We start from the raw sequence: 144,179 nt of genomic DNA, 5'->3' as shown, positions 1-144,179 counted from the left end.
TGACGGCCAACAAACTAAAACTTAATCCAGACAAAACAAAGGTGCTCCTGGTCCGTCATAAGGCAAATCAGAGAATAAGAATTCAGCCTGTATTGGATGGGCTACACTCCCCCCCCCAAAAAAGTCAGATCCACAGCTTGGGTGTGCTTCTAGACTCAATCCTACAGCTGTGCCATTCTTGGAAATGTCTGATCTGGCTATGGATGACACATTCTTTAGTTACATCTCAAATTTATCACTGCTATGCACTCTATGTGGGGCTGCCTTTAAAGAGTGTTTGAAAACTTCAGCTGGTTCAGAATGCTATAGCCAAACTGCTGACTGGCACTGGTTACAATGAGCATGTAACTCCCTTATTACAACAGTTTCATTGGCTGCTAATCTCTTTCCAGGCACAGGTCAAAATAATGATGATCATTACCTATACACCTTGCATCCAGGCTACCTGCACCAAAAAGGTAGAAGCTCCTGACAGGGCCAGAAAGGTACGTATTGGGCTGCTGTGGGGGGCGAGCTGGTTCACTTCAACAAAGATGTTGTCTAATCGCCATCTTTAAGAATAAACAGCCATCCCTGCAGTGGATCAAACAGAGTGCTAAATGGCTGTAGAATAACTCCTTAAGTAAAATAACACCAGTCCAATGCAGGTTCTTGTGTGACTTCTGTCTCTGCCTCTCTCTTGCTAAACCCTGTATTCATTCTTGGCTCATCTGCTTTCTTTTTTTTCCCTTCTCATTTGCTGAATGTGTAAAATGATTTATCTATGTGTCTCTAATGATCACTTAAGAAGCTTTGTTGAGGGACCCTATCAAAGGTTTTATAAGTCAAAATATGTAAAGGACAGAAGAGTAAAGGCCAGCTGCATTGGTCCATGAGAACAAACCAAACCCTGATATCCACAGGCAGACAACAACTGTATGAAGATGCTCTAAGAGTCAGAGCAAAGGCAAAAATCCTTCAATGCTACCAGCCTGAGATGTCACATGTGCAAACCAAGCCATGTCGTTCCCTGAACTGAAAAACACATAAAACAGAAGAAATTAATTCGGCAAATGTAGATGGAGTCACATTTTTGTTAGAATAAAGAAGACAGCTTTTAACCTCTAAGGATGCATTACTTCTAGATACAGGATCTGCATCTTTTCTAGTAAAGTGCTTCATGCTCCACAAGAGTATGCAACCTGGCCATTTCTCCAGAACTCCTAATCAGGCTAATCAGGTTATATTAGTTAATTTAATTCTATGAAAAGAAATAGAAAACAGCTGAGGAAGGAGGAGTGTGGTGTTCTAAAAAATTGGCCATTTTAGCCTTGAAATCTGTGATTAAACTCAGTCCAAAGATGGAGGTTGCAAAATCATTGGCAGGTAGCTAGATTACAACCAACAGTACAGACTGGACAGGACTGGAAACAGTGGGTTTCCCATCTCCGAAACCTGATCTCTTTCTTTATGTTTAATTTTTGATAATCTCAAAGCAACCAAAGAGCCACGAATAAAACCAAGTAATCTCAAAAGAAGAGGCATCCCTTTCAACCAATCATAGAGTCACAGAACTGTAGAGCTAGAAAGGATCCCAAGGCAGGAAATTCACTGCTAAAGCATCCCTGACAGGTTGCTCTCTAACCTCTGTATAGACGTCCAAAGGGTGAGGGCCACTACTCTCCATTCCACTCTTGAACAGCTCTTCCCATTAAGGTTTCATCCTAATATTTAGGCAAAATCCCATTTATTTTCATTTCAATCTGTTATTCTGTGCCCTCACCTCTGGAACTACGAAAACCATGTTTCTTCCATCTTCCACATGAAAATCCTTCAAATATTTGAAAAAGGATATCATTCCATCTCTGAGTTTTGTCTTCTTCAGCATAAATATACCCAGTTCATTCATCCATTACTCATATGGCTTGGTTTCCAGGATTTTTACTGTTCTGATTGCCCTCTTCTGGATGCAGTCCAGCTTGCCGATATTCTTCTTGAACTATGGTGCCCAGAGAAACTACCTGAAGCTTAATCCTGATGATACAGATGTGCTCATAATTTAGAAGACTGCTAAGCAGTATGTAGGTTTGGCCAGGGTTATGCTTCCTGTAAGGAATCATGGAAATTTTAATGTATTCCTGGACTCACTGTTATATTTGGAGGTGCAGGTATAATTATTTGCTCAGAGTGCATTTTAAGAGTGAGTAGGGACTCATTAACCTGGGAAGGCAGCCCATCTAGGAGAAAGAAAACTCCAATTCCAAACCTCTACTGCCTTGTGGCTATATCCACTCATGGAAAAGGCTTCAGGAGTTAACCTTGAGGCAAACTCCAGAGCCGGCGTCCTGGAGGCAGTTCGTGTCGTTCTGGCAACTCCTGCGACGTTGCTGGAACCAGTTGTATTGGCTCTTGCCTTTCCATTGGACTATTTCAGTGACATGGAGAGGGAGGATATGCTGCTTGGGTAGCAGCCTATCCTCCATATTATTTTACCCAGGCTTCATGCTCTGGAAAGGACACTCCAGCTTCGCATACAGCGTCGAAGTCCTCCATACAGAGCACGTTACCATAGTCTCTCGAGACTGAAGGATGCCTATGAGTATGGTGGCCAGAAATGGACATAGCATTCCTCTTCCCCCTGGTTCTCCTTCTTGCCACTGTATCACACTGTTAATTCATGTTCAGCTTGTGGTGTAGTAGGTTCTTTTCAGATATACTACTTACAAATCAGCTACCACTCATGTTATATTTGTGTATCTGGTTTTGTTTGTTTGCACCTAAATGTAGGACTTTGCATCTTCCCACACTGAAACTGATTTTGTTTCTTTTGGCCAATTTTCCAGTCTGTTTGAGTCATCTTGAATCATGATTACTGTGTGTCTATCAGGGGTTCTCAAACTTAGGTCCCCGGATGTTCTTGGACTGCAACTCCCAGAAATCCTGACCAGCACAGCAAGTTGTGAAGGCTTCTGGGAATTGCAGTCTGGGGGCCCCAGTTTGAGAACCACTGTTCTAAATTATTTGCTCTCCCCTCCTGCAACTTGATGTCATTTGCATATTTGATGAGCATCCTCTCCATGCCCTCCATCTCCCAACCTTGCGATTCTGTCATGAGAGAGAGAGAGATAAAATTAGTCTAGCATTAATCTGGAAGCAGTTCTAGATATTACAAATCACAGTATTCATTTCTAAGTGCTCATAGACATGGCGTATAATAACTGATTCTATAACTTTTCTTGGTTTCAATTTAAGTTGATTGGTCAATGGCTGTCCAGACTTTCCTGCTTGGCAATCATCTCCTTCCTTCCTTCCTTCCTTCCTTCCTTCCTTCCTTCCTTCCTTCCTTCCTTCCTTCTGAAAGTTGAGGATGACATTTACTTGCCTCTAGTCTTCAGGAATGTTACTTGTTTTCCAAGAATTCTTAAATATAATAGACAGAGGCAAATTTCTTTAATACACTCAGATGCATTTTTTTTCTGGCCCTGGAGCTCTGAATTTATTTAAAGTAGGTAAACATCCCTATACCACTTTTTTACCTCTCTTGGCCAGTAGCCCCCTCCCAGGCTCTTTTATTCTATCTGTTGAGCAATTTTCATTTTTGGAGAATACAAGTGCAAAATAGGTGTTCACCCATTAGTATTTCTCCATCCCTTTAATGTAGCAGATGTACCAATTATTTTTTCTCTTACTTCCATTATAGGTGAAAGCACCCTTTTGGGTGTTTTCATGCTTTCCTGTTCTCAGCCTCAGCCACCCTAACCCCCTCTTTACAATTATTGGCTAGTTGTTAATATTCTTCCTTGGTAATTTGCTGTTCTTCCCATTTCTTGTACATGCAACCTTTAACTAAAAACTCACCAGAAAGCTCTTTATGTAACTACCCCAGTTTCTTTAGATGTCTCCATTTTCATTTCTCAATGAAATTGTTGGTGATTATTTCCTCAGTATCACATCCTTACGAAACTCCCATTGGTCATGGACCCCCTTTTCTTTCAGTTTTTCTGATCAGGCAATATGACTCACTATTTCCTTAAATGTATGGAAATCAGCTTATTCTACTATTCTCAGCTTTCCTTTCTCTAAGAAATCCTAGTAGAGAATTGCTGATTCCTAACAGAGCACAGCTGAGGAATAAAGCTGAATCACACCCAAAGAACTTGCAGTCAGGGACAGGAGTTTTGTGGGAGAGAGACAGGCAGGAAAGGTAGGAAGGAAAGGTCTTTTGTAGGAAGGGACAAAAGAAAGGGAAAGATCAAGGAGACAAAGGCAGATACTATTTTTCGGCTGCATTAAGAGAGGTATAGTCTCCAGATCCCACAAGGTACTAGTTCCCCTCTATTTGGCACTGGTTAGGCCTCACCTTGAGTATTGTGTCCAGTTCTGGGCACCGTACTTCAAGAAGGTTGTCAACAAATTGGAACAAGTTCAGGGAAGGGCAACAAGGATGATCAGGAAACCAAGCCTTATGAAGAAAGACTGAAAGAATTGGGCATGTTTAGCCATGAAAAAAGAGGACTGAGGGGAGACATAATAGCACTTTTCAAGTATTTCAAAGGCTGTCATTCAGAGGAGGGGCAGGATCTCTTCTCAATCACCCCAGAGTTCAGGACACACAACAATGGGTTCAAGTTACAGATTTCAGTTGAATATCAGGAAAACTCTCTGAACTGTTAGAGCAGTACGGCAACGGAACCAATGAACTCGAGAAGAGGTGAGTGCTCCACCACTGGAGACATCAAGAGAAATCTAGACAACCACATGGCAGATTTCCTCTGGTTTGTATTCCTCACTGAACAGGGGGTTGGGCTCAATGGCTTTATAAGTCCTTTCCAATTTCATGATTCTATAGTTCTAGAGGTTGGGGATTTTCACCCAGATTTCCTACTATTTCCATCTTCATGGCCAGTTTTTTCTGTTGGTTATGACCAGAATCAGGACAGCTGCCTCTTCCACCTTCTGTAAGAGAGAGTGGTCAGCAAGGCAACTGAGAAATTTGTTGAGTCCAAGAGCACTTGATATTTACCTTCCGATATTTTAATTAATAACTTTATTTATTTATTACTTTATTTGTTACTTTATTTATCATTGACTCTTTTTGGTTGTGTAGTTTCCCCATCTCTAGCATGCTCCTTTTGATCACACTTAGAGATGGGCACAAACTGGGGAATTAGCAGTTCATGATGATTCATCATTTTCCACCAATTATGAACAACAAATTAGAATACATTTTCAAAAAAATGAACTGCTTCATGGTTCCTTCAATTTGGGAATTTGAGGAGCCATGCATCTGAGGGACTTAGAGATGCCAAACTCACAGAGAGTCTTCAGATGACTCTCCTCTCCACCCCCTCCAGGCTTGGTGAAGTTTGGATTTGGGACATCCAAGTTATACTCCCAAAGCAGGTCCTCCCAGGAAAGTGCTCTTTAGCACCTTGCTTGGTGAAAATTCAATGAGTGGTTCATGTGAGGGAACTTGAGAAAGTGATTTTGCACACCATGAGGTGGACTGGGGAGGGAAAACACCCTTCCCCAGACTCCATGGACAATGCCATGGTAGATAGGCTGCCCTTCACAGGATGTGCTGCTGGAGATATTGGGGTAGATAGGTCGCTCTGCAATCAGGAAGGGGGGAAAGGTAGACAGGCTGCCCAGCATGGAATGGGACATGTTGCTGGAGGTCTGAAGTGAAGTAGACAGATTGCTCTGAGGTAGAAGGATAGCTTTGAAGTAAAGAGGTTGCTTTGTGGTTGGTGGGGGGGAGAGTCTCCACACCTCAGAAGTATCTTTGGAGATTTTCCTTAATTACTAGACTATTGTATAATGATAAGATGGGTGGAATAGTTGAAACTATGATGGGATATAAATACCCAAGTTCTGCTAACATTGAGTAAGATCATCCCCAGCCACAAAGGAAAAAAATAGAAATTTCACAGCTTAAATGAGTGAGCTTCTAAAGATGTGTTCTATTTTAATACATTTTAAAATATTTTTACAAGCAGACACAGATTACCCTTGCCAGCACTAATGCTTGTTTGACCAGGAAGGAGATAAAAAGTTCTCCTCCTGAGAGTCAGGTAATTGGGTCCTGACCAATAGGGCCAAAAGTTCGGATTGCCCCAGACCTGAAGCTGATTTCCCCTTTGAAGACTTGTACCAGGAGCCGGGTCTCATAAATCCTGAAAGCATTGACAGCTCTGTCTTTTGTAATCCAGAAATACTTTGAATTTACCTTTCAAAACTGAATGCTAATTCCTTGGAGATACATGGCAAAATGTCCCTTTCTGGAGGCCTGTTACTCAATTACTTTCTTTAAAACAAGCCTTTTTTAAAAAGTTCTTCAAAGAAAACCTGCCTTTTGATCTTTCATTGCCCTCCAAACATCACCCTTCTCAGTCCAATAAGCTGCAACAATGTATTTACTTTGCAAGGTTCCTGGTGGTTAGCCTGTTCTACACCTGCTGAGTTTATAAGAAAATAACTATTTTACCCATTTGAAAGGGCTTTTGAGGATCAATATTTCAGCCCATGCAGCCCTGGTTTCTTCCAAATTAAAAAAAAAAGTGGATGGGGACCAACTGTTTCCTTTCAAGATAAGCAAGATTCGTATTTTCAATTTATTTGATCTGTTTTAAATTTAGGGACATTTAAGGCTGCATGTTTCTGCATGGGGTAACCCTTTGCCCAAACTTCCCTGAATGTGGCACAGAGCAAGAGCAGTCTGTGTCTTTGTCAATTTTAGTGCTGATCTGAATTCCAGTTTCAAAGTTTTTGTTTGGGCTGCCCCCATTTTTACATTTGCCTTATAGAATGTTGGATGTGCTCTGCTGCACAATAACTTTACTGCATTCTATTGCAGTGATACTGTCATTAGTAATAATGTAATTCCTGTTTATTTTCTTCTTTGGGGTAAGACACTCACTTTTTGAAAAGAAGATTTTGTGCCTTTTATTATTTTCCTGGTCCTGCTTGTTAACTATAGTAACCTTGCTTGGATTTAGTTGTACCAATAGGATACATTGATCTGAGCTTCATATGCAGTGATTTTATAATGACTCAGCCTCTTAAAAAGAATTACTTTTCTTCACTCTGCTTTTTTACTTTCCTTTTAACTAATCCTCTCCTGAGCTGTTAAAAAAATTATTGGATATTGCAGAAATGGATAGCCTTTCAGAGGCATTACGTGAGAACCCGAGAATGTATGTTAAAGAAAGCCGGAATATGTTTATGATTGGGCCCAGAAACAAACATGAGTAGAGAATTAGATGAAATCCGAACAATACTTTTTGGGCAGGGGGCAATAGATATCACCAACCTCAATGCATTGTTCCAAGGTATTTCTGCTTAAACACAAAGCATTGGTTGGGGGGGGGTTGATATTTAACAGGAATTTAAGAACCATTGTGTGTGTGTTTCCTACTCCATCCCTTGATCCATAGACAAAAGGGTGGATGTTCTCAGCGCTGCCTGGGTACTCGTGGCAAGGTTCAAAGAGTACAAGTGCTCTCCCCGCCCCCAGTTAACTTTATTGGGAAGCATTCTAATGCAGTTCTCCTTAATGGAAATGCACCAAATCTGGGGGCCCGCAACAAGGATGGATAATACCCACTGAGAGCAGAGGGCCTGGTTCATTCCCTTCTCATCCTGTTCACTCCTGAGTCTAGTGTGTTCATTGTTGCTGCCTCCACCAGTGTCTCTGTTCAGTAGCGGTTGGCTTCACAGGCCTGGCTTCCTCAACCCAGCATCTCCTCTCCCTTTTGCTCCTGCTCTCCCCAGTACAAGGGCCGAAGAAGTGAGTTAAAGTGGCATCCTACCTTGTCTCAAGGGACCCAGAGCTGGACCAGGACCCCTATCTGGAGGTGCTCCTTATATATGTATTCCTAGTCCCCTGGTGGCTTGGGTTCCTCTGGGAGTTCTACCTCCTCTTGGTATCTCTCATTAGGGTCCTCTAGAGAGTGTCCTTACCCACAGGACCCTTCATTGATCTCCTCTCCTCCTTGACCATCGCATCAAGGAGCAGGTCTCCTATTCGTATACCTTACTTGGTGGTTTCCTCCTTCTCTGGTTCTGACTGCCCCATCCGAGTATAAGAGATCTCCTTATACTGTCCCAGGCCCAGGTTCCTTTTTCCCCCCTCTAGGGATTGTTCCCTTGGGCTGGGGAGGTCTCCAGGGCCTCTGTTTGAGTGCTCTCCTCCTGCCATCCAGTTTCTTCCCATCCAGGTTACTCTAGGGGTTCCTCAATAGGTTCTGCTTTTCCCAGGTCCACTGGGGATCTTACAGCATGAAAGTCCCAGGGAGGAAGTGAGATGGCCGCCTGGCAGGAGCACCTGTAACCACTGTCCACAGACTCATACATTCACTCTCTGTTGACTTGCTTTTTGGATTCTGATAAATCAAGGAGAACACTGGCCTTGTTTTGTTTTTTTCCCCAATTAGAAAATGGGTGCGGGAGATTTTACAATTAGTCATTCACAACATCAGCTGTTTCTCTGCCAGGACTGCACACTGGAAATCTGTGGTGTTTCGCGATACCTGTTTATTTACAAGTACGCATGGTAAACATACGGAAGTGAAGAAGCCACACAGAGTGTCCGTCGACACTGCAGTGGTTACGGAAACTCTCAGGCTTCTCTTTCCAGCCCAGGTCCAGGGAGGTAGCTGTGTTTGTCTGACTAGAAAAACAAAAGACTGCCATTCTTTAGCTATTGTGGTGAGAATTACAACCAAGAAAAGTGTGCATGGAAGGGCAAGAATGTAGTGGGTTCTCTCTCTCTCTCTCTTGCTGTCTGTTACACATCTGGATAAACAACTAGGCATACTATTGTTTTCTCAACTAGAAGAGTATGGCAGAGAGCCTGTGACACAGGTGGAGTCACTCTGCACTGCATGAATGCAACATGATTTTCACCTAAACTTAGCATGGCGTAAGTTTTCTAAGGCTAGAGGCCATTGTGTCATGCATCTAACAAAGTGGCCTCTGGCCTTCACTGCCACCAGTGAAGGGAGTTTGATTTTAAAGTGCTACGAAAGGCAATGTGTTTTCCTTCCAGCCAGCTTCACCACTCAAGACTTCAGTTTCCTCTGGCGGCTCCATTGCAAATGATTAAGCCAGTGTTTCTCTCCGGTTGTACAAACACTCTGTATAGCACTGGTCTTGGCTTGCAAACCAATGGGTTCTCCATTTCAGCTCCATTGCTTTGCCCATCACTGACCATCAATATACCGGAGACCCAGCATCCTATTGAAATGTCTGTGCAGACAACAGTAATTGTACAAGACGCATATAGCATGGGATGAGGTGCCTCTTGTGTAAACTGGTTATACATACACATCCTACTAAATGCTGCAGTCTGTTCACACAACTGGCATTGCGGGCATGGACATGTCACCAAGATTCTACCCCAGCTGTGTATGACGGACTGGCCTACATTTTAAGGAAATGTGTCAAAAGGAAGCAAAGAATCCCATTATTGCCAGGCTCTTTGAAGTATTTCAGGGATGACCTCTTTTTCCTACAGGAGAATCTTCTACAAGTTGTCCAAGATATGCAATTCTTTAGAGTGGTTCTAGTAAAAGATTCATAAGGTTCGGAATGATTCAGCATATAAGTAATCACACATTTCTTTCTGATGTTTTTAATATTGTGTAGGAATACTGTCTGGTTCATTTTAGCAAGATTGAAACAAGCTATTGCTACTGCAGTTTTAAATTAGCTGTGCTGCTCCTAGAGGCAGCATATTTGGAGTGTGTGTGGGGGGAATTCCGTCTGCATGTGTATTTCTCAAGATTGAATCCCCCCGGTAATATGAATAAACTGCCTTGTGAAGTGTTGCTGAAATTTTATTAGACAATATTGGCAAATTAGACTGGTAATAAAATATTTCCTTTTCACTAACAAATATTTAAAGTTGTTTTAAATATGCTACTTCTATGAACATGCTATTTGAGCTAATTACATTACTGTAAATGCACCTCTTAAATAATTGCTAAACCTCAAGAAATGCTTTCAATAATTGACTAAGTTTCCATAAGGAAAAAAAATGGTGTTATTAAGTCTAAATTAAATGCACATTGGAGGCACTTAACTAAAAGTGTTAAAATGCCAAACATTTTCACATGGTTAAGAGAAGTCATTGGAATTAATGGCAGTCAGAAGCCTTTTAGCCATGTCATTTAGAGTTCCTCTTAGTCACTTTCATTTATCTGCCACAATCCTAATTTACTGATTTGCAAATGTTTAATGAGTTTTGCTGTTGAGTCTGAGGTCATAAAACCTGCACATGAGTAAGCTTTCCATTCATTTCAGTGGAAAGGCCAGTTCTGGCACACGTCTCTGAGCACAGGGAGCTCTCCATGAAAATGAATGGGCAAATCCATCATAGTGCTGGAGTTCCACACTGGCTACGAAGAATTGCTTGGACTTAGGAAGACCACTTTAAAACCATAACATAGTATACACTGCAGTTAGGAAATTCATGGGAATCCTACTTTTGGAAGGCGACCTTTGTTGCTGAAAGCCCAGAGACCATGTTGTAACGGGACAGCTTCTACCAACGTTCAGGGTTTTCCATTTCCATTTTAAAAGACATGTACATTGTGTTAATAAGCAGTCTTTCATGGTACATAACTAAGAATTAAACATGTGCCCTTACTAAGAGATACTGCTGCCGAAGTAAAGCTCATTTATTCCCTTAATGGATTTGAAAGGCAGATTTAGTCTAAATGCTAGGGGAACTAATTCTTTTGTTTTGTTCCTACAATACATGCCCACTTTTCAGTCATATTTAGAGCAGAAACAACTTGAGAGTAAAGGAAACTGAATGTGGAAGATGCTGAACCTAACAGGCATGGGTTTTTTGTATTTATTTGATATAAACTCTATAACTTCCAATTCTGGGAGTTCCACCAGAATACACACATCTACAGACAAGTGAACATGGCTCAGCTGGAAGAAAGGCCTGCGTTGAAAGTTTTCTGATCTTGCTGGGTCCACCTCAAGCTTCCCTCAGGAAGGAAGCTGCCCTGCTTCCTGGTCAAGTGGTTCTCATTGTTCTACATTCTGTTCCCAAGAGAAAGTACATATGTGCATGGCTACTAATTGGCTAGTCTCAGAGTACAATAATAGCACATGACTGGGTCCTTCCTCACTAAAATTTGTTAGGTTCTCATATCTACATTTACGCACCAACCACTGATGCTGAAAGGGACATGGTGGTGCTGTGGGTTAAACCGCAGAAGCCTTTATGTGCTGCAAGATTAGAAGACCTGCAGTTGTAAGATCGAATCCATGCATCAGAGTGAGCCCCCATCACTTGTCCCAGCTCCCGCCAACCTAGCAGTCCGAAAGCCTGCAAAATGCGAGTAGATAAACAGGTACCAACACGGTGGGAAGGAAACAGTGTTCCGTGGCTAGTCGCGCTGGCCACGTAACCATGGAAGATTGTTTTCAGACAAACGCTAGCTCTATGGGCTGGAGAGATGAGCACCGCCCCCTAAAATCAAATATGACTGGGCAAATTGTCAAGGGGAGAACATTTACCTCTACCTTTAACGATGCTGAAGAGGCTGAAATTGACCAATTCTATGAAGAATTACAACACCTTCTAGAACTGCCACAAAGAAAGATGTTCTTCGCATTATAGGGGATTGGAATACTAAAGTAGGGAGTCAAGAGATAAAAGGAATAACAGGGAAGTTTTGCCTTAGAGTTCAAAACAAAGCAGGGCAAAGGCTAATAGAGTTTTGTCAAAATCAGATTGATTATATTCTCTGCCGCCAAAGATGGAGAAGCTCCATACAGTCAGCAAAAACAAGACCTGGAGCTGATTGTGGCTCTGATCATCAGCTTCTTATAGCAAAACTCAAGCTTAAACTGAAGAAAGTAGGCAAAACCACTGGGCTGCTCATGTATAATCTAAACTAAGTCCCTTATAAATACACAGTGGGTGAAGAACCGATTTAAGGAACTACATTTGGTGGACAGAGTGCCTGAAGAACTATGGACGGAGGTTTGTAATACTGTACAGGAGGCAGCAACAAAAACCATCCCAAAGAAAAGGAAATGCAAGAAAGGAAACTGGCTGTCCAACGAGGTCTTACAAATAGCAGAAAAGGGAAACAACATGCAAGGGAGATAGGGAAAGTTACAGAAAATTGAATGCAGACTTCCAAAGAATAGCAAGGAGAGACAAGAGGGCCTTCTTAAATGAACAGTGCAAAGAAATAGAGGAAAATAAAAGAAAAGGAAAAACCAGAGATCTGTTCAAGAAAATTGGAGATATTAAAGGAACATTTTGTGCAACGGTGGACATGATAAAGGACAAAATTGGTAGGGACCTCACAGAAGCAGAAGATATCAAGAAGAGGTGGCAAGAACACACAGAGGAATTATACCAGAAAGATCTGGATGTCCCGGACAACCCAGATAGTGTGGTTGCTGACCATGAGCTAGAAATCTATATGTGGGACAGGAAGCAACAGTTAGAACTGGATATGGAAACAATGATTGGTTCAAAATTGGGAAAGGAGTACGACAAGGCTGTATATTGTCCCCCTGCTTATTTAACTTATATGCAGAATACATCATGCGAAAGGCTGGACTGGAGGGATCCCAAACTGGAATTAAGATTGCCGGAAGAATTATCAACAACCTCAGATATGCAGATGATACCACTCTGATGGCAGAAAGTGAGGAGGAATTGAAGAACCTTGTAATGAGTGTGAAGGAGGAGAGCACAAAAAATGGTCTGACGGTCAACATCAAAAAACTAAGATCATGGCCATTGGCCCCATCACCTCCTGGCAAATCGAAGGGGAAGATTCAGAGACAGTGAGAGATTTTACTTTCTTGGGTTCCATGATCACTGCAGATGGTGACAACAGCCATGAAATTAAAAGACGCCTGCTTCTTGGGAAGAAAGTGATGACAAAAATAGACAGCATCTTAAAAAGCAGAGACATCCCCTTGCCAACAAAGGTTCGTATAGTCAAAGCTATGGTTTTTCCAGTAGTGATGTATGGAAGTGAGAGCTGGACCATAAAGAAAGCTGACTGCCGAAGAATTGATGCTTTTGAATTGTGGTGCTGGAGGAGACTCTTGAGAGTCCCCTGGACTGCAAGAAGAACAAACCTATTCATTCTGAAGGAAATCAACCCTGAGTGTTCACTGGAAGGACAGATCCTGAAGCTGAGGCTCCAATACTTTGGCCATCTCATGAGAAGAGAAGACTCCCTGGAAAAGACCCTGATGCTGCGAAACAGTGAAGGCAAGAAGAGAGGGGGACGACAGAGGACGAGATGGTTAGATATTGTCATTGAAGCTACCAAAATGAATTTGACCCAACTCCGGGAGGCAGTGGAAGACAGGAGGGCCTGGCGTGCTCTAGTCCATGGGGTGACGAAGAGTTGGACATGACTTAACGACTAAACAACAACAACATATTTATAAGCAGGTCTAAAATCAAATTACAATTCAGGTTAATCCAGTTCCCATTGGATTGACACAAGCGTTTTGACTTCAGTGGACATAATGGAATTTAAAGTATATTGATTTAAAAGTGTTCAAAGCATTAAAAATCTACCTATTCGTCAAAGAGGAAGAATTATGCTACCTCACCATTCTTTGAAGAGAGAGAGAGAGAGAAGCAATCTTTGAAACCTCTAGAGCTTCAAGAGTCTGTGTAGTATAGTGGTTAGAGTGCCTAATTAAGACTTGGGAGAGCCAGATTCTAGTCCCCTGACCTCCACCCTGAACCACTGAAACTCCCAGATAGACCCATCACTCCCTCTCAGCCTGACCTGGACAATGGAACATTAGTACAAAAGGCTTAACACATTTCACCAAACATCAGTCAAACTGAATATCCTGTTTACAGGAATGTTAGGTGAGCAAAAAGCATTAACATTTCAAATTGCCCTTATGCTAAATGTTTATATAAGAAGTCACAGGATTGACATTGTGCTTTGACTGAGGGCTTGGTTACACACTGAATAGTCTAGAATTTGTTTCAGGTTTAGCCCGCTGAAAATCAATTTTTAAAATATCAATTTACACAATGTACAGCTAAGTACAAATTTTGAGGGGACAGGAAGTGCGTGCCGCTTTTTTGTTCAGAAAGTGAGATATTTTAAACTGCTAGGAGGGGGGCTGTTTATTTTAACCCAATTGCGAACGTGATTTATTTTGAATAATGTTGACTTGTATCCTTGCCTGTGTCAAATCCTCTCTGCTCCCTTCTCACCCCTTCATTTCTCTCGCTTGCAACTGAAGCCGGAAGGAAACAGAAGAACAGGGCTGGCTTGTGCCACAAGGCAAGCACAGAGTACAGTTTAAAAAAAAAAATAGAGAAGAGAGTCAGCAGGGAAAGAAAGTCTGGGTGAGGAAAAATGCTCCCTCTTTTGCAAGCCTAAAAGCTGCACGGCTTGACAGTTTCTTTGGTCAATTTTTCTTTACTGTTCACATTTACCAGCCTTGACTGCTGATTTCATTGGTTCCTCACCTTCTCCCCCAACCCCGTGTCTGTCTGTCTGTCTCTCTCTGTGTGTGTCTTTTTCTGTGTGACTATGTGTGTGTCTTAGGCTGCAGGGAAACCTTGCAGTATGATCTGTAATACTGAACTAGTACTATCCCAGTTTGAAAGAAATAAAAAACCCTACATATTAAAAACAGCACCACAGCAGCAGCAAGCGGTTATAATAGGCAGCCAGTACAAGGTTGGGTGAGTGCAGGACAAAGTTTCAAATGCAATAATTTCAAAAGCCTATGTAGTCCCCACAACTGATGCAATATAATTTAAAAATGGATTAAAAGTCAGGATGATATAGTGGATAGAGTGAGTCAATTCTGCCTTGGCCATAGAAACTTATGGGGTGGAGACTGGCACTGGTAAAACTACTCCTTAAATATCTTACATACCTTGAACCCCCTATCAGGGCTGTTGTAAGTTAGATGTGACTTGACGTCACATAAACAAAATCATCATCATCATCATCATCATCATCATCATCATCATCATCATCTGTGCAGCTCAGGCTTAGTCAGGATATTAACTGAGTGTAAAAAAAATGCAATATTAAGAACACTAGAGGATGTTTTTCACATTACTGAAAACAAAAATGCTTCAGCTCTCAAAACAAGATACAGTACAGTAACCGTATCTGAAGCAGCCTCTCCCAGGCTTTACGTATTATAAAAATAAACATGATTTCCCCATTCAATCCTGGTACACTTTGCAGCTTTCCATCTTTAAACACACCCCTCACACTCACTTCTAATAATCATTGATTTGTTACAGCTTAATGCCTTTCCAGCTGAATTATGCGCACCAAAAATGCCCTTTTGTATAGGAACTGTAACAATCTTGGGCAGCCTGGCATTTCTTCTGCCCTTTTCACATATCTATCCTGCACAGGGAAGATGACATTTGGCCCAGGAATTGTAATAATCCTCTGCAGCTTGTTTCAGAACAAGGGAGATGAAATTTTTGAGAAATCCTGCATGATTTCAGGTGTGTGTGCACATGCATGCGTGTGTGTGCGTGTGTGTGTAATCTTATGTAGAGAAAACTTTCTGTGAGGAGAAAAGAGCCTTTCCCCCTCACCCATATCAGGCCAAAACCAAAACAAAAATTTAAGATAAAAACATTGTGGCACCTTAAAGACTGTTACATTTTAATTTGAGCATTCATGGATCAAGTCTACTTTCTCAGAGGGAGAAAGAGATAGAAAGAAAAAGATTCACAACCCTAGTAGCTGTGGTTCCTTTTCAACTGAGACAACAAGGAAGAGAGCTTGGCTTATGCTGTTGATGAGTATCAGTACATGTTTGGTTAAATTATGATGTAAGGCTCATAGAGTTCAGTCTGTTTCTTTTTCCCCCAATGAGGTAGGGAGAATAATGAATGATGAATGCTACAGAATAGGGTGGCTACATGGCAGGAGTGTGGTCAAATTTAGGGGCAAGCAACTCATGCATCTGGGGGCATCTCAAGGCTTGAAAGGTGCCTCTCTACTCAGCTGTCCACTCAACACATGACACAAAAAAGGCAGCCAGATCGTATAGCAAGAATAAATTCATACTTACAAATTTTTTATGCAGATGTACTTTCTTGAAAGAATATGACATTGCATGAATAAATTACATATTGCACTCATGGAATGAGATACGGTGGTGCCTTTACTTATGAACGTCCCGATTTACAACCATTTTGACTCATGACCAGCTCTGGCCACAAAATTTTGCTTCGAGTTGCAGCTGGAGCTTCGAGTTGCGACTGGAAAAAGGTAGGGAAAAAGGTGAGGAATTCAAATTTGCTAACCATTGGTAGGTGAAGAGGCTGCTTCTTTGTAGCTCTTTCGTCCCAACGGTTAGAGTGAATGTGTTGGAGGAGGCTTCGGACTGCCTGGTAAGGTAAAGTGCTGCTTCCTAAAAACTGTTCTGGATGGGTTTTACAGGGTGGGCTTGGGCTGCGGGAGGGTTATGTTTCTGTGCTGTGTTCTTGTTTCGATTTTTGGTTTTTCTTTTGTTTTTGCTTTTTTTTGCAGCCCCAGCACCTTCTGATGCGGCTTGCTCCATTGTTTATTTTTGGGTTTGTTTTGTTTTTAAGCCCCAGCGCCTTTGGGGCTTGCTCCATTGTTTATTTTTGGGTTTTTTTAAGCCCCAGCAGCTTCCCCAGCACCTTCTCATGGGACTTGCTCCATTGTTTGTTTATTTTTATTGTTTTAAAGCCCCATCACCTTCAGGGCTTGCTCCTTTGTTTATTTTTTGGGTTTGTTTGTTTGTTTTGCAGCCCCAGCGCATTCCTATGGGGCTTGCAATGTTTTATTTTTATTTTATTTTTGGAGGTATTTTTCTTCTTCTTCTGGAATGGATTAATCACGTTCCAATGCATTTCAAAGGGAAATGGTGCTTTGATTTACAATAATTTCGAGTTACATCCATCTTCTGGAATGGATTATGGTCGTACGTCGAGGCACCACTGTATAAGTGGTGCATTTAGGCTTTGCATTTAGGCTTTCAGGTGCATTTCACATTGCATTTCGGCTTTCAGGTGTTCAGATGGAGTGGCAATGCCAAAAAAGTTTCTTCCTTGGGGTACCTTGTAATTTAGAATTTGTTCTGCCAATGAGGCTTCTATGAAAAACTATTCCATAGCTGAATATTGTGGGCCATATATACATCTTGTCTTCCCAGACATATATAAAATATATATCTAAAGCCCTAAATGGCCTGGGCCCAAGCTATTTCAAAGACTATATCTCCCATCGTGAGCCATCTTGGGTGTTAAGATAATCAGAAGATGCCTGTCCCTTGGTCCAGCCACCCTCACAGGTGCATCTGCTGGGGACACAGAAAAGATTCTTTTCTGTTGCTGCTCCTCCCAGATTTTGGAACTCCCTCCGACAGGAGGCCAGGCTGGCCCCATCTTTGCTATCCTTCCGCAAGCAGGCAAAGACCTTTCTCTTCAGGCAAGCCTTCCCTCAGTAATCTAGCTACCTGTGTGTGATTTTTAGATGGATTATTGTGCATTACTGGTTTGACCTGATTTTTAGCACTACTTGTGCTTTCCATTTCTCCAAGTGGCATTTGTTTTTTAAATATATTTGTATGCTTATTGTTCTTAGCCTTAATATTGCCTTTTTATGATGCAAGACACCTCTTTACTCATTATTCTTAGCTTTCATTGTTGTTTTTAATGATGTTAACCACTGTTGTATACTCATTGTTCTCAACTTTAAATAGTCATTCAGTATTGTAAGTTATCTTGGGTTCTTTTCAAGGAGAAAGGTGGGTTAACAAAATTTTAAACACATTATTGATTGATTGATTGACTGACTGATTGATTGATTGATTGATTGATTGAATATTCACCCAGTTACAGAGTTGTTTTATTTATTTATTTATTTATTTATTTGTTTGTTTGTTTGTTTGTTTGTTTGTTTGTTTGTCTTTTTATTTTTTTATTTATTTGCTGCTTTTTCCCCATAGAAGACCCAAAGCTCACAACAATTATAATTGTACAATAAAAAGGTAAAATAATGTACAAAACTGCATATTAAGAACAACTACACATCAATCAAGTTTAAAGACAAATTTTAAAACATTTTAAAACAATTCTTATCTATATACTACCTAAAATGCCCTTTAAAAATAACTAACCACAACATGTCACTTCTTATGCCAAAAACAGGTCAGCTACTGGTAGGGATCAGCCAATTGGAACTTTTGGACTACAAATTCCATCATTCTCTCTTCTATCACAACTGTCAAAGAGAGAAAAGAAGTACTGCACTTTCTATTAAAAGCTCCTTCTTCAGCTCCCACTCAACTGTGAATATTGTGAAAACCCTGTGAAACCGTACTGGGTGGGGGCAGCGAGGGGTGGACAGGTCAACATAACAATATTGAAAGTCCTGTTTTGCTCCTACATTTGTCGTTGAGTTGGCATATAAAAACAGAGGCCCACAAATGAATTAGCACAGCTTTCTCCTATTGTACATATGCTTCATATATCAGATGCTTTGCAAATATCACATTCAATTACTCTGACAATAATATATTATAGCTGGCTGGAGGAGTTTGGAAGACAACTTTTTAATCAGATAAACCATAACTTTGAAGAAACGTATTTATGAATTTCAAATTAAATTAGAAAATGTTAACATTTCATTTTGTTTGTTTTCAGATCAATCACTTGTACTGCATATGTTCTCCAAAAGCTCACAGAAACATTGCTTGATTCCTCCATGTTGCTATTATATCATCACACTCTTGGTAATGGACTGATTATGCACCACTTCTTGAGCATTTATACTATTAATGGTAAATTGTACACTGTGAGGAAGACAGGGTCATGCCTACCCCTGTCAATGTGCCATCACAATCTGACCAGGGACCCGAGACTCCTGACCAGAAGACCACACAGCCAACTTCACTTACGATGAGCATTGTTGAAGGGCTGCAAGGCACTATAACCACAGACCCTCAATTAAGCCAAGAAACACAAACGGAAGAGAAGTCAGTGCCATTGGGTGTGGGAGCTGAGGGACAGACTCTGGGAAATCAGCAGGAACTAGTTTACCCCTATCAGATGTGGAGTATAAAGGAGTCATTGCCTACACGGCAGGGAGTAGAAGGGGAAAAAAAGTAAGGCAGGGATGTTTCAGGAGACAAACTCCCAGACTCTTAGGAAAGGGAAGATGTCTCCGTGGAAGAAAAGGAGGTGGGTGGGATGTTAATAGAAATAGAAAACCCAGATCCTCAAGTAGTAAGTGGGGCTCAGCAAGAGAAGGATTCTTGCAACTGGAGAGAGTGGATGCTGCCCCAGGGGTCTCAGGTCACCTTGATTCTGAAAGGAGCATCTCCTGAGGACAGGTAGGGGGACTGACTGAAGAAAGGAAGGAATCCTTAGGTCCCGAGTGTGAAGAATGAGGAGATGCCAGAGAGGAATGGTCCAGTAATTACTGGGCTGAGGACTCTCCTGAGGAAGAAATTCCAGGGGGAAGGGATTATATTTACAAAGAGGAACCTTGGTACAGAGTGTGGCCCAATTTAGGGTTCCAAAGGGGAAGGCAGCAAAATATGAATACACTCCCACCCTCACACAACCTTCTTATTGGGGAGAAAGAGAAAGTAAAGGACCGGATGGAAGAAAGAAAGGAGGAGAAGCAACTATCTCTGCCCTGGGACATTGACAAAGAAAGGATTTCTACAATGGCCTGATGTCTGTGAGAAGAAGACTCAGGAGTGAAGAAGGGATTCCAGACCTGCCCTCAATGTGGGCATACCACCCCTCTCTCAGAGAAGTCAACTCACTGGTGAAGACCATTAACCTACTCGGAAGCCCAGGGAATAGAACAGAGTCATTTCTAAAAATTGGAGAAACCCCAGCAACTATGAACCAAGAGAGATTGAACTGGGACTAGAGACTCTGGTTACAACAGTTTATTACATTCCACCTCAATCCAAGTTCAAATAAACCCTGATGAAGTTTCTTGAAGTTTTTTTTTTTACTGCTCCTTGTCTGAGAATCACAACGGAGGGAAGGAATGTAACCAAAGCCTCCGGTACTGGGGCTCAAATACACACTTCTTGGGTCTAAAACAAAATGGCCAGTATCCTTTTCAACAAATGTAGAGCAAAATTGTAGTTATGTAAGCGTTGCCCTTGCTCTGGCAGACTCCATCTTGTGTATCAGAGCTCAGCTAGATAACCAGATACATGAAAGGGAGCGTGCTGAACAAAATGGGGGACTTAATGACCCTTTCTGTGTTCAGAGAACAAAGTCCTGACTAATGGTTCTGTACATAAATGGAGTTTTCAAGCCATAGATTACTTTTGCTTCTGAATAACTTCCTTATTGACTGTTGGAAAATTTTATTGACAAGGGACACTGTATAAATATGCCCTTTTTTGGCCATAGCTACACAGGAAGGAGAGGAGGGTGCAGGCACGTTGGTTCATCAGTGACAGCATCTTCCTATATACCATGTCAGCAACAGCCAAGATCTGACCCCTGCCTGCCTGTCTCCCATCTGCCCCCCCCCCCAGAAGAGTGCAGAGGTGTAGTGGGGAATGATGGGTCCATGATTTTTTTTTTTTTTAAAATAAGAATTGCATGTCAATGGTTTTCCAAACTTCATCAGTATTTTCATGGGGAGAGAAACTGAGGGGAACATTTCACCCTCTTTATCCAGGAAGATGATTCCCCCCCCCAGTTCTCAGGGTTATGGGCTCACCATTTGTAGTGCCAATAGCACAGCATCCTAAAGTATTTCAGACCTGCCATGATCCGTGTGTGTGTGTGCGCGCATGTGCATGCATGTGTGTGTGTGTGTGCGTATGTGTGTGTGTGAGAGAGAGAGATAAAGGAGCAAGGAATTGGACCACTGTGGAGAATGTTCAGAGAAATTTCTGCAAAATGGTATTTTTCCACCCAAAGTGGGGGAAAATACTGCCTCCCCCATCTCCATCTCCAGAAAATGACGCTGAGAAAGAGAAGGATAACGAAGGAGTAGAGAGGAAATCTGAATACTTTTAAAGTTGAAGTGGCTTATGGATGAAGAAGTCAGCATGGGTTTACAACCCCATTGAGTTTTGTATCTTAGCTAGAGACCGGAAAAGTTAGGAAATCCTCTGGCCACCATATTGTGGGATTCTGAGAGAGAGAGAGAGAGAGAGAGAGAGAGAGAGAGAGAGAGAGAGAGCAAAAAACTAACTTTTCTGACATTTCTGAATGAAAGAGAATATTATGTTTTATGCTAGGGGTGGATGGGAATTTTGTTTCAATCCATTTTGAATAATGAATGATTTATCCAAATTCACATATTTAGAATGGAAAGAACTTCAAGTATGTAAAATGGAAAAGCAAGCTAATGCAAAACCAACCTGTCTCAGGCACTGAGGCCCAGGGCTTTGAGTTTCACAACACTTGAATGTAGAAGAAAACAAAACAGAGAGAACTTCCTGCCTCTACCACTAGTAATTATAGTAATCATCCTAGCCATTGGATTAGAGTGCAGAATACAGAATTTTTAATCATGTTCAGGATGTCATTGAGCATCAGTTGTTTGCAGAGATAAGACATTTTATACTTACACAAACATTTCACGCAACCATTTGTACAGTATAAGTCATGGAGTGGTTATTTTTTTTAAAAGTGAATATATAAAGAGTCGTAAAAATATCTATTTCCAGTCCCTCTCATATTTTGTCAATATAATATCCATGGACAGGGAGAGGACCATTTTGAGATCAGCTAATAGACTCAATAGCTTTACTCTAACCCTTTCCTTCCACCTATTGAACTACTGGCCTTCACAAAATCTCAGGTCAAAATGAATTTTGTGGGTTCCATTTTTGTTTGATATTTATTTTAAATTTTCAGTCCTCTAATTTCAGTTGGTGTAGTATTCTTGGGTGTCTGTGAGAGAGAGAGGATAGCAACAGTTTCCTTCTTCTGATTTCCTATGCTGTTAATAATTTTATGTGCTGCACATCCTTAATCACCTTCTGTCTATTTGTCTGTCTGAATAACATTTCACTATTTTCTTTCATAGAGGCTAATCCTTGTATATTTCCATGCGCAAGAATTTGTGAATTTCCAGGAATTATTGCTAGATGGAGCTGTAGCATAAAAAATATGCACAGACCTTATGTTTTTTTTTTCCAAAGAATATTTATTTTATAGAATTGTCTTCTCTGCTTTCATCGAAAGCCCTCTATAAGGATTTTTATCAAAACAAATGGAATGGATGTGGAAAAAATTATTAAACATCAAATGCAAGTTTTATGTTCAAGTTTGTTAAGGAGCAGTGCTAGTGTGCACATGCCACTTTTGCAATAAAATGTTAGTGTCACTTCTTGGCTTAAGAAACAGGCTGTTAATTTGGCCATTTAGGAGACGGGGGTATGGAATTGTGGCCCTCCATCTCTGTTTGAGGCCCAGCTCCCATCTGCTCACCCAATATGGCTCATGGCTAGGAATGATGGGAACTGTAGTCCAATAAATCTCAATCTTGACAGCATTTCAACCCCTTATTTAGAGGATAAGGTGAGAAAGTCTGAAGATACTCCTGGAAAGGAAGACAAGAGGAGTCGAGTGTGTTTTAATGGGATACTTAAAACAAGCAGTCTACTGTATATGGCAGCTACGGAGCAGGGGGAAAAAAGAACAAAGTAAGTGTGCTAGAAACAATCTTTCTTTTCCCAATTAATAAACTTTAATGGAATCAACAAGCTTGCTGACAAAGTTAGCTAACAAACTGGTCACGTCTCCTGCCTGTTCTCCTTTTTCTCTGGTTGGATGTCACCCTAGTTTTCTTGAATTTGGTTGCTACAGCTCGGAACAATGACAATCCTGTGTTATATCCAGATCAGTCTCCCAGGTACTTCAGACAATAAGTTCACCTTCCTCTTGGACTTTGTTTCATGTCTATTTTGCCTTCAACAATCAGCTGTAACAATCTGTGTTTTCTGGCTTCTCATTATGTGACAGAAGTGTTCTAACATATTTTATGTGTTTTATGATTTCTTGGACCTTACTCATTCTCTTTACTACTTCTTCATTGGTTTCCCTCTCGATTCAACAAATTCTTAGTGTTCTGTGATAAATCCACATGTCAAAATGCTTCTATTGTATTTATGGTTGGCTGAGTCCATGTTATGCAGGAGAACCAAAAATACATAGCACCATACACTGTGCATTCTGAAAGCCAGTTTGAAGTTTTATTGCATGTTACATTTTTCGTCTTAAATGTAGAGGCTCTGGATCAACTCCATTCTGATTTTTGTTGCACGAACTCTTGCCTCATAGAGCGCCCTTCCTATCATGCCATGATTCCAAGATCCCAGCTCAGAACAAGAATTTGTAAAAAGAAAGGGTTCTGCAGAGAGCCAGCCCTGCTCTTGGGTATTCATTTATTTATTTTTCATTAAAAGAAATTTCATAATAATTCAACAAGATCGTCAACAACTAGATTGGAGATCTTCACTGTCCTCTCATCTCACAACCCAATCAATGCCTGAATGAGGACGCACAGATTGGTGCCCAACCTGCTCTGTGCTCTTTTAGAGACACTCTGGCTCTATCTTTCTCAGGTTTCATCCTGGCATTTATGTGTTTCTGGACCTACAGGAGAAAAAAAACATTCCTGTGAATGGGGTAATGCAAATAGCTGTGACTTGGGGGGCGGGTAGTGTGTGGAACTATACAGCACCATCCACATTATTTCTGGCAGATGTATTTGTCCATTTTCAATTCAGGTGACACAAGGAAATGGGAAGCAAGATATTGTACAATTTCAAAAATAGAAAAAAGAAAGAAGCTGAAGACAGCTCTTATGAACTTGCACAACTCCATTCTGTAGTATAAGGTGTTACATTTACCGTAATCTTGTGTTAAGATCAGAGCTTGTACATTTTTCTTTTTAAAATTTTGTTTGGACAACAGCATCCAGAATCCACTCCTGCCCCCAGCGTGTTCCGTTTTTCATATTAACAACAACAACAATAATCATAATCATAATCATAATAATGATAATGGTAATCATAATCATAATGATGATAATGATAATAATAATGATAATAATCATAACAACAACAACAACTGGGTGCCATTAATTGAATTCTGACTTATGGCAACCCTTTCCATGGTTTTCTAGGTATGGAGCACTCAGATGTACAGATGTAGTTTAACATTCTCTTCTTCTCGGGGCGCCCTGGGACTGTGCAGCTTGCCCAAGGCCACAGAGGCTGGCTCCACTCACAGGAGGCCCAGTGGGGCACTCAAACTCCCACCCTCTGGCTCTGCAGCCAGAGATCTAAGCCATTAACTATCTATTCTTCATATTATGCGTGGGAAAAACTTGAGACTTAAAAAAAAAACCTTTGGGGAGCCTGAAACCTTATGTATTCAGCCCTGTTAATACTGAACTGGGTTGCCATCTTTCTCCCCCCACCCCGAGGCTCCTCATAATTAACAACTCTATGACAGGTAGTTATAACATGATCACCTCCATGCTGAGAATAGCTGTACCTATTAGGCTTGGATGGTGCAGATGAGGTAGATTTCATTTCAGTTTTGTTGTTTTTTTTTTTCAAACAAATAAATAAATGAATGATCAAAATTTTCTGATTTATTTGAACTAAGGCTGCAAAAAAGACATGACTTTAACTAGATTCTTTCCAAGTAAGGTAGTCCCTAATACCTGTATTGATCAGGCAAATGATATTTTAATCTGTTTTTGCTCCTCAGATTGCACACCCCATTGCAAATCTGCAGCAATGCACCCCCCAGAAGCAATCATCATGTGTGGCAGTGCATAAGTGATGCCTGCATGATGGGTGGGGGTTGGACACCCACACAACAACAGTAGGTCACAGTTTCTTTCTACTCCACCAGTACGCTGGATCTCTTGCCTCATTACCTGCCAAGTGGTTTTAGCCTACGTCACTCATTAGTCTACGCAGACCATTTTGCTCTGATGCATTCCTGATTCTGAAACCTCAGCCAGTTCTTCTGCCCAAAGAATTCTCAGCAAAATTATCAACTAGATTTGAGAAAACAAGCAGGAAGGGCCTGGCTCCAAAATCCTTGTATTCAAAGGGTTGCAAACTTCCAATCCAGTGTATGTGGGGGGAAAATGATGTGCAAAAGATGCAGAAGTAGTAGTAGTAATAGTCCTCTTCACACTCAACTTCACTCCCACAAAAGGCACAACTTGGCCCAAGATTAACTCACTCCGCTGATTTAAGGGAATAGCTCCGCATCTAATAGAAATGACTACAGCTTCCCAAAATGGACCAGAAATGATGATGTTCCAAAAAAAGGGGGGACAGGGCTGTGTTGATCCACAAGAATAAATTGAAACTCAAAATCCAAGGAAAGGGGACCTGTATATTGTCCTAATCTCATCAGCTTTTGCCAGAGGTCGTGTGATTCTTACATGACTGAATTTAATTGACGGTCTCCGTGGTTCAGAACATCAACCCATAGACCCTGGCCTCCTTTTTATCTCTCTATCTATACTTAAAACAACAACAACAATCTACCCTGTTGAATAGTTGTGGAGAACTTGAAAAGTTGCATATTTCAGACACTTACATTTGATCTCAGAAAAGGGACTGCCCTTTCTTGGATTTAGAACTGAAGACCTTAACAGAAATGACTAACCCAGCGCCTTAATGTACTGGGCTGTCTTTCACACCTTCTCTGTGTAAACTGGATGTGTTGGTAATGTATGTTGCTCCTATGCATAATCCATGAGTCCAAAATAAACTAAAAAGAAAACCAAGCTATGGAGAAGGATCCTTCTGGCCAATTTTTAGCCATGCAGTGCAATCAGAAAGAGCTGGTTGCCAGCTCATTAAGGCGAGCCTCTTATTTCTTCCATACCAGTTATAGTTATCACCATCACACACCCACTCCTTGCTCAGTGTTGGAATTTTTGGAATAACATTAGGATAGTCTTCTGTTTCATGTGGAGGCGCATATGATTCCCCCCCCCCCCTTAACAGGTTATGTTAAACTTAAGGTCCAACTTTTTTGTGTTTTTGGTTTTTGCTCATTGGCTAAGGTTGGGAGATAGGTAGGCTGGATATTTCATTAGTGAAGATGGGTTAAGAGTGGTTTGAGCCTTGTAGAGTTCTCGAGACAAAGGAACATCTTGTTTGAAGGTGAAAGGTTTAACCATAATATTTCTTAGGCTTTCAACACTTCCATGGTGATGTCCCAGCCACAAGGAACCTTAGACAACATATGATTGTGGTCCAGGGATATGGAGAACACTCCCTAAATTCCTCGTCCTCACCGATCTAAGTTCTCTTGATATGATGAAACACATAGTTGAAAAGTTTGAAAGCTCAAAGAGATCTCTCATCCCCAGCAAAGAGAGAGACCAAGAGCTGGGATACTTTGAGTAACGGAAATGTCATCTAAAGGAAAATATGCTCCAGCAGATTTCTAGCAAATTGTCAGCAAAAACACATAGCCTGGATTGTGGCCAAAATATAAAATGTTGATTATTTCAGTCTGAGCTTATTCAAAGTCAAGTACATGTTAATGTTGGAATAGCAACCTCCATATTGTGCCGTTAAAAGGTTTGGAGAGGGACTTTGCTTAAATTTCTTCCCCTGGTTTTTCCATCTTGGATTATGTTTGCTTGTTTTATTGATGTTTTGAATTTTTTTGTTGTTGCTTTTTTTTGGACTGTAAACTGCCCAGAGTAGATTCATCTAGAAGGGCGGTATAAAAACCAAAGAAATAAAATAATAAATAAATAAATAATGAGAGGGACTTTGGTTAAATGTCCGTCCTTAGAGTAGCCAATTGTTTCCCTCTCCACCTCAGATTCTTTACCCCACCTTTTTTTTTAACCTCAGTCAGGATTCTGTGTCAAAAGTAGAGTCTGTTAGTGTTTAGCAATGTGTCTGTTAGAGACAGGTTAGTAATGTCAGCGTTCTGAGTGTTTATGTAGTTTATGTAACCAATCAATTGGTGAAGCAAATAATGATGCTAGCCAATTAAGATATCATACTATGCAACCAGTGGAAATGTTTTTGTTTGTATTCTGATATGAAGATTTTATAAGTAAAAGAGAAACATGTTTATTCTTGTTCACTACCAGAATCTCTGTCTGAATAAATTGAGAATGTATGCCAGTTGTGGTAAATTGAGGTAAATCTAACTAAAACTAACCAAACAATAAGGGATGGTGTATCTAAGAGAGACTTGTAAGACTAATCTTATCTGTAGGTCTCTCTCTGGATTTTTCTTTGCTGCGTAGCTGGAGGTTTTGCACCAGCATTTTCCACACAGTTTGCCCAGTAACTAACAGATCTGATGTGAGTGTTTTCAAACTATTCACAGAAATGGTCATCCATTATTAGAATGGTTGAGGTCCACACAGTGTTAACTAAGAAAACAGGCACTTGCTCTTTCCAGCTTCTGTCCAGATGACAAGTACCCTGAAAAAAACATAAATTTCTGGGTGCCAGTGGCAGTGCCTATAATAAACACATAAAGGTGCAGGCAGCAATTCCTCTTCTAATTTGTATACATTTTTAAAAAGCCCAGTTTAATTGTTAATTGCCTTTTTTATATGGTCACACACATTAATGTGTCTCCTAAATTTTGTCCTGTTTGATTAAAGATACAGTGCAATAACATTCAAGTTGAAGTACTTCAAATTTATTTTTTTGTCCTTCATAAACAATGGCATGAGCTTACTAAGATGAAGCAATGTTCTTTGTATAACTGGATGTTGTAACCAGAAGTAACAATATTCTGCATTTTATGTTCATGCGTAGGCAAAACTTTTATTAGGACCTACAAAAATACCACAAGACTTCTTCCTCAGGCTAAGTGGTTAAAAATAAAGGGGAGAAGCAGGAATATGTTGTAAAAAGTATCAGAAGTTCCATAGTCACTATCACTTCTAACAAAGAGATGTCATGACGATCACTAACAGGTCTGCACAATAGGCCTGTGTAGTATAGGGCAGTGGTCCCCAACCTTGGGCCTCCAGATGTTCTTGAACTACAACTCCCAGGAGCCTTCACCATCACCTCTGCTGGCCAGGATTACTGGGAGTTGAAGTCCAAGAACATTTGGAGGCCCAAGGTTGGAGACCACTGGTATAGGGGATAAAGCATCAAGACTAGAACTCTGGGGATCTGAGTTCAAATCCCTGCTCCACCATGGAAACTCCCTGAGAAGTGGCAATGATGAATCACACCTTGAATGTCTTACATATCTTGACTGTTGGGGTCACCTTAAGTCCTAAGTGACTTGATGGCCCCTGAAAACAACAGTAGACATACAAGTAGCAGGTCACATTTTAACAAGGCACACTGAGATGGAAAAGAAGTGCAGGGTTCCTACCTCTGAAAATGCAGAGATGTACAGTAGGTGAAACACAGTAAGTCTTGAGACAACACAGAAAAGGAGTATAAAGAAATTATGTTCTTATATATAACATAAACAATGTCAGCATTAAAACTCTGGCTTACATTTGTTGGATTCATTTGAAGTATATTCCCCTCTCAGTCCAGAAAGAGCTCTCTTCTAGCTCCCCATGTCAGAAACAATTTGCAGCCATTCAGGACATGCCTACAGTATGGCCAAGCCCAGAGGTGACAGCAGGCAGCCTTCCAAACCTATAGTACATTCTTCTTTTTCAGATGGATTGCGTTTCTGCAGCACTTTACAGCCTTATAAAAACATATCATCTTAAAAATATATATATATCCAGAGTGCATTGTTACGATGCAGAAAACACCAGGTAGCCCTTCTGTGCTAAGTTGCAGGGGAGGGTGTTCTATTTGAAGGGCTATCCAAGCTCTGCCCTCTCTTTTGAAGGTGCCCCCTAGTTGACTGGCTCTCCAGCCCAAGCCAGGTTTAAAGTGAGCTACTTGGGCAATCGACTCCAGTAAGTCACTCTCTTCCTCGCTCAGGTCAGATGTGTTGTACATGATTCTGTTTAAATTTTTAAGAATAATATCTCATTTTGCATCAGTATGTGTATATATAAGCAGGGGCAAAAGTTTTAATAATCTATGACCTCTTTTGTCCTCATATTTGGTATTGCAGATTGACTTTTTCTTCTTATGCAGATATTGCTTTCTTATCAAGGCATTAAGCTTTTGCATATGTTGGTTTGTTTATTCGTTACCATCATTTAATCATCATTTTAGAACTGCAGAGCTGGAAAGGACTCTATGGATCATCGAGTCCAGCCCCTGTCAAGGAAGCACAATGGGAAAATGAACCCTCAACCTCTGGCTCCACAGCCAGATGCCTTAATCCACCGAGCTTGTCCAGAACTACTCTTCAATTAATGCATTGCAAATCTTCCACTCAAGGAGACTTCTAATAATTCATTAACTGAAATTCTGTTGTGTAGCACAGTACGTCATACTAGAGTAGGCCAACGAATCAGTGGGGATTTGGTCAGTCAAATTCTCCATAAAATGCATTGATTCAGATGACCAGAGTAGGTCCACTTGAATCAATGGAAGCTACAGAGGAGTTCAGTCACAAGTCCCCATGTATTCTAGTGCAACGTACAGGACTGTGGAAGATTTCAGCCATCATTTCTCACTCTTCCAATATGTCACCTCAAATACATATTCCTTAAGGTATTCGCAAGCCATCTTTGGGGGCAAATGCAATCATCACAGGGCAACCTCCTTAAAAGAGAACAAAACACAGAGTTACTGGCATGCTTCTGTTATAGTTTCCTTTGCAGATTTTGCTGTTATGTTTTATAATATGTATTACTAGGCCTATGCCAGAAGGCAAGGGTGAAAAGATGTCAGGCTTTGGCATCCATTTTGTATTTTACTATGATGTCAAGATCAGTCAAAGAGCCAGACAGGAATTGGTGGCCTGGGGCAAAGTCAGTTATTTTCTGTAGTCAATGAACCATAAATCGGTAAATACAGTATATAACAACCTATTGCCAAATTACCAGATATTAGGGATTCTGATACAACTCTCCAAAACAGATCAACAAAGACCTAGTCAAAACCAGTAGATTAATTCTTCTGCTTTATAGAGGAAGATCATAGCTTGGCAACCAACCAACCCTTGGAAATTTCATTACCTGTGTCAAAAATGTTATTGCACTCCAAAATTTCATCACCTGTGTTAATAACGCTGCTCCATTTTTTTAAAAAAAATCTCACTTAATTCAGTCTGTGTTCTCAGAACCATGCATACATGTATATGAAATCCGTGCTCAAGTGTTCAGTGTCAGGGTAACCTAGACCAATGAACAGGGAGTGTGATATAGTCCCTCAGACTCACTGGTTTGAAATGAGAAGTCTGAAGAGGAGAGGGAAGCTAGACTTGGCACTTTACACAATCTAGGTGACCATGGAGGAGGCAGGGCCAGCTCATTTTTGCTTCCTCGTACATTTAGCCCACCCAGGTACTAAATGGTTGAACAAGGGTGAACCCATGGCATCAGTATTGTGTCTGGGGAAGTGGGTCATAGTCCATGTGGCTGCAATAATTCTTTTATTTTGTGTGTGTCTTGTTCATGCTAAAACAGATTAGCACAGCTACCTCTTTGAAAATTAAGAGGAAGACCAGCTACGCTTGAGTTTTGTGCAATAGCACATGCTCTTGTTAAAGTTTTGAGACTCAGAATCCCTTGGAGAGCTATTGCAAATCATCCAGCGATCTACCAATAGATTGTGATTTACCTTCTGCCCTCTTAATTTGCACAGGAGGTGGGAGGAAATTACAGCTCCTGCCTCTTTTATTAGAAATTAACTCAAATGTATACTCAGAGGCATTACTTCAGACATGATGAAAACAGATTCCAGGACCATGATCGTGAAAGAATAAAAAGTAAAACTTTGGGTATGCAATGCAACAAGCATTGAAAAGCTAAGATAGATAAAACTGCAAAATTTCTTCTGTCCTCTGATGGGTCTCATTCAAAGGTGACAATTAGTGAAAAAAATATGTGAGTGTCCTCTAACTGCACAGTTAAGATTTATGTTTATATTTAAACCAGTTTTCTTAGGAAACCAGATCATAGCAGAGAACAGATTATTAGACAAAACAAACATCAACTATATTTGATATCACATTTAGCTTTCAAAACTGTACAAAGACTTTTTCTGAGATTTTTTCCCTTTATGCACTTCTAAAAATAATTCTTTCTGTACAGCCTGCTCTTTTGTGCAAACCTTCTTCTGTTCAGATTTCTTTGTTGACATATGTTCAAAATTTCATGGAGAGTTCATTTCAAAATGTACAAAGAGAAATACTAGAGTAACTGGTAGTCTGAAGAACAGGGACTAGTAATTATTCCAGGTGAATAAATGCACGGCAGATAAAATCCTGTCTTTTTCTTTGAAGAGTCCTACAAAACAACTGAACTAAGTGTTGACCAACTGTGGCTGGCAGGCTGAATGTGACTCCAGAATGTTTTTAAAGGGTGTGCCTAAAACATGGTATGGGTTTTTTTTGGGGGGGGTTGTTTTGGTACCTGGAAGCATCCAGGAGCAGTGACTTTTGCGTGGGAGGTCACAGCCCTCCCACATGGATGTTATTCAATGTTTACCCATGCTTTCCCATTTCTGAACCTGGCATGGCCTGTGACAAGTCTCGGTGGTTGAAAATTTGGCTCACGGCCCCACCAAAGTTGCCTTACCCTCTGCTAAAACGTCAGCTGAGGGGAAATCAAATTTTCATTTCTTTACTATAAATTTACCCACCACAATCTTTTCTCCAAGAAGCTCAAGGGGATATACATGGTTCCTTGATTCTCTGTCCTTGACCTCATTTCCCCATAATCATATCATAATCATAACCATTGTAATATTATTAATAAATATAAAGCATTAAAAAGGGGGGGTGGGTAAGGCTGAAAGATAGTCACTGGTGCTTACATGGGATTCATTCGGCCACTTGAACCACTGCACCACAAGTGAGTCTCACTTCGCTTTTGGCTACTCATCAAAATGTGAAACTATCAATTGTGTCCTGTAACATGTCCTTCCTTTCTCTCTTGCCATTACAGTCTTGACCATAGCAGGGCTACTGCATTTTAGTCTACATACAGGTTTGGGGAAGTACAGCTTAGGAAGGTGTTCCCTGAAATGTATACGAAACAAGTATCTCTTTTGTTCCAGATATTATTACAATTGTTCCAGAGGGCACCTTATCTGCATGGTCTATATACAGTACATAAACCTGGATTGTGGAGCTTGAAAACATTCCCAGGGGATCCCCAGAGTGCACTTTGTAGTATACCCTGTCGAGCCATAAGGAGGGCAAGGTAACTTGGCTTTGTACCTTGGCAATAACATTTACAAGGTGCTGAAATATAGAGGCAAATGAAAGGGTGGGTGTTAGTAAAATAAGTGGGAGCCCTTGTTGGCCCTTCCCATTTTTTCAAAAGCATGAACCTTCTCTTTCTTTTGGAGGGAAACACTGTGTTCTCCTCTGTTTTCTTGGGTGGGGCAGGGTGGGGTGAGGCACCCATGCCTTAGGGTAAAGTGGTTGAGGAGCACTGCTTGCCCCGGGTGCCAAAACTGCATATCCTGCTTTATTACCTAATGAACTTGACGATCTGATGAGCTTCAGCCGAGTGAGCTTGACCTGTGCCTCCAGAGACGGTACCTTGGAAGCCCTGAGCGATGTAGGAGGACAGCATGTAAGGCTGGCTGGATTTTTGCCCGGACTACGGACAGGTCTCCAGCAATAACATGGACATGGTTTTAGGATCTAAACATTATGGAAGCCCATATCCTTAGGGTTCCACCCCTCTTTATGTAGAATAATAAACAAGGGTAGGGTAGGAAGTAATAGATCCCTCTTCTCTCCACACAACATCCTGGAGCATGCTCCCAGCATAGCTTTACTAATTTGCTTAGATCATAGAAAGCCGCTTTGTATTATGTTGGACTATTGGTTCCCGTAACTCCGTATTGCCAACAGTGAGTGATGGGCACTCTTCAACCCTAAGAGGAGATGCTGGGGTTGAACCTGTAAATTTCAGTTTGTGAAGCACATGTTCTGCTATTGAGCTACTTTTCCTTGCCAGATTATTTAAAGGGCATCACACAGATATGTGTGACAGGCAGGCACAGGCCACCTAAATGGGATCCACTGCCTCCAGCCTCCTTTCTCTCAGCCCAACTGCTGGTCTCAGCGATCATTTTAAACAGCCAGCAAGAATGTGATGCCTCCCTCTTCCCTCTCTGACTCTATGGTGGAGGAGGAGGGGCTTCCCTCTTGACAGACAACTCTTCAGGCCCAGCTGCCAAACCCACCCAATTGCTTTATTAGCATTACCTTAAATACTGTACAAAGGTTGCAGTCTTCCCTGGTGAATTACTGTAACGCAAAATATGTGGGACTGGTTGATTGAGAAACATTGATTAGAGCAGAACCCAGTTGCCAGAATTTTAACTGGTTCCGCCAGATAGAATACATTCATATTACAGTATTTATTTTTTTAAAAAAAACTACCTTGGCTATCAACGTGCTTCTGGGTTGCTTACTTTTAAAACCTAAAATTGTCTGGGATCCAAATATCTGATAAATTGTCTTTCCCTAGAAAGGTCTTCAGCTGAGGCCATAACTGGAATGCATTTTTATTGGATGAACATTTTATATACACATGTGTAAACAGCAGTGCCTTTTCTGTGGTAACTCCTACTATTTCCTTATCAGGAAACACTCAAACAGATGCCACAATCTGTCCAGCATCAGGTAAAGATTTTCCTTTTTGCCTTGGTATTTTTAAGGTTTTCTGAGGACTTCTCCAAATGAAGGCAAAAGTACCTTGCGCGTTACCTTTAAGGTATTTTTTTGCTACTAACCAGACAAAACAAGGCACAATCCCACCCAATGCTTGTCTTCCATGTTTTCCCCCCTTCCTTCGATGGTGGCATTATTTTGTTATGGGTTTTATTCTGCAGCTCGGTGCTTCCTGTGGAGAGTTTATTTCTGTGTCAAAGAGGTTCCGAGTCAGAAACCTTTAATTACCTCTCTAGTGTCTAAAAATGGACAAAAATACTCCCGAGCAAAGGTGTAGTGAGGCAGTTGAATTTTTAAATATTTCTTTCCTGGGAACCTGACAAAAGATATTTTCAAGGACGTGTCTTTTGCAATGCAGTGTAGAAACCTATGTAAGTAGGCTCCTGTCCCCTCCTGAGATAAACTGCAACTACCCATGCTCATTTATTGTGGTACTTTTGCCATTTGAGACAACCCACATGACCTCTTTTCTTCTTTAAAGGTGGGTTCCGTTATTTGCTTTATTTTTTAAATCAGTAAACATTAATGAAGAATATTATTTTATTGTCACTTGATGTGTTACATAATCATTCCCTGTGTGCTGTCCTGCAGTCCATTGGATGAAGAGCACTTTGGAAACATTTAAAATAAGGAAATAAGTTAAAAGACAGGAGTGGTGAAGCAGTAGATTTCATATGACAGCACATGCTTCATGGCAGACAGTCCCATGTTCTGCCGCTGGCCATTTGAATTATGACCACAGGAACACACACACACACCGTCTATTACCCAAGGACGTCATCGTCTGTCACTGGAGACAATACCGAGCTAGATGGAGCAATCAGCAGATTTGGTATCAGGTAAGAATCCTTAGTCTCATCAAACTCAGTCAGGCATCTCAAGTCTAAGCGCAGGCCTCACAGGACTATACTGTAGGTATACTGAGTATGATGGGGTTCCCCTTCCCTTTAAAAGGATACAGCCCAAAAAAAGAAACATGATTTATCCAAAATATAGAAACATCTTTGGTATAAAAAGACTAAAATCTAGGAAGCATTTTTTTAAAAAGCGAAACAAGACAGAACAAGGCCAGCCCTAGCTGATATGAAGTAGCGTAAGGCAGCTAAGGGAGACACTACTAGGGGTGGGGGATTCATAGAGTAGGCAGTGGTCCCCAACCTTGGGCCTCCAGATGTTCTTGGACTACAACTCCCAGAAGTCTTCACCATCTCTGCTGGCCAGGATTTCTGGGAGTTGAAGTCCAAGAACATCTGGAGGCCCAAGGTTGGGGACCACCGGAGTAGAGGCAAAGGGTTGGAGGATAAGGTTCTGTCTGCCAAGCAACCTGGCCTGAGTTGACATCAGCTGGGCTGCTGCTCTCAGGTACTATGGAGGACATTGTTCTCTCACTGGCATTGAAGTGAGATTCACCTGCCAGTTCCAGTCAGCCTCTGTATGTAGACCTCCGGGAGCATCAGGTGCTGCTGTGACTTAGGCAGCAAAATGTTTTGGGACAGCCTTCTGAGAGACTGATAAAATGATGAACTAGAGCACAGGAAGGAATGTTTATTCCCATTCCAGTTCATGGCATGGCGACTAAAAAAGAAGAAGTGCTGTGCCAACTTTGTCTCATTTAAAAATGCTTGAATTTGGTTTTGTCCAATGTAATTGACACGGCAGAGGGTTCTGGATCGGAGGGTGGGGATATTTTGGATATCAGTAGCTGCCATATGTGGGGACTAATGACTAGTTGCATAAAACAACATGAAACATGATTTGGCCAGATATCAGAAGAATGCTGAGTCCTGCTAGCCATGATGGTTAAAAATGACACCTGTAAATTAGAAGTCAGTTACCACAGGGTGTGGTCAAAACCAGAGAAAGCCTCATTGCCATAACATCTTGATATCACTTTTGCAAGGTGAAATGCCTGGTTATTTTCCGTGATGGGAGCAGAGTGAGGGAGAGCTATTGTTCCAGTGAATCTTGGCCTCATCTAGCAAAGCAATTCTTACATTCCTTAATTAACTGGGGGGTTATGTCTCCATGATCTGCTCTGCAATCTGCTGTGATTCAGCTCTCTAGATGGCATCATATCCTGTACATTTTTTAACATGTCCAACTCTGTGCCAGAAGGTCCAGAATGCAAGTTGGAGGCTGGTGCAGGTCCCTCCCCATGGTTTCTCAAAACATATACCCAGAGATGTAACACAAATATTACACACCATCCTATATGCCTTCCTCGTCTGTGTAAAAGAGAGAAAGAGTTTTGCAATCTTAATTTTATCAGTTGGGTAGGTGAAGAAGAAGCACACATACAAACACACAAACACGTCAAGACAGGTTGTGGAAAAATCTCTCTTATTTTTCATGTCTTTCAAAGTTCCAGCTACCTGCTTTCAGCAAAGGGAACTCTCATTTCAAAAGTAAAATAAAGTCACAGCACCATCCCAGTCTACTTACAGCACTGCTCCTCATCCCACCCTCCAGAAACATAAAAGTTCACACGCCTCGACGACTCAGGTAATAGTGAAAAGCTTCCTCTTTATGGTGCAAGCTTGTTAGATTGCACGCTTTCTCTGCCTTAACACAGAGAAGAAGCACAGCTACACGGGGGTCAACCGGCACTGTGACTAAAGCGACCTGCTTCCCTTTCATGGCATGGAATCGTTAGCCACACTATGAAAATTGAAAAGGCAGAAAAGGCAGACGTAAAGAATGCGTTTTTTTCTCTCCCCCCCCCCCCGAGAGACGTGTGCTTCCGGGTCTCTTTTTCTCCCTTCCCCCGCGAAGAAGTAATCACACAAATAAGAAGCCCGTCTGAGGTGGAACTGTTTTTGAAAGCTACCCTGAATCAACAGATCTTAAGACTTCCTTTGGCAGTCTCAGCTCTAAGGCTAATGGAGACTTCTCAGTAGGTGTTTTTATCTTATAACGCACCTTATGCATACAAAAAGGTTTCCCTTCTGTCAGGAAAAAAAGAAGAAGCAGCTCAGGGTGTCTCTCTCCCCCCCCCCCCCATCCCGTTTGTTTGCTTTGCATTCGAGATGTTACAGCAGATTAATCATCAAAATATTAAAGGTGGAGGGGTGGGAGAGAAGAGCTTTAAAAGCTGTGAAGCACCTTGGCATCCCTCAGCTAGATGATGGAATGGAAAACAATAATTTCTCTCTCTCTTTTAGATATTAATCACTAGATGGCATTGTTACTCTGAAATACCCTGTGAATAATAGTGCAGCCAAATGAGATAGTTAAATTAGCAGACAATTATCCTGCTTCTGCTCCTCCTTTTATGTGATGAAACTGGTTACTTATAGCCTGCAGGATAAATTCTATAGGGTGCTTGACTCAGTCAAGGCTCCATCTTCACAGGCTCTCCCTTCCCAGATTTCACCTCAATCTGTCATACAGATTTGACACTGCATCGTTCCAACAGTACTCAGAAATGACATGTATATAATGTGGAATATTGTGCACATTTACAGCCAGATTCCTGCCCCCCTTCCTAAAACATTGCTTGCTAGATTCTGGCGATTATCAGCCTGAAAGAGGGGAAATGTTAAAAGAAAGAAGAAATAATGCAGAGGCTTCTTTTCTTTCCATTTATCAGAGGGCATCTGACATTGAAACTTTTTTTTTTAAAAAAATGCTAATTAAAGATAATATGATTTTATTTTATTTTGTTCTTGTTAGAAATGTTAATAGTACCCCATGTGAAAGCATTGGGAAGGGCACAATTAATGCATTATATTTTTATGGCTTATTTTCCATTAACATGTTATACTAAGAATCAGGTTGACATCCAAGCTTAAATATATTACTAGGGCGATTTGCATTTGTTTTGGTGAGACTCATTTCTAAATGGATTATTTAGGACTGGAGTATAAATGGCATCTCTATATTTAAAATAAATGGCATTGTTATATTTAATATATTACTGTAGAATGCCCAGAATAGCGCTTTGTACTTCTGGGGTGGTATATAAATTTAAGAAATAAATAAATAATGAAATAAATAATAAAAGGTACTACCTTAGATTATTTTTAAAGAGCTACAGTCAATTGAATAATTATTTTCCTCCTTACATTATTTAAATACAGTACCCTTGTTTTTCTTTCTCAGCCTTTCCATTTCCTCCTTTCTTAAATAAATTCATATATTTGATTTGCAGAAAAATTACAGAATTAAATAGAGGAGTTTTAGAATGTGTTGGTTGCATACAGGTTATCTGATATCTGCCCATTTATTTACAAAAAAATCTATTGCTTTTTGTTTTGTTTTTCTTCCTCTCAAGACACGTATACTTTGCAGAGACCAAGTGTGTGTACACTTTGCTTATATAGACACACATACACACAGGTGGCAAAGATACTGTCAATAATTACAAATATCACTATTTTGGCACACAGCAAGTAATGCAGTTACAGTATACATCTTCTGGCAAGATCGGCTGCTTTTATTTGTTTTGTTCCTTTTTATCTTTTTCTTCGTCTTTTTTTTTCTTTTTGTAATTTGGAAGCATCTTGCTTTGATTTCATCAGACCTCACCATATGAAGCCTTCCCCTGGGTTTCTCAGCATATGTTTACAGTCAGATTTTCAAGTGTCAAAGAAGGGGAGGAGAGGAGGGACATACATAAAATTATGTTGGCCCTGAGACGTAAGAAAGCGGCGCGTTTGAAAAGTGAACACTTTTGAATAAACTTTCTACAGACGAGGTGCTGTCGCTACATCTCCTTGTTCCTCACACAAAGGCAAATGAGTTACAAATGTGACCTCAGCTTCATTCATTGCGGTCTTAAATATACGTTGTGGGGGTGGGAATCAACAACCTTCAGCATAGATTATACTAGATATGTCGCCATATGGTGTGTGTCTGTCTATCTGTTTCTTCCGAGGTAACAATTGCGGACATAATTTGCAGATGGATATTACATAACTAGACGCGTCGAAGACACAAAAACAATCACAGATTGTTCCACTGTCTAATAATCCAGGAAAGTCTTAGTCAAACTCTTTTTTTTTTCTGTGTGTGCAGAATTTTGGCACAAATCTAAAATAAGAATTTCAGTCCTCTGGAAGATGATACCATAATTTGGTGGAGGTGTGGTGAATTATAAAAATTTGTGGCTGTTGTTGTCACTGTGAAGCAGAAACAGAAAATAACATAGTGTCAGACAGAAGCTCACTACTGGAAAGGAACAGGCACTGTGAAAAAGAAGGGGGGAGGAAATAAGTTGAACACGTGTCCAGCTGAAATTAGTTTGCATATATTCCTGGACATAATTCAAAAATAGGATGGAAATGTAGAAATTATGCCAGTCAGCATGTGAGAATTCATGCCCTGATCATTTTACAAGCTCATTCTTTTCATTTTTGTATAACAAAGATCCATTCTTTTGACTGATCAGTTAACAATGTTAAAAACATTGAAATGATGACAATTTTGATCCTTCTGCTTGCTATGATTATCATACTGATTTTTTTTTTTAAAAGGAGGAAGGGACACCTGCCTATTTGGAAACAACAGTCGGTGCATGCCTATTGCTTTCCACAACTGTGTTCATTTTAAAAGTCACATGCATGAAATAGCTGGGAAAGGATCAAACCGGATATTTTTCCTTTTAAAATTTTTTATATTAAATCTGCCTCACAATAATCAAACCATATTACTTGTTAAAAGACATATATGAAGGCTGCTTCCAAACATAGTTTTGAACACCTTTTGGCACCTTTAAAGACCTAACAGATAAATAAAATTCACATTCATGTGGCTTACAGCTTTCATTCTGTTGAGTATGTCTGATGATCCTTAAACTTTCTCAGTATTTTTGTAAACTTCATGCATGGCTAAATTGAATATTTTCAGTTTATGAAATTTATTATGTGTTCCCTCCTATGGATGTTCTCATTCATTTGCTCATTTGCTTAGAGTACCTGGAGGGGAGTTCCTTGTCTTCAGAGTTAAATTTCAGGAAGGTGACACAAAGAGGAGAGGAGAACAATCCTCCCTGATTAGAGAAGTGAAATGAAGATGATGGTTCATACAGTTCTGCTGTTGGTTTGTACATGTTAAGCTTCCCTGGAATAGCATGCTTAATTTTGTAAATCGAGGAGGCATGTGGAGGTGAGGTGGAGGGGAGTGATGACGTTCTGTGCATTATTTATTTATGGGTGCTCAGGTCTATAGCACAAATTAATCACCTCTAGTACTGCCAATGCAACCAGCTGCAGTTCTTCTCAGAGCTCATCAGACTTGCTCCATTAAATACCACATTTTACAAACTTCAGTTTTCATCGCTGGAGTCAAAAGCACAACATCTAGCCCCATATGTCTGTTCACTTCGTGAAAATTCATTGTGAATTCTATTTTTGTCCATACTTCCTGTGTGTGTAAGTGCATGCATGTGCACAAGCAGGCAGGTGCATGCACACACATTTTTGCACCAGTCTCCATCACAGCATATATCAGTAAAGAAAATCACTCTTAACAACAGCTGCACTAAGCCACAGTGAAATGATGCCACAAACCTTTCCAAATGTCTCTTTGACTTCCCTGCTTTGTAAACATACCACATTAAAGTCCCTACTATTCAAATCAGTGGGTCTCAATATCCACATAATTACCCAATTCCTTTAAGGGTGACTTGTGCACAAATAACTTTTGGGGGGCATTAGGGTTCTTCACAGAAGAAGGACTTCCAAAATTACTAGTGAGTTGTTAAGTTTGTGCAAATGTGAGATTGTGAGAGGTGTCACAGCTTCTGTGGTATATAGATTTGTATCCACTTGTGCATTTTTAATAGTCATCACAGTCCTGTCCACACTTAACATAAAAAGAGCTACACCAGATCACAATAAAGGCATATGTAATACAGCATTCTGTTCCCTTTGTGGCTAACCAGAAACCTCACTGAGGAAGCCAGCAAAGGGGATATAAGTACATTCACACCCTTGCGATATGTATAAGTAGAAGGCAGAGATTTCCACTTCCACGATTTGAGAAGTATGCAAGTATGTGTTGAACTGTGATCTTATATATATATATCTGTTCTAAACTAGGGCCCATTGAGGTTTACTATTTAGTAAATGAGCCTTCCCAGTTTTTATGATCATCAAAGAACACCTTACTCATTGATGTTGTTGGCCATGAGAGAAGGGCCTGCTCTGTGGCTTCCCCCAAGGCTGTGAAATGCTCTCCTTTGAGAGGTTAGATTGGCTCCCTTCGTTTCTTTCTTTCTTTCTTTCTCTCTTCTTTTGAAGACCTACCTCTTCAGGCAAACTTTTAACCAAGTCCCTTTTCAGCTTCAGTTGTTTTTAAAATTTTAAATGTTTTTAATAACTATTAATAAAATAAATAGTAAATGTGCTGAGGGTGTGAGCCAGACCATTTACTCCATCTGCTTTTAGCTTCTGCTCTTTCCAAATACTGTATCTGTGAGGCTTTACCTGTAGCAATAATCATGCAGCTTCTCTGATCATTTTGTGTAGATTCTTTCTAGGAAACATTTCAGTGGAAAGTAGATGGTCAACCTCAAGAAAGTTAATCATCCTCATTGTTTTCAAACTAGTTTGCTTCTAAAGTAAACAAGAAGGCTTGCGGTTTATGGCATAATACGTCTTCTTGCCAAATAGAGATGAAAAAAATCTTAAAGAGTTGTTCCTATTGTTTTAAAATAGTATGTTCTTTCAAGAAATTGGGGGAAAAACCCTATAACTACTTATTTTCTATTTATATATGCTACAGTTTCTGGAAGGAAAGAATTTTGGGGGTAAACTGCACTGTTTAGAATCCATTTCCAGGATCAGAAAATATTTACATAATGTGGCATAGTTCACATTTGCAGTTGGCATGGAATGACACTTTTGTCAGCATAATGTCAAGTGGGGTTAGGTGGGGTTATGCTGCCTCACTAGACACAACAGACGTAGCGCATGTAAAATGGCAGAAAGAAAATTTCAACAAGATGTGCTTGTCTTTGTGTTACTGTGCCTCAGAACAATCTCCCTCTTTCCCATTTAAGGCCTCGTCCCTCTTGACTTTCTGAGTGGTGAAGACCATGTGTATAGAAGTAAAATGTACTTCTATGGCTTTCATCTGTTTCCTACAGAACACGCACAGAGGTTGCAAAAATACTCATTTTGAGATGACAGCTTCCAGACCCATCCCTGACCATGAACACTGGGGGATTCTCGAAGTTATAAGCCATAAAATCATTCCCCTCCCCCATCTCTGTGCATGCATGACAATGGCTGATTAGAGAAAACTCATTCTTTTTATACTGGACTATATGAGTATAGAGGGTAGGTGGAAAAGAATGGAAGACGAGGAAGTAAAAAAAATCTGCATTCATATTGACTAGGGCATTGGAATAATCTGAGAGAAATAAAACATATTTCCATTTGCCTGACACATGCTGGTCACCATCTAATCCTGTCATTTTCCCCATCATGTGCTAAAGCAGAAGGAATGGCAGCTTCCCATAAGCCTGAATTGACTTCGCTGGCAATTGTCAAAATCTAGACTGCAATTCTCATGCTCTTCAAATATGGATACCTTTTTTATTCAGTGCCACACAGCTGACAGGCAACACCGGGGAAAAAGAGTAGCGGCAACAAGCAATGAGACACACAGAGGCGTTGAAGTACCTGTCATGAAACATTAGACAAGGACTTCACCTCCTAGCGGTTGAGTGTTGCACTTTGGTACCAGGATGTGAAAACACAGGAGCAGATCTGATGATCTCTTCTCAGTGAATAGATGCAGACCAAGCTGGGATATATCCTAGGATGACAACTGAAGGTTAGGCTTCCAGACAACGTGAGTGTAGTCTGCCCTATCCTTTCCATGGCAAGGGGTATGTCAAAACCCTTGGACTCCATAAAAATCACACCAGAAACAAACACTTCCGTAAACACTCTTTTAATATATGATCCAGCTTAGTACCCAGGGTGGTGTAGTAGATAAAGTGATGGATTCTGAAGATCAGGGTTCAAATCCCCACTCAGCCTTGGATGTGAATCTGGTAAAACCATTCCTTAAATATCTCACTTGCCTTGAAAGCCCTGTTAGGGTCTCTATAAATTGGTTCTGACTTGCCAGCACATATGATTCAGGTACCCTTTTCTCCCTCCTTGGCACCACCTGAGAGGAGTCAAGGGAATGACTGCCTCCTCTCAGCTTTGGTGTAGGTAGGCAGTAACCCTAAGAAGTCATTCAAGAACCAGAGGTGGTTGCTGTGTATGCCAGTGCTTGCCTGCATGATCAGGGCTAGTGCTATGGATTTCGAGCTTCCAGACGATATGTGATTTTTGGATCAGAGTTGAGTACAGCGGCTGTTAGAGCATCGCTTAGAGGCCCTTCCAAAGTTAAGATGGACTTCTCTTGTGCTATTGTTGGAGAGGAAGGGTCTGGAATGGCAGGTGTTTTCAGGGGGGCAAGGCCACTGGGAAACATCTTACTGGGCAGAGAGTCTCCCCAAAGGCCTCAACCATTTCTCTACAATATATTCAGAGGAAAGACCGTCTGTCTATGCCAGCCTGCCCATACAATGCTGCTGAGGTGAGATAGGCACAAATATCCCTTCCTCTCCCCCCCCTCAAAACCCTTCACCTCCTCTGGGAAGGACAGTCCTCTCCTTCATGGGTCAATTCATGGGTCCCCATGTTGTCAGGCAACTGGCTGTGCCAATGGCACCTAGTCTTTCCTAGTGGACATTGTTACAACTGATATTCCAGGATCATGCCAGCAATGCCATCCAGTTCCATCCATCCATCCTGGGGAGTGTTGTTGGCTTCACACACTCAGCAGAAGTTTGTGATTCTCAGACAACTGTCATGAGGTGACAGTGCCAAGAGAAATACACAGAGACTGTAGAACACAGGCTACCCTTTAAGGATGTCCTGCCCACAGAATATCTATATAGACTGGTGGTCCAGAGTACAGCTGGAATCTAGATACACAAAAGACAAAATAGAAGGTTTCTACTCAGAACAAACAATGTTTGATAAGCTTTTATTGGGTTCAAAAGATAAAATTGTTAAGAAAATGTATAACTATCTGTTAGAAATTAAAATGCAAGATGAAATGGTTAAAGAATGTATGATTAAGCGGGCACAAAACATAGGGCATAATATTGATATTGATCAATGGTTGAAAATATGGCAAAATAATATAAAGCTGACAAGATCGGTTAATTTTAAGGAGAATATATACAAGATGTTTTATAGGTGGCATAGGACTCCAGAAAAACTGTTGAAGATGTATACAGATGTATCAAATGTGTGTTGGAACTGTGAAGCACAAGTGGGAAGCTATTATCATATGTGGTGGTCATGTAGAGTAGCGAAACAGTATTGGAAAAGAGTACATGTTGTGTTGCAGCAAATATTGCTTTGTAAGGTCCCATTAACTCCAGAACTGTTTTTATTGAGTATGATACCTGATAATATAGATAAGACAAAGGAGTATATAGTTATATACATAGTTACTGCAGCCAGAATTCTCTATGCCAAAAATTGGAAAAGTCCGACGGTATCGAAACAAGAAGATCTTATAGAGAAGATACGGGAAACAGCTGAAATGGACATTTTATCAGAAGTGATGAAGGATTGTCCTTTACAAAAGGCAACAGAAAGATGGGACTTATTCTACAAATGGACTGAATCAACAGGCAGCGTATGAAGAGCATATATTGAAACGAGAACTTAAACTTGGAAGGCAGAAAATAGTAAAAAGAATAATTTGGAATTTTGATATGGCAATAGGTATAGAATGGACGTTAGTATGTTATTGTTTCTCCTCTTCCCTATTAACCTCAATTCCCCTTTTCCTTTTTGTCACCCCCTTGTTAAAAATAAAAATATTTTTAAAAAAGGATGTCCTGCCACCAGTTACACTTCCACTCCACCTCCATATGTCTCGTGTAGAAGCAGAAGGCAAGTGTTGAGCTACATGTGGGTTTCTTCTCTTATTAGACATTTGACAAGGTGATGAACATGAATGGCCAAAACGTTTAGCTTTGTGAGATAGAGAAAAGGTGGCTCCCCTATTCTGTATGCAGAAGCTGGCCACACAGGCAGTGGGGTTAACGTCTCTATCTCCCCAGCCAAATGTAGGGAATACTGGACAGTCCTTATGGCGCACACAGGTCAATCCTCTGTAGAGGAGAAGATCAAGAGGCAGAGGAACAACAACTGGGGGCTGATATTGCTGCCTCCCGGCAGCTGACTTTTAAAGTAGTCACTTCACTCTGCTTAAAGGTAGAGTTGGCCCTGGAAACTGAAGCCATTTTAGATTAACTTGCAATGGCCTCCATCATTTCTCAAATCAAAGCAATACCTTTGCTGCTTTTTCAAACGCACCCCTGAGCTTGCACATGGGCGTAACTTACTTAAAACTCAACAAAATCCTTGGCCTGTGTGTCACACATCTCATAATCATATAATTCCTAATGGATTGATTCCACAAAGGAAGCTGTCTCCGTGAGTTTACAAGAGTTGAGCAACGCTGTTGAGGACAGTATGTTTGGGGGGGGGGCAACTTAGCAGCATATAGCAGCAGCAGCAGCAACAACAACATGTAATTTCTGGTTTATTGGCAAGTTCACATAGGTGACCAAAGTGATGAGTTGTGTGAACAGATTTCCTTTCCTTGGGATAAATAGGGAGGAAAATGCAACATCGATTCCCCTTGTCCTCCTTGTATTCCACCAGCTTCATTATTTTTGTGCTTATATTTGCGTGTTGTCCATCAGCAACATGCCACAGGGAATTTTACAAAATGCAACAACAATAGCAGTACTGTATATTTCTCAGCATGCCCACCCACCCACGGCAGTATATTTCTCAGTCGTTTGGTTTAATTCTTCTCCACCTATCAACTTTATCTGCATAGCAGAGCTTCTGCCAAACACTGTGATCTTCCCAGGAAGTAGGGGAAGATTAAAGTTGTGGAAGCATGTATATATTTATGAACTTGGAAGTTCTAAATGTGTACTTTCCCCCCGGCATTCAACCATCACATTTTGGATTCCTTGGCTCAGAAATTAATATCAGGACAACAAAATCTTTAAATTGGACCCTTTTTCATGCCAACCTTCACTGGGGGAAAAATCTTGTTCTTCTCTTTCAAAAAAGGATGAAAGAGAATAAATGGAAGGGGAGACTACTGTCTCATGCACGTTCCCATGGCAGCATAGCAGGCTTGAGAGTCATCAGACGGGAGGGAGGGAGGGAGGGGCAGGACAGACACAGAGAATGAGAGATGCTGGATCTCATACATGGAATCACATCAGAGAGAAAGAAAAATCCCCAAGCAAGCTAATGTACAATGTCTGGTAACTGAACCAAAGTGTGAGATTAGTAAAGGAGGAAGTTAATCTTTCTTAAATTCTTCACAGTGCTTAGATTATCATGCATCACACACATTCAGAGTCTATTTCCTTTTTAGTTTTTCTTCCTATTGTCACTGTGTTGCTCTGCTGTCAGCCTCAGCCTGCCTCAAATGTTGTCTCCTTTTTTTCTCACTCCACCCCAGAAGTGAATTCTGTTCCCGTATACTCCCCCAAAGCACGAAAGGCAAAAGAAATGTTTGCAGTGGATGTATATTTAAATGGTTACCTTTGATATCAGCTTCAGGCACTTGGCAGGATTCTACAGTGCTTGTTCCTCAAAATATATGTTTACTAAAACAAATGCATTGTTTGTGTCCATCGATGATAGGGTGTAACTTAGGGGTGGATAGATCCCCCCAAATTAAGTGTTCTCCCCATCTGAAGTTCTTTCCATTCTGCTTATGAAGAAATGGGTGAATATTGGAACATGATCGTATTTTTATAACCCCCTCATAAAAATGAACTGAATAAAATTCTCAGTCAACTACACTAGCCAAATTTAAAATGTACAGCTATTATTAGCACACAAAAGTTCACTTTGTACCTGCCTGCAATGTTACTGCTAAAGATAAGGAAGGATCCTTTCAGGAGAGAGGTGGAAACAGTAATTCAAAACTATAAACATTGAATATGCACATGGATTTCTTTTCCCAGATAATAAGCTAGGATTTACACATATGCTGTAGACATTTTCATTTGACAAGCTGAGTTACTTTATAGTAACAAAAGCAACACTTTTGGCAGTTGACATAATAACAGTAAGAGGTTTTTGTGGACTGTAACCCACTTATCCAGGTGCATAGAACATAGCCCCAGAAGACAGGCAAGTATACAATAATGGAGAGGATGGGAGCTTAAATGTAATGGAACCATTGAAGGTCTCAGGATGGTGATACTCAATCTATGGTCATTGAAAGACTGTGGGAGTGACAGACATAGATCCTAATGGTGATGGTGATGAGTCATTCAAATGTAATTGGTGGGTGACACGTCCCTTTGAGTGTAGACAGACCAACACTGCTAAAATAGGGAAAAGATTTTAAGCCTGGTTTAATGGAAGAGTGTAGCCCGCAGCTCCAATGGGTTTTGTAGTAGTACGTAATCAGAAGGGTCAGCAGGAGTAGGAGTGCAAGATTTCACATCCGTACCCAGTGTGCTTACAGAGACCATTCAATGCAGCTAAAGAAGTAGGCTACTGTCCATGAGGTTTACACCAAATAAAACTGTATAAGACAACCCCATTGCTCTGTGTGCAGCAGGCTGGCGCAAGCTGTGTCATGCTTTGCATGCAGTGCTGTTGTATGGCGGTAAGCATGCTGGGAGGTAAAAGGCTAAATTGGTCCCAGAGTTGTTGCAAAATGCTGGTGCTTGCCTGCCCCCCCCTTCATGGAACCCTCCCCCCATGTCAGGTTTTCTGTCTGTGCTTACAAACTATAGATTCTTCTGGAGCAGAACATATAACTCACTCAAAGGAACAGAGACATGCATTTCTCTCTCTCTCTCTCTCTCTCTCTCTCTCTCTCTCTCTCTCTCTCTCTCTCTCTCTCTCTCCTGCATTAAATATCCTCTCACTGTACACCTCCTTGCATATACAGCATCCAGATATTCCCATTAGCTTTTAGACATTATGGTCACATTATAAGCAAGGTGTATTTGTCTATCATCACTTGTTAAAACACACAGTATTAGAGTCTCTGTATGCAAGATAAGCAAATATTAGATTATTTACCAGTAGCAAAATATAATGCTTTGATCCATTGCAACATTTTTTCCCTTCCCTTTGAATGTTGCTACTTATGTTAGTTTTGGGTTTCTGCCAAGATCTATGATCTTGCTAAAGTATCTTTTCCTGTATTGGCTGTGTTAAGCTCAAGGCTGAACACCCTGAGGTTACTTTTCCATATCCCTTTCATTGCCCGTCACTGGGGTTCGAGTCAGTGGGAAACCAAAACAAATTGCACTCAAAATTACAGCTTTACCTGTGGGAAGAGAAGTTCTGAATGTTAATTTGTTGTGAATGTGCTGTAATATAATGACTTAATCTGATTTCATTGCTTGTTTAAACTAAAAGGTACACAGCAAGCGTGAGTGGAAAATGCCATTTTTCTCTTCATTGTTATTAAAGAGCTTACAGAATTCAGAAGTTTCCAATATCCCAGCATTCAGTGCCAGGGTAAAATTTAAGAGGGAGGGTACGTGACTTCTTTTAGGGAGGATTGTCTTCCATTTAAAGAGTTGCTTTAACCAAGACCATCCTCTTTTTGACCATCTTTCAAATGAAGATGTTCTTCATTTGAAGGGCTGTCCAACCCAGGGACCCAGATCAGGACTTTGAAGTTGCCCATCTGAGAGAATGCTTGGCAGGCATACAGGCCACCTGGCCATAATGTTTCCAACCCATATGCGATGTATTGTAGTTCTGTTGAAATTAGAGATAATAATAATCATGTCCCATCAGGTCAATTATGACTTGTAGTGATGTTTTTCAGGGTTTTCTAGCTAGAGAATAACCAGAAGTGTTTCGCCATTCCCTTCTTTTGGAGGCAGCTCAGGGATGTGAAATCATATGCTAATTTATATGTATAGAAGCAGATACCTAAACCACAGAGTTATACATATACATACATATACTGTACATGTACGTACGTACGTATGTACATGCATGCATGCATGCATGCATACATACATACATACATACATACATACTGATTGATTGATTGATTGATTGATTGATTGATTGATTGATTGATTGATTGATTGATTGATTGATTTGATTTGATTTGTACCCTGCCCATCTGGTCTATAAGACCACTCTAGTCGGCTTCCAATATAACATAAAGGTTAAAACACAATATATATATAGATCATATAATAACAGGTGTAATACAAGACAGAAGCAATAAATAAAGGCAAATAAAAGAAAAATCAGATATTATCTGGAGGGAAGGCCTGAATATATGGTGGTGCCTCGCATAGCGATCGCTCCGTTTAGTGACGAAATCGCTTTGCGACAATGTTTTTGCGATGGTTCCTATGGGCTATTTTCACTTTGCGATGATCGCAGGGAAGCAATCATCGCAAAGCCTCCATTTTCGGCCAGCTGATCGGTGGTTTCAAAATGGCCACCGGGTAAACAAAATGGCTGCCCGCTGTTTTCAGGCATGGATTCCTCGTTTTAGAGGCACCGAAAATGGTGGCGCTATGGAGGATTTTCGCTCAAAGGTGAGTTTTAAGCCCATAGGAATGCATTAATCGCATTTTAATGCATTTCTATGCCCTTTTTTAGTTTGCTTAACAATGTTATCGCTTAGCAGCGATTTTCTCAGAACGAATTAACATCACTAAGCGAGGCACCACTGTATAGCCATGTTTTTAATTGACTTTTAAAGGTGCCCAGTGTGGGGGCCATGTGAATCTCCAGAGGGAGATTGTTCCAGAGGCAAGGAGCCACCGCCGAGAAGGCCCGGTTTCGTGTCTTCTCCTTCCAGGCCTCTCTCGGCGTCAGGCTCCTCAGCCTCACCTCATGACTCGCACGGGTGATCTGGGTAGATCTTGGTGGGAGCAGGCGTTCCGCCAGATATCGAGGTCCTAAACCGTTTAGGGCCTTATAAGTAAGCATTAAAACTTTGAAGTCGATGCGGAACCAGATGGGCAGCCAGTGCAGCAAGGCAAGATTAGGAGAAATGTGCTGGTATTTTCTCACTCCACTAAGGAGTCTGGCCGCTGTGTTCTGGACCACCTGAAGTTTCCGCATCAGCCTCAAAGGCAGCTATATGTATAGCTCAGTGGTTTAGGCATCTGCTTCTATATTTATAAATTAGCATTTGACTTCACATCCTCTTTTGACCTCCATTTCGATGATCTTTTTTTTTTTTTCTGGAGATGCAGCACTTCTGTAGTAATGTGCGTGGATAATCTCCCACATGTAGAAACCACCACATGACAGCGGTACATAGTTTGTCCATCAAGCCCATTATTGTCTGCTCTGATGAACCATTTTTCCACATGGTTTACAGTTGTTGCTGAAAGGCTTAGAAGAAGACACCCTTTTAAAAAATGTTGATGTTGAAAAACGCAATTTTGGAACCTTGGGTTTCCCCCGTGGTATCATCTAGCAACAAAACAACTGGATACATCCATTTGACATGGGTTTTTTAATGCCCAGCATGTCATAGTACAAGGAAGGTCTGACACCTCATACTCCATGAGGAGAAAAGTAATAGCAGATAAACTCTCATGAAGACCTGATTCAATGACCAAACTGGAGTATGTTCGTTTTAAAATGCATTGCTTGGATTTCAGGCCATGCTGAGAGGTGCATCTGTTCTATTAGCTCACATCAAGGGAGTATCTTTGGAAGAAGGAAACTCAAAGGATAAGATGAGGGAAACAAATCTTGCTGCATAGTTAGTGGACAGTAAACAATTTATTTTTTCAGGCCTTTGAACAGATTTGTTTTTCCTCAGTTACATACCAAAATAAATTTGTTCAGCATATTAGCTGGGTTCTCCTTAATAAGTAGAGATCTTGGAAAGCTGCCTTCATCAAAAGTAATTAATTTATTGATCCCAGACTCCTACACAATTAGTTCATTATCATTAAAATATTTTAAAATCATCTTCTTACCACCCTGTTTTTAAAAGTGATTAGAATAGTAGTTACAGTATTTGTTTTTTAAAAATAAAATATCAAAAACTCCTGGTTTGTTTTACAAAACATGACATGAAAGACTCCTTCTGTACATGCTGGCCCGAACCCTTTTGCCTCATTTTACTGGTATAACACAGACGGTGTAACTTTTTGGAGGCTAATTGTCCTATGTTAAGAAACCACAGTAGATTTTTCACATCTCAGCAATATTCCTCAGTCACAGACAAGAGGAAATTAGTTCCAGTTCAGTGATGAGCAAACTGGAGCCACTAGGCCCCATGTGGCTTCCAAGGCTTTAAAAAAAATCCTTCCTTCCATGGAACCTCCCAAAGATCTGTAACATAAATTTTTATTTAAGAAAATTACACATTTCTTTTTTTAAAAAAGGGGGGGGAGTGGGTTTTCTGCTCCAGGAGGCATCTGGGAGTTTTTTGCATTGTCAACGGGGTTTCAAGCTCCTGTTTCCCCAAATTAAAACAAACAAACAAACAGTCAAAACTAGCAGTAAATGTTCAAATGTTTGAACTCTCCCCCCCCCAATTTTGTTGCAGCCTGTGGGGACAAAAATGTGGGCCTCAGTCCAAGCAATCTTACTGAAACTAGAAAGGTCTGGCTCTCTTCAGTGGGAGGCCTTCCAAGAACCTTATGACTCCTGCCTTCCTTACCCTTATGAATGAAAACTAGGTATAAATGCAATAATGAATAAAATATCCCATTTAAAGTTATTCTTAGGCAAACAAGCAATGATAGCCTCATGTTTAAGCTGTATGGAAAAGCTCTGACTGGTAACAGTGGGTGACTCCATGAAGTCCCCATTGGGTGACAGATTGACTAGTAGCCTTGTTCGCTCCATGTAATCTGATGGGATCCAAGGGTCTTCACAGCAAATTGCTGTTCATTAACAAAGTGCTGGTTGAGTTCCTGGACTGAGGTGCACACCAAGGAACACAACCACTGCCTCACTGAAAATGGCAATAGGCTGAGAAGACTCACAGACTTCCCTTACACAAGCACAGGTTGGCCATAGGGGGCCTCTTGATACTTACACTAATGCTAACCTATATTTCACTGACATATGAAGCAGGGAGAGGGAGGGGAGTGTGCAAAACCACAACTACATGTTTCTTGCATCAAAAATAAGTGCTGAATATATGTACACAGGCAGCAGTACTCACTAGTATGATACAGGTAGAACTGTTCAGAAAAACTCACACAGCTCATTTAAGTTCCTTTAAAAGTGGGGGAAACATGGGGAGGCAGTAGTTAGAGCATTTCTATCATCCTCAGACTTTGTCAGAAGGTGAGACCTGCTGCAGAGAAAATTCACAATAACTTTGACACCTTGCATCACAACTTGAGATGTTGCTGGGTGCCGGGCGGCAGGATAAATGCTTAATGAATGTCTCCACTCTAAAAGATCACCAAGATGAGATCTAGATGAGTGATCAAGATAGACAACAAACTGGCTTCCTCCTTCAAATTTAAATAAGGTGGACAAACTTGATTTAACTCCCACCTTGATGTGCCAACATTATTTTCTGCCGTTTCTAAAAAAACCTATTCTCTGCCTTATCAGAAGTGAAGAGGGAAAGATTAGTCCATAGGAAAGAATATTCTACTGGTATTACATGACATCAGCCGCCTAGAGTGGTCTTAACCGACCAGATAGGCGGGATATAAATAAAATAAATAAATAAAATAAAGAGAAGGCCAACTTAAATAGATGTTCAACTGTCAATCTGTCCCAGGCCTACATAAAGGGCCAAGATAGCTGAGCGAGGATGCAACCACATGGAGATTTGTCCTGCTGTCTGGTCTGCTCTGGGGACAGGCTGGTTTGCTCCTTTACCTTCTGACCTGCACCATTTTGTCTCCCTGTCAGGTACTGCTCTTTTTTAGATGGAGATTCCCATTTCCATTTTGGTTCAATTCCAGCACATGCAATTGCTGGGATCAAACCAAAATGAATAGCTTGCTGCTTTCAATTTCTCATCTGCTTTCAACTTCCCTGTATTGTTAAGTGGCTTAAGCAGCAGCGTAGCCACTGTGGAGGGGGAGAGGAAGGAAGCAATGTTTTTTTTTCTCTCCCAAAAAATATCCTAGTTGGTGCAGCACTGACATGCTATGCCTTTAAGAATTTTTAAAATACAAAAATTGAAAGCTTCATCTCAAAAGGAGGAGGGGACAAGAAAGAACAAGGAGGGGAATCTGTTTTTTTCTTTTTTCCCCTTAAAAGGAAGGCAGGCCAAATAGGAACGTTTGAGGTGTGTTCATCATGTGGATGGAAGGATCGCACAAAATGGCATACTGTACTACAACACAACCTTTAGCAACCATATTTAGCCCAGTCTTGCCCACTCCAATTAGCATCTAACAAAAACCTGAGTTAGGTACAGTATCTGGCTGTGGAACTAGAGCCTGGGAATTCAATTCCTTGCTCTACCCCCTAGAAGAAGAGTTAGCTGATGTCTTGGGCAAGCTGCGCAGTCGCAGAGCTCCCCTAGAAGGTGGGACTTGTAAACCACTTCTGAGTACTCGCTACCTTGGAAACCTTGAAAATGGTCACCAAGTTGGAATCAACTTGATGGTACTTAATAATTTTCACACTCCCAGAAGTTTACGTGTTCTCATCTTTTCCTTTTGGAAGTTGTAAATTGGCTCTAGGTTTAAGGAATGTGGTTGATCCTTATATTAACTATTGGTATGCAGATTGCCGCTAGTGATTCTGGGACCTAGTCAAGTGACATCTCTGGATGGAAGGCCTTCCATGTGCCATGGGGACTGACTCTCTGCCTCCACTCTCTTCTCCCCCTTTTCTTTCCACTATGTTTATTTCTCTTTAGGAAGGGGGAAGAAGAGAAGGAGCAGGTGGGTGTTTGAAGGGGTGAGAATTTCTCTAAAATTCCCACCTTTTACAGAATAGCTCTAGAAGGTTTGTGAGCTACTAAAAACCACAGCAATAGAAGCTCAACTAGAATTTGCACCACAGATTATGATAATATGCACCAGTTTCAGAGAAAAGTGTCAGTGAAGCTGGAATATTTGTGCCTTCACAGATCAGCTACCATACCCTTCAACAAGCTTCCTGTTGCTCAGGGAAGTTTGGATTCACTTACAAATCACTAAAGTTTGCTATGATATTTGAGGGATTGGAAATGCTGAATTTATTAGAATGCCAAATGTTGCCGCAAAATAAGGGAATGCCAAAATAAAAGGAGACAGGGAAAGCCAAAAGTCAGCCTGGAAGCAACAGGTGCTGAGTTTTTGGGGTGTTGGGAGGCAGACTGACCACACTGGACTCTTATGTATTCCCATCCACCTGACCAAGCCGCTATTTTACATCCATATAAAACTAAAAGAGATTACTACATCACTTGCTAAAGTGGATATAGTGCATTGTGTCCTTATCTTAGGCCATAGCCCTTTGTATTCCTCACTCAGGTTTATGCAGGTATTTGTATGTTTCTTAGTTATTCCTCCAATCCAGAAACATACAAATGCTTGCACATACTCCAAAGCTGATTAGTTCAGGTCCCTCTAAGCCAGCTTGGGGTGGATCAGTCTGCATCTGTACAACAAATATTGAAATACTGTACCAATTAGATTGGATGGTGCTTCCTCACACCTACCACAGACCAAGAAAGACAAAGCCATACCCAAAAGGATGCAACACAGATAAAAACAGTATCAAGCAAACTCTCTGAGGCAGGAAGATTTCCCTCAGGAAATGAAAGTCTTTTCCATACCAGGAAAACAAAAGGGGACAGAAACTCTGGGAAAAGAAGTAAAGCAGACCTTAAATGATAGTTTGGGGAAAGAAATAAAGCACACCTTTTTATTGGTATGAGAATCTTTTCTCTTTTTTTTTCCCCATAGGAAAGAAAAAAATAATGGGAGGGGAACACTGGATATTACTTGGATCATTATATAACAATCCTTTTACATGCATAGCATTAGAAATAGCTGCTGAAAATGGAATTCTACTTCCCCTTCTTCTCATAACTGCCTGAGGCTCCTTTTGAAGGATTTACCTGGAGAAAACCAATTCAAAATCTTTCTCCAAAGGATAAAAGTTATTACTTTCAGGAAACCAAAAATTTGTTCTTCTCTATGAATCTGACTCCTCTCCTTTGTTCTAAAGATGTCGCTGTTTCAAAGAATAAGTGTCAAACCCTCAAGATGGACCTGAGAAGATCCAACCACAGCTAAAACGTCTTATTTGGCTATATTCTTTCTGGAGACATTTACTCATTTTAAAGGTAAACTTTTCCTGGTTTGTATCTCATGTCAATCATTGCTTTCTCACAGTTCTTAAGCCTCCGTTTTCTCTATTAGAAGCTGTTAGCATCTTCAAAGCCATATCAAAACAGTGTTTGTTCTGGCCTTTGATTTTCCCCACACAGAAAATTCAAAGTCTACAGATCTATGTGAGAGAAGGGGGGAAGGGAGCACATCCCACATATTAGGTGAGCATTTGTCTTTTAATGTTTTAGAGCTTGACATAAGTACCTCCTTTCTAATAAAATACATTCTTATGCAAATTGTTTTTATCCAACCTCTTCAGACCATTTCTTTTACTTCATAAAGGCACTGAAACATAACGGTAATTTTCCAGTCAACCCTATTCCCTTTAGAGAGGTAAACAGTATTTGTTTATCATTTAATGAACCCATTGCTTGTATCAGGCATATTTTAAATGCATTGTATAAATGGGAGAGTTTTGTTTTATTTTTGAAAAATCAAGATTCCTCTTTGATGATCCTACGTGATGATGACCAAGGTCCCACATCAGAACTCAGTTGTGTCTTTGGTAACACATACCCACTGAGTGTGTTGCAAATTTCCACTAAATATTTTCAGGAGGGTGTGTAACAGTATCATTGCAGATAAGCAGATTATGCTTACTGCCATCAAAGAAGCGTGAGATCAACCCATGTTCCTTAAGGAGGACTAAATATGGTTGCTACCACGTCCATTAGAAGATTTGCACCATTGTCGTCCAGGTACTTGCAATTTTTAGGAATTGAACCAAATAAAATATGAGAGTTTATTTTGCTTAAGAGTAATTATTATTAAAAATATTCTACATCAGAGTGTTCACTTTTTCTAGGAATGGAGACATCAGTCTACCTTTAGTTTCACATATGTTTTACCATAGGTTGGTCCCATCCTGTTTCCCATGAATGTTTACTTTTAAATTGTATTTATTTTTCCTATAAAATACACATTTATAAAGAAAATGAGGCCAGGAAATATTTCCCGGTTACATTGATGTCCCACACAAAGCTAGTTTGCTGTAGCTTTCAGAACTAAAAAAGGTTGCTGAAATGATAGAAAGTAAAAGGCTGGATTAGATCATTTTGGAGGATTATTAATGGTTTATTATTTATTATTCACTGTCTTTTCACGTCTCACACTATCTTTTCTTCTCTTGTTTCCTTTTAAGCAATCTACTTGATGAAATGGCCAATGAGAAATTGTTACATAGTTTCAGTATAGTTGGTATGCTTAATTACCACCTCTCGACTTGAAGGAAGACCTGTGCAATTATGCACTGATGACAGTCTCCTCTAAATAGTACCTAGTGGGAGTATTGTTGAAATATGGAATTTCATTTTCTGAAAGCAATAAATCAGCAAAGCCTGTATTTGGTTATATTTGTCCAACTTCCTATATCACAGCAGGTTTAATTTAATTGATTCTAACCTATCCTTATCATTTGTGGAGGTAGTGCTAATTGCCATGACACCATAGCAATTTATGGCTGATTACCCTATGGCCTGCAAAATGCCCTTACACATTTCCCCTAATATTTAAACTAACATTTCTCTCCTGTGGCTTAATTTCATTAACCTGGAAGAAAAGAACCAAGAGAGAAGGCCACCCCAACACCATTCCTCCTAATCTGAAATGTTTTTTTATAAGGCTTGTAGGCGAGAATCGTATCTTGTTTCTATTGCTCATTATATTAAATCTTGAGCAGGTCTTAAGGAACAATTTCTTTAGTTCATAGTTTAATAAGAATCGACTGAATTTCTGCATCCCAATCTAAGATGAGACCAGGATGGAATTATTTTAGTTTTCTGCACATTTTAGTATGTAATTTACTGGTTTGTTCGTTTGTTTAATCATATAAATAAGCATACATGGAGCAACTCTGCACAAACTTATGTAATGTGGAAGAAATTGTTACAAAAAGCCATACAGTATATTAGTGAAAATGCTTGTAAAATGCATACATTAAAGAAAAGATGTACAAAATGTGTAGCATTGTATACACTAAGGATAATAAATACAAAAAGGCAAGTACTGACTAAAAATAGATTAAGGAAAATATGGACAAAACTACATGCTGCCTATGGGAAGGAATGCAAATATTCATGTGGATCCCTCCCCGAAATGTTGCAAATGGATGGAGAAATTGACTAAAACAACCTTGTGTTTGAAAATGAAATGCAAACGTTATGAAAAGCAAACACCCAGATTCACCCAAATATTGTGTTCCTAAATCTTTTTTTGCAGTGTCCCCCCCCAAAAAAAACCTTCTATAATTCTGCTCTTCCAATTTGTCTTTTAAACTTTCTCCATTTTGTCTGCAGTGCTTTAAAAAATAAAAAATAAATGTGCTGCAACTGTACGTATTTGATGTGCGCAGCATGTCACGTCATTTCAAAAGATACCCTCAGGTATAATGTGGCCGTCTCTGATCTTCATGTTCTGTGCCTGTGATTGGTTATTGCTTCCAGTCTTCACTGGAATATGCTTTTCACCGGCTATTGTTTTCTGCTTCCTAACACCCTCAGCAATTTTATTAAGGGTTTATTTACAGGAATATTGACAAATGCATAACGGTGTGAATTGAAGTGGATCCAAAGTTTATTCCTTTCTATTTTATTTGACCTTGTTAAAGTGAGGAAACAATTATTCTCTCTAAAATACCTATACGTGAACACTTTCTCCTTTGCATTTATATGTTAATAACTCAGAATTATATGGTCCTTATTTAGCTCTTTACATGGATAAAGCAATTCTCAGCACTTTTAAATAATTCATTGGAGGCTTTGCTGCAGGGCGGCTGTGTTCTGAAAATTAGACAAATTATATGATTGAAAGGCATGATGCAGGAGTTTACCAACTTCTTTTTCCAAAGGAAATTGATACACACGTCATGTCATATAAAGGCTGTATTGTATGAGGTACGGCATTTTATTGAACAAGTTGTTAGATCTCAAAAAGAGAAAGCGTGCTAAGGCACTCTAATGTAGCACCTGCTTTTCTTCCGGATGTAAGTCCTGTGCAAGACTAACAGTAACATAAGCATATCATCATTCCTCACCCCCTTGTCCCGAAATATAAAACTTTATACTGTATATACAAACAACTCCAGCTTTGTAATCCACACATAAAAAAGGGTGGGGGCGGCTGCTTTTCAGAAGCTCGCTTGTGCCCTTTGTACCTTGTTTCTCACTCCCAATATCAGCTGTAGCAGACAGCTAGATTTTCTTTTTAAACAATAGCCAAACCCCACATGGGGCATGTTTTATCTGTTTATAAACAAAGATGTCCATTGGCATTATGACCATCAAGGGAAACTTCAATGTGCTGAAGAACTTCAGTCATGAGAAGCCATGGCTCAGCAGTTGAGTGCATGCCGGCAAGCCGAAGGTCACAGGTTCAATCCCCAGTACCTGCAATTACGGCCAGGAAGTCAACCTGCCTTAAATCCTGGAGTTCCCACTGCTATTTACAGGGAACAGTACTGGTCTAGAAGGACCAGTGGTCTGACAGCAATGCCCTATGTTCCCGGGTAGTGTAGCAAAACTATTTCTGGTGTATCCAGATATGCTTGTGAGCAGTATGAATGTTATCCTCAGCTACATACTGTTTTTCCAGGTATTTATTCATTCAGTTGATGATCAAATTCACATTCCCATTCCTTGCTGGTGGATGAAAGCAGACCTTTAGGGCTGATCAGGACCTTTTAATGGCAGGCAGTATTTTACTGTAGTAGGCATCCTTCAGTCTCGAAAGACTATGGTGACGTGCTCTGTATGGAGGACTTGGAACAACGTTTAGTGTGGCTGAAGAGGCCAATTCGAGAGTGACAATCTCTTCCACACTGAAGACAAATCCAATCTGTCCCCTGTCCAGCTCCCTGGTTTTGCTGCTTTTGTGACTTCCTCTTTGCCTCGGCCTGCTGAGCAAGGGGCTCTTCAAATGGAAAGAGGCCGTGATGCATTGCCTGCCTCCAGGCTGAACGATCAGATGTCAGGGTTTCCCATCTGTTGAGGTCTATTCCTAAGGCCTTCAGGTCCCACTTGCAGATATCCTTGTATCGCAGCTGTGGTCTCCCTCTGGGGAGATTTCCCTGCACTAACTCTCCATACAGGAGATCCTTTGGAATCCGACCATCAGCCATTCTCACGACATGCCCAAGCCAACGTAGACGTCACTGTTTCAATAATGTATACATGCTGAATATTCCAGCTCGTTCTAGGACTACTCTGTTTGGAACTGCTTTTAAAATGGTTTAAAGTAGTTTTAAACTGCATTGCTTATTCATTTGTTTGAGTTGGGATTGTTTTGGTACTGTAGTTTATTGTGTTTTCTAACTGAAATAGAGGGCAGCTCTTCAGGGGGAGGGGGAAGCCTTCCTCCTAAAATTTCAGTGGTAAGGAACTTCCTTGTCCCAGTTCACAAGCTGCCCTTAAACAGAACATATTTCTGAACATATGTTACGAGACACCTTGGGTCTTGGAAAGGAGAAAGGTGAGATAAACAAACAAACAAACAAACAAACAAACAAACAAACAAACAAACAAACAAACAAATAAATAAATAAATAAATAAATAAATAAATAAATAAATAAATAAATTGTCCCAGAAATTGTTGTTTGTGTGTGTATGTTTGTGTAATGTTCCATAATAGTTGCTGGATTATACATTAAGGTGGGATAAAAATGGCACACCTAGATATACATATGTAACCCAAGAACGGGTAGCAGGACAAAATAAGCTTTGGAAAGCACTAATACTGCAGGATATGATTTCCATATTCTCTGCCAACAACCCTTTTGTACAAGATGCAGCAGATACATTTATGCTACACACACACAAAAAGACAGAATGTTGTCAAGCTAAAACACAAATAAACAAATAAAAAGGTAAAGGTTCCCCTTGACAATTTTTGTCCAGTCGTGTCCGACTCTAGGGGGCGGCGCTCATCCCGCTCTTCAAGTCATAGAGCCAGCGTTTGTCCGAAGACAATCTTTCCGTGGTCACATGGCCAGTGTGATTTAGACACGGAACGCTGTTTACCTTCCCGAAAGCAATTTACGGTACCATTTAAGAAAAGGCAACACCAGTCTTTCAAATGCCTCTTTCTCAGAAGCTACCAAGGTCTGTGGTTCTTGTTGAAAAGGCAGCTGGGCAACAGCCTAGCTCCATTTGGTGAGGATTTTCATAATATGTGAGCAACCACTAAGAAAGCCCTTTGCTATTGCACTCCTCCCTCTCCTGACAGCCCTGAACTAAGGGACTGATTGCTCTTCTCAGACATCTGTGCCACCAATTCTACTTGCTTTACAGGGGGCATGATTGAAGACACTGAAGAATCCTGAGAAATGATCCCCTGAATCCTCTTAAGAAGTCCTTACTTTGAAATGTGGTTTGATTATCAAAAGGCAAAAGAAGGACTACATCAGCTCAGGATTTAACCACTTGTGAGCAGGTCCTGCAGGAGCAACAGCTACATCTTTTCATCCAAGCACTCAGATAAGCATATAAAGGTAAAGGTTCCCCTTGACATTTAGTCCAGTCATGTCCGACTCTAAGGTGCGGTGCTCATCCCCGTCTCCAAGCTGTAGAGACAGTGTTTGTCCGTAGACAGTTTCCACGGTCACGTGGCCAGGGCGTAGATGAGCATGTAGGCAGCAGTAAAATATAAACATTTTGTTTAAGTCTGGATTTTGCAAGGGGTAGTCTATGTAATTTTTAATTATTCTAATTGATATCGAGGCTACTTCATCCAAATTGATGTGCTAGTCTTGTTCAATAAGCATCAGGCGGATTCTAGGCAGTGTTAACCATTTAACAAGTCCCATTGTTGTCAATGCAAGGGATTTCATCACACATATAACCCTCCCACTGAAGTCAACGTTCTTTTAAGTAAATGGTCACTTTTTTTTAAAGGAGTCATACCACCTAATTAAACTTGACAGCTTATTCACAATGGGTTCTTGCTTAGTGGCAGCTTAGACAAGTTACATTTAAGAAGACAGCATAATAAAGCTTATAACAAGCAGAATTAGATACTGAGGTTTTGTATCCTACTCACCCTATTCTTTTCATTGTTTGCTGTTGCAAAATTTTGCACTTGGTTAAGATGCAGTATAGCAGAGAATATAACATGGAGGAGCGTAAAATCAACTGGGATAACTACAGTAAATTATAGCAGAACAATAGTTTTATATTATTAGCTATATTATTGTGGAGCACAGAAAATCAACATGACAATTCTAAAAATGGGGCAGCCCAGACATAAAATTATAACACTGAAACTCAGATCCACACCAACCTTGGCACAAGTGTAGCAGTCTGCTCTTGTGCCGTGCCAAGTTTGGGGCAGTTTGGGCAAAGAATTTTTGAATTATGGTTTTTTTAAAAAGTAATACTGTTTTACACTGGCCCATGCAGAAATAAGTGATTCCAAATGTCCCCAGACTTAAAACAGATCAAATAAATTGAAAAGACCAATCTTGCTTATCTTGAAAGAGAATGGTCAGCCCCACATTTTTATTTGGAAAGAATGTAAGTGGCAGTGGCTGAAGTATTGATGCTCAAAAGAGACCTTTCAAATGGGAAAAACTGTAACTATGTCATAAACTGAACATGAGTGGCACAGGCTTGACAGGCAGATGATGCAATGTGTCACAGAGGTGATGGAGACTTAAAAGTCAACAAAAGTTCACAGCTATTATGGAGAGGGTCAAACAAACAGGCTTGCTTTAAAGAAAGTAACAGAGTGATAGTCCTCCAGAAAGGGAGACATTTTGTCATGTCTCTCCAAGGAATTAGAATACAATTTTGTAAGTATTTCTATACTACAAAAACACAGAACAGTTATGTTTGTCCTGGCCCTAAGTGCTTTCAGTAAACATTATCTCAGGATTTCTGAGACCAGGTGTTTGACACAAGTTTTCAAAATTGGGAACAGTTTAAAATACATGAAACTATTTAAACCATTGAAAATGATATGAAACACTTCAAAGCATACACAGCGATCTGAACTGTTTAAATAGTATATTTTTAACTCAGTTAGTTACACAAACTATTATCTTTAAACCTCAAAGGCTACAACTGCAATTGATCACCTTTGCTGATGAATAAAGTATTGTAAGCATACAGTCATTTTCCCTCTTTCCTCTCTTCAATGGTTGCATCCAACAGTTCTAGAATACATCAATGTTCTCTGCCTTACAGACTGCACTGTCCCCAGTCTGTTAAGAAATAGTGTCCCAGGGAATGTGAAATATCTCTATAGCATAATTCATTGGTGCGACTCCCTATGCTGCAAACCTAATAGTTCTCCACACTCAAGTGTGAACATCTTTAAACCTATCATGGGGTGCTCATTCTGATCCCTCAAGAATCCATCAAAACTGACTTATATAAGCACAAGAAGCTACAGAACGTAAAACAAAATGGAGGTGCTGCTGCAGGTAGAGCAGTGAGACGTCTGTTACAGAGTCAATATATTAATTTAGAAGTATTAATTTTCAGGCTACAGTTCCTGGAGTCATAGCCAAAGAAGGGAGAAGAGTGCTCTCTCTGTGTGTGCGCACACGCATACGTGAGCATACACACACAGACATACACATGCATGTACATAGCCCTGGATGCCCTGGCAGAAGGCACCACCATTTGGGGCTGCTCAGAGCACTACTGTCCTCTTCCATAATTTGTCCTAAGATTGGGGACATCACTTTTTTTGGCTTATAACTCCAAAAATCTTCTCATGCTTGCTGAGGGATCTTGGGAGCTGTAGTGAATAGATGACTTTTCTAAGCTTTGGTCAATATTTGATGTGAGGATTTCCTCACACATATTTCTGCACTAAAATCTGCCATGTGAGTGTGTTTGCTTTCAAAATGCATTACAGAACTTAGAGCTCCAGGCGAACACTGAGGATCCTAACAAATGCCAAATTTGGAAATTTCAGGAAGAATTTATCTGCAAACCCAGCACAGCTCCACCGGGTAAGGGTCAAATACTAGTCTCTTTCTTTATGAAGTACTGTATTGCCATGGAAACTGGGAGACATACACAAAGCCACTATAATACTATCCTGGCATTTTTTAGAAATACATATATATATATATATATTTAACCACCGACTGCGGGTGGTGTTTCCCTCCCTCCCCCTTGACTTCCTCACTGGTCTTTCATAGTCTTATTGTTGTAAGTAAAGATTACCATTATCTGCCTCATGTTGAGTGCTCTTCTTGTAAAGCGAGCAATCCTTCTATTCCTGTGGGCAAGCTACGTACATACTCTTTCAGGCACCAATCAGGTTTTCTAATCAATTAAGCAAATTAATCCATTTCTCAAATTGTGATTAGGCTGCAATAATTATTATTATAAATCCATGATTGGAAGAAAGCTCTCAACATGTTTTTAAAACCCTTAAAGGCTAAAATGATCAAGAAAAATTGGAAAACAAATAGGGTGAATGTAGAGTATTTTTGTTCCCTCCAGTACAGTGTGTGTGTGTGACTCTTTGAGGGAAACATAGATCTTCTTTGTCCACTTCTTTCAGCTCTGCATATTCACTATGTTGCTTTCTATAATGGGTAAAACAATGGTTCAAGTTCTCGACTGGGATTTTGGACACCTATGTCCTAATGCAGACTGAGGGATGAAAGTTTCTAGGGGATTTGAGGAGTGACATTTACCAGCTGAAATCCTCTTACCTAGTTATGTTGGCATTAGAGACAGGGATGAATATAAAAGTGGATCGGCTTTTCCGACAAATATAGCCAATTTGTTAAATATTTGTTGATCTGTAGTCATCAAATTTTAGGTCCTAATGAATACGGATCAATGAATATTTTCCCATTTTTATTCATCCTTCATAATAAAAACAACAACACAATTCTGCCTAACAGCTGCTGATCAGCTGATCGGTGGGCCAATAGGCAGCCACCCACCCCCACAGCCACCCACCCCCACAGTCTACTCCCACCCACTTCCTCTCCCTACCTTTCCTTAAGGGAATCCAAACTGCCCTTTGCAAAGATGGCAGCTGCAGCTTCCCTACCCTAAATGAAGCCACAGCCACCATCTTTGCAAAGGTCAGCCAGTTTCCCTTTTTACACACCATGGCTGTGGAGGCCAGATGGAGACCTCGGCAGCAGTGGCAGTGATTACAGGAAAGGGTGGTGGCAGGGATGGGAGTGGAGGGGGGTGGCGGCGGCACAGCAGTGGGAGTGGCAGCGGGGAATGACACTGGCAGCAGAGGGCGGGGTGTTTTTTTAATAACCTCCCCACAAATTGACAAATAACTTCATTATTTGTCCCTTCATGGGGGCAACTTTTGATGACTCATGAAGCGGGCATAGCAAAAACAGTGCAACTTTTGCAGGCAAATTGCCTTATGTTAAGAAATCACTGCAGACGTTATCAGCTGCGTACTGCGTTCCATGACTCAAGTGTGCAACTAATAATATCTATGGTGATTTCTTAACTTGGGGCAATGTGCCTCCAAAAATTACACTATTTGCATATTTAGGTGGAGGATTTGGGTCACTGTCTTATAGATTAACGTGTCTCATAGGTTTGTTATGAGACTAAAAGAGGAGAGGAGAAAATCTCTGTGTGTTGGTTTGAACTTCTAGGTGGAATGATGAAGATATAAATGTATCTGATGTCATTCATAAATAAATAAAATTAAAACTTGTTAAAACAAACCATACCATATCTGTACATGAAACTTTTTCCCCACAGAACTCATGGTAAGGTGTGAGGTAGACTAAATAAAGAAAAAAGAAAGAAAGAAATTGCCCCAAAATATCCCAGTGAATTTTGTAGTAAAGCAAGAAATAGAAGCCCAGCTAGTTCTTCTCTCAGCCCAAGCTCTACCCATAAGAGATCTCACACCAGTAATCTTGTGGGTGGCATAAACCATTTGCAAGGGCTTTCCTTGGTCGCTGGGACTGCCATGAAAGCCCCATCTATAAAATGAATAAGTGTTGGCTCCCACATCTCTAACTTTTCCTAGTGCTTACACCTACAGTGAGCAGGGGTGAATGTGGGGCACTAAAGGAGAATAAGCCAATAGAATAAAGGTCAGGAACATAATTCATTGAAGACCCACACTCCCTTTGGTAGCTGTCACTGACACAGTCAAAAGGTCCAGAAACTCTTTGTCTGCAATCCTATACTGACTGATCTGGGATTAGACAAACAAGACTTTATTGAGTAAGTGGGCCTTACTGAATGTAGTCCTTCCCGGGCTTCCATATCATATCCTCGATTAAGGGATGGATAACCTGAAGTACCTGTTTTCTTAGGTTTGAGTCCAGTGACAAAGCAGAGGATGATATGGATGTGGAACTATCTCTGCCAAAACAAATACAGTACAGCATTTTCCTTTCTTAACAATGTGATTCAGGCTGCTGTTGTGAAGCCAAGCTCAAGTGCATCCCAGGTTTATTTTAAAACTGCCAATTAGAAATCAGTGGTACTGGTTCAAATATGGTAGACATTCCATTTTGATGACCCATAACTAATAAATATGTAGAGATTGTTTAGGGTTAGGGGAGAAGAAGCTTAAGAAGCATCACAAAGCTACAATGAAATTATAATACAGAAGCCATAACAGAGATAAAACCTAGAGGATATAAGCAATGAATCTGCATTTAATCTTATTGAATGACAAAGGGAATGCCACCGCAGTTTTGAAATGTAAAGCAGTGGTGGAAAATGCTCTTATATTTGCTGAAAAATAGACATGATAAAACATTTCTATCTAGTGAACCTATTTTGCAATGTCTAATACAACACTCAATAATGGATTGTAATCTAATTTATATTGCACTATTGGGAAGCCCTTCAGAGGCAGTCGGTCTTCAAGAGTGGTCTAATGACATTGCTGTTATTGACCTTATCATCAAATCTACATGGAACAACATTGGAGAAGTTCTTAAAATTCATTTTATCAAAGTTATGCAAATCTCAAATACCTCTCTCTCCTGAACTTCCCCAATGGATCTTGGTCCTTTTTTTTTTAAAGTCAACTCCAACAGCCACAAGATCAGATTGATAGTTTTGCCAATTTCTAAAATGAGTTTCATTTCCTTGTGGAAGGGGGAAAGAGCAAAGATAATAATTTACCATAAACTATAAACTGTGAAGTTTAACCTCCGGAAGGCAGTGGAAGACAGGAGGGCCTGGCGTGCTCTGGTCCACGGGGTCACGAAGAGTTGGACATGACTTAAAGACTAAACAACAACAATAAACTCTGAAAAGCTCACTTCTAGATAGATGTTCTGTTTCAAAATGGCTGAAATAGCCTATCTGACAAGCAAGAAACAAAGTTTGTGTGCTTATCTATTAGTCATATGATCATATGAGCGCACATTAAATGGAATGTGCATTCACATTATATCTATACTCATCTAGACACTTAGGGTGGTTCACACAAAGAATGTAAGAGTGAGGAAATCATGGGCTACTTATTTTATTTTATTTATTTATTTATTTATTTATTTTATATCCTGCCTATCTGGTCGGTTAAGACCACTCTAGGCGGCTAACAGCATAAAATAGTATAAAAAATTTTAAATAGAAGAAACCTTAGGAGAGGGAGGAAACAATAGGAGAGGGAGAGGAGAGGGCACCAGGAATTGTCTGGAGGGAAGGCCTGCCGAAACATCCATGTTTTTAGTTGATTTTAAAAGATACCCAGCGAGGGTGCCACGCGAATCTCAGGAGGTAGGTTGTTCCAAAGGCGAGGAGCCACCGCCGAGAAGGCCTGATTTCTTGTCTTTATCTTCCGGTCCTCCCTCGGCATTAGGCTCCTCAGCCTCACCTTCTGGCTCGCACGAGTGACATGGGTAGATCTTTGTGGGAATAGGCGTTCCGCCAAGTATCGAGGCCCTAAACCATTTAGGGCTTTGTACGTAAGCATCAGCACTTCCACACCATTTATGACTAGATGTTCCTTCCACTGGTGTTGGAGACAGCATACCCTCTGTATAATCAGCTGAGAGGAACACGAGCAAGGGGTTATTATCGCACTTATGTCCTGCCAGTGAGCTTCCTATAGGACCATGGTTGGCCACTGGGTGGCCACATTCACAGGCTTCAGTCCAATCCAGTGTAAATTTTCTTACATTCTAAACCATTGGGGAAAAGATTGGAAAGATTTCTACAGCTACAGGAAGGAAAATCTTTTCAGAGTCCAAAATCTTTTCAGAGTGCAAATTTCGGTAAACAACATATACTGTATATTTCGAGGAATTTATGCAGAGCTTTGCTTCTATAGTTTAAAGTACAGCTTCTTCCAGACCAGATTAGCTTGTTCAGTCTGTTGCACAAGTAAACCTTGTGTTCATTTCCATTTTTGTAAGAGCCATGTATTTTTAGCAATTATGCTCCATCTCAGCAGAAAATGTTCTCATGGCAGGCAGTGCTAAAATTCCCAGCTCTGAGAAATTTGGCATTTAGACTAACACCATTAAAAGTTTATTTCTGATCATTATTGTATTCTTAAAATAGCTATGTCACGTCTTTTGAACATGTGTGAAAGATCAATTCCTAATTATCTATAATTCTTCCACCCAGTATCCTTTATCTCCCACTTTCCTCATTTCAACATATGGCCAATATGTTCTGAATTTACCATTCCTCTGAATGAGCTTCAACCTTAGTGAAAGGTTGGATTTATAAATGTTCCAGCTTTTCCTATAACATAAAAGTCTGAATTTTTACTGAACACTTCAGATTCCAGAAGAACCTGGTGATGTTCTGCTACCTCTGGAACAGGCAAAGCTAGGTATGCACGTTCATTTCAGACAAAGCTTGAACCTGGAGTTGAATGACCCCAAAGTCATCTTTAGAGACATTTTCTACTTCTCCAGAGCTAATAGGGTCTTCTCTAAAGCAGTCAGAAATCAATAGGGTTGCTTGTGGAGAAAGCAGGCCTACTTCAGACATATGGAGGGATACAGACTATCATTTTAACGTAATCACATACTAGGCATATAGATTATCTTAAGAGAAATGTGCACATATGGACCGTATCAGGGCGAAGTGTGCATTTCCATGGTGATTACTGCATGAAGGAAAGAGGCCAGCGGTATCCAATGGGCATAGCAGCCCCCTCCCAATCACTCATGTTAAACCCAGCATTTTTCAGTTGAAAAATATTGAAACAACAATAACGAAAAGACACAAGGCAACCACAATTAGAGGAAGGGAAAGATGAATGAAGAAGAGGCTGAGTTGGCACCAAGGGAGAAGGAAAGTATGCCCTCTGCCTTAGCTATAAACCTCCCTTCCCTTTTCTGCTACAAAGTCATTGATAAAATCATCAGCACTGATACTGTTTAAAAGCCTTGTTTCTTCAGTCATCCAATATCCTGTACTGCAGTAGAGAGCTGCAGCAAGGGGTTGTAGCACTTCTACACCAAGGGTGGAAAATCAGAACAAGGGGGTAGAGAGAAAGGACAGAAAGTGCTGAGATAGGATGAAGAAGTTTCTTTCACCTTCCCCACCCCCACAGAAATAAACTATTTTTAGTCTTTGAATAAGCCTACAGCAGAAAAGAATACTGAGAAAGGGAAAGAATGAGGTGAAATTCCAGATGGAAAGAGGGAAGAGCAATGAATCAGGGAGGTCTATACTTCGTGGCCTTTAAAGCCCCTCACCTTTCTCTTCCCTGTGGCTGCCTTGGGTATCTGCTCTGCTCACTGGTGAGAGCAACGCTTTCTCCTGACAGCTGAAATAAAGGAAGGAAAAAAGGAAAAAGAAAGGCCGGTTCTAGTTGTAATTTACTGTGCTAAGCCACAGGATTTCAGCCTTTGGGTCTCATCGAATCAATTGTTCCTCACCCAAAGTAGCCCAAAGCTGCCTGTCACTTGATGAATTTTCTGTTGTTTTTTTGTTAAGGCAAAAGGTTCTTGTGCTAGCAGGGAGTAGAAGAACCCCAAAACATATATCAAAAGTTGAAGATTAGGTTTAAGTGGCATGGTGGACAAAAATAATAAATGCCTGGAAAATCATAATTGTTCTGCATGGAACTTCCCTGCTTGGCTTTAGCCTACTGAGCGGCCCAATGGTTTGTCAATGTGGCCAAGCAGCATCTGTTCCATATGAGAAAAGTGCTGTAGCATTTTTCATTATTTGAGTACATCTCCACGCAGCCAGAGAAAAGCAGTGAAACTCTTACCAGACATTTATCTAGTCTATGTATTTTACATTTTTTCTTGATAGTATAATGAGGCGGAGGTACTGAGATGAAACATCCCTAACGTTTCCCATAATTTTCCACTTTGCCTCCACCTCTTTTTTTTTTAGTATTGCTTTTGGTTTTTTCCATTGTTTGATGTTTAGAACTTTATCATGGCTATCAATAATCACTATGTCAACTGCAACCTCCTCCCTTTGCCTCGAGATCCTGAAAGAATGGCTCATCGTTTGTCTTTGAGCATATTACGGAGGTGATTGCTGTCTAATAAATAAGGCATCAATTTCTCATTCAGGTTCACTATTTCATGTAGGCTTCTTTCAATATTATTGCTGCATTTTTTTTTTTTGTAATTTGAAGCAGCTACTAAAGATGTTTTCTGGCACTCAAAGACATTTGATTCAGCCTTAGAATTTCACATTAGAAAAGGGTCCTGGGAAAGTAACTCTCAGGTTAGCTTTCCTAATATTCCCCAGCCAACAGTGGGGATTCTGGGAACTGCAACCCAAAAAGTTAACTTTTCCCATGTCCAATATTCTGTAAGAATATTCTCGGTTTTGTTGTGAGAATGGCTGATAGTCTGATTCCAAAGGATCTCCTGTATGGAGAATTAGTGCAGGGAAATCACCCCAGAGGGAGACTACAGCTGTGATACAAGGATTTTTTTTATTTATGCAAATTATGTTATGTGATATGTTATATATTTAATTGTTTTATAGTGTGTGTTGTAAGCCGCCTAGAGTGGTCACAATTGACTAGATAGGCGGGGTATAAATGAAGTAAATAAATAAAATAAATCTGCAAGCAGGATCTGAAGGCTTTAGGAATGGACCTCAACAGATGGGAAACCTTGACATCTGAGCATTCAGCCTGGAGGCAGGCGTTGCAGCATTGCCTCTCCCACTTTGAAGAGACCCAGGCCGAGGCAAAGAGGCAGTCCCAAAAGCAGCAAAATTAGGGAGCTGGACAGGGGACAGACAGTATTTGTCTTCAGTGTAGAAGGGATTGGCCCTCTCGAATTGGCCTTCTCAGCCACACTAGACGTTGTCCCGAGTCCTCTATCCAGAGCACGTTACCATAGACTCTTGAGTAACCTAATCTAAAACCTAATCTAATCTTGGTTTTGACCAACTGATTATTTTCAGAAGCACAAGAGTTTATTTGAAAATACATCCCCATATTGTGCCTCCTGTGAGAAAAGCCAGCCTGTATGACCTTGGGCAAGCTGCCCAGTCTCAGGGCACCCCCAGAAGAAGGGAATGGTAAACCACTTCTACGTATTCTCTATCTGGTGCTGAAAGCTAATAGAGACATCTCCTGAAACTGGAAGATGAGGAACTGGACTTAATACAGACTGTATGTAACTCGTTCTTGAATTAATGCCTTCCACCTCAAAGAAACCTTGCACACAGTGTGCACATTCATCAAACCCTGCAGAGGAACTGGTAGATACAAAGGATGAGAAGAGAATCCTCTGTGTATAGAGAATCAGAGATTAAATTGCTCTGTTAATGTATACTGTGTGATGTATGCAAATGCTTCAAGTACTGTAAGAAGCCAACAATGGCCAGCAGACAGAAAGCATAAAGATAGGCAGTGCTGTAAAGGACTACTATCACAAAATGTTTGTTTTCAGCATAATTAATCAAGTGAACCTTTCAACATAGAAAGCGTATAAAGCCATGTTTAGTCTTTGTACATCAACAACAGACCCAGTCAAATAATTTCTCTTTCCACCTGGGACTCCCTTGCAAGCCTGATGGCATCCAAAGGGTTCACCCATTTCTCCAAAATGTAATCTCATCCATCCATAAAACGCATATAATGTAATCCCATCCATCCATTCAGTTGAGGAGAATTGGATGGGGCTTTCTCAGGAGAAGGCTGCTAAATCCTCCCTTCCTTGCTGCCTAATCAGCAGCAAGGATTACTCCAGATGGGGGTAGCTGGTGGGCAGGAACAGACAGACCAAGCCACTGACATACCCAGCAGGCTGAATAAGAAGAGTACAATATTGCAAACCAGGCTCTGTGAACTTATTCAAATGAATGGCTAAGAAAGCAATTTATATATTTAAAAAGAAGGGGCTGGATATTTCATTTTCCTATGTCTGAAAATCAACATGAAGACAGCAGTCGCATTTAAAATGTTTACATCTTTTTCAGCCATCAGGTATAATATAGGAGAAGTCATCACGGGACTTAATTTCCAAGTAAATATGCATAGCACTATGCGTACAGAGGAAATCTTACAAGGTGACAATGGGATAACTAATCAGAATCTGAGAAAGCACTAATACTTTCAATAATCAACATCAGCTATATACTAATGGCTGAGGTGGCTTATTATTTCATTTATTAAAGACGGCCTATTATTTCATTAACTTTAGCATTGCGCAACAGAAACCGAAAGAAGGATGAAAAATGCTAGTTAAGCCAAGAGCTTTGATTTTTCTGGTAATCACTGTATAATCATCATCATCATCTTAGAACTTCAGAGGTGGAAGGGACCCTATGGATCATCAAGTCTAGCCCCTGCCAAGGAGCCACAGTGGAGAATCACACTCCCAACATCAGACTCCACAGCCAGATACTTAAACACCACTATTGTTGACATCTCTAGGGCACTGTTTCTTAACCAGAAAAAACAGATAAATGTGGATATGCTACACAAATACTGTTTTGGACAAATGAGTGACTTCTCAGAATATTTGGTTTAAAAGCCCTATGTGCCATAGCTGTGAAGTCACAAATACATTTTATTAAAAAGCTTCTCTCTAAGCCAGCATCATGGCTATGCAAACCATGTTTGTTTGATTGTTTGTGTTCCTCCTGGCTTGCCTGGCATCAATCAAACATGCCAGTGTTTAGGAAACCTGATTTGTATCTTTTGCCGTTATCTTTCAACTGTCAACACATTCTACATTTTCACTATCACAGTCAGAATTGACGTTGGAATCTCAGGCAAGTGCTTTGCCTTAATCCAATATTTGTTTCATTCCTGCTTCTTATATTCAATGTTTGCCCAATTCCCAAGTTACCTTTTTTCGTTGTTTGTTATAAGCCTTGCCTTTTCCAAAAGGCTCTCTGTCTTTGGTCCTCTCTTTCTTTTGCATCTATAAATGAAAGGTGGCTGCATGCATGCGAATATCTGATGCTACCCAAGTTCATAGTAATGACCTTTGCGAGACTGCCAGGGAATCCTGAACTGCTAAACTGTTGACTTTTCTAGATCTACTCTGCAAGTCACAGTCATGTGACTATTTGGGATGCAGCATTTCTCATCCAAAAGCCAGTGGCAAATGATGGTTGTTCAGGTTTGTATTTTTTTTTTGCTCAATGCTGCCATTACGGCAGTTCACACGTATACAGAATGTGAAAACTGAATTAATCTAATTTTTTCTTCTTCAAATGTATGTGCAACAGGGATGTTGGCAAGTCTTTGGTACCAAGCCCTAAGCCCCAAGTCTGAGTCCCTATTAAAAACAAGCTCTATACCCCAGAAAAAGGGAGTGAGTGGGTAGATTCCAAGTCATAAGCCAAGCCTAACACCAAGTTGAGTCTGAGTTGAGTCACTGGTGCAATTGAAGTCTGACTTGACAGCAAGCCCTGCGACTCGAGTCCTCATCCCTCGTATGTAACCAATTAGCAATGCATTTCATCTCTATGGGTCTTTTTCAACCTGGGAGAACAGATTTGATCTTCAGTATTTGCATGCAATCTCCACTTCCCTTCTAGACCAGATTTGAACTAGACACTTGGCAAAACTGGTGACTGTTAGGTTGTAGCCAGCTCTCTCTGGCACATAGTGGACAGGCACCAAATGGATTTCCTCTCCCCTCTTGTGTCCCACCATACCTCCCTATATCTGGTCTGTAGATTTAGAGACCCTCTGTAGCAGATTTGGGTGAGCTAAAGGGGGTCACAGTACGCAGAAAAGGAAAGGGAAGTCCCACTGCATAAGCAGATTTCTGATCGCAGTGTTGTGATTAAACTAAGCACACTGCAAAACTGGTAACTTGCTATGAAATTTTCCCATGCATTTGTGAGCCTGCCTGTACAAACACAGGCCAGATCTGCACTGGTATCTACTCTTGCTAGGGAAAAAAATCTGTATTCTATTGTTCTTCTGCTGTATTTGTTTCTGTTGGGTTCTGCAAGAAGCACACTCGCTTTTGTTTGCTTTTCCCTTTGCTTGTCTCTGGTGTGCAAGTTCTTGTAATTTCTACAAGTATTCATCATTCACAACACCTTTACTGGAAGGCATCGGATATACAGAACTTGGAAACTTCCCCAAAACATGAAGCTGTGCTTGTTTATTTTCCACCCATTGGTAAAGGTAGAATGGAAAAGGAGTACCACCTAAATATGCAATGCAACACACCATGAATTTGCAATGCATAGGCATTCCGAAAAGCCTTCTTGGACAAGGATCCTATTTAATTGGCTTTAAGAAGACACTCTTCTCCCACACTGTCTTATGCAGCACCATCTGTGCAGGGAATTAACAATCTGGATAGGCAGCCATGGAGCGCTCACTGCCTCTCTTGTGCTGGATGTTATATAGCGAAGTTCTAACAGTTGCGCTAACTCCAGTGCCAAGTTCATGGGACTGAGCAAACTGAGAAAGATGGAATATAGTGCTTTGGGATCTTTTCAAAGTGCAAGCTACACGAGCCACACAACAAAGCAAAAAAAAAAAAAAAGCACCCATGTGCAGCCCCTAAAAAAGCCCCCATCAGCACCTGTATGGCATGCAATTCAGCAGAAATCAGGCATAAGCCAGAAGAGTATCATAGCCTCTGACCCAAAGCTTGGAAGATGACATTGGTGATGAATGCACATAAGGACATGCTGAAACCATTCCATATTTGCACAGCTGGAGGATGATGCTGGTCTCAAAGTATCGTCCTACCAGTGTTCTGTTATGGATGGCTTCAACACAGCACTATATTCATTCTTCTTAAAAGTCACTTTCCAGGCTCTGTGATCTAAGCAGCTACCATACACCCAATACACTGAGAGAAAGAGAGAGAGAGATAGGTAACCTGCATGCCTTGTTGTATCATCTTGCTCTCTAAATCCAATTAATTCCTGTCCATTACCTTATCATTTTTCTGGGCGAGATACAGGCAACAATGAACAGAAGACCCCACACATACACCATTGCATTTCTCCCTTTCCCCCTTTCTATTCCTATGTCTAGCACTTTATGTAAATAGTTAGGGCACTAATCTTCACTCTATAGAGAGAGTACAGCCTAAATGGAGTGTCCCAGTAAATCGGGCTAGGCCAATCAAGACACCATCTGAGGATGCTGAGCACACATTGATAAGATGTGAACAGGAGCCTATTGATCTTGGCCATTATAACACGACAGCTGCACGCTGTAACAACATAGTTGTACTTGGTAGTATCTCCCCTCCTTCCATTTCCTTACCATTTTGTTGCTTCTTTTTTTCTTTTTCTTTTTCTTTTGCTCTTACGCACAGTAGTGGAATGATCAGACGATAGTATCCTAGTGAATCTCCCCAGCAGACACTAAAAGGATAATAAAAAGATAATTTACTAGCATTCCTTCAGATAATCCATCTTGAATAGATTTTGAACTATCTGCATATGCCTAATTAAGATTCACTAGAGCGTCTGTGGTAGATGTTACTGTATACTTCAGAGTGGAGTGCAGAAATAGAGAAGTGGAAAAGCTCTCTCACTCTGTATTCAGTGGGTTTCATAATAAGGATCAGAGCAGAAGTATAATATTTTTCAAAAGGAAGAACACATCTGTAATTTGAGTACCTATAACAATAAAAATCAGAATGATTGTGGCCGAAGGGAAAAAAAAACCCTTTCAATATATGTGTCTCCAGGAGAAACATATATCCAACAAAATAAAGCTGCACCCCGATTCCCATCTAAGAGTAAGTCCTATTAAATGCAGTGGCCAAAATACTGTTGCTTAGTAAATCTCACCAGAGTAGGTCCATTGAATCAATGGCATTTGGTGAGTCAGCTCCTCTATAAGCTCCATTGATTCAAATGGGTCTACTCTAATAATGATTTCCTTTAGAATAGTAAGTGACAATTAAAGTAGGCCTATTTGAATTAATGGAACTTATGGAGGAATTGATTCACTAAGCCCCCATTGATTTAATGGGTCTACTCTAATGCACCTTTTTTTTTTTGGGATGCAAACCTTAGTGATGTGAAGGGGTTTCAGTGTGTCAGGGAAGCTGAGGGCAATGCCCTCAAGAAGACAGACTCCATTATGAGGCTGGACTTTTAGGGTCATCCAAGGTGGAATGGTCACAGCCAAAACACCAGACTAAGATGCATCCACCCTATTCATGGTAGCTAATGGTAAACCCCTGCTAAACTTTCCTTACTGTGAAAACCCTATAGTGGAACAATCCAAAGCAAAACAAGAGAAGGTGCTGGAAAGCACTCAATCAGCTACTGGGGAAGAACAAAGGGAACATATGAATAGATCTGTCACTAAGGGCACAATGGGATTAAAGCAGAAAGGATGTCTAGTGGCTGACATGTGCAGAAGTGAAAGGAAAGTCTGGTGCTGCACAAAATATAAAATTGGAACATGAAATATGAGAAGTATCAACAAGGTTAAACTGGAAACAAGCAAGAAATGAATGCATAAACATTGCTTGGGAGCAATGAATTAAATTGGGCTGGAATGGGATATATTTGGTCAAACAATTATAAAATGTTCTACTCTGGAAATGACAAACTCAGAAGGAATTGAGTGGTTCTACTAGTGTGGCAAGATGTAGCATGGACAACACACAATAATAACAACATTGAATAATATTAATAATGTTATTAACAACACAATAAATGCATATTTCGAATTAATATTAATTAATCACACTTTCCAATCTTTGTCTAGATTAGTTGATACTGACTTCTTCAGCTCAGTGTTGTTCTAGTCCATATTTGTATGTGCTATCAAGTTGTATCTGACTTACAGTGATCCTAATATTCCTTAAATTATTAAATTAAATTATCTCACTTCTCAAGGTAAGTTAGATATTTAAGGAATATTTTTACCATTACTACCCCCGCTAGTGATTTTCCATGGTTGAAAATATATTCAAATTTAGGTCTCTTGAATCTTAGTTTCTCACTCTATCCCTTATACCACATTAGGGCCATTGAACCTTAGGACTTGGGCCAGGTCACCTTGTCCTTATATCTATACCTTCAGATCTTCTAGAGATGCCTCTTCAGTGGAGCAACATGCTTAGGGTTTGCCATCTGATCATGAAAAATAGATTTGAATGTTGAAGTTCTTAACACACACCCTGGAGAATTCATTTCCTGTGAATAATAGACAATGACCTGCAGTTTTGTAGTTCAATTGATTACATAAAACATAATTTCCACACATGCTCTTCCTGAGGGGGAATCCAGCCTTTTATTTTGTTATTGATCAAGTTATTGTTTTATATATGTTTACTTTACACAGATTTTTTTTCATGATGTTCACTTCTACATTCTTCTATATGGCAGTACATTCATTTGTGCAATGAAATGCAAACTTCACAGTTATTTGTCCCACCACCAGAGACAGAACAGCCACCAACACCCACCAACAAAGGAGACGAGGCGAATGAGATGTAACCTAAAGCAGTCCTCAACTTCTACTTGAAGACATGTGTGTCTGGCTGAAAAATGACATTTGCATGGGTCTTATTACATTATAGTAGGGTAAGGAACTCCAGCTGATGGACAGAATCTGGCCTATAGAGTTCCCCATCCAGCCCAGAGTTCTTTGGTCTTTGCTCTCCCAAAGGCTGCCTCTGAATGGACCCCACCTGTTCTCCAATACTTCCAGGATTTGCTCTGTTATTTCTAATCACTGACTAGAGAAGGCATCAAGGGTTCTGCTTTTAGCACCATTCACCATCCCAAATTGGATGTGTGACTCTGGAAGCCAATGTTTCTAGTGATCCAGGAAGCTGGTCTTGCAGACATTAGCTGAGATTAGCAGAGAGAGAAAGCAAGCTCCATGCTGAACTCGGCACAGAGGAACAAAAATGACTACTGGGGGCGGGGGGGGTAGGAGCTTAATGATATCAGAAATGGACTCTGGGAGTAGTTTCAGAGCATCAAGGGATGCCCTCAGGGCACCTCCAGCATCATTCAGGCCATGATCTCATTATGTATGGGGACAAGGGAATCCAACCTGGGCTCACAACATGCTCCTCAGCCCTGCATTAAAGACTGTGTACTGTACTAATTAATATGGATTGAAGTATATAATGGTTCCCAATATGGTGCAGTGGATAGAGGGATGGACTAGGATTCTGGAGAACAGGGTTTGAATCCCCACTCAGCCATGGTAGCTGGGTGGGAGTGTGGAACTGGTGAAACCATTCCTTAAATATTTCACTTATCTTGAAAACCATGTTAGGGTCACTATAAGCTGGTTCCAACTTGGCAGCATATAACAACAATGACAATCAATCAATCAATCAATAAAAAATGGGAAGCCTGGCTGAATAGCCCAGTGAGTTAGGTAGAGCCAGAGTCTGAGAGCTGAATTCCCCACTGTACATCTCAGGAAAAGAGCCTGCCTGCATAGCCTTCGGCAAGCTGCACAATCCCAAGATTTCTCCAGAAGAAGGTAATGCATATCTAGGAAACCTGGGAAAGTCAGAATTGACTTGAGGGCATATCATCATCATCATCATCATCATCATCATCATCATCATCATCATCATCATCATCATCATCATCATCATCCAACCATTCCTTACTTTTATTTTTGCACAGGCCAAGACTTTATTTTAACAATCTTTTCCTCTTTTATTGTGAGAAAAGCATCCAAACCTTTCCCAAATAGAAAAAAAATCACATATATTAACATACAAATAATGAGGAAAATACACTTTAAACATCTGCTTCCTGGTAATAATGCAAGCTAGTTCTTCTCCACCATAAAACTCTGGGTCTGAATTTACAGTTGTTTACAGTTGAAAATATATGAGGAGAAATATATTATCTGGTCCTGCAGAAAGACAACCTATCAGCAAAACTAAGTGTAGCTGTAACATTATTTTAAGAAACCTCAACTAATCAAAGTCTTTCAGATTAGATGGAATGATGACAGCTTTTTATGTTGTTTTAATTAAATACACTGTAATTTAAACCAGTGAACCATAACAACCTAACGCTTAGTGTTATATCCCTGAGAGAACTTTTAAAATATGTGTATAATTCTGCCTGCAAGGTAATTGAGGGAAATTTTTGTGGGGGTGGGGTGGGGGTAATTAAAGGTTAGACTAGAACAATAGCAACAATATGTCTGTATTCACAGTCTTAGGAAGGGTGCTAAAATCTCCCCTGGAAATTGATTCATGTACCACAGCCATGCCTTTTCCTTCTGTTATTTTTAAAAGGCAACAGACCATATACTGGGAGGTCTATAGAACAAAAGCCGAAGCAGAACAAAAACAACATGATATGTGGCAATTTTCAGACTAGCAAACTAACAGCAATGCCTGTTTGAACATTACCGAGAGGACTGTCACTTGCTGTATTCAGCAGAGTTGCTGTGAAAAATAATTTTCCTCCTGCAATTTGCTTTCTTAGGCCCAAAGAATATGACACTTAAGGAATATTATGAGAAATTAATTGATTTCTCCACATCAGTAGGCAACAAAAATGTTTGTTTTATGCTTCTGCAGAGAGCACAAACCCCATCATTTGACAGTGGCACCATCTCATTATCAGCTTTTAAATGTTAATTATTAATAGAAAGCAAAACATGTATGTATGTATTTATTTATTTCCAGTTCTAGACTGCTCCCTTAATGTTGCCACTCTCTGGGTGGTTCGCAATCCACAACGTTGTCTATCTGTGCGTACACACAGCGTACATGAAACAAAGCTTACACTTTAATGTAGATACAGGAAAGTAAATCCGCAGTTTCCAGGAAGGCCTCAAAAGGCCTGGATAGCTTGATGTCAGCTGTGCAGTTCTGGCTTTGAGGCGTTTAAAATGGCTCTGTCTTAACCGGGGGGGGGGGGGAACGGGACACATTTGAGCACATTTATGATGATTCTGACGGAACAGATCTGGAGCTATCTAATTTGGCCAAACGATAAGGAGGAAATTTGGCATGAAACGGCTATAAAACTCACTTTCTCAAAATGTACTTAACAGTCCCTCCTATATATCATTTTTGGGGCAATATTTCCTATATTGGAAAGAGAAAGGGAGGTACTAAAAACCCTCTTCCAGTGACGGGCACGGCACGGCTCTAACAGCCACAGTGTGTGTACAGAGAGATGCAATGTGAAAAGTGGAAGATAATGTGCTCACAGACTAATGGGCACTGAACTAGACACGGGCTCATTTTTCACATCATGTCATCTCTACGGTTTGAATAAAAAGTAATGGCCAGAATGAGCCTGGATCTATCTCAGACATTATCATTTGCCTCCTCAGTTTTATTTGTGTTGACTTGTACAGTCTAAAAGGATGACAGTCTCTGGGCCTCTGGATCAGTCAGAGTGATAATACGCAGCGCATTTACACCGTTGGTGACAGGTTCTGTTCTCCTGCCTGGCATATGAAAGGAACGCATCTCCTTCCGTCATTTCAAATGCTAGAAACTGACAGAATAAAGAATCTTGCGGAGGGGACATCACAAACCCTGTCTGTTATGATTTTATGAGATAAACTGCAGTTTCTAGGGTATCTTGTTCGGGAAATTAGTGTCAGTCAAACTTTAGCGTGGGGAGGAGGAGGCGGGGGAGAGGGGAGTGGTTTCAGAAGGATAAATAGCAGGGATTGTGAAATGTAGCTTTTGCCAGTTTAGAGCTGCCACAAAATCCAGGCTGTGTTTTAAGTTGCGGGAAGTTGTTTTAAGAACCTCATAATGCTATCAGGTGGCAGTTTAAGGACATCACGTAGGCTTTCTATTCAAGAAAGGGTAAAGAGCAGGGTAGAATCCGAAAAAATTGGGGCAGTGCTAACATTTCAGCTATTTGAGGTGAGGATGAAGATGCTCAGCTGGGCAGAATAAAGACAATCAATCACTGACCTAATGACTTGTGTGTGTGTGTGTGTGTGTGTGTGTGTGTGTGTGTGTGTGTGTGTGTGTGTGTGTGTGTGTGTGTGTGTGTGTGTGTGTGTGTGTGTGTGTGTGTGAGTGAGAGAGAGAGAGAGAGAGAGAGAGAGAGAGAGAGAGAGAGGGTGAGTGAGTGAGTGAGTGAGTGATGTGCTGTTAGGTTCCTTCATACTTGTGATGACCCTAAAGCAGTTTCTGTGGCGAAGTGGGGATTTGAACCCAGGTCTCTTAATTCTCTATCCAAAAACTCTATCCACCCCATCACACTGGATCTGCTCTTGGCTAAGCAAAACCCATGGAAACAAAGGGAAAACGCTGACCACTGTTTTCATCTTTCTGCAGCGATGACATCACATGCCCACATCTGATGGTCTTAGTGCCAGGATGTCATTAAACCGGGCATTCAATTGGTCAGAATCATAGAAGAAAGATGAAATGACCTTCCTTTTGAACCAAGGGTCTGAGAAGGGAAGCAATGGCAAAGAACAGGATTACAAACAGGTGAACATTGACGAGTTTCAGGGTGGGGGAAAATCACTTACACCAACACCACCTCCCTATAAGGGGCTCTATTTTCAGTCTAGAAATTCAAATGGGCAAACTAATTAGTGGCCCAGTTTGCTGGCTGTTTTATTGCAGCCATTTTTTAAAATGTCAGTAACAGTGTATTGTAATGGGGATGAGTGATTTCCCTAAGGATCGCCTGAAACTTCCTCAGGGATGTTTTTCTCTGATCAGAACAAGATGGGGGGGGGGAAGGTGAGATGGGAAGGGAAAGGGGGGAAAAGATGGGGTGATATTAGGCTTGATTGTAAACCCCTTTCCCCCAAATTTAGGGAGGAAGGCATACTGGAAAAGCAACTGCAAGGATGGCTTTTAAAATGAAATTTTCTTTCATTCCTTTTTGCATAACAACAATAAATATGGTTTCAAGATTTCAATCAATGGAGTAATAACTAGTGCCCTCTAAATGATTAGCTTGTAGAGAAACTGTTAAAGTAAATGTCTTCCATTAAAGGGGAATTTATTTAACTTGAAATTCCTGCTTCCAGGAATCTGTCATGTTCTCAAGACTACAGCTTAGTTGCCAGAATCGTTGGCTTCAAGCAAACTTCATATCCTTTCACCCTCAATTACTTCCATAAAGCTTCTCTCTTTAACTCATTGCCAATGATTTTTTTTTTAAAAAAACGCACGCACACACACACACACTAGCGTAAAGGGTGCCTCTATGGCCCTTGTGTTGAATAATGCATAGCAACAAAACAGTGGCAAGTTATGTATCTCTCTGGCTGACATGGAACGAGAACTCCCCACCTTCAGGGGAAGGAGACCTCAAATGTTTTGCTGCTCTTTGATACGAACAGCATGGAGAATATTTCCAACTCCTTATAAAAGCAGTAAGCATCACTGTTTTGTCGTGTTTTGCTTTTTAATCCCTGGGCCTAATGTCCACACACAAACTTCTGCATAAGCCCCTTGTTAGGAACAAGTTACAAACATCTAGTTGCTTGTAACTTAAGTTCTTTTTGCAATAACGAAGACCTAACTTGATTGCATTGCAGAAGTAATTTGATTAATGATAACTTCTAGTCTTTTTGTTATGTGACTATACCACTTAATGTTGGATGTCAAGGAAGGTTATCCCATGGTTCAGGTGGAGTACCTTGTGCTGCACCTTTCTTGCTGTCCTGCACTTTGCTTTGGGTATTATGGTGAGAACACGTCAAATAGGAAGAGTGTGTGTTTTCTACCACAGAGCATCAGATTCTGATATTAAAATAGTTTTTAAGTAACTACTTTTTAAATCAACTTTCCAAGCCCTAGGTGCTGTTCTTTAGCTTATTATTGTAAAGCTTAATCATTTACAGTGGTTTTGTATCTAATTATTATAATATTATGTCACCACATTTTATCATCATTTTTTCACCCAATTTACCTTTTCCTTAATGTTCTTTTGGCCAAAATCCTGTTGATTAGTGTAGTAAACCGCACGGTAGTAGGCCTATTGCATCAATGGGCATTTTGTGAGTCAGCTCCTCCATAAGTTCTATTGGTTCAAATGGGCTTTCTCTAAATATGAATTACTATGATAAAATAAGTCAGTTTCCAAGGTCAAGTTTATTGTATTGGCTAAAAGCCTCCACAATTGTTTAAAATACAAATATGATCAAGTAAAATCATGATAAAATCACATACGTATAAAATAATAAGAGACCCTTCATATCTGGGAGTCCCCCACACAATTGATTGCGATGGCTCTCAGGAAATTGGTGCGGATGTTTCTGGGCGCCTTTTCAAACAGCACTGTTCTGTATGTAATATATGAGTCACAGTCCAAAAGTAACCTGACCACCTTTATCTGAGGGATTTCCTCCTGTAGGGCAGGTAAGTCAAAGTTTGAGTAAGCCCATTTGAATCAGTGGAACTAATTTGATGTACCAAATTTTCATTGATTCAATGGACCTAGTCGGGTGCAATTTACTAATGTAGGCAACAGGATTTTGGCCATTGACTCGGGGTTTTTTCATATTTTTTGCGGGGGGGGGGTTCCTCCTTTGGGGTTGTGAGAAAGGTAAAATTAACAACAGGAAATATAGCTCACAGTCTCAGTTACCATTAGAAAGGAAAATCCAGGTCAGAATCCTGTTGACTTAGGCAAATGCATAAGGGCAATTGTCTAATTCACTGGTTCTTAACCTTGGGTTACTCAGGAGTTTTGGACTGCAACTCCCAGAAGCCTTCACCACTAGCTGTGCTGACTGTGGTTTCTGGGAGTTGCAGTTCAAAAGCATCCGAGTAACAAAGGTTAAGAACCACTGGTCTAAGTCAGTAAACTGTTTTCCTGGCTACCTTTTGCGTACTCATCTTCTTGTTGAGCAGTTGCTCCCTTGAACCATTCACAGGATGGGCAGAGTAGAAAACAAATGTGGGTCCAAATGTCTTATTGCTGAATCATAATAAAATTGTGCACCTACTACATGTACACCCCCATGACGATGATGATTTCCAGTCCAAATCTCTGTTATTCAGCTTCGAGGTCTAGCACTTGTGGAATCAGGACTTTCGTCCACTCCCACTCCTGCTGTAGGTCTCAATAAATCCAGAAATCTACCCATAAGCTTTTCTAGCCCTCCAGAACACATTTTTGGGCTGCAAGTATGGGGGGGCTGCAGGAAGGTGAAGGGACATCTTTGCTGCCTTTCTAGCAATCCCTCCCACCCACCCTTGAACTAAGAGTGAGATTAGCTGATTGCCTTTGGAGCTGGATGGGAATTTTTGGCCTGTATCCTAATTCGCTGTTGGTTACGGGTGCGTTTTCACCCATCCCATTCTTAACTACAGGGTGTGGTCATAAATGCCATGGAAATAATGGTTAGTTAAAATCCTTTTGGTCGCAGCTCTGGGTAGTGTGATGAAAACGTTTGGGTGAGTTCAAGATTGACACGTGGTGCCAAAAATTTGGCCATCTCTCTGTCAGGTTGTGACAATCGGATATCAGATGAGAGGTGGTTTTACGTATATGGTACAATCTCCCTGCCAACTGCCCGCTCAGGGTCATGAGACTCGGTGGGAGGAGTTGGTTGGGGGGGTACCATTTCACAGAGAACGTGCTGTACAGCAGACAGCATGATTCAGAAATAGGAGTTCGCCCTGCTATAGAAAATGTCCGGAGAGCTAGGATTATCCGGACATTGAAGAATATCGCACTACTGTAGGCCCCCTTGCATTTGGGGGGATATAACTTTAAATAGTTAGTAAAGTTGTGGCCCAAGTTTTAAACCCAACACCTGTGTCTTGGCTCATTATTTCCAGGCTGGGTGGGCAAAATGTATTGTTTCATTTATGCTTTGTAGGTTGTACTCTTGATATATTTTGGAAATTGCTACAGTCCACAGCTAATGCAAATGATGAGAACTTGCATACCACACTGGCATAGTGTATTTGCTGCAGAGTAGCATAGAGCCAACGCTGTAGTTCTCACTGTTTGTGGTTGTGCACACCAAGTAGTTGATGATAACTTTTGAAAACTATTGTTCCTCACAGAGAACTTTTGCCCTGTATAATGACAGTGTTTCCCACAGATTAGCATACAATCCAAAGAAACACTAGGTATTTGAGGGCAAAAAATGATCTAATTGGGCACCCTTGCAGGTAACAGGCTCTGAGATGCCTGATTGTTTCTCGAATAAATGGCACATATCTGAGTCTTGGTAAGATTGCATTTATTTTTTCATTATGTGTACCAGGTTCTTCTAACGCATCCAGAAATAGTGAGAGATGGGTAAGAAAATGAGAGAAGCTCCAAAGAATCTGGTAATATATTTCTTAGGCCCTGTCTGGACTGGCATATAGATCAATAAAGTATGTGGATCACTGTTGGTATGGTTCGATTTGAACCGAATGATGGTGTCCACTCGTTTCTACTTAAATTGATCCATCCTGCCCCTTTAAGAGCAGCCACACACCTTTCTGGCACAACCCTAGGGCATGTATTCATTCTGATAAAGTTTAGCACAATCTTCATTATCTCATTATACAGCCTGTGTGAATGGCTAGCTTGCACCAAACTGGTGCTGTGGGTGGCGTTATCAGAGGTGACAACCCTCTGACGTAATACGTAGGCTGTGACATTAAAAGGGAGGCTGAAGAAAACCTCTCTTTTGTTTTCCTCATCTTTTACTATTTCCTTAACTGACAAACTGCAATTCTAACGCTGTGGTAGGTGGATGCACTGCAGCTCCATCAGAGTCCCAACTGAGAAGAAAAGCTGGAAAAGGAATGTGTGCGTTACCTACCTTCCATCTCCCCAAGGATTATTCCCTGTAACAGTGCCGTCATTACAAGCTTGCCTCACCACAGCAGCTTCCTTACTCATAAGTAAACTGGGTACACATTACAAGTGGGTAAACCAGGTAAACTGGCAATCCAAAGACTTGTGCGGACTCTTCTCACAAGAGGATAAACATCCCCAGTGTAAATGGTAGGATCACTCAGGGGAGATCAAATAGATGACACTGAAGTTAAGGACCTTTTAAGTGTGAACCAAACATATTCAGATGCCTCTGTCTGGAGAGGCCCTTAGCATAACCTCCCCATTCCCACCTGCTAAATGTGAATGCATGATCTTATGGCTGCATTAGGAATGAATGACACATAGGAGAGCCTAACAGTTGGAAAGGCAACTACCAAGGTAAACTGGGTATATTTTGTCATAAGTAGAGGCAGTGGAAGCCACTAAGTGGTTACCAACGTAAAGCAAAAACATCTTTAACCTCAGTGACCTAACGGTGGTATAATTTGGGGGGTAATTGCACTGGACATGCCACTGTTCTTTAAAAATGTCTCTCTTCGTAACATACAAAGAGTATAAGGTGTGATTCCATACAGTTTCTAGGCACAATCCTAACTCTAGAATATCCTTTAAACTTTTGTTCTTCACATGCTGTTTTATTCGGTTAGCCAACATCATAAAAAGCAAATGTTAATTGTTTCCTTCAGCAGAAGCAGCAAGACAAATAAAAACATCTCTCTCAGCCTGCTCCCACCCTTCCACTCCAAGTAGTAAAGCATGGATTTCTGTGCCACTCATCGTCTCATCTGTTAATTCAACAGCTCCCTTCACAAGTGAATGACTGTGTCTGTTCCAGGAGCTGCTGCACAGCCTTGTACATCCTGGTTGCCAAGCTGCTGGGTGGGCAGGAAACAGAATATTTTGCAAAATGGGAGATACAGATGTTACAAAGGCTCCAGCATGAAGGACTCAGGCACATTTGGTAGCACTTCATTTCTAAACCTCTGTTCACTTCCCAGAAGGATTGTACATTGGAGCGGAGGTATCTTGTTGTGAATGTTGAGTTTTGTGTCAAGCATGTCACCATCATCAACAAAGATCCTTTGCCAAGCCATTAGGCCAAAGGAACAAAAAAAAAAAAAAAAATTAAAAAATGTGTCTGCTTCTGTGTTTTAGAGAGCCATGGAAGAGATTACAAGAAGTTGTACCCTCTCCCTGAGCAAGGATCTGCGAAGATCCAGCTAGAGAAAGCATAACAGGAAAAAGAGAGTAAATACAGCAGATAACAAAGAGGGAAACACTCCTGGCAACTGTGGCAGTGCTGTAGAAGTGAAGAGTCTGGTAGAGAGACTGGTAGAGTCCCACGTTCTTTGTCATTTTGCCATCAGTCTAACTCCCACAAAGTCTAATCCACACAAAGAGGTCCAAACATTATTATTTTTAAAGACATGCCCATAAACAATTGCTTGATTCCAGTACAATTAGCAGGGTGGAAATGGGGTTCAGGGCCCACAGGATCGGTACCATTGGTTTTTTCCCCCCCGTTATCACTGGCAATGTTACCATCTCCGATCCTCCCCTCTAGCTCGCCTCTTCCCTTTGAGCTTCGCTGCAGTTTTCCTAGTAACAGCTGCCAGAGATGGGGTGGTAGGGAATGCTTTTCTCAGCCCCCCTCCCACTGCTGTGTGCTATCGCTGTCGGGATGTGAAATATTTCTGGGGGGGGGGGGCTTGATCTTTGGTAGGCAAGTAGCCCATCAGATTTACAAACTGCTTGCTCTGGGTAGAGTTGAAAAAGATGGTATTGATATGGATCAACACAGCTGCTGGCACTTTTGGGCTTTCCTTGCCAGTGAAACTATGGAGACTGTTATTATGAGTTCCTGCACGTTGAGTTATACTAGTGCACCACTGGCTGTTGGAGATAACCAACCCCTGAAACATTTCACAGGCAAACATAAAGACATATTTGTTGTAGCCCTGTAACACCTCAGACCAAGAATCATCACTTGATCCCTGCTATGTTGTGCTGGCAGCAGTATTCTCCCTGCTACACGTGCTAGTCATCACAATACAATTGGCCTTCAACTGATCTAAAAGCCTAAGGGATGGCAGTTGAGAAATTCTTTCATTAAGAGAGATTCTAAAAAATACATTGTTGTCCTCCAGTTGGTTCACCATAGTTCGGCTGCTGTTGCATGAGAAATAGCAGTCCAAGCACTGTGTGACATGTAGGTGTTCATGACAAATAGGAAGTTATTTCTGTTACAATTTGGTTGCATTTTGCCAAATCCATTCTGCGTTATTGTCCTTGTTTTGTATGTGTTTGCAGGACTTTGTTCTTGAAGGAATACGGTAGTGGGGGGATTTTTAAAAAAAAACTCTCTCACACACACATAAATAAGTGTTTTATAGATATTTTTAAATGTATGCATTTCTATGTATTCTGCTATTGACAGAAGTGTGTTTGTGGGCCTTTTTTCAATTCTATGAGCTTTAGCCATTTGCATTTTAAAAAATGGATGCATGGTTTCACACATATTTTGGTTTTCTGGAACTCACCGCAAGCCTTGCAAATGTACAGATTATGTCTCAGTCACCATAAGTTTCCAAAATGTGCAATGAATACATACATTGAAAATTATGGACCCAAAGAAATCCTTTCCCACCCCTAACATAAACATGGAAAGACAAAGCCTGTACTCCCTACTCCAGGTTTCCTAGTTAGAGACCAGATTTGGGTGAGATGCTGAGCCAGGAAGAACGTGAGGCAAAAACTGAGATAAAATACCACACAATGCTTTTGGGGATGGGTTTGGGGGTGTGGGGAAGGTAGACGGGAATGGTTGTTGTGGGTTTTTCGGGCTCTTTGGCCATGTTCTGAAGGTTGTTCTTCTTAACGTTTCGCCCGTCTCTGTGGCCACGAAACATCAGGAAGAACAACCTTCAGGCCAGCTAGAGCCTTCGAGAATACGTAGACTGGAATATTGGCATAACCAAATTTCACATCTTATTAAGGAAACCTATAATGATTCCACCCACTATTTCTTTTCAATGAGAGACTCACTCTGTTTGTCTCTTATTGTTCTGCCCATGGATAGCACTTTCCATCTTTAATCTGTATTATGTTTGCTTCACATTTTTGAAAAATCATTTATAACTCCCAAAAAGCAAAAGCTATCCTCCATTTCCCTGACCCCCAACCTCCTACAACACAAACTTTCAGTGCTGTTGTCTTGGACTAAATGTGCTCCTTTTGGGCCAGCTAATTAGAAACACAGAGGACTCTGAAAAACACAACAGCTTTAGCTCCTAGCCTGTACCCTCTGTGACAAACACAGAGCAGCTGTAGGGCAATTATGCCAAGGGTAACATGGTTCCCTGAGGAACATCCCTGGAAAGGGAGGAAGCGAAGAAGGAACAGTCGGTCGGTCAGACCAACAGCAAGGATGTTCTCTCAATCCAAAGGTCTCTGAATTTCATTTTGTGCTGATTCTGTGAGTATTACCATCATGCCCATCCTGATATGCATTCTTTATTTTTGAAATTATATTTATTCCAGTAGTTTGGAATTACATTTATTCCAGTAGATTACATTTACTCCGTAAAAATAATAAGCATCCCTAATTCTGAAACTGTGATGTCTTTGTTTGTTTTTATTTATTATTTATTAATTTAAATAAAGAAGAGCCAAAAGGCAGCTAACAGGTAAGACAATAAATTATTACAATATTAAAAAGAATTGAACAAATATATTAAAAACAACAGATGAAAAAGAGTACTAATAACACATTAAAAGCAAAAAAAAGCACAAACAATCCCATTTAAAAAAACCTTCTGAGACAATCAGTCTCTAAGGGAACACCTACTTGAAGAGAAAGCCCTTTGCCTGCTTGTGGAAGGACAGCAAAGATGGGGCCAGCCTGGCCTCCTGTGGGAGAGAGATAAATAGACTGGGAGCAGCCACAGAGAAGTCCCTCTCCCGTATCCCCACCAAACACACCTCTGAGGGTGGTGGGACTGACAAAAAGGCCTCGCCTGGTTATCTCAACACCCGGGAAGGCTCATAAAAGAAGACACAGTCCTTGAGATAGCTTGGCTGCAAATTGTTTAGGGCTTTATAGGTTAGAACCAGCACTCTGAATTGTGCCCGGAAATGGACCAGTAGCTAGTGCAGCTGCTTGCATCCAGGGGTGGATGGATTATAATATCCCTGTAGTGAGCCCAGTTAACAATATGGCTGCAGCATTTTGGATCTGCTGAAGTTTCCAAATATTTTCCAAAGACAGCCCCATGTAGAGCGCATAACAGTAATCCAGCAATATACAACTAAGGCATGTGGCAAGATCAGACATCCCCAGGAATGGGTGCAGATGGCACTAGTTTTACCTGTGCAAATGTACTTCTGACCAACACTGAAACTTGGGCATCCAGGTCAGAGATTAATCCAGGAGTACACCCAACCTGCACACCTGTGTTTTCAGGGAGAACGTAACCTCACTCAGTGCAGTACGGATCCCCGTTCCCTCATCTGTCCTTTGACTGACCAGCAGCAACTCTGTCTTATCTGGACTAAGTTTTGACCTAAACAACATCTGGACAACCTCTCCAGAAGTTTCATGTAGATGTTACATAACATGGATGAAACAAGGGCCTGAGGGATACAGCAGGCCAATGCCAGGGCATCAAACCAGACTCCCCTCAGAACCCATCTTCTGAGTTTCCCAACCCACACCCCAGGAATGACTGGAACTAGTGTAAATCCCATCCAGTGAGAAGATCCAGAAGGATATTGTAGTTGATGGTATCAAAAGCTGCTGAGAGGTCCAGCAGAACCCACAGGGACATAATCCCCCAGTCTATTTCCCGACGTAGGTTATCCATCAAGGCAAACAAAGCCTCTGTCCCACAACCAGGCCTGAAACCAGACTGAAATAGATCTAGATAATCTGTCTCATCCAGGAACTCCTGGGGGGTAAGAAGTCACAACCAGCTCTAGTATCTTGTCCAGGAGTGGGACATTAGAGGCTGTCTGATCATTATTCAGTACCACAATTGTTTAACTAATGTTACCTTTAAGCAGACTGGGATCCTGCCCTGCTGCAGGGAGGCATTCACTCCTCCTACCCAATTAGCTAGTCCCTCTGTGACAGCTTTTATAAGCCGGGAAGGGCAAGGGTCCAGCGGACAAGTGGTAGCCTTCACCCGCCACACCACCAGGCTGCAAAAACTGAAGCTTATCCATTAACACAGGACGAGCAGGGGCCATTGTTACATTCACAGGATCTGAACCAACTACAGTCTCCAAGTCAGAGCACATCTGAATGATTTTGCCTGCAAAGTGTTGGGCAAATACTTGACAGCAGACTATAGTGTCGTCTGTGTTCTCTTCCTCTGGGCAAGCCTGTAATAGGCCCTTGACCACTCTGCACTGCCAGATGACTCTGTGCAGATGCAATGGTGGCAGAGAAGAATGACTCCTTCACCACCATGACTGCCACAGAGTAGGCCCTCCAGTGGGCCCTAGCCTGCGTTCTGTTAGTGACTGTGAGTTTTCCATCATTGTTGCTCTGATCTAAGCCTAACTCCTTTCATCACTACCGGCTCCTTAGTAAATCAAGCAGCCAATCTGGCTTTCCTTCATGGTGGGATCGCTTAGGATTGATTGTATCATTGACCTTGGCCATTTCCCCAATCTAGGGATCAACCGACTCTTCAACAGAATGGTCTGCCAAGGCAACAGGAAACTCTTCAAGAGCTGTCAAGAAACCATTTGAATCCATTGGCCACCTGAGACAGACCATTTTAATCAGTTCTCCACTGCAGCAGAAGCTCTGGGTTCCAGGAAGTCTAAAGCCCACCAGATAGTGACCTGTCTGTGGCAATGGAACTGCATAAAGTTCATATACCCAGATCATTGACATCTGCCCCAGTATACAAAATGAGGTGCCCTGTGGCATGTGGAGCAGATATCGTTCGGGACAATCCCTTGATTGTCATGAAGGAAATGGAAGTTTTGGGCCATTCTTGACAAAGCTGCCTGAGCATGGACATTGAAGCTCCCCAGCATAATAAGATGAATGGACTCCAACACCACCACCAAGACTAACTTGGCAAGCACAGGAAGGGAAACCTTTGAGCAGTACGGTGGGTGGTACACCATCATAATCCATATTCTGTCCTTGCTTTCATATGCATGCATTCCAACCCAGAAAACAGGGATGTGACACCTGGGGAGGGGTGTGTGGGGAATTTCGACAGACTACTGCAACTCCCTGTCCCTGCCCTCCAGCTGTAGACTGCTATCGCACATAAAACCCTAGTAGACAAAGCTGAATGAGATTAATGCCCCCTGCCTCACCTCATCCAACCAAGTCTCTGTAATGCAAGCCAGGTCAGCTCATGCAGGAGGAGGTCAAAAATGGGTGTTGTTTTCCCATTTACTGACCCTGGTGTAGGAATGTTTCTGTGCGGTCTTTTGAGAACTGTCTCAATGCAGCATAGGTAAAAGTAAAGGTTCCCCTTGACAAATGTCCAGTTGTGTCCGACTCTAGGGCGCGGTGCTCATCCCTGTTTCCAAGCCGTAGAGTCAGCGTTTGTCTGTAAACATTTTCCGTGGTCACGTGGCCAGCACAACTAGACATGGAAAGCTGTTACCTTCCCACCGAGGTGGTACCTATTTAACTACTCGCATTTGCATGCTTTCAAACGGCTAGGTGGGCAGGAGCTGGGACAAAGTGACGGGAGCTCACTCCTTCGTGTGGATTCGATCTTACGACTGCTGGTCTTCTGACCTTGCAGCACAGAGGCTTCTGCGGTTTAACCCGCAGTGCCACCATGTCCCTCATTGCAGCATACAACCATTTAAAATCACAACTCCAAAGCCTGAATAGTGAATAATATATTTATTGACCTTTGTATACAATAGTTAGAGCCTATGTTGCTGCCTTAAAAAGAGAGAGAGAGAGAAAGAGAGGGAAGGACCTGCTTTATTGTTCTCAAGGTTTTCTGTAATGGAAATGGGAGAACATAATATTCTCCCATTGGCTTTCCAGGAAATGTTATTGCTAAACCAGGAGAATGAGCAGCTTTCTGTTTATCCCCACCCTAACCTCTCCCAAAAATCTGCTTCAGAGGATAGTGGTGGTGGTGGGAGCATTCATAGGTGGTATGGAGGTACAGAAGGAAGGAGAAATTTATTAAATCAGCCTTCTACCCATTCTACTTGTTTGATAATGGAGGCCTCCACACAATTGAACAGAAGTTACTGGATGCAACCCCAGAGCAGTTACACCCGAAGAAAAGATGCAAAACTCGAAAAGGTGCTAAGCCAACACATTTGTCTAGTACATGCTCAATGTCCTTAAGAGCCAGCCAAAGAGGTTTTCCCAAAGTAAGTTAAAAGTTCCAGAGACCTTCAAGAACAAGGTTTGCATAGTGTAATGGCTACCATTGAACATTTTGCCATCCCGCTGATTTCAAAGGGAATGCTGAGTGTTCCTTTTCTCCTGCTGAAATCATGAGAATACAGGAGCCACAGGGCTGGATCTGACCGAAAGCTAATTTGGTCCAGTACTCTGTTTTTGACCATTGGTTAGTGAGATGCCTTTGCTGGATCAGAAGCAGGAAAGGAAACCAAGAGCAAATGAAAATATTTAATTGTGTCTGGATCATGTCCATAGCAAACAGAGCTCAATTTTTTTACATCAAATGAGTGCAAACAAAATGCATAACTAAAAATATTTTCTTTACTAGTCTAGGATAGAAACAGTAAATATACATGTACCCCTGTCATCTATAATGTAATGATGAGTATATTACAACATCTCATGGAAAACAGTTAGTAATTTGGGAAGACAAGAAGCTCTAGCCCAAATTGCAATGTATATATATGTATAAGAGCCAGTCCAATATTTTTGATTAAAACCAACAATGGCTGGAACATTACAAATGAATGACTGAAAAAATGAAATGAAATGATCATGAACGGATTGGAGGATAAAAGGCTACATGTAATTTATTTACAGATAAACTGTGTACTATGTCATCTGTATATTTCCTCATGGCAGTGACAAAGCTGTCAATACCCTGCTATGAATAATATTCAGGTTAAATGAAACTGGTCCCAAATGGACTATACTATTATCTGTTTCATCTCCTTATCAGCTTGGCATGTACAGTTTCAAGGTAAACATGAAACTGAACAGTTGGTAAATTTTGATTCAGCATCCTGACAGCGTTATTTCCAGAGGTATAACATCTTAATCAAATTTTAAAATAAAATATCCCAGCCCTGAGCCCCGTCGTGAACCCAAAAATTATATAACACACATGTTTTTATGCTTTGTCAATTACATTTGAAATAGGGACTGTTTGTTTCAGCCCTTCTAAAAATGAGACGAGGATGAGAAAACAACCTATTTCCTTATTAGGTTCAGGAGTCAAAGGACTCAGCCAGGAGCCGCAGGCTTCAAGAGCATAGAAGATTAAGACATATATTGGATTCATGATGGAGGGCACAAAGTTCATTTTCAAAATAAAACAGAATTTTATTCATATTCCTTTTAAAATTCAGATTGCCATTTGCCAGCTGACCTGTGACATGGCAGCAGTGTATTACATTTTCAATGAGCAGTCTATCTGGAGCTGGAGAGAGAGGGAACTGCTTCCTGTCATTCCTCCCTCTCACCCACCCTCCACCCCCACAGTAAGATATTGTTCTCAGAATTTTAGATGGAGCAAACAGGACTCGGGGAACGTATTTATTTTTAATAAGGGGAGATGTAGAGTAGTATTATGTAGATGCATTCTCTCTCTCTCTCTCTCTCTCTCTCTCTCTCTCTCTCTCTCTCTCTCTCTGGTTTGTTTAAAGCCCAACTCATGAACAAAATACGGCAGGGGCAAAAATAGACCGAAGTGGAAAATAAAAACAAATCAGGCCAAAACATAAAGAAGAGGTAAAAACATAAAATAAAATAAAAGGTAATGGCCCTTTTAAAATAAGTTTTGGTAGAATGAAAGCTGAGCCAAGATTTTCTATAGTGACGAGCTAGATTTATCCAGTTTGCCATCTGTTGAAATTATATTACAAAAGGCACATATGCAGAGATACAAGATTACTGATTTTCATATATATTAAAATCAGCAACTACCGCAGGATATGAGAGCTGGCAAACTGTTAAGCCAAAAGGCTTACATTTCAAACTTTTGGGAGTATTGCTCTAATTCAGATCTGCTTCTGACACATGAGCATCCACGCAAAATGCAAGGTATTTTGCAAGAGCATATAAATATATAAGCACCCACTTTAGAATACAGGAAAGATAATGTATTGGTCCTGGGGAAGCATACATTTTTTTAAAAAAATCACCTGCTTTGCCTTGGCAATAAGGTTGGCTATGTTAAATGTATGAATATTCATTGCACGCAACAGACTTCATTGTGCTTTTGTACAGGACCGATGGGCATCAGGGAAGGGGCAACATTCCGGTGAATGAATGGGTGCCTGGCACGTGCTGGAGCTCTGGCTGAACAGGGAGGTTGAGAAGATAGAATACAGGGTGAGGGCATCTCAAATGGCAACATCCGATTGGGACTCTGAGGATTATATGAGCAAGTCATTAGAAGAATCATTCGGTACCATCTTTTCAGATGCAGGTTTGCCATTGCTGAGGGAAAGCATGACTAAAACGAGGAACAGACATTAGTAAGAGCCATAATCAGAGGGGATAGCACATTAACGAGGCAGAGAAGTGACTGAGGCAGTCTTTTCAGGTTGGTTCAAAATTGGGAAAGGAGTACGACAAGGCTGTATATTGTCCCCCTGCTTATTCAACTTATATGCAGAATACATCATACAAAAGGATGGACTGGAGGAATCTCAAGCCAGAATTAAGATTGCCGGAAGAAACATCAACAACCTCTGATATGCAGGTGATACCACTCTGATGGCAGAAAGTGAGGACGAATTAAGGAACCTTGTAATGAGGGTGAAAGAGGAGAGTGCAAAAAACGGTCTGAAGCTCAACATCAAAAAAATTAAGATCATGGCCACTGGTCCCATCACCTCCTGGGAAATAGAAGGGAAAGATATGGAGGCAGTGACAAAATTAAAAGGCGCCTGCTTCTTGGGAGGAGAGGAAAGTGATGACAAACCTTGACAGCATCTTAAAAAGCAGAGACATCACCTTGCCAACAAAAGTCCAAATAGTCAAAGCTATGGTTTTCCCCGTAGTGATGTATGGAAGTGAGAGCTGGACCATAAAGAAAGCTGTCCGCCGAAGAACTGATGCTTTTGAATTGTGGTGCTGGAGGAGGCTCTTGAGAATCCCCTGGACTGCAAGGAGAACAAACCTATCAATTCTAAAGGAAATCAACCCTGAGTGCTCACTGGAAGGACAAATCCTGAAGCTGATGGTCCAATACTTTGGCCATCTCATGAGAAGAGAGGACTCCTTGGAAAATACCTTGATGTTAGGAAAGTACGAGGGCAAGAGGAGAAGGAGACAACAGAGGATGAGATGGTTGGACAGTGTCATCGAAGCAACCAAGATGAATTTGACACAACTCCGGGAGGCAGTGGAAGATAGGAGAGCCTGGCGTGCTCTGGTCCATGGAGTCATGAAGAGTCAGACACAACTAAATGACTAAACACCAACAAATCATGCTAAGTATGCTTTCTCCTCCACTACACTTCTCTCATTCAAAGAAATTCATAAGTGAGAGCTAATGTGCACATCTGGCCCTAGTATTGTTGGAGTTTTACAAACTCACATGCTGCCTGTAGTTTCCTTGGCAGGGAGGGACCTTTCTGAGCTGGGGTGACTGTCAATCTATCCAGCATTAACCAATCATTCCTATGTGCCAATAAATGAGAAAGGGGTGGACTATCTGCGAACTTAAAGCTCTTTTACTCTGTGAATTTCTGCACTTCTGCTGTGTATCCAAAAGAAGAACAAGAACAAGAAGAAAAGGAACAACAAGAAGAATTTGAACCAGAAATTCAAAACAGTGTTATTATCATGGGTCAGCCTGAGATGGAGATGCTTTCATTGCTAGCCATCTTCTTGTATGCAGTGCAATTTCCCATGTAGGTGTATCCCCTCCATATACATCTTCCCTGCATGTCATCTAATTCACTGGTTCTTAACCTTGGGTTACTCAGGAGTTTTGGACTACAACTCCCAGAAGCCTTCACCACCAGCTGTCCTGACTGGGGTTTCTGGGAGTTGCAGTTCAAAAGCATCCGAGTAACAAAGGTTAAGAACCACTGATCTAATTGATTACAGATATATTCTCAAAGACTTTCACGGCCGGGATCTGATCGTTGTTGTAGGTTTTTGGGGCTGTTTGGCCGAAGGCTTTTCTTCCTACCGTTTCACCAGTCTCTGTGGCTGGCATCTTCAGAGGACAGGAGTTAGAACGCTGTCTGTTCTACCTCCTTTCCTCTGAAGATGCAGGCCACAGAGACTGACAAAATGTTAGGAAGAAAAACCTTCAGAACACGGCCAAACAGCCCAAAAAACCTACAACAACCATGCTTACAGATACCTAACCTTGTTTCTCCCACACCATTCTTTGGGGAAATTCTTTAGAAACCCAAAGATTTCATCACAATCCACACCCTCAGCTTTTCTGCCAGTATTCCCCTCAGGCTTTTGTCTTGAGAGGAAAAAGTTAGCCTAAATTACACCTTTGTTTAGGATTTAGAAAGTCTCCAAATTTCATGTACTGTACATCAATGCAAAAATGAATCCATCAATTGACTGCTAAAACTTAATTATTAAATATTAAATGAAATAGTGTTCATTCATTAAGGGTTATCATAAGTTGGAAATGATGATGGGAAGTTTACACAGAGAATCAGATTTAGGGTACATATGGAAGTGAATGGAACACAAATCACTCAGGGTCAAATCAGGATATATTCCAAAGTTACCAGTTGAGCTATAAATTACAAGACCCAAGCACAGCTAAAGTTCAAAGCCACTTTGGTCCATGAGGGTTGAAACATTGGTCAGTATCCTGTTCCACAGTTCTGCTGGTGCAGCAGGATTGATATCATTGGTAGCAGCACATTATCACTAATTAAAGACCTGTGTGCAATGAGATGAAGCAGCAAACAACACAAAATCAAAACAGGAACTCTTTATCTAGAAGTTGAATCATGGCAACTGGAACTCTTTCTTGTTAGGTTCATTCATTCATTCATTCATTCATTCATTGATTTGATTTGATTTGATTTGATTTGATTTGATTTGATTTATATCCTGCCCATCTGGTTGAAACTGTTTGCTTCTCATCCATGTGGCGTCTTCAGTTGCCATGACTCAACTTCCAGATAACCACATCTGAATGACTGAGAATCTTCACAGGGACTCTTTAATTAGCAGCAGTAACTAGAGCTGGGGTTATTCGTCTTTATATATGACTATATATGGTGATAACAAGGGTCCAGCCACTCTTTGACCTGGCAGGGAGGCTTGTCGTCCCGCCTCCTCCCAGGAGTGGCGGGCCAATTGCAAGCTCCAGAGTCATTGGAAGGATTGTGACACCCATGGCAGCAGTGGAGTGGACTGTCCGGGCCTATGGGGCTGGACCCTCATCATCGCCACCTGTCCGGGGATATTCGCATTCGTATATGAATATCCCAGTCTCTAGTAGTAATCCCCCTGCTTCCAGTGATGTCATTCCTGCTATGCTGGCAGAGGATGCTATGCTTCTTCTTCTTTTTTTTTTTTTTTTTTTTGTATTTTTATTTTTTATAAGGGATAACAAAAAGGAAAAGGGAATTGGGATTGATGAGGAAGTGGGGAGACAATAACATACTTTCATCCATTCTGTACCTATTGCCATATCAAGATTTTAAATTATTCTATTTACTCTTTTCTGCCTTCTAGATTCAGTTCTCCTTTCAATATGTACTGTTCACAAGCTGCCTGTTGATTCTGTCCACTTGTTAAATAGATCCCATCTTTCTGTTGCCTTTTGCAAGGGATAGTCCTTCATAACTTCTGATAAAATGTCCATTTCGGCTATTTCCCGTATCTTTTCAATAAGATCTTCTTGTTTCGGTACCGTTGATCTTTTCCAATTTTTAGCATATAAAATTCTAGCTGCCGTAACTATGTATATAACTATATAATTCTTTGACTTATCTATATTTTCAGGTATCATACTCAATAAAAACAGTTCTGGGGTTAATGGCACTTTACAGAGCAATATTTGTTCCAACATTACATGTACTCTTTTCCAATATTGTTTCGCTACTCCACATGACCACCACATATGATAATAGCTTCCCACTTGTGATTCACATTTCCAACACTTATTTGATACATCTGTATACATCTTTGACAATTTTTCTGGGGTCATGTGCCATCTATAAAACATCTTATATATATTCTCTTTAAAGTTCACCGATCTTGTAAGCTTTATATTATTTTGCCATATTTTCAGCCATTGATCAATATCAATGTTATGCCCTATATTTTGTGCCCACTTAATCATACATTCCTTAACCATTTCATCTTGCATCTTAATTTCCAACATATAATTATACATTTTCTTAACAGTTTGTTCTTTTGAACCTAATAAAAGTTTGTCAAAAATCGTTTGCTCTAAGTAGAAGCCTTCTATTTTATCTTTTGTATATCTAGATTCTAGCTGTGCTCTAGGCCACCACTCTATATATATATTCTGTGACTCTAGCTCTTCTTTAGACTTTAGTTCACCATCCTTTTTTAATAGATCTTGATATTTTAAAAAGTTTGTTTTTGTCATAAGACTGGGTTGGATAAAGGCCTCTAACGGTGAAACCCATACAGGTATTTTGTAATAAATTTGTTGTACAATTTTTCTCCACATTCCCAGTAAAGCTCTTCTTATCATATGTGAATTAAAATTTTTTTGTTCTTTGTCCTTTTTATACCATAAATAGGCATGCCAGCCTAATTGCAAATCATGTCCCTCCAAGCTAAGTAATCTATCATTTTCTAGAGTTATCCATTCTTTTATCCAATCTAGAATACAAGCTCTATAATACAGAACCCAGTCAGGAAGACCAAAGCCACCCCTCTGCTTAGCATCTTGCATTGCCTTAATTTTAATTCTTGGTTTTTTACCTTGCCATATAAATCTCATGATTATCTTATTAAATTCTTTGAAAAATGACTGTTTTAATATTATAGGGATTGACTGAAATAAGAATAGGATTTTTGGTAAAATAGTCATTTTAATTGCTGCAATTCTTCCCAACAACGATAGTTGTAATTTGTCCCATTTCTCCAAATTGTTCTGTATCTCCTTCATTAGTTTCATGTAGTTATCTTTGAATAATGTACTTGTCTTTTTTGTAATTTGTATTCCTAAATATCGAATTTTCTTCTCCTCATGAAAGTTCGTCTTCTCTATTAGCTCTTGTCTTTCATGTTCTCTCATGTTTTTGGTAAGTAATTTAGTCTTCTTTTGGTTTATTCTCATTCCTGCCATGTCACCAAAAATTCTTAACATTGTCATCAGGTCCTCTATTGAATCCAATGGTTCTTCCAATATGATAACTAAATCATCCGCAAAGGCCTGGAGTTTGTAGACTTGACCTTTCACTTTTAATCCTTTCAATTCTTTTTTGTTTCTAATTTGTTCGTTTAGTATTTCCAGAGTCAAAATAAACAGGAGTGGGGAGAGTGGACACCCCTGTCTAGTACCTTTCTGTATTTGGATTTCTTTTGATAGTTCGCCATTGATTTTTACTTTTGCCTTTTGCTCCGTATATATTGCTTTAATTAGTTTCATAAATCTTTCTCCAACCTGCAGTGTTTTCAATGTGTGCATCATAAAATTCCAGTCAAGATTATCAAATGCTTTTTCCGCATCCAAGAATATCATAGCCATCTGTTTCTCCGGGTGTACTTCATAGTATTCCAGGGCATTTAAAACTATCCTTATATTATTCTTCATCTGTCTTTTAGGGAGAAACCCAGACTGATCTTGATGTATCAAGTGGGTTAAAATTCTTTTCAATCTAGTTGCCAGGATAGTCGCATATATTTTGTAGTCCACATTCAACAATGAAATTGGCCTATAATTTTGTATTTCTTTACCTTCCGTGTTTTCCTTATGTATAAGAGAGATTGTTGCTTCAGTCCATGTTGCTGGTATTTTCCCTTCTTCTTCAATGCATTCTAGAAGCTTTTTAAATGGCTGGAGAAGCACCTCTTCCAGTTCTTTGTAGTATTCTGCTGGTAGTCCATCTGGGCCTGGTGCTTTCCCATTTTTTTGTTTTTTAAGGGCTTCTGTAATTTCTGCATACGTTATAGGCTCATTTAAGGCCTGAATTTGTTCTTTAGTCAATTTCATTTTATTGTGCTTCAACAAATATTCTTCCTGGGCTTCTCCATCCACTTCTTTTTTCTCATATAACTTCCTATAAAAATCTTCGGCAATTTTCTTTATTTCTTCCTGTTTGAATTTTTCTGTTCCCTTTTCGTCTTTCAAAGTTTGGATTATTGTCTTCTCCTTCTCTTTCCTTAATTTGTATGCTAACCATCTTCCTGGTTTATTTGCATTCTCAAAAAAAGTTTGCTTTGCAAATTTGAACTTCTTTGCGGTTTCTTCAGTGAGCAATATATTTATCTGATGTTGTGTAAGTTTTATCTTCTCTATAAGTTCTTTGTTTGTTGGGTTTTGTTTCAACTGCCTCTCCTCTATGGCTAATCTACTTTCCAGAGTCGCATATTTTTTCTGTCTTTCTCTTTTTTGTTTAGCTGCAAATCTTATGGCTATTCCTCTAAAAAAGGCCTTACTTGCCTCCCATATCATAAACATTGAGATATCTGGTTTCATATTCTGTTTAAAGAAAAAGTCCATTTCTTCTTTTACTTGTTTCTTAAATTTTTCATTTTTTAGATGTAATATATTCAGCTTCCAAGTGAATTCTCTTGTTCTACTTCCTATTTGTAACAAAATTGGGTTATGGTCTGCAAATGTATTCGGTAAGATATGTATTTGTTCCAACTCTTTCATTAGGTTTGTTGATATCCAACATGTATCAATCCTTGACCACGATTTATGCCTGTTAGAGTAGAAAGTATAATCCCTTGTCTTTGGATTACATGTTCTCCATGCATCCACCATATTTAATTCTTCTGCTAATTGTAGGAAATTTCTTGGAATTGTGCTTCTCTTCTTTCTACTAGATTTTTCTGTTTTTGTGTCTAGTTCTCTGTCGAAAACAGCATTATAATCTCCAATTATGCAGTAATGATCATACTCTTTATTTGCCAATTCTCGCTGCAATTGTTTATAAAAGTTTTCTTGATTTCCATTTGGTGCATAAATATTGACAATTAGGAATTTCTTAGATTCTCTTTGGATTTCCACCATTACTATCCTTCCATCCTCTGAGGCAAAAATCAGGGAGGGCTCCCATTCCTTCTTAATAAAGATAGCTACTCCTTTCTTCTTTTTGCTCACGTCTGAAGCCGCAAATAGTTTTCCTAATCTTGGCCATTCTAATAATTTCAAATCCTTTCTTTTCACATGCGTTTCTTGGATGCATATAACATCAGATTTCTGTTTCTGCAGTTGTAGAAAGATCTTTTTTCGCTTTTGGGGTGAGTTTAGGCCATTTACGTTTACTGATAAAATCTTCAGTTGTTTTCTAGTCATCTTGATTTAAATTACTATCCTTTTGTTTTTTCTTCATCATGCTTCTAGTACATCTTGGCTCTATTGCTTCTTGTTCTTCTGTCTCTGTTTCTGATTCTGCTTGTGATAGTTGGCTTTGTTCCTCTCGAGATCTTTCTTCTGATTCCTTGTTGTCAGTTTTTTTTAGCTTCTTCTCGTTTTTTTCTATGAAGTTTTGTGCCTTCATTGGGGATGTTATGTTGTATCTCTGTGTATCAATCCGAAAAAATAGCCCTTCTGGTGTTAGCCATCTATATGAGATTCCATTTTGTTGGAGTAGCTGTGCCAAAGATGCATATTCCTTTCTTCTCTGTCTCACTTGCCATGGGATTTGCTTTAAGACATTAATTTTCTTGTCTTCTATTATCAATTGTTTTTCTTGTGAAGCCCTTAAAACCTTATCCCTGATTGCCTTCTTCGTGAATCTCAAATGTACTTCTTTAGGTAAATTATTTTTTCTAACATATGCTGTACTCACTCTGAAGGCTGCTTCCAGACCTTGGCGGAATTCCGCTACATCCATCTCTATTGCTGGTGCGAGGGCTTCACTCATTACTGTCTCCAAGTCCTCAGATCCCTTTTCTGGTACATTTTGGATTCTTAGCATCTTAAGAGCACGTTCCATTTCCAGCATTATTAGCCTGTCCTGGCATTGCCTTTGGTCTCTCTGTATCTGCTGTACACTTTCTTCCGCTTTATCTTGTCTGGTGTCTGTATTTTTCATTTTCCCTTCTATATCTTGTGTTTTAGTTTTGATTTGTGTTACCTGCTCCTTTGTCTCAGTCAATTCTGCCTGTATATACGTCATTTGGTTTGTCATTTCGGTCAATCGTCGATTAATTTGATCAAATCCTGTGGACAGCAGGTTCTGCATAGTGGTCTGCCATTCTTTATCAGACTTTTCTGATTCCTGAGAGGTTAATTTCCCTAGTTCTGATGTTTGGGCTGGAGAGGTTCCTGGTGTTTGGGATTTGGGGTTGGGGTTCGGTCTCTTTGCAGCCATTATGAAATCAACCCCAGTTCAAAACCTACTATCAACCACCTTCCCTTAACCTTCCCAAATCTTTGCCCAATATTGTAATGTATATATATCACAGTTTTTTTTTTAAAAAAATTGGCACTTTAAATTTCAACTTCCATATACCACATCTCTTGAATTGTCCACCAAGTCCTTCTGTGAGGATCCAGGCTCCGTAGAACCCCAAAAGCCCAAGAGTTAATATCGTGGAGAGTTCTAGTGTCCCAGGGGTTTTTAACCAAACAGTTGGATGCGCTAACACAGCAGGGAATTCAAACCATATGCAGCCTCACCCAGATAAAAGGCAATCTTCTGGTATTTCCAACTTCTACTGTTTTTTCCAGAACCAGATTAGTAGAAAAGGATAAGAAGAAGAAACAAAGAAAGGAAGAAAAGAGATCTTGCCTTTCCCACCTCAATATTTCCACAGTTCAGTTTCGTTCTTGCTGCAAAATCTCTGAAGAAAAGGGAAAAAAAGCTCCAAAGTCAATTAGATATATAAAATCTGCCAATAATATTCTGCTTTCCTCCAGTAGGTGTCTTCCTCTCCTCACGCACAGTCTATCCAGTTCAATACATTGTGCATCCACTTAACAACGGCTTCTCCTTTCAGCAGACAAAGCAAGAGGGGGGGGAGTTTTCTCTCCGTAGAAATAAACCTGGCAATGATATTCTGCTTTCCTCCAGTAGGTGTCGTCTGCTCCCCATACACAGTCTATCTAGCAGAGTCGATTGTACATTGTAAATCCACTTAACAAAGTATGTGGCGGGGGGGGGAATTTTCCCCCCACAAAGATAACATGTCGTCTCAAAGCTTCGGTACTCGATCTGTTATTAAAAGTTCTGTCAAGTACTTTGCCACAGTCAAACAGGATCAGTCCACAATTATTTAGTTCATCAGCAATTCCCAGGCACAGTCTTATTTTTCTGACCTTGGCACGGTCCGGCCAGAGTTAGTTTCGCTTTTAGGCTAGTTCATTAAAATAGGACCGTGCTTCAAAAGATTTGCCGCTTCTAAGCTTTCTTTCGGTCTTATCTCTTTTATCAGTTCGTTAGCTTAAAAGGCTCCAAGTTTTATTTATTATTGTCCATTTTTAACTACAATCATCAGCTCTCCTCTTTCCTCGGAAATTCCGGAGTACTCACTGCTTTTTGTCACCAAAATGGCGCTTCCGTTCCAGCTTGTGCCTCGTGGATCTCTTCAGAGGGAAAAAAGACAGGCCGCCGCCCCTCAATTCTTCCTCCGATGCCCACGTTCGGTCCAGAAGAACTTCTCCTAGCTCTTCCTCCAACCTTTTGGTCTCCTAAGGGTGCCAAGCTGGTCGGTTTTCGGCATTCCTCAGGAGCTTCACCCGAGTGCAGCCAAACAGTGCAGTGACAAGCTCCGCCCCCGAGGATGCTATGCTTCAACAGGATACTGTCTATCAAAGGATAACCCTTTGCTATGACCTGAGCTAGCTCTTCCAAGAGGTGGACTGAACTAGTCATTTTAAGTACTAGAGCTGCGGGAGCTGCAAATTTAACATTGCCCTCTGAGGTCTCTGCTGCTCTAAAGAGCTACTGTTACATACAGCACTGATGTTACCTGTCTGTCATGGGTTTGGAGGGAAAGTTCCATCCTATGGGGAGTGGAAGGCGGGACATCAGGAGGAGGGGCTGTACTGTATATATATGTGGAGCTTGTGTGGAGAAGCTGGAGGAGAAGCTGGAGGAGAAGCTGAGAGAAGAAGCTTGAGTGGGAGTCTGTGTGTCAGACAGGGTACTACTGTGTGTCAGTCAGTACCAACCTGATAGGTTCAGGTGTCTGTATGGTTAGCCAGAACTGATAGGTTCAGGGTCTGTGCTTCAAGTTAAGTGTTCTGTGTGAACCAAACTGTGTGTATGCATGATTGAGACTAAGCCACGTTACTGTATCTTATTCACCTGATCATTTTATTTTCCCTGTGTGTTGTTTAAATAAACCTTATTCCTTTATTTGTTAAAAATCCATCCCTGGTCTGAGTGACTTCTTATAGGGAATGGTTGGTGGCAGCTTAGTGAAACTGTGGCATATCCCAGTAGGTCTGGGTTTGTCACATTGATTGGTGTCCAGCGTGTGGGATACGACTGGTCCAGTTGTCCAGTGGTCCAGCAAAGCCTTGGCAAGAGTGCCCAGAGCAAGGGGGGTCTAGTCAGGGACAATCTGAGAGCACGTAGGTAATCTTCTAGGTGTACCTCACGGGGAGGTGCACTAGTAGAAGAACGTGTAACCTCAGATTGGGGACTAGATTAGGGAGCTCTGAGGCAAGCTGTTTTGGCAGGAAAAAAGCTGAGGCAAAACTGTGTAGTAGCAGTGATCTAGCCTGCCTGCTGAGAGGCCTAGCAGAGGGGGGTAGACTCTGGCTCGCAACTGTTGCAAGTTAGTGCTGAAGAACAGCAGTAATCTATTGAAAGCTGGTTCTGAGGCAAAAGAAAAAAAAAGTGGTCGCTTTATTTTGAGGCTTGACTTTTGAAAGCAGCCTGTTCTGGGGGGGGGGATTATGCCCTTGACTCGAAGCCAAATGGCAGAAATGGGTGAAGTGAAAGACCCCCAGGTTGACCAAGGTTCTGAGGATGAATTTGGCTCAGTGCAAGGTGACAGCACGGGAGAACAGAACCCAGAACTCAGAAAATTGCTCCTAGCCCAACAGCATGAACTGAGGGTGAGGGAAATGGAGGAAAGATTAGAGAGAGAAAGAAGGCAATTTGAAATAGAGAGATTGGAAAGAGAAGAAAGATTAGAGAGAGAGAAAATTGCTCTGGAAAAAGAAAGGATGGCGTATGAGTTGAGAAAATTGGAAATGATGAACCAGAACAATAATAACAATAGGGATTCTGAGGGAGGCCAATTGTCTAAAGCTGACCTGAAGAAATTCCCTGTGTACCACAAGGGAGATTGTCCTGAAGTGTTCTTTTCCTTAGTGGAAAGAGCGTTTGTGGACTTCTCAGTAAGGGAAACTGAGAAGATGACTATCATGCGATCTTTAATCAGTGGCAGCCTTGCAGAAGTCTATGCAGAGATGCCAGAGGAACTGATGAAAGATTTTGCAGAGTTTAAAAAACTGGTGTTTGCCAGACATGGGATAAATGCGGAACAGCTGAGGCAAAGATTCAGGTCAATCACCAAGAAACCAGAGCAGACTTTTACCCAAGTGGGGGCCCAATTGGTGAGGCTGCTAGAGAAATGGCTATCTCAGCAGGGGACAGAGACCTTTCAGCAGCTCAAAGACTTGATAGCGCTGGAACAGTTCTATTCAGTCCTGCATGGGGAACTGAAATTCCAGGTGAGGGAAAGGAAACCGAAATCTGTGGCAGAAGCAGCCGAGATCGCAGATTTTATTTCCCAAATAAGAAAGCCCTTGGGTGAGGGGAAATCGATGGGGAAACCTAAAGAAACCTACAGCAAGTACTCTCAGGGACCAGGGAAAAGCCAGCAAGGGGGAGGGGCCCATGGTGAAGGGAAGCCCTCAGACATGAAACCAAGACCTCAGATTTTGGAGGGAAAACCAAAACAAGATGAGAAAGACTCAAAATATAGCAGAAAATGTTATTTCTGTCAGGGAAAGGGCCATCTAATCTCAGAGTGTGAGAAATTAAAGCAGCTAAAAGGAATTGTGCCTCAGGATTCGAGTGGAACCAAGCCAAAAGCTGTGTTCTGTGTCCAGAAAGAGCAAAGCTCCTTGTCACTGAGGGAGCCTGTTGCCATGGCTACTCAATCTGGAACAGTTACATCTGCTGATCAGGCTGAGGAAAATGGTCCTCTTGTGGAGGTCAAGCGCTGCTTGCTCGTGAGAACAGATTCTCAGTTGTTTGAAACCGCAGGGGTGGATGTAGGAATACTTGACCATCAGTATCGGGGGCTGAGGGACACTTGTTCCCAGGTGACCCTGTGCCATCCAGATATTATTCCTAGGGAGTATGTAATCCCAAATGAGAGCATGAAGGTGGCAGGGATTGAGGGGCAGGTGATCTCACTGCCAGTAGCGGAGGTACCTGTGAACTTTCAAGGCTGGAGGGGAGTTTGGCGGCTAGCGATTTCATCGACTCTGCCAGCAGCCGTGCTCGTGGGAAATGACCTGGCTGAACATGTGAAACGGGTGCTAGTGATTACACGTTCACAAGCCACCACGGGGACAGTTCAGGGGGGTAATGATGAGCCAGAGACGGAAGCAGAGGGGAGTTCAGAAGCTGTGGTGGAAACCTTAACCACAGACAGCCGATTTGGCCAAGAGCAAAAGGCAGACGCCACTCTCCAAAAGTGTTTTGAACAGGTGACTGACGCCCAGCTAACACCTGAAACCCCAGTGAGATTTCTAGAGAAAAAGGGGATTTTGTATAGAGAGACCCTGAGGAATATCTCAAAAGGGGGAGATGGGATCAGAAGTCAGCTAGTGGTACCTGAAAAGTATCGCCCCATGATCTTACAAAGGGGGCACTCTGACATGTTTGCTGCGCACTTAGGGGTGAACAAAACACAGCAGAGAATCACACAGAATTTTTACTGGCCTGACATAGGGAAGCAGATCAGGGAGTTCTGTAAGCAATGTGATGTGTGTCAGAGGCAGGGGAATAACCGTGACAGGACCAAAGCAAAGTTGTGCCCTTTGCCTGTGATTGACACTCCGTTTAAATGCATAGGGGTGGATATTGTGGGACCTTTGCCCAAGGCCACAAAGAGGGGGAACAGGTTCATTCTCACCATTGTGGACCATGCCACAAGGTACCCTGAAGCCATACCCTTGACTAACATTGAAACTAACACAGTGGCAGATGCCTTGGTGGGGTATATGTCCAGGATGGGATTTGCCTCAGAAATAATCACAGATTTGGGCGCATCGTTCACATCGAAGCTCATGAAACGCTTATGGCAAATCTGTGGAATTAAGCACAAGGAAACCACTGCCTATCACCCTGAAAGTAATGGGTTAACTGAGAAGTTCAATGGGACTCTAATGCGCATGATTAGGGCTTACTTGGCAGAGAATCCAAACAATTGGGACCAGAAGCTGCAATCCCTTTTGTTTGCTTATCGATCAGTGCCACAAGCCAGTACCGGGTTCAGTCCGTTTGAACTTTTATTTGGGAGAAGGGTGAAAGGGCCCCTTGATTTGATCAAACAAAATTGGGAGCAGATCACCCAGGATGACCCACAAGACATTGTGATATATATAGACTCTTTAAGGAATGACCTAAAGAGAAACCTAGAGCTAGCAGCAGAGACCCTGCAAGCTCAAAAGGTTGGAAAGAAAGCTTGGGATGACCAGGAAGGCAGGGAGAGGCACTTTAACCCAGGGGAGGAAGTGCTTTGGCCTAGGCCCTGCAAAGAGAACAAACTGCAGCTGGGTAGCCCAGAAATAAAATGCTTGGGTCACATAGTAGGGGGAGGAGTGATCAAACCCCTAGAGGCCAAGATAAAAGCAGTTCGTGATTGGCCCAGACCCAACACCAAGAAAAAGGTCAAATCATTTCTTGGGTTGGTTGGCTACTACAGAAAGTTCATCCCGAGGTTTAGCGAGATTGCGGCTCCGCTGACCGATCTGACGAGGAAGAAGACTGATGACCGCATCCCGTGGACCAGCAACTGTGAGGAGGCGTTCCGGAGGTTGAAGGAGGCGCTCATCAACTATCCAGTGCTGCGTGCTCCAGACTTCGACCGGGAGTTCATCATCTACACCGATGCGTCTAACAGCGGGGTAGGAGCAGTTCTTTGCCAGGAGGATGAAAATGGTGACCAGCATCCAGTGTCCTACCTGAGTAGGAAACTCCAGAAAGGTGAGAGACATTTGGCAACCGTGGAAAAGGAGTGGCTGGCCATAGTCTACGCGATCCAGAAGGCCAAGCCTTACATCTGGGGAAGACATTTTGTTCTGTGCACTGACCATTCACCACTGCAATGGTTAAAGACAATGAAAACCCACAATAGTAAACTTATGAGGTGGGCTTTAAATCTGCAAGACTATGACTTTGAAGTGAAGGTGGTCAGAGGGTCAGTGAACTGTGTTGCTGACGCCTTGTCAAGAAGACCCGAAGAATGAAGACGGCGAAAGAACATGGACTATGTATATATGTTGGTGACCAAAGGTTAAATGTACCTGGTTTTTTGAACTTGGTGTGTATGAATAAAGGTAACTTGATGTATTGAAAATGGTAAATGGTTAAATGCCTGATAGAGTGTAAGTATAAGTAAGTATGGTATTGTATGTTATTATATGACTGTTTTTGTTTGTTTTGGGTCCAGGTTGTTTTTTGGTGAAAAGCACCTTAGCTTTCCCCCTACAAAACAACTTATAAAGAGGGGAGGTGTTACATACAGCACTGATGTTACCTGTCTGTCATGGGTTTGGAGGGAAAGTTCCATCCTATGGGGAGTGGAAGGCGGGACATCAGGAGGAGGGGCTGTACTGTATATATATGTGGAGCTTGTGTGGAGAAGCTGGAGGAGAAGCTGGAGGAGAAGCTGAGAGAAGAAGCTTGAGTGGGAGTCTGTGTGTCAGACAGGGTACTACTGTGTGTCAGTCAGTACCAACCTGATAGGTTCAGGTGTCTGTATGGTTAGCCAGAACTGATAGGTTCAGGGTCTGTGCTTCAAGTTAAGTGTTCTGTGTGAACCAAACTGTGTGTATGCACGATTGAGACTGAGCCACGTTACTGTATCTTATTCACCTGATCATTTTATTTTCCCTGTGTGTTGTTTAAATAAACCTTATTCCTTTATTTGTTAAAAATCCATCCCTGGTCTGAGTGACTTCTTATAGGGAATGGTTGGTGGCAGCTTAGTGAAACTGTGGCATATCCCAGTAGGTCTGCACACAGCTTTCCAGAGCTATCAGTTTTCTGAATCCCTGATGCTGTGGAACCCATTCACTATGGGAGAGAAGATCTGGAAAATCATTGGTGCCATGGCCTGATCTGCCTATATCCTGTTCTGTCATCCCATGGTGTCTCTTGGAGCTAGGCACTGTTAAAAATAGGTTGACGTAAGCTAGACAGCCCTATGTAGAACCCTATGAAGAACCAGCCTTGGAAAGGGTGAGGAATACAGCCTCCTCCTCCTCCTTTTCCCCTTTGGGTAAAGAGTGCCACTCCACCTCCTGTTCCTCTTCTCATTTGATGGGAGAAAAATGCAGGAGTCTCACTTACCTTCTTTTCCTATGAAAAGGAGGGAGCCATCTTCTCTGGCAGGGCAGCAATCTCATCAATGTAAGCATGAGAGAGCGAGACAGAGAGACAGAGAGATGGGGGATGGAGAGGCGGCCATCACTGTATGATGGGATGGGGAAGAGTATAGGAATGCGATACTTTCCTTCCTTTCTCAGGTGGTGCAAAAGCTTAGGCCGACCTGATTAGGACTGACCAAAAAGTTACAACACAATCAATGTTGATTCTTCCTCAATCCAGATATTATGCTTTCAAAAGAGAGAGCACAAAAAGAGATGTAGGAGAGGTGAAAACTATGATGTAATTTCAAAAAATGCAGCAAAGGGAGAATTGAATAGAAACAAGTATGTCAGGACTCAGGAGATTGTATGTATGCAGTGGGTTCTTGAGAGGTAGGTGGGAGTGGACCTATCTTACACATTTATTCTGGGCCCTTGAAAATGATGCTGGAAGACTGCCTGAGAAATCAGCATTCATAGGTCATAAAGGTAATGGAATCTACTAAAGTACTTCAGTTTCTACTTGCTACTTGTTAAAATTTCTGGCATGCAAATTTTTGAAAACAGGGAAACTTGACATTTTCCCTAAACATTTAAATCATCTCTGCATTTGACCCACCTTGATCCAGTCCTTAGCACTATTGCACTTAACCGTTATTTATTTATTTATTTATTTATTTATTTATTTATTTATTTATTTATTTATTTATTTATTTATTTATTTATTTATATCCTGCCTTTCTCCTTAAAAAGAACCCAAGGCAGTTTACATCATGAAAAAGACAATATGCAGAAGCTAAAAACAATAGGTATACAAATATTTAGAATATTAAAAATATTACTAAAGAATAATTAACTAGTTTTGATGGTAGTGTTGTGACAATAAATATCTCTCTCAGTGTGTGTTTGTATGTGTGTGTTAACGCACATGTGTTCATGTGTTATTTGGACACAAAGACTGAACATAGAAAGTACAAGCAGTAAGTAAAAAAATTATGACTTTCATTTATTTTTTCTTAACACATTTAGCAGAGTGTCAAAGAAACTGAATACAACAGAGTTTGCTTTTGAGCAGTTAGGATTGTACATTAAATCCCTGACATGTTGCTGCATTTGTCTGTTTTTTTGCACTTTCCATCTATTTACAAACGTTTTCCTACTTCAAAGGAATGTTCAGTCTAATTTTTAAACAGAAAGGAAGGCCAAAAATCATTTTTGTTTGAACCACAAATAAAAACACTCACTCATGTTTTAGTAGTATGACATGATGGCGACAGTGGTGGCGGGATTTTTCCTTTAGTGCTGGCAAAACCATAAAAATAGGGACAGCCAGCATTGTATTATTTTTAAAAATAATAAGGACTCTGTAATGAGAACACTTTATTTGGTAATTTTTAAAGGGAAAAGCTACTAGACAAAATCAGTGTTGAACAAAAATGATAACATTTCGGCGTCAGGTCAAAACCTTCCTGTTCCAGAAGGCTTTTAATTGAAATAATATCAGCTGTGGGTCTGATGGCAATTTTTAGAGTATATATTTTATTTTATTTATTTATTTATTTATTTATTTATTTATTTATTTATTTATTTATTTATTTATTTATTTATTTATTTATTTATATCCCGCCTATCTGGTCGGATGAGGACCACTCTATTGCATTTTAATTATTTTGCCCTTTTATTTTGCCTTTTTAAATTGTATTTTAAATGTTGTAAGCCACCCAGAGACCTTCGGGTAGTGTGGGCAGCATATAAGTTAAATAAATAAATAAAAATAAAATAAATAAAAAAGGAAAAAGCTGATGTGGTCCCAGAGATGACACAAATATAAGAGGAGGTGTTGTCTTGCAAAAATCACGGATCCCAAGGCCTTGTTATAGGCCTTTATTTCATTATCTGGATCTGCTCAAAATGGCAGAAAACTTTCTGCCGACTGAAAACTATCTGCTGACCACCTGAATATAGCTCACAGAGTACTGCAGTAATCTGTGAGCCACAGTTTAACAAGTTCAAGCTTAAATTATTTCACCCATACATAGTCAAAGTCCAGCGCTTCTTTTTTAAACAACCTATTAGAGTAATCCACAGTAAACTGGTATACTAGCCAGAGCAGAGAATCAAATGAAAGTTGTTATGGTGCAGGTTTATCACACGATTAAGCTTGTTATGATTATTTACACAGTGTAATTCATGTAATGTAAATATGCAAGACTCATTATGGTTCTTAACTACCTAACATGTTGGGAATGTGATCTTAGGTAAAGGTAAAGGTTCCCCTTGACATTTAGTCCAGTTGTGTCCAACTCTAGGGTACGGTGCTCATCCCTGCCTCCAAGCCATAGAGCCAGTGTTTGTCTGGCCAGCGCGACTAGACACAGAATGCCATTACCTTCCCACCGAGGTGGTACCTATTTATCTACTTGCATTTTTACATGCTTTTGAACTCCTAGGTTGGCAGGAGCTGCGACAAGCGATGGGAGCTCACTCCTTCATGTGGATTCGATCTTACGACGGCTGGTCTTCTGACCTTGCAGCACAGAGGCTTCTGCGGTTTATCCCGCAGCGCCACCACGTCCCTTGTGATGCAATCTTGCCTGAGCTCAAAAGTGCTAGGACAGATGAATCCAGGAACAGATGGCCCCCTTTACTCTTGCGAATTGAGTGGTCACGTGGTGTCTAGAATCAAGTTGATCTGATGGATTTATAGGTTCACACAGTAACAGTGGAGGAGCTTTCATTCGGGCTGCACACCAGCTTTGGCCAAGTACCCTTTCAAATCAGAGCTCTTTGGGTTGACCCACAGAAAGCACACTCCAGAGTGAATCAAAGAGCCCCAACCTACTTCTGGTGTGGATGGGGAAAGGGAAACACAAAGTTAGAATGATCATAAGTAGACACTGAAAAGATGTGAGATGACATATAATGGGGAGGAGACAGACCTCCTCCTTCATGTCACCTCTATGAAGACAAAGGACTTTTCCTACATTTTCCAGTTGCTGAGAACGTGGGGAAGGTACCACATTATCTGGCATGCTGTGATCTATTTGGCCAACTTACATGCTAGCTGAGTTATGATAGGTGCTGCATTAGCCTGTTCAGTTTCAGTATGATTTAGGTCAGGAGTGTGTGTTTGTGTGACTATGTTGGGTAAAGCTCCGAGTGTTTAGGGTTCAGTCAGTTTTTGCGCGGTAGGGTCTGCTTTTCTCTTTTTTCCTTCCTTATTTTTCTCCATGGGTTTCAAGTTTGCTCATTGCTTTCTCCTGGTTCACATCTCCTTGCTGCTGCTGGGCCACATCTTTCTCTGCCACCCTCACCTGACCTGAAATACAAAGGATGTCCGTTCCTGAGCTGGCAGGGGTAGCCTAAGACCTGCAACTTCAAACAAGAAAGGAAAGAAGAAGACAAATAAGAAATTGGGGTGACTTGTCTGAAACCCTAAACAGCTTCCTGTCTACGGTTTGGCATGGCAAAGCCAAACTTTACGACCTATCATCTTGGCAAGTCTCGCAGCAATCTGCAACACTCCTCAAAGTTAAAACTGTTTGCATGTCCCTGTTCAAAGGAATGAGGGGTCCAGAAACAAGGAAATCTGAATATCAAACTAAGTCTGGGATCAGAGTGCCCAGATCGTGATGGCTCAAATCAGATCCTGACCCAAAGTGCCATGTTAATGTGTGGATCGATCAGTGAGATCCATGCACAACTTAGCTCTCATGAGAGCACAGCATGAATTAGGACACTATTCTTACCAAAAAGTTTCATGATAATAGACAATCACCTGCACATGATGCTGCTACATATGGGATGCTGCTATGACTCTTTCAATTGAAGCCCATTTCCAGTCATGGACAGTGGAGCCTTGCACTTCCTTGGAAGGAATCGTCAGTGAGATTTTCATGGCGGGTGAAACTTTGCCTATGCATGCAGCTGTATGTTCTAGGTCCTGTTTTTAGTTTGCATGGGCCCTGAGTTAATCTGGTATGCATTTACTTGAGAAATTGTCCCAGAATCTTCCTCTGTTCGTAGAAGGCTTGTTTAGCATGCAAAGTGCTATGAAACCGGATACCTGAAGAGAGAAAAAATGGCAGAAAATGTGACATTGGATGACATTCATGTCACCTTCCTTAATGGTTATATATGAACTATTTGGGATACTGTCTCTTTAAGGGGCAGCCAGACTGCCTGAACACTACCAGGCCAAATAGCTGAATTTAAAGAAAGCATCGGGATATTATTTTAACTTTTGCTGTTAAACAGCAAAAGTTGGTGGGCCTGCATTTTTGTCTCAAGAGGCTGGAAAACTCCTGGACTTAGGATAGTCATTAAACGGGAGCAACTTTCAGTTAAGTGGTGTCTCATTTCACATTTCACCAACACGCTAAGCCACCATCCCCTCCAGTGCCCTGCATAGCCCTGAACCTCACCAGTGTGTTGCAATCTTAGTATAACGTTTGCAAGAAATATGGTGCATGCAGCTGTTGTCATACATATAATAAAATGATCTAGCTGTCTCACTATCCATCTGCCTGGCATCAGAAAGGGTGTCTGTGTCCTCCAGTGAGAAATTGAACATTTTATGAAAGAGCGATGGCCACTCCAGATTCCTAAACTTGAAGAGCTCCTCTTGAAAAGCAATGGTGAACATCTTTCGTGAGACATCCGTAATATTTGGAGCTTTTCCTTTGCTGCAGGAATGCTCCTGGAATCCAGTGCTCACTCCATATGAAATAACAGAATCCTTAATTGGTCTGTGCTTTTCCAACATGTTTTTAATGAAAGCGCAGCAGATAACTCTTAGTTTGTTGGCTGGCGGAGCCCAATTTACAAAAGTGGGAGTGCAAGATAAGAAAAGAGTACATCTGGAAAGCAGGCTGTGCAATGAATCACCCGGTGCCAAGGTTGAGCAGAATATAATTGAGTCCAACATCTCTGAGCACTTTCACCATAATTAATGATAATCTGTAACAGAGGAATCTGAGATTCCAGTTCAGAGAACTGTTTAATTAGGCCAAGTAATGAAAGCAGAAGCAGTACAAGAATATGGCCTGTCTCATGATTAATGATTCATGCTACTGAACACAAAAGTGCCGCACTGTTAATTCTAAGGGATGCTGCATCTCTCTGGCATTTACAAAATAGTGAAATGCATGCATTTTTGTATTTAAAAGATGTAACTGGCAGTATCCTTTTCTGAGCTATTTACATGATAAATATGGTTCCAGAGGTACCTGTCTTCTTCCCAGGTTCTTTTGCTCTGGGGTAATTGAAGATAAATATGGTACCTGCCTAAACAGCAACATTAAGATGCCGCCACTGAATAATTAACACTTTCACTATTCAAGTTAGTCAAACTGGACTTTTAGCTTTCGGACTTTTCATAAAACAAAGAGTTCCCCTTGGTGTCCTGACATTGTTTGTAAGTGCAGCTCCAGAGGGTATGCTTTGGCTGGGCAGAGAGGAAAGATAACTGGGCTAAGAGTGAACAAGTGACCATGTTTGAAGGCTAAAACGCACACTAGACATCCATCAGTATGATGCTAAAATTGCCCTGGAAATATTAAAAACAAGGCACAAAGGGGAAGATGGCCTTGGGCACTTACTTACAAGCCACCAAATTATATGGGTTTGATGCGACTATTTATTGCGCCATTCAATGAAACATGAAGCACTACTTATCACGGGTATTGCAGAAGCCCAAAGTACGGATGCAAGGTCTGAGATAAGAGCACCTTTATAAAGAGACATGTTCACTAATGTCTCTGTCAACCACCAAATTAGGTCGCTCTGGGTGTTTGCCTCGGAAGCTTCCATGGTTCAGCACCCATTCAAAGTCATAAAGATGCAGAAAACATTATCGGCTTTATGGGCTAATGGCCCAGTATTTCTAACCTTCCACTTTACTCCCAGCCTCAATTCAAGTCTTTTCATCTACTGCTGTCTCTCCCTGTCCCACCCACAGGATGAAGGACAGACTTTGTTTTGTTTACGTGACCAGATTACAGCCCTTGACTGCAGATTAACTTCTGATTCTTCACGCTTCCAAGGGAAAAGTCATTCATACCGGACAATCATTTTGTCACATGTGCTGTCTTTAGACAAATGTGCACAAATGTGCTGAATCAGGGGTAGTTGTGCAAATCTGGACTGATGACAGGATGGTATAAAGGAGCTGCTTTTTCACTCCCTGGAACAAAGCAAGACAACGGACCCTTCATATTCCATTTGGTTTTTGTAGGGTTAAAAGAAATGGTCAATGATTTGAATGGAGGAAAGGGCAAATACAGTAGACTGAGTTCTTAGTGCCCAAGGATAAAGACAAGTGATAAGGCACAAGGGAAGGCTCAGTCTGAAGCCCACTATGGCTACTTCACCAACCCTTTTACAGAGCTGTATGGTGAAGGCAAAGACTTGTATTGTTTTTTAGATACTGTTTTGCACTCTTTTTTTTTAAATTCAATTTTCATATTTTCATTCATTCATTTTTTTTCCATTCAATTTTCATTCCAGGGGGGAGGGGATATAGGGTGGGTTGGAATGTCTCCTAAATGGTATGGACAAGTCAAGCCCAAACTGTATGACCCAGAGGGGGAATGGAATCTCACGGGGCATAGGAAATCGTCTGATTTGAACGTTGGCCACTGAAGTGGAGTTCAAGCACCTTGCATTTCTCTTCTAAAGTTTAACTAAATCTCAGAGAGGATTTCCACTAGATTATCATTACAGCATCATTTTAAAAAAAACACAAGCACCTGGTGCCTATGCCCTTGAGTACAGAAAACGATATTAGGGTAAGCTTTTTGGCACCCACAATTCTCACAATACTCTTACGTGCATACAGTCCTTTACTTTTTATTATTGGGTGAGAAGACTAGTTGAAGAGAAGTTTATTAATGAATGTCTTTTTAAACTAAAGTCATTCATTGCTCTGTAGTATTAGAGCTCTCACTGTGGTGCACAATGGATTGAAATAAGAAAATAAACCTTGCAACTAAAAAAAAAACCTATATCCGTTTTTAAAAAAGGAAAGGTTTATCTGGAAAAAACTACAGGTCTACCACAGAAGTGTACAGAATGTAGTACTGTATATGAGCTAGTATTTCACAGATAAATTCCACCGCAAGATCTATAATTATGGAAGTTTGAAGAAATTTATCCTTGGGCATCAATTCATGCAGTTCAGTTCCCCAAGGTCTGCTCTGCCCATAAGAAAGAGGGAAAGTGTGGGGAGGGGCCTGCTTATTCTTGCTATATCTGCCTTCATGGATCCCCAGGTGTTTTGGTACTAAATCTCCAGAAGCCTTCACCACTAGCTCTGCTGGCCAGGATTTCTGGGAGTTGTAGACTAAGAACATCTGGGGACCTAAGGTTTGGAACCACCATTTTAAGAGAAGGTTGTTCTGCAGAGTTACATCATCCACCACCACAAACTGTTTCATTTACCAACAAGTTCAGCAGATAGTAAGCTAGCACACACAGAGGGAAGACTTCCAAAGCAACTCAATATCTCCTGTCCCAATGTCTAGCCAAGTGGCTTCCAATGGCCAAAAATGTCTAAGCAACTTTTTCTAACAGACTTTGTCCATAGTCTATTTTTTTGTTTCCTCATTCAGACCAGACAGTCATATATTTGGGTGGTGGTGGTTTGAACTGTGTAACTCAGGTCACCTGACTTCAAACATCATCAATCAGAATATACTTCTTTCATAATATTGAAAGAAATCAACCCTGAGTGCTCACTGGAAGGACAGACCCTGAAGCTGAGGCTCCAGTACTTTGGCCATCTCATGAGAAGAGAAGACTACTTGGAAAAGACCTTGATGGTGGGAAAGTGTGAAGGCAAGAGGAGAAGGGGATGAGGGAAGACAAGATGGTTGGACATTGTCAGCGAAGCAACCAACATGAAATTGACACAACTCCGGGAGGCAGTGGAAGACAGGAGGGCCTGGCCTGCTCTGGTTCATGGGGTCACAAAGAGTCGGACACGACTTAACGACTAAACAACAACAACAAATGCAAAAACCAGAGCTCGGAAGTGGGATTTTGTTTGAGGTTGGGGGTGGAGTCACTTCTGTCCCCAGAAGTCCTGATCATCATGGCCAGATGTCAAACCAGGTAGTGGATTCTGGGGATTGTAATCCAAAACAAAACAGCTTCTCCAAATTGTGGCAAAAAAAAAACCATAAAGGAAAGGGCCAATTTTGGCCAGCCAAACAGCAGAGCTCTGAAATGCCACTCTTCCTGAATACCAAGTCCCTGTGCCAGCATAGCCATGCTGGTGGATTCTGAGAGCTGTCATCCAAACACTAACTTGGATCAACAATAGCCTATTCAAGACACAACCCATCAGTTTGCTCAGTGCAAACCAACATTTCACCATCTACGCTGAAGGAGAAGCAGAGATGGCTGCAAACCTTGTATGAAGGAAAGCAGAAAATGTACATGAGGGGGAGAGGGGGTTGAAAGAAAGAAATAATCTAATGAGTCTTTCATAACGAATGTTAACTTTTCAGGGATTCTAAAAGCTTGTGCTTCTGCTTTTTGAGATGTCAAACACAATCCAGCATATATTAACAGGATACCAGTTCAGATTTCTAGGATTAGAGTGCTTAATAATGTCTGCAAAAGAGAAAATGTTGGAAATATTGGAAAAGAGATTAGAACAGGATGCGAGAGGTGGAGTTTCAAATAAAAACACCATGGAACCGAAGGGAAGAGGCCATTCTTAGGTATTCTTTCCATTCACTCGAGGCGCTAAAGCTAAATTCATTTGTGTACGCAAGCATTAAAATAAGGCTTAAAGGATCTGCTTTACTTTCTGGCATGCAGGTGTGTGGGGAGGTGCTGGTAGGAATATAAGGTGCAGCAATCGTACTCAAATGAAAAATAGGCTAGAATCCTATTGCAAGTTCATGCTTGTAAAAGGAAAATCACGTAGGTCTTGGTGGCACGTTGTTACACATTCATAAGATGCTTTTTGTTCCTAGGCATGCACCTGATCGGACACCCCCCAGGAACACGCCAGCATTAATAAGGATGAGTTTACCAGCAAGAGATATACAATTTTCCTCACACAAGCATAAATCAGCAACCAGGTTATGACCATAATGTCTTAGGGCTGGTAGAGGGATAGAATTATGAAACAGCATCTGTTCAGGTCATGAATTTATAAGAAGAACTGATCTCAAGGTTCTTACGTCCATACATATCCTCCAAGCATTCTTAATTCCAAATTTCATCAGCTTAATTTGGAATAGACCAGCCTTTCTCATTGGTGGCTGCTACTGTTAAACAAATTGGACATCAGAAACCCATCACAATCTACTGCAAACCATCCAGAGCTCTACCAGAAGATTCTGACTGAAATTACCATATTTATTATTCATTTATTTAAAAGAGTTTTACCCTGCCTTTCTCCTTAAAAGGAACCAAGGTGGCTTACATCATGAAAAGACAATGCTGAAGCTAACAACAGTGAGTATACAAACACTAAAAAGATCAAACAAATGCTATGCAAAATTTATAAGGAACGCAAAACACATTCAAAGCAATAACCCATGAAAAAAACCCACTCAGGCAGCCAGTCACTCAGGGAAAGCTTCTCTGAAGAGAAAGGCCTTTGCCTGCTTGCAGAAAGACAGTAAAGATGGGGCCAGCCTGGCTTCCAGTAGGAGGGAGTTCCAAAGCCTACGAGCAGCAACAGAAAAGGCTCTCTCCCGTGTAGCCACCAAATACGCCTGTGAGGCTGGCGGAACCGAGAGAAAGCCTGAGGATCTGAACACTCAAGCAGGCTCATAAAGGGAGATGCAGTACTTGAAATAGCTTGGGCCCAAGCTGTTTGTTCTCTCCTACATTAAAACATAGAGATTACTGTGTGAATATAGTATTTGAAAACATTGTGAAGACATTCTAAGAACATGGTTTCAGCTTAAAAAAAAATCACATTAACATTAAAGCATTGGGCTCAAGACCAAACACTCCATTTCTCTGTCCATAATGTGGAGTTATTCTAATTGAGCAGTTTTTTAAAAGGGGTTTAACTATATTGTTTTAGTTTTGCAAATTGATTTATTAATATTTTAATATTCACAATGTATGGTTTTTCAACTGTACTTGTTTTTTGTTTTTTTTTTTTGTTTTGTTTTAGTTATATTGCAATTTGACTTGAGTCCCCATTTCCAAGACTTTGATGGCTACAGAGGGGATTTCCTGGACACCTTGTACCATAATTCTCCATTCTGGAAGTTCTACCTACTTTGCAGGCATCTTAAAAACACTTCAGTGTGACACATCTGGGAATAAGACCTAAATGAGAAGATTTTGAGGCTTAGCTAGGCCAAGCTCTCTTCTCAGAAAAAAAAAAAGCTCCTAGTTAGCACTGAAACAGAAAGCAGGCACTCGGGCCGAGCTTGGACTAGCTAAACTTCAAAACCTTTAAATTTAAGTCTTTCCCCAGACGTATCATATTGAGATGTTTGTAAGGTGCTTACACTTTAGGGAGAACTCTCAAAATTGAAAGCTATGGTATTTGTAGTCCAGAATGTCCCAAAATCCCATCCCTATGATGGCATAACCAAATAAAAAGTAAATAGCCAAAGGTAACCTCACCTCACAGTATAATTCCAGAAGCCATGCTCTCTGGTCCACATTCTGGGCAGACATGGCAGTCATGAGGAGCTTTGGGCACAATCTCCCTTATGTTAAGAAGAGTTGTTGTGCAGAATGCAGCGGCCAGACTCCTTACTGGAGTTTGAAAATACCAACTTATTTCCCCTACGCTGGCCAGGCTGCACTGGCTGCCCATCCATTTCTGCATTGACTTCAAAGTGTTAATGCTTACATATAAGGCCCTTAACGGTTTAGGACCTCGATACTTGGCGGAACGCCTGCTCCCACCTAGATCTACTCAGATCACCCGCATGAGCCAGGAGGTGAGGCTGAGGAGCCTAACGCCGAGGGAGGCCTGGAAGAAAAGGACACAAAATCGGGCCTTCTCGGCGGTGGCTCCTTGCCTCTGGAATAACCTTCCTCCAGCGATTCATGCGGCCCCTACACTGGACACTTTTAAGAGTCAACTATAAACATGGTTGTACGTTCAGGCCTTCCCTCCTGTCAATACTTAATTCTATCTTTTTTTTTATTTCATTTATTATTTGTTTTATTACTGTATGTGTTACGGATTGTTTGTAAAATCCTTTGTTTTATTGTATACACCTTTATTGGAAGCCGCCCAGAGTAGTCGACCAGACCAGATGGGCGGGATATAAATAAATAAATAAATAAATAAATAAATAAATAAATAAATAAATAAATAAATAAATAAATTGTTAAGACCAGGTATGGAAGCTGAGCAGAGCAAGGCCACGCCTAGTTATGTTTTCAGAGGGAGATTCTCAAGGGAATATCAGGGAACTTCAGATGAAGCAAAGAAAAAATTTTGCCTCTAACACTGAGCAACCATGGCAGTCAGATTTGACAACACTGGGCTGGTAGGATAGGTAAGTGCCTTTCCTCAGTACTGTATAAGGGCACATAAGAATCTTCCAGGGTTCTTATGTTATCGTGAGGAGATATAATGTAATAAGCAGCTGTGACAGCCATCTGTAAGTATTCCTTTCCCCTCACATTTGTGATTTGCTTTTAACGGCAAAAGAGATGGACATTCTTGCTTCACACCAAGGAGCACTATAGCTAAATTTGCCACGCTGTAGGCCAGTGCATCCATTAGGGATTAAGGTACCTATGCGAGTGGAACTTCATCCTCACGAGGATGGCTCACTGCTCTACTTTCTAGAGGTCTGTGAAGGGTTGACCCAGCGAAAGATAGTTTACAGATAAGGAACTGTGAGAAAAAGAAGTTACCTATCAGCAGCCAACACTTATACAGCTCATATACAGACACAGGGGTCCTCCAGTCCTACTCTTCCCACTGTGGCAAAATCATTGTGTTCCTGTTTAAATGATAGTAATTATTTCTAAATTGTCATTTACAGACCAGCATGTGCAAAAAATATGCAAAATCGTGTTCTTTTGTGCATGTGCATGATGCATTCTCCCCCTGCCCCAATGGACATTTTCTTTTCTTTTTTGACAATGTTTATAAGGAGCCACCTTCATGCCTGCTAAGTCTCACCCTGAGGTAGCCTCACTACAGCATCTCCATGGCCAGTGAGTTAGCTCTCACTCTCATATTATGTACATACTCACATGCTGTCATCATGTAACTGTGAGTCTAATCAGTATAGAGCTAACGAAAGAGGCGCCAGAAGCTTTTGGGTAATCTTAAGCTTTTGGGTATAAGTTTGGTCATCCAGCAACCCATTCCTGCGGAATTTCTAAAAGTGATATGACATTATTTCCTCTCTACTTACATGCCTTAAAGGAAGTAGGCATATTTGTACAACGGAGTGGATAATTCATTCAATGCATTTAGCTTTCTTTCTGCTTGTTGTGTAACCACAAGCAGATTTTAATCTTCTTACATTTATTCACTATTCAAATCTTTTTGATGAATACCCTTTTCATTGGTTTTTAATAAATTACTTTAAGGAACAATTATGCACAATCTTAATGTGAGCTGTGTTCTTTCCCTCTTGTTATCTGTCTGTGCTGAGAGAAACAGAATTTGTGAAGATTTTCTCTTCTATTGCATCTTATTGCATCTTAAAGTCTAGCAAATTGTCATTTAATCTGGGGATAAATCTGAATGCTAAGTACATCTTTACTACAGAGCTCATAGCCTGCTTGATAATCAGTAGGATAATCCATAACAAGAGTTTTGGTCATTTAAAAAAGTTGACTTCCATCTACTGGATGGCATTTTCACACCACCACTTAAAGGGCCAAACCAGACAAAATAATTAATTTCAATGAAATTGTGTGATTTCTTTTTAACTACAAATAATAGCTACAGAAAGGCAGTGTAATTAGATTCCTTACTGGAAGGGAAAGAGCTAGCCTCTTTTCAGTGGTTGCTGAGGATCCTGCAGTACTATTACTTGCACATTTTAAATGCATGCATATGCATTTATTTATTGATTTGTAAAAAACCAAAACAAAACCTACACTCCTCCTTCTACAATGCCTGTTCAGGATCTTAGAATATAAAATAAAAATACCATAAAAATTTAACATCAGCTATCCTCACCATTGCAGCCACTACCACTGTTACACATAGTCTGGCCCACAGAAGTTGTAGGTGGCATAATTTGCCTTAGTAAAAGTGCATGCCTTTCTCTCACAGAGAGGAACATGCATGATGTGTGCATTATCTCTAGACTCAGAACATGCTTTTTCTTCAGAGCTATGATTTTTATTAATATGAAGGATACGCAATTTTGGTCAACCGACTGTCACTCTCAGTATACTAAATGGTGCACAAATCAATGTTTCTTTAATCACCTAACAGCTATCATTCCCCATGAAATCTAACTCATACCAAAATTGATGGACCTCTGAAAGGTGTCACAGGAGTGCTCGAACTGCACAAAATGTGTGTATCTGTATGTGTATTTTGGGGGAATGGGGGAAAGTCATACTTCCACAGAAGGAACATCTCAACTTTCCAAGGAACAAAACATGGCTTCCCACATCTAGGTGGAGCTGGATGCACGCACGGAGGTCCATGCTTACATCACCTTAGCAGAATGAGAAAGGGACATGTCTAAAGAATGGTGGCTATGAACAGCCCTCTGGTTTGGAAACCACTATGCAAAAGCCAGGCTGTGGTGCCTCACATGATTATTTAGAATTAGAACGTGGTATCCTGGAGTCAGCCATCTTGTTCCCCTTTTTGCCTCATTCTCTCTTTCCCACAATGAATTATGGTTGCTTCACAAGCTGCTTTAGAATTTCACTCTAGGCTCAGAGAACATTAGTTTCTCTCACAGAACTGTGGTTCCTGGGCTCTTTCAGGAAAATAAAGGAATATCAGCTGGTTTCCCATGCTCTGTGAGGATGTAATATATATGGAAAACATTCAAACACCTGCATAGAGAAGTTTGCATTATCAGTTCAAATAGTAGGTAATGAGATGTGGTAAGCTCATTACAGATGTTTGCCTCATATTGACCAATAATTCTGTGATTTTTTTTTGGGAGGGGGGAGATTAAAATCTCTTATGGAAATAAGAGAGCAGTAGAACCAATTGCTTTCAACTCCTCAGATACCAACTATAAAAAGATATGAAACTCAAGGAGAACTGCTTTGGACATTACGCTCAAGTGGGGAAAGTTGAAGTGCAATATTTGGAAATCCACTGCCTTGGAAAGATGGGCTTATAGCTGTGTTGACATTTAGGAAGAGATTGTATGAATGGAGATAGAATCAGGCACTGATTACGTAAGTAGCTGTAAACATTTTTTAAAAAAGAATGAAAGGAGTGAATGTTCTGTGCATGAAAGAGGCATTTTGAATGGGATGTGGGATAAAGGTTTTAAGTGATATGCACCAGTGAGTATCTGTTTGCTTCAAAAGACTTGAGCTTACTTTCTCCCTACTATTTGGTATACTCTGATTTATTGAAATATGGATATGTCAGGGGGGGGGGGAAACTATTTTGACTGCTGACTACAGAAATAATTGCACTAGAGCTGGAGTGAGTGTCTTGCAATCCAAAGGCTGTGTGTTGACCCCCACTTTATTTTTCTGGCTGCTGTGGGGCTCCTGGGCACTCCCCACCACAATTCTGGAAAGCACCCCTCTCCAATACTTTGTCCTAGTAGAGGTGGAGAGAATCAGAAGGGTGGAGGGTTCTCCCCCCAAAACTAGAAATAACCCTACAGTCTCTTCCAGGTTCATGTAGAGGGTCTGGCTGGATCCCTAGGGAGTCCAAAAATAGTCTCCCGGCACCCAAAACATGTCCAGCCCTATCCTTAATGAAATCAACAATGAAGCATATTGAATTGCAAATGGCAACTAAATAAGCAGAACTGTAGCATTAGAAAGGCAAATGGTTAACCACAAACTTTGTTTTATGGAAGGAAGATAGGGTGGTATATAAAAAGTGTTCAGGACATGCTGGTTAAACCGTTTGGAGATTTGACAAACGTTTAAGACATCTTGAACACAATGCACTGAAAAACTAAGCCACTGGTGTGACAGACTGCACTGGCCTTCACCCTTTCTCGGGCTCAACCTATCACAGCCCTTGGCATGCTTTGGGAGATGGTTAAAGAAGGGAATGTCAAGGGATGGAGGTTGTGTCTGTTGAAGATTGGAAGAGTGGGGGACACAGGAGAATTAAGACCTGAGTGACATGTTGTAAAGACAAAGGAAGCAGTTGGGAGGGTTCATGGACAGGTTCAAATAGCCTGCCCAACCTTGTTTGAGTTGTGCTCCAGCCTTGAATATAAAGTGTGACTGTTTAGTCATTCATTCATTCATTCATTCATTCATTCATTCATTCATTCATTCATTCATTCATTCATTAGATTTATACCCCATGCCCCTGGGTCTATTTAATCAGGTGAGCTATTGAATTCCAGCACAAAGCACATCGCCTTATCTTTCAGTTGAAGTCCTTTATTTCTTTTAGCTACCCCAACCTGGGTTCTGAGAAATAAATAAATGAATTGGGGTGTAGGAGTCCCAGATCAATATACAGTGACTGCCAGAGGGAAGGATGGCCACAATCCATAATACATGGGCACTTCTCCCATTGGTGCAGAAGCACTCTTTATGATACTTCCCGGTCTAAATTTGAGAGAGGATTGTGACAACGGCAGGAAAAGGAGGGAGTGCTGTAGAATGTACAGTGACAATTAAGTGTTTCTCACATAATTATCCTTGAGCGGTATTTACACAAAGGTCAATGTCTGTAGAACATCATCACCTTTTGCAAAACTAAGCATGAGACATTTTTAGTTGGAAATTACAGTGAAGAAGACATTGAACAATATATTGTCACAGACTTTTATTTAAAATATCAGCATAAGGAGGCAATACATATAGAATGGAAAAGGGGAGGAGGAGAACAAGGGGCAGCTGCTGAAGTAGGAAGCACAAGAATGTCATCCTTCTTTGACTTACTTTGCTGCATTAGCCCTCCTAACCCCTTTGTGGGCCCAGCCCCTTTCTAACCTCATGAGCTTAGGTGTCTCTGAGCTTAGGTGTCTCTGAGAGATCTTTGTGAGATGTGTTCATTCATTTCTTGTATGTATAGCCTGAGGCCTGACAGACACATTCATGAAATTGCAACAGAATAGTATCCCTGTTCCTATATTAGCATGACTATGTCACCAGAGACATTCTATAATCTGAGCCTCAGGGTCAGACATTCCCCTGATGCAACTGAATTTAAAAAAAAGATCAAAACATGGGAACAGCATATGTTTCATGAATATCCCTTCCAGTGCCCAACCATAACAATATGGAAAACCTGAGGGCTTGGAATTACAGAGAAAGAGAGTACAAGAGAGAGAGAGAGAGAGAGAGAGAGAGAGAAAGCGCACTAAAAGAAAATCATTGCAGCATTTATTTTCTGGGTAGCCAGACATATGTAATAAGGTTGGGCTTTTCCTAATTCAACTGTTATAGCGGTTTTAAGAAAGAGTTACAACCTGAAGACACAGTACAATTTGGAATGTAACACATCATAGAATCCCAACTCCACTTATAAACTTAACCTTAGACACTAAAAAAATAGCCCAAAGGAGCAGATCTAAATAATTGAGGTTCAAATTGGGTAAATTCTACACTTGTGTATCTGGCATATCACACCATTCATTATCATAATAGCACAGCAAACAAGTCTAGGAATGTCTTTGTGAGATCAACCCTCAAAATTGCACAGAGACATACATTTGTTGTGAAGAAATACACATTAAATATGCATATTGTAAAGTGTATTATGTTATGAGAATTACTTGGGAAAAGAGACTATATTACGTATATTAGAAAAGTATATAGATTAACAGAAATGTGTGTAAAGATCTATAGTGAGAAACCTAGAGACATTAAATTTGTTCATCGTCTCAAATTTGGAAATTTTTAGCTCACGTCTTTGTTGACCTTTGTAACATACTCCCAACTAGTCTGATCCTTTCTGGGTTGGATGAGTGTTTTGATACGCTCATACAGATCACGTGTATCTGCAGGTGTGTTCCTCTGGTAACATTATTTGGCATTTTTATTATTGCCCTTTTATGGTCTCTACTTCAGGCTTATTAATCCACCATCTTTTACACAGTAACTGAACACACATAACTACATTTTTAGATATTTTTGAAAACACAGACTTTAAAATCCTTAACCATATGGACATTAATGTGTTTGCTTCAAATGTGCAGCAAACCAAATTTCTCCCCTCTGTCTTATTAAGCCCGTGGGATATGGAAAGCCAACTCCTTGTTTTACTGAGGAAAAATAGGGCACACACAAGGGTATGAGAAGCTCTTGTATAGGGAGAAACCAATCGCCATCCCTCTACTTTGTAGCACCCTCTTTGCTGAATCCTAACAACAAAACACACAGAAATATTTTCAGAATACAAAATGAACTAAGAGTCTCTCTATCCCTCTCTAAGGAATAATATAATCAGCTGGATTTATTGTCTTTGCAAAATCAATAGCTATTTTTATTAATCATCTTTAGATATCATGATGCTCCAACTATATCTCTTTCGGTGACTAATACAATAAATTTCCCCTTTTGATGTGTCTTGACATTTGAGCAAATTAAATGGAGCATTAAGTAGGATCCTCTTTGGGAAAAAAAGGGGCAGAATGATTTTTGACTACTTTATTAACTTCTTTGGCAATCGCAGGAACACCTTGAAAATACTGCTCAGGAGGCACTGTTTATTATTCTTCACATTTTCTGGCACACCACTATATTCTTTAGGATCAGAAGGTTTTAGCTTTGCCAGTATGTAAATAGACATAGACTTATTTTCTCATCAAAAGCAACAGCTAGTAGAAAAACCTATAGCCCCACTTTCAGAGTATTTCTCTTTATATGGGAAAGAGTAGTTAATTATAACATCCTATTATATTTTAAAAATCTGTGACTGAATACAAATTCAAATACACACAGAGACATGTATGTACGATTTCATTTTCTGTGAACCATTTTGCTGTTGTAAATCAGATTGTATTTATTTTTTATTATACTTCTTGTCAGATTGATTAATGATGATAATGGAAGAGTAACTTCATCTTGCTCTTCTATGGATCCTTCTGCATACGGATGGAGGTAGAAAAAATTGGGTCTAGATCTACTAATTTGTTACATAAATATCACACATGATTTATATTTTAAAATAATTACTAGGGTCTATCCAGCTGTATATACTCAATGAAAGAAGAGCCAAAAATGCCGAACAGACTCGACTGAAGCAAACATAGGAAAAACCTTGATAGACTAATGTCCTGTCTACTTCCACCCAGCCAGATAGAAGTTGAATTATTATTATTATTATTATTATTATTATTATTATTATTATTATTATTATTATTATTATTATTATTATTATTATTATTATTATTATTATCATCATCATCATCATCATCATCATCATCATCATCATCATCATCATCATCTGACACCCAGTTGCTACAGTGCATGACTAGTAGCTGTTGAAAAGGAGCCTTACTCTTCATGAATCAGTTTGATCTCTTTTCAAAGCCATCTATGGTAGCAAAAAGTTATCTGTAAAATGTGGATGGGGGCTGATTGCTAGTATGAGAAGGAGGAAAAAAAATCATCCCTGCCAGGCATAATTTTTGACAGTCTTTCACGCTCCCCTCCATGACTTTTTTTTGCTGAACAATAAAGTAATAAAGGTAACCTATGATCATAGGGGAGCTGCTCCACCTTCTTGACCATTTTAGTTCAATTTCACTCATCCATTTGCTTGATGATATGGCATAAGATACATGCACAATATTTAAAGTGTGATTGGATCATCATAATAAATATTCATGTGCGATCAAGTTCAGTTCTGACTTATGGTGACTAGAGTTGGATTTAACGAGAGACCAGACTGTCCATTCACATGTCCAGCAGCCTCGACCAGCCTTTCAGTCGCTCCCGGAGCGCCGCTCTCTTTCCGCTCATCTAGCCACTCGGCAGCCGTACAGGGAGACTCGTCCTCCCTCCCCCTGCCTGGAGTTGGCTAGATGAGTGGAAAGAGAGCGGCGCTCCAGGAGCGACTGAAAGGCTGACTGAGGCTGCTCCCACCACTGGATGCATAAGTGGACCCTCATTAAGTCCAGGTGTGCGGGGGTGTATTCCTATATGAATACGAATACCCCCATCTCTAATGGTGACCCTTTCCAGGATTTTCTAGGCAAAAAGTACTCAGAAGTGGTTTACTATTTTCTTCTGGGGCCACATTGGGACTGTGCAGCTTGCCCAAAGCCACCTAGGCTGGCTCTACTCACAGGAGTTACAGTGGGGAACCAATCTGTGACTCCGCAGATACCTAAACCAAATACGTTTGTACAAAGGCATCATAACACTGGCCATTTTGTTTTCCATCCCTTCCCTAAACTCACTTTGTATTTGGTCACCCCAGTGCTAGGTCCTTTATGAACAAGTTTAAAAGAACCTTGAATCCTTGAGGAGCTCTCTTCTTATATTTGATCTTTGGAAGAACTGCCCGTTGTCCCTTCCTTTCTGCTTTTTCAAGCAATTACTGGCCCATAAAAGACTTAATTTGTTATCCTATAACTACTAAGGTTATTCAGGCGGCCTTTAGTGAGGGGCTCTATCAAAAGATTTTTCAAAATTCAAGTATAAAAATATCCAACAGATCACACCCACATGTTAATTAATAACATTTACATGCAAAATCCTGCTGAGCCAGCTCTAAGCAGAAGCCATGTTGACTGCTCTTCAGCAAGATCTGTTCTTGCATATTCTGTTATCTTGTCTTTAAAAATACTTCATACCAATTTACTTAGACTGAATGTTAAACTACCTGCATTATAATTATCTGGACATCCTCCCACCAGATCCCTCATTTGAACATAATATTGAGTTCATTACTTTTTAATCCTTGGGTACGGTGGCTAATCTTAGAGATCAATTATATGTATAGTTTTATTAAAGCAGTAATAAGAGTTAACGTTTTCCGTGTTGAGTTTTGAGGAGAACCCTTAAAGAACTATACTGTCCTATTCAGCTGGGCAGTGTGGCAGTGGCAGAGGAAACCGAGAGCTAGTAAGGTCCGTGCTGGGGCCCAAGAAGGGGGAATGCAGGGCGGGAAATACGTAAAGTGGGCTTCCTGAGCTGAGTTGCACAGAGAGCCTCCCCCCCCCCGTCATTTAGATATGGTTTGTGGACACGGATGAACCACCATTGTGCCAATTCTTGCCCATCTCTACTCAGGATCTTTGGAACAGAGCCACACGACAGGATCAGCAGGTATGGAAGACTCAACCTGAATCCCTTTCTCCCATTCAAGAGCAAATTTGGACAGCTCCCTCCCCTGGCTGTTGCTAGGAGAAATGCTTCCTGTGGAACCAATAATCACAGAGGTATCAGTTTATTTCCCCTGCCCGTGGTCCCAGGAACACAGGCATGCTATCTGTATTTAAATGATAAACATTAACAAAATAATTAACAGTGTGAATCCTGCTGCATATGGTCTAGTCCCAAATTCTGTTCTGTTCTATTGTGGTCCCGGCCTATTTTTTTAAACCTTCAAACTTTTAGCACTTTCCTACTCTACAGAAATAGTTTTCCACAAAGAAAATTCTGATTCTGAAAGGCTCTCAAAGCAGCAACTTGTCTTTCAAATGGTTCGTAGCTCTTCTTCCATGGTGGTGTTTAACACCAAAAAATACCTCTGGCTACTTTTGGTTTCTGATTTCATATTTGTGACAGGTCATGCCGCACTTAGAGGATGCTACTGACAAAAAAAAATTGCTCCAGAGCTGTCCCTCTCATCCAAAAAGCCATGTTCTCTGAAATCATTTTCATGGACATAGAACATTTCCTTGAAAGCGGAAAACCCCAGAATATGTATGGATTCAGGGGGCTGGGCAGTATCTTATTTCCAGGCAAAATGTACACCTGGTACTTAAAATATCAGCTTACATTGCTGCAGCAATGCAGCATCCCCTATACACACAAAAAAAGCCTGCAAAAACACACATGCCACACCACACACATCATAAACATTTTCTTCTACAGGTCATTTGTAAGGATTTCAATAACCTGGAACATGTTTTTTCCCCCTTTACTAATCATTCTATATTTAACACCAACTGGAACGTGTACAATTCAAGCAATTTACTACCCACACACCATTTGATGCACGAAAGTAATTCAATAAACACCAACTGAGAGCAAGCAGAAGGTCGTGCAGACCAGATAGCTAATGAGATTACTCTGAGTTTTCAGGCGTTCTGATCAAACATAACCAAGTGATGAGAGATACCCAACAAAAATACCCTCCATAGGCAACGGTTGCTATTTCATTTTCTGCCTAATTCCATCCTTGGTGCCAACCGATGAACTGAAAGTGGTACACCATGCCATCCTAACGCCAGGTTAACTTGGAGTCAGTTGGCCAGGCCCTGTTTTATTCTTCACTGTGAATTTTCCCCCAAAGTCCTGCTATAAAACAGTACAATTACTACCAGGATGAAGACATGAAATGCCATAAACATTGCCCACTGTGAGGAGGCAACCACCTCCCAACGGTAGGATTGTAATGTGCCAATAAAAAGACCCCAGTTGTAGCCACAGTCATGGAAATCACTGACAGCATCAGTAATCCCATGTCAGCTGAACCGTACTTGCCAAAAGGCATTCATCAATTTCAGAGCTTTTTTTTTAATCTACCATTTGAAATGGGTAGGTTTTATAATTGGAGTTTCAAAAGAAATGTGTAAGGTAAATAGACCCTGGTTGAATTATACCCATTCACTCATTCACCATTTCTCTCCATATATATATCCACTAAAAGGCTCTATATGAGTATTTCACGTTACTTGTTCCATAATGTTCTCTGCAACTGCTATGGATCAGCAGTAATCCTCTCAAGGAGGCATTGAACATAGAGCGACCAAACACTAAGGGTTTCAAGAACTGCTTCCCTGTGCTTTACATTATTCTAAGAAAAAAAGGAGGAGGAGAGTAAGGTGAACCACCCCCTTCCTAGCCAATTGGCTATGAAATCAGTCTTCGGGTGGCTAAAGCAAGAAGGAGAATATGCCAGAGGGAGGGAGAGAAAGGTGTTGTGTGAATGCACAGCAAAATGCAGTCAATGCAGCTCTGAAAATGAGATGTGGAGGTTGCAGTTCTACACACACATACATGGGAGCTCAACCCATTCATGTTAGAAGGCTTACCTCTGAGTAAGACTGGGGGAGAATTCAGTTCAGTTCATGTAGCTGGGATACACGTGGCAGGCAGGAGTAACATTGTCATCTTCATATCTGGAAATGATTCTGTTGAATTTAGCAAGTGAAGATAGGTCAAAATATCATTTTCATTCTTGCCTTACCCCCTCCACAGGATTGCTGCCCAAGTTGTTCAGTCTAGCCACTGGTGGGGGTCTACTTCCTGCTTCTTAACATTTGGAAATGTAGGAGAGCTTCTGGTGCAGTGGTTCCCAAACATGGTTCTCCAAATGTTCTTGGACTGCAACTCCCAGAAACCCCAGCCAGCACAGCTAGTGGCAAATACTTTTAGGAGTTTTAGTCCAAGAACATCTGGAGATCCAAGATTGGGAACCACTGTTCTGGAGGGACTCTGGCACCAATATGAAGATATAGGAAACTCTAGTTCCCAGGGTTGATAACAGAAAGCAGAACCAATAAACAAGACAGGAAAGAAAAATGCTCTGGGAAGTTGTGTTGAAAGTCTAATTAACTGTTCAGGAGTGGAGGGGATGAGTGGATGGGCATTGGCCTGTAGCTGGGGTTGGCCTTGACATTTTCCATGCCACTTTATTTATTTATTTATTTATTTATTTATTTATTTATTTATTTATTTATTTATTTATTGATTGATTTATTTATTTATTTAGTTGAGTTGAGTTGAGTTGAGTTGAGTTGAGTTGAGTTGAGTTGAGTTGAGTTGAGTTGATTTATAACCTGCCCATCTGGCCTAAAAGGCCACTCAGGGTCCCAAGTGGAGTTTCAGAACTCAGAAAATTATGAATGGCTTCAGAAGATTATGAATGGCTTCCTTCCCCAGGCCACTATCCAGAAGGAGTGTCCTTTGTCCTAGCCATAGGGTCAAAAGGTACAGGGAGGCAGGAGGATGGAAACAGTGCGGAAATTCCCATGGCAGGAGCTTCCCACCCAGCTTTGACTATAAGAGAGGAAGTTACTGGAGGGCTGGAGAAGCCTGCAAGGAAGACTGGGAGAGAATGAGAGAGAGAGAGAGAGACAGTAAGAGCAGGAAGGCCTGGGGGAGAGGCAGAAAGTTCAGTGGAGGCACAAGAAGAGGAAAGGAGAGCTGAGGAATGGGCTGGTGGCCCTCAATGGGCAAATGGGGCTGAGAGTCCACTGATCTAAACCTCCTTTGCTGAACTCTAAGTTGTGAGTTCTCCCTGATCTGAACCCAGTGTTCCTCAAGGCAGCAAGGGTCAAGTGCTTTGGTCAGAAGGATACACGTCTGCTGTGGGTCAACAGTAGTGCCCAGCAAGACCACAGCTACGAAGGTCACACTGATACGAACCCAAATGAAAGGTGGAGATGTCACAGCGAGTAAGAAATTGTGCCAGATGGCCCAGGACTTGAAAGAAGGAAAGATTATATCGTCAGTAGACATGGGCACATTGTATTCATTTCCCTGGGGAAATCCCGCCCCCTAGAAAAGACCTGACTACTTACCAGGCTCGGCATGGCACTCAGCTCTGTTGTCATCCTCGTTTTGCCAATTGTGGAAGCAACCCGGCCAGACCTTCCCAGCCTCCCTCTGCAGCCAACCACTGCAGTGCAGAGGCAGGACAGGGAATCCCCCACTCAGCCGATGAGCGGTTGGCTGTGTGGGGAAGTGGGGATGGGCCGGCCAGGTTGCTTCCATAATTGGTGAGACAACAACAGAGCCGAGCACCATGTGGAGTCTGGTAAGTGGCCCAGCCTGTTCTGGGAGGCGGGATTGCAGGCTCAGGAATGGCCTAAGAAGTGAAAATAGACTGGCTTGCATTCTCCTTCTGTTTGCAATCTCAGATTAGACAACTTCCGGGACCACCAAGCAAAGATGTTATTTTTTTCGGGGGGGGGGGGAAGTGATGCTTAAAAGAACCTTTACAGGATAACTACTTTGCATCCTAGAATTACTGATCTCCTCACTGGACTGAAATGATGGCTGAAACACAAGTCCATGGTTAATTACTTTTGTTCCATTATTATTTGTCTGAAATGTTCCTTATAATACTTGTTTTGAAGATGAAAGATAGGGGCTGAACTTGATGATCCATAGGATCCCTTCCAAGTCTGCAGTTCTAAAATGATTGTTGTTGTTCAGATGAGGCTTATTGCCAGTTCTGTGGGGGTTTTATTTAGTATGTTTTTAATGGCATTTTAAATTATGACTCTATTTCTGCTTTAACATTTTATTTTGTATTTCAATTGAACTTTTTATTTACAATTACTATAAACTGTCCGGAGTCCTATTTTTGAGGAGGAAGGTAGATCTCAATCTGCTAGCCACTGCCTCGTGGTGCAATGGTTAAACTGCAGTACTGCACTCAAGACTCTGCTTACAACCTGAGTTTGATCCCAACAGGTTCAGGGAGCCCAGCTCAAAATTGACTCAGACTTCCATCTTTCTGAAGTCAGTAAACTGAGTACCCAGTTCATGGGGGGAGGGGCAATATTTCACCTGCATAATTAAATTATAAACTGCCCAGAGAATGTTCTAAGCACTGCAGGGCAATATATAAGCAACACACTTCGCTTTTGCTTTGGTAATCAATCAGTTAGTGAGTCAATAAATCATGGTGCTTTCCATATACATTTTTACAATTGTTGGAAGAATTTGTGTGACTATATGGCCTTGTTGTCCAAGAGATTTTTCTTTCTCTGGACCTGTGTGAGATCCATCAGCAGAAGGAGAGGGAGCGCATGCTCAGTCTCACCAGATAAGCAGGATTCTTATCAGTTCCTGCAGCCATAAAGATATCTTAGATAGAAGCAGCATAAATCATGGCATTCCAGTTGACTTTTATGAATGGAGTTACACTAGGGGTACATTTTTGAAAAGTCCCAGGAGGTGAAAGGGAATGATAAAACTGATCAAAGGATATATTTAATATGTGCAGTGAATTTAAGTCTCTATGCAGCCAAGAGGAAGGAAGCCAAAAGGTAGATTTGCTTTCCTACACCACAGGATACCATGAATCCATCCACCACCCACCACCATTAAAAAAAAAAGCCCTTACAGCAAATTATTGGCATGCATGCATACAATCTACAAATATTTATGTTCCACTAGTTAGCGACAAAAACCATACATCTGTTTTAAACCTACGGTCTGCTGAATCCAGAAATGGAACATTCCAAACTGGTATTCTGTTTACAGAAAGATCAACAGTCTTTCAGAGAAGTTCTAAAGGATTTGCACCAACGTTAGCAGATGAGTTTTTCTGCTCTGCTCAAGTGCTTGATAGCCGGCACCCCGCAGGGGTGTCATATGAAGAACGCAGGAAATCAATACCATTTCATCTAAGCAGTTTCTTTACCAATCCCTGTATAAATAAAAGGGATAATCATCTTAGGCCCCAGCCCTGCTTAACTTTACCTCCATAGGTAGCTTTTTCTGAAGACCAGAAGAGGATGGCTAGTATCTTCTTTTTCCTTCTCTCCATGAGCAACTGGAGTGAAGCTGATAGAAGAATTATTTTCTTGCTTAATTCCCCCTGCCCTGCAATCCTGATGTATTATTTACAGATAAAAACAAGCATCTCTAATATCCTATTTCTCCACCATATTCTTCTAACCTTAGAAGGCAATACACAGATATTTCTAATTACCTTTTAAAAGAATCTTTACCACCTTTTCTTTTGGGTTTTTTGTTTGTTTGTTTTCCTTTTCCTTTTTTTCCATATCTTCCATTTGTGAAATTTCATTTATTCTAATCCCTTGGATTGCGCAATGGCATAAGAAGCCAGTGAATCATTATTTAGCTTTCTTCCCCAACCTTACCAAGCTCCGAGATGTTTCCTGTCCCTCTGCATTAATACACATGAGTGCCCCACATCTAGAATAATAGAATAATGGAGTTGGAAGGGGCCTAAAAGGCCATCAAGCTCAACCTCCTGCTCAATGCAGGAATACAAATCAAAGGATATCTGCCAGGTGGTTTTCTAAGTTTCTCTTGAATGTCTCCAGCACTGGAACACTCACCACTCATCTCAAGGTGATAGATTTTATTGTCATGCTGCTCTAACAGTTAAGAATTCATCCTGATATTCAACCAAAATCTGGCTTCTTATACAATAATTTGAGCTCATTGGTAAGTGTCCTGCAGCCTGTAATGATTGAGAACGGATCCTGTCCCTCCTCTGTATGACAATCTTTGGAAGTTTACTCCTGGCTAAGGGGCTTTAGGAGCCCAGTATTCTTCTGAAAGGGGCCCTTTGCTCTCACCTCATTCCTCCTACTCCTTTCTCCCTCTCTTTCATGGCTGTATGTTATCTTTTCCATTTCGGTTAGGCATCCTTCAGTCTCAAGAGACTATGGTATCGTGCTCTGCATGGAGGACTTGGAACACTGTCTAGTGTGGCTGAGAAGGCCAATTCGAGAGTGACAATCCCTTCCACACTGAGGACAAATATAATCTGTACCCCATCTAGCTCCCTGATTTTGCTGCTTTCGTGACTGCCTCTTTGCCTTGGCCTGCTGGTGTCTCTTCAAACTGGGAGAGGCCGTGATGCAACACCTGCTTCCAGGCTGAATGCTCAGATGTCAAGGTTTCCCGTCTGTTGAGGTCCATTCCTAAGGCCTTCAGATCCTGCTTGCAGATCTCCTTGTATCGCAGCTGTGGTCTCCCTCTCGGGTGATTTCCCTGCACTAATTCTCCATACAGGAGATCTTTTGGAATCCGACCATCAGCCATTCTTACAACATGCCCGAGCCAACGTAGACGTCGCTGTTTCAGTAATGTATACATGCTAAAAATTCCAGCTCAATCTAGGTGATACCATACGTATACCCAATTAAAGAGTGAACATAGTGTAAAACAAAACACACACATTCTCATACACACATTCTTGGGCAGTTCTAGCATTCACAGTGGAGGCTGCCACTGTAATCCTTTCACAGAAATGGCATCTAGTGTGGCTGAACACAACGCATGTGCATGCAGTCCAGAGATCAATGTATCATTCTACAACAGGACACAATGTGGCACAGTTCTGAACCTCACAGACAATCTTTGTGGGCAGTGAGGCAGTACTCTTCAGAGTTGCACCCCCTTGGCATGTAAGACAGTTTACATTATAGCGAGGAGGATGTGGCTAATATACCCCCCCTCCCTCACATATTGGTTAACATGCTTGTTAAGTTGCCTGAACGGTATTTTGGACATAGAGAGAGATCCCATATACATCCAGCTATAAAGCCAAAGCCAATATATATGCATTGTCCTTTTAAGTAGCTCAGTCAAAGGGTATTGGGAATGAAGTTTCTGCTCAGTTCAAGGGAGCCGTAATCTTAGGCACATGTTCCTAGGATTGTAAGTTTAAAGAGGAAAAGTAAAGCTTTGGGCACAAAGCTTGTAGAAACAGACAAGCGGTGAGCGGCAAGATGTGAACAAAGACCTCTCAGCCTGATGCAAAGGCAAGAGAAAATGGGCGCCACCCATTTGCCACGGCCAAGTAGCACCATGTCTGCAAATATGCCTGATCGCATCTTCAGGTAACAAAACATTTGCTGGCCCCTAAAAGCAGATGTGTAGAAGTGGCAACCTCCACCAACCATTTGAAATAAATCTTCTTTCCTTTCATTCTTTCTTTTCTGACCTGAGACCGGCTGCCAGTGCACATGAAAGAAATTGCAATAGCTTCTCAGTCACTGCTGCTCTGGCTCCTTGTGCACTACAGCATTTGTCATTGCCAAAACAGCAGAGTTTAATTAAGTGTTGTGAGCAGCCTAGTGAGAAACACACTTTAAATTAAACCTCTGTACATGCAGCTATTGGTTCTTTACCTCCTGAACAATCAGCAGGGGTGTTTGGCATAAATTCTGCCTCTCTAGGTAAAGGCAGCTCAGTGCACCTCTAGCAATTCATAAATGATCTGGCTTTGCTGGAACCATATCTTATTAAAAGTGCATTTAATTATTTTTTCACTTTAAGCACTGGTAGATGGAGAGAATAATTAATGTGCTCACCAGTAAACATTTTATTTACTCTTGCTATATTAATGATATTATCAGGAAGAGGTGCCGTGTGTGTGTGTGTGTGTGTGTGTGTGTGTGTGTGTGTGTGTTGTGTCAAAGATTCAGATCAATCCTAAATTGCATAACTGTATTAAGCTGATTGGGAAAGTTCAAAAGATTGGATGCAGAGGCTGAAACTCTGTTGCACAGATCTGCCTGCTCGATGGGAATTATGCCATTGTCAGTGGCAGATTGCCACAGACTAAAGGCTTCCTTTTGTGATTTCAGGGTGCACATGGCTTACACACAATGCCACAAAGTTACATGCACCCCCAAATCACTTTAATCAGCAGCAATCTACTGACACCCATAACATCATTCCCATTATACCGGTGGACCCCACACTGCAGAATTCCAGCCATTGACAAAGAGGTGTGCTTTCTAAAACTGATACATTTCTCCCAAACATAACACAAACACCAAGGTAATGAAGGGAGGAAGGGAGAGGAAGGAATGTGTTTTTGTACAGTAACTGATAGCTTCATTTTTAAAATCACAATGAATGATTTTGCCAGGACTCCCCAATCACAGTACTTTGTGGAAAGGGTATTGAAAGAACATTTCACAGGCCTGTCCCAGGGTTCAAGTTTCTTTGGTAGTTCATTCACAAACACACAGACACATGCGCGCGCATGCACACACACACACGCGCGCACACACACACACACACACACACACAGAGCGAGCGAGAGAGAGAGAGGGTATTTCAGAAATGGGAATAACAGTTCATTTTTTAAAAATGAAGAAATTCTTTGTTTGAAAGTTCCTGGATTTGACTCATTTAGGTGGAGGAAATTTTAAAAACAGCTCTTTGCATAACCTAAATAACACCATTGGGTTCCTCTTGAAGTTTATGTAACAGAGGGGTGGAGGAGCTGGTGTTCCTCCCCCCCCCCCATTGCAGGACTCCAAAATCCCATTGTCTCTTCCTTTGAGCTGTGAGTTGGGACTGATGGGGGAGTGCTGGTGGAAACTGGAGTCCAAAATCTGAGGACTACTAGTCTTCTGCTACAATCCAGATGTGCTAGGTGCTGACCCATTGCTAGCCACTTATTTAGCTCCTGTATTCTATATGTATTGTTTGTATTAAAGTGCGTATGTATGTGTTTTGTCTGAGGATACTGGGTTTTGTTAATAAAAAAAATGATTAGTCTGCCTTGAATATCATCCAAGGTACAAAGGTGGCATAAAAATTAAACAGAATGAATGAATCAATAAGTGAATATTAAATACTAGTTAACCATTCACTGAATGGCTCCAAGTGGGCAGTGTGACAGCTTGAACTAGGCAACTTTTATTGCCAGAGTTTGGAATGAATTCTGAGCCACACAGAAAGGTAGGCCATGACAGTGAATGATACAGGGAGGGTTTTCCTAGGGTGACTCCTTCAAGGCAGTGAAAGCACTTGCTTCATTTCCTCCTGGGTGGGGGCGAGGGGGGGAGCACCACTGCCACTCATCACTTGCTAGGATCAACAGTATTTTGCCTGGTATAAAGCGTTCAAACAGATGTGCTGATCAGTCCTATATCTAATGGGATTACTGTAGAAACAAATTGGTTTTGCAGAGTGGAAGCTGTACCTACACGAGACATGAATTAGAGAAATTGCCGGAGTAGTAAACAGCTTGATCTGATTACACTTTTTGAAATCAATGGGATGCTTTCCATTTCCATTTACAAAACTAAAGGAAATTAATAGTTCTTGCTGTTACTGTCCAGGGCTCAGTATCACTGCTATTGTTATTGTCCTCGTCCTCGTCATCATTGCCATAATCATCACTATTGTCATCGTCAGGTTTCGCCTTCCATCCGTATCTTCCTCAAAGTGAGACAAATAGTGGCTTCAAGTTGTTTTATATTTCTTTAATTAAGGAGAGCACATACCTGCCATTCTGTTTGATAAAACTGTTGAAGTGGCTTACCAATTAAGGTTGTTTCAGCTTTTGAAAAGAAATAGACACTATTCTTAAAACAACATAAAATCAATATGCAAACTACAGCAGTCAATAGAAGAAGACAGCATACAGCTAGCATAAATAATGAATAGCTTCATTGAAACTCAAAGTTACAAGGAAAATCAAATCCCCATTCATTTAAAGAACAGACAGATAACATTCTTTTGGCCTGGAGCCTAAATCTTAACAAATCTTGTGGCCAGATAAACAAAACAAAGATAGGTAACCTGTAACAAGGGTACTACCATAAAGTAGCCACTGTACCTGACAGTTTTGGTTCATGCTTATATGACCAATAGCCTAAACATGATGGTTTAGAACATAGTCCAACTTTTAGATGCACCTAGGAGCCATATCCTATTACTGCAATCCTCCATCTGTTTCCATACTACTGTGTAGGGAATGACCTCCATGAGTCCCATGTACCAAAGTCTTATGAACATAGTTTTTGTGCAAGTTGCTGGAATGGAATCATCCATCTCGAGAGTTGGCCTAAATTCTTTGGATGGCAGAGCATTAACAGCCACGAGCCAGGAAGGGATGACCAGCCCAAAAGTGCCAAAGCAACCTCTGTGTCAGAATCTAGTCGTTACTATAAATTCAAATACAGTACTTGCTTGAGGAACTGCCACTTTTTTTCTCTCTTCACCCAGTAAGCATGTGAAATATTTTCTGTGCTATTGGCTCTGTAGTTTTCTACAGATCGCATACAGTAACTTGCACAAATTGTATAACCCACACAAGTGCAAGATTGCAATTGGTTTTGTACATACTGGAGACATTTTGTGTAAACTGCTAAAACCTTAATGGGTAAGCAGGCACTCTTTGTCTCTCCCTTGTGCTGGATCACACAGGGCTTGAACACTTATCTTCTAGATGTCTAGTGTTGAGGCAGAATAAATCACTAAGAACAAGGGCTTAACAGGTATTCTTTCTGTTCCTAGTGAAGGTGGTGTTGTGGAAGACCCTCTGCTCTGGTTTTCTGTGTTCCAGAGCAGAGAAGTATAGAAATAACCCATCAGAAGGAGTTTGCATCTCAAGACGAGATGATCAAAGAATGTATGATTAGGTGGGCACAAAATACAGGACATGACATTGATATTGATCAATGTTTGCAAATATGGAAAAATAATATAAAGCTCACAAAATTGGTTAATTTCAAGGAGAACATAAACAAGATGTTTTATAGGTGGCATATGGCTCTGGAAAAATTGTCAAAGATTTATACAGAGGTGGAGAATGTTTGTTGGAAGTGTGAAGCATATGAGAGAAGCTGTTACCATATGTGATGGACTTGTAGAGCAGCGAAACAATATTGGATAGAAGTACATGCTCTGTTACAAAAACTATTGCTTTGTAATGTTCCACTAACCCCAGAACTGTTTCTACTGAGCATTATACCAGACAATATAGATAAGACAAAGGACTACTTAGTTATATATATAGTCACTGCAGCCAGAATTCTTTATGCCAAGAATTGGAAGAAGTTGGTGATATTGAAACAGGAGGAACTTATTGAGAAGATATGGGAAGTGGCAGAAATGGATATTTTATCAGAAGTGTTGAAAGACTGTCCAATACAAAAGGCAACTGAAGGATGGGATTTATTATATAAATGGCTTGAGTCATCAGATAGTGCTTGAATAACATAGATTTAAACTAAGATGTAAATATACTAGGTTGAAATCTGGAGGGCAATCAAATTCTATAAAAGCAAGAAGTTGATTTCATTTTGCAACATGAATAGATTGGATGTCAGTACATTTTGTGATCTTCCCCCTCCTTTTTTTCTCCCCCCCCCATATCCCCCTTTACCTTCTGTACCCCTTACTTTATACCAAATTGTTAATAATTTTTTTTAAAAAAAAAAAGGAGCTTGCATCTATTAAAATGGAACAAGGAGCATGTGGCCCTTCAGATGCTTTTGGACTACAACAACCATGATCCCTCACCATTACCTATGCTCGCTAAAACCAATTGTTGATGAAGACGAGCAACATCTGGGGGGCTACACAGTAGCCAACTCTAAATTCCAGAGTTAATTTTAATTTCTAGTGAGAGGTGTGACGTTCACCCAGTGTCCCCTGCTTGTTTCCCCCGAACCAAGGGTTCACTCTGGCGACATTCTCTCCTTCCTTCGCTGCCACCAGTGGCTGCCACCACTGCAAAAGACTTTAATCAGACACTTGCTGCCAACAGAACTTGTTTATTAAAAGATATTAGGTTGAATCAGAATCACAGATGTTCTTTAATCATGTACAGAATCAAAATCATTGAAACATCGTGTATTTTGGTGCACACTCAATCACCATTTGCTTTATTAATTCACTTTAACCAACTTATTCTTTATTATCCTCTGTTCTCTCTATTTCTCTGACTATTTATTTATCCATCTCTGCTCTTCAATTTCTCTCCTTCATACCTCGCACTCTCCTTCTCTAACTGCCTAACTGCCTAACTGACTGAATGATCCCACCCCTCCAGTCCTCTCATAGGCTCCTGCAAATGAGCTCCAGCTATAAGTGACAGGAGTGACGTGGGCATTCATCACAACAGGCAATGGAGGCAAATCCAAATTTTATCTCTATTGAGAGCAGACATATTGAAATTGGTGATAATGACTAACAAGTCCCACTCATAGCAAAGTAGAGCAAAGATAAGCAAAAAGCAAGTGTGCTGCTTATATACTACCCCATATAGCTTTAAGCGCGCTTTGGGTGGTTTACAATTTAATTCTGCAGGCTACACATCCCCACCCCACCCCCTGGCCAAGCTCTGGGTACTCAATTTACCGAGCTCAGAAGGATGGAAGGATGAATCAACCCTGAATGGGCTACCTGAGCCCATAATTGAACTCAGGTCATGAGCAGAGTCTTTGACTGCAGTACTGCAGTTTAACTGCTGCACTATGAGACTCTTATTTCAGGCTAAAAAGCATAATACTGTATTATATTCGTCCCAATGGATTTTGCATGAAAGGGAGAGTTTGTTATTTTCACAGTGGTGAAAACTTATCTAAATTTCTTCCAAATATTGAAAGGAAGGATTAAATAATACTCAGACTTGCTAGAGAAGAATGAAACACATGCTCACACATTGTTTCCAGGTGTAAAATGGCTTATTTTGTAGGGCACACGAAAGAGTGAGGGCTTTTTGATCCATATGTTCAGTTTTCCTTTGGGTGATCCCTTCTGAGTATTGGCAACAATGGTTACTTCTAGGATAATGGGGAGACTTCTGGCCGTGGACCCCCATCTTTAATCAGGCAGGAGCGCCACAATATCCTAACACACACTCATTGACCATAGGAGATCATTGCTAGGTATAATCCCAGCATTTTTCTGGAGTGCTGTTGAACAAATAACTTTTCATGTATTCGTGCAGAAATCTGGGCAACTTTGTGGATTGCCAACCCTCTGGACCAAAGAGCACCTCAAATGCACTCCATTCTGAAGCAACAATTTCCATAGGCATTATATTAACCAGAACTATATTATGTTTGCAACAGTATCATTTGATCCAATGTGTCGCATTTCACAAAAGCTGTTGCAAACAGAACTTGCCCAGCTGAGGGTGCCTCAAGACTCTTTGTTGGTTTTGCTCCAACAGACTAAGATGATATATCCTCAAAAACCTACCAGCGCTGAATCTCAGCTCCTCATGGCTCAGTCACAGTTGCTCACTTGACAGTTGTGTTTGTTTGACTTTTGCAAAACAGGGAGAACAAGGCTTTAGAGTACAATCAGCGGTTTAGTGGCTCCGTGGAGATTTTAAGAGCTATTTTTCATCCAAGATCTTTTCTAACTGCTTGGCTTACAAACACAAAGACTGCAGCATCTTCCAAGGAAGTGGGCACTCTTATAAGAG

General features: G+C 40.8%; 1 long non-coding RNA gene across 1 annotated transcript; it reads right to left on the bottom strand.

Annotated features, from left to right (window-relative positions):
• Positions 1-64,276: 64,276 nt before the first annotated feature.
• On the bottom strand, positions 64,277-132,519 carry LOC144583175 (uncharacterized). Its single transcript, XR_013536823.1, has 2 exons — positions 132,316-132,519; positions 64,277-74,789 (listed from the first exon to the last, which is right to left on the bottom strand). It is a non-coding gene; the product is annotated as an uncharacterized LOC144583175 (long non-coding RNA).
• Between the last annotated feature and the right edge of the window lie 11,660 nt (positions 132,520-144,179).

This window comes from Pogona vitticeps, chromosome 1 (assembly GCF_051106095.1).
Source record: "Pogona vitticeps strain Pit_001003342236 chromosome 1, PviZW2.1, whole genome shotgun sequence".
Classification (NCBI taxonomy): domain Eukaryota; kingdom Metazoa; phylum Chordata; class Lepidosauria; order Squamata; family Agamidae; genus Pogona; species Pogona vitticeps.
The sequence above is the reverse complement of the archived record's forward strand: the minus strand, read 5'-3'. Positions and strand labels throughout refer to the sequence as shown.